General features: G+C 50.8%; 1 protein-coding gene across 2 annotated transcripts; it reads left to right on the forward strand.

Moving 5' to 3' along the window:
- Window positions 1-4184: 4184 nt before the first annotated feature.
- RGS9 (regulator of G protein signaling 9) lies at window positions 4185-73448 on the forward strand. 2 transcript variants are annotated; one of them, XM_047080941.1, is made up of 19 exons: window positions 4185-4241; window positions 15011-15107; window positions 20200-20250; window positions 21665-21771; window positions 21989-22040; window positions 22303-22361; window positions 23777-23853; window positions 30016-30097; window positions 37629-37700; window positions 46479-46508; window positions 47241-47302; window positions 49261-49374; window positions 51679-51794; window positions 55793-55880; window positions 58020-58158; window positions 60630-60715; window positions 63245-63362; window positions 71629-72086; window positions 73298-73448. In XM_047080941.1, the coding sequence occupies exons 1-19, from the start codon at window positions 4185-4187 to the stop codon at window positions 73446-73448; spliced, it is 2016 nt and encodes a 671-aa protein (XP_046936897.1). The 2 variants fall into 2 exon arrangements, with proteins under 2 accessions (XP_046936897.1, XP_046936898.1); XM_047080942.1 differs by lacking the exons at window positions 71629-72086; window positions 73298-73448 and having other exon boundaries at window positions 37629-37691; window positions 63245-63419.
- Window positions 73449-142494: the final 69046 nt, after the last annotated feature.

Here is a 142494-nt window from a genome sequence, read left to right on the forward strand (position 1 = left end):
CTCTAAGAAGTCCCTTCAGGAAGTCTCTCTGCCTGGAAGTGGCTTAAGGCATCCATCATGTGGGAATGAGCTGTTTAAGATGCTGTCTCCCTTCCAGTGTCTCCCGTCCGGCGTGTCCTTCTAAAGTTTTATCTCCTCGGCACTTAGCACAGTGGGCTCAACTAAACTGTGGAGTGGACCAGGGACATTTGACCCTAGACCTGGGTGTTAAAGGGCACTGCCGTATGGATGACCACATCATTGCGCCTGGGTGAGGTTTATCCTACAGGGGACAAGGGTCAGGCCCAGGTGGATAGTATCCAGGGCAACATGACCCCAATTTAGAGTCTGAAGGACACCCTTTTGTTAATGAAGAGGAGGACACTGAATGACAGCAGTGACAGTGATGACAATTGCTTACCTGCCTGAATCATGGAGGATGTCATTTTTGTCGCATGTCCCTCTGCCATGTTGCAGGATAATATTTTCTTCTGGGGGTCAGTCCTTTTATTTTGAGGTATAGTTTACAGACAACGTCAGGCTGCAATTTTAAGAGTGCAGTTGGATGAGTTTTGACAAGTTCATTTACCTGCGTAACCATCCTTCCTATCAAGATATAGACATTTCTATCACTCTAGCAAGTTCCCTCATACCCCTCTGCATTTAATCCCTGAGCCAAACTCTCTAGCTGCCCCCACTACCACCAAAGCCAATCACTGTCCCATTCCAGCCCACCATCCTCTTCCCAGTCTCCTGTGATCTTGCTTCCGGTAAATTCTTTGCCACTGCCCTCAGACTATGCTGAGCCTTGCCTCGGCACCTATCTTCCCCTGTTGTCTGATGTACCTGCGAGTGATCCCTTTTTCAACCCGGTTAACTCGGGGCGTCTGGGTGGCTCAGTCCGTTAAGCATCCGACTCTTGATTTCGGCTCAGGTCATGATCTCGCGGTTTGTGGGTTTGGGCCCCACGTTGGGCTCTGCACTGGCAATGCAGAGCCTGCTTGGGATTCTCTCTCTCCCTCTCTCTCTCTGCTCCTCCCCTGCGTTCTCTCTTTCTCTCTCAAAATAAAGAAATAAACTTTAAAAATTAAAAAAAAAAAAAAAAAAAACCTGGTTAACTCCCCATTTTCCTTTAAGACACCTCCTCCAGAAAGTCTCCCTGAATTTCTCTTCCACTCTGGCTGGATAGGGTGTTGTTCTACAAAGTCTGTGTTGCACTGACTGGATCTTCATTATATATACATTCTGTTTATAACACATTTTTGTTCAAGTATTCTTCTCCCCCATTAACCTTTGATCCCCTTGAGACAGGGACTGGGTCACATTCCGCTTTGAATTCCTGACTCTAACACAATGCCTGGCATGCAATAGTTTGTTGTTTAAATGAATCGGTGAATTAAATCAATTATATTTTTCAGGACACTGTCATTAAACTTTGGACACCACATTATGTGTTGAGCCCCTTTGTTTGCAAAAGAAACAGAGATTTGAGGTGCCCGGCTGGCTCAGTTAGTAGAGTATGTGACTCTCAATCTCGGGGTTGTGAGTTTGAGCCCCCCCTTGGGTGTAGAGATGACTTAAAATACAATCTTTTTTTTTTTAAACTTATTTTATTTATTTATTTATTTTTTGAGAGAGAGAGAGTGTGCACAGGGGGAAGGGGCAGAGGGAGAGAGAGAGAGAGAAAGAGAGAGAGAGACAGGATCTGCTTGATCCCATGACTCTGGGATCATGACCTGAGCTGAAATCAAGATTTGGACACTCCACTGACTGAGCCACTCAGGTGCCCCTAAAATAAAATCTTTAAAAGAAAAAAAAAGAAAGAAACAAAGACTTAACATATGTGAGAGGATTTGTGAAGATACACGTGCCCTTGGAAAGAAACCCAGGGGCTTCTCTGTCTGCCTCACGCCCCTCCTGTGCATTTGCTGCATTTAGTTTCTTTGCTTCTCTTTTCCCACGAGCTGCCTCTACGCACCTTTCATTTCTGTTTCCCTGTAACTTCACCTTGCCCTTGGCCTCAGATTCCTCTGGCCCTGACTTTACCTCTGTTTGCCTCGAGTTGACGTTCGCGAAGGTGATAATCTAATAAGCTCATCTGAGCTTTTCAGATCCGTATCACGGCCACGGCCTGAGCAGGGGCTGATTGGCAGGTCCCATCCTCAGCATCCCTGGGCTGATGAGCTGAGGGCGCGTCCCACAGAGCAAGGTTGCTCAGCGAGCAGTGTGTGATAGAAGGGGTGCAGAAGAGAGTGGCAGGCATTCCGTAGTCTCTCCTGCCCTATCACTGAGCAAAATCCCTTGTATTTTTCCTGTTTTTGCTCCTGAATAATTTATGTTTTCTCATCCTCGATTGTAGGAAAACCACTTTTCTCCTTTCTGCTTAGGGTTTATAGAATTAAGGAACGTTCAAGCTGGAAGGAACCTCACAGCTCATCTGCTCCAGTATATCCCAGTGTGTGTTCCATATAAGTCCAGGCCCAAAAGACGCACCATTAAAAAAAAAGTCATATTTGGGACGCCTGGGTGGTGTAGTCGGTGAAGCGTCTGACTTGGGACTCTTGGGATTCTCTCTCTCTCTCTCTCTGCCCCTCCCCTGCTCGTTCTCTCTCAAAATACACAAACTTTTAAAACAGGTCATATTTGGATATGAATATTCCAGCACTTTTCTTGGGTCCTTGTTCACACCAGGAACATACTTCCCAGTAGCCTAGTTTACTTAGTAGGATCTCTGGTCTTTTTGTGTAGATGGACCCCGGTTGGTTCCTAGATTCTCTAAAGCAAAAGGGAGCGGTGGACCAGCCATGAACCCCTTGAAATTGTTTGCAAAGTGGAGTCAGTGTTGTGTGAAGGTGTGTGCATGTGTGTGCACATGAACATGTTTCCTGAGAGAATGCCCATAGCTTGTATCTTATAGGTATGACCAAAGATATGGATAAGAACCAGAGCTTTAAAGGGATAGTCATTGATGTGCCTGCCTGAACCAAGCCCCTTATTGTTCTCTTCCAACTCAAACATTTTTTTTTAATGTGTATTTATTTTTGAGACACAGAGAGAGAAACAGACCAGGAGCAGGGGAGGAGTAGAGAGACAGGGAGACACAGAATCTGAAAGCAGGCTCCAGGCTCTGAGCTGTCAGCACAGAGCCGGACGCAGGGCTCGAACTCACGAACCATGAGATCATGACCTGAGCCGAAGTCAGATGCTTAACCGACTGAGCCACCACCCAGGTGCCCCTTACAACTCAAACATTTTATCTGCCCCAATCTGTCTCCATCCAGCTAATATGAAAATAATGATGCTTTATAGACTTGAAGACTCTTGCTGACTACATAGGAGGCTCATTTTTAATTTTCTAGATACGAAAACACTGAGGACCAGAGAAGGAAATTATAACTTGCTTGGATCAGGCAGCTGACCCAGCAGCAACCACAGCTTTCCTGTTTTTCTCTGTTCTCCTTTCTTCCTCTCTCCCTCCCTTCCTACCTTCCTTTTATTACTCCCCCCCCCCACCTTACCAATCCCCTTATGATTTGTTTTCCTAAACACTGCTAAACATACTGCTAAAACAGTGCTGAGGGCCAAGCACCGTGTTACACATTTCCCCATTAAAGGATCCAACAACCGTCTGTTGGATATGACTATCCCATCACTCATTTTTCCTTTTCAGGTAAGGAAATTGAGGCTTAGAGTTTAAGAAACTTGCCCAACGTTGCTCCGGCTAGCGGCAAAACGGGGAGGCGAAAGACCGTTTATGCCACCGCGCTCATTAGTGAGGCTGCTTGCTCTCACTTCTGCACATACCTCACTTCTGCCCCGGGTGGAAAGGCGCACTCTCTGCGACAGATCCTCCCGGTGGCGGGTCCCGGACGCGCGGGTCTCACCTGAGGCTCCTCGGGGTCCCGCGGGGGCCGGACGCCGCCCCCTGGCGGCAGGTGGGCGCCGGCGCGGCGCATGCTAATGAGCCCGCGGCGCGGCGCGCTGATTGGCCGGCGCGCATTCCAGCCGCTTTCCCGGGGCGGGAGCCGAGGCCGAGGAGAGGGGCGCCGCCGGCAGCAGCCGCCCCCGGCCCGCGCTCCGGGCCGCCCTCCTCCCCCCGGACGCCGCGGCGGGTGCGGGGCGCGCGGGCGCCTGCGCCGGGGGCTCCCCCACCCACCCCCTGCGGGCCGCCGGTGTTCCGGTTCCGAATCCCCCCGGGGGCCAGGATGACGATCCGACACCAAGGCCAACAGTACAGGCCGAGGATGGCATTTCTCCAGAAGGTGAGCGCGCTCCGGTGCCCTGGGCCCCGGGAGGTGCGCAGGCTCCCAACTCTGGGAAGTGAGCGCGGGGATGCTGGCGAGGCTCGGAGCGTGTGGCCGGGAGCGGAGGGCACACCTGCGGTCCGTTAGTGCCGCTTGATGATATTAAATGACTTATTTGCTCTGTGTGGGTGTGTGTGCACGCGTGTGTTTTAAGACTATAATGGTTAGGTTTACGTGTGACCTGTTTGTAGCGGAGAATCTGAAGCCAGGGGCGACGGTCGGTTGGAGGCTGGACAACAACCTGTTACTCTGGAGAGAAGGGTGCCAGAAGGCAGTCCGGCGGAGGCTGTGTCAGATTTGAGACAGAATCCCGATACTGTCCTAAGGTTCCTCACCCGAGTACGTGTATTTGTGGATCTTGGGTCTGTCTGTGCTGGCGGTAGAAGTCAGAACCTTTCCCCCTTCCTCTGCAAAGGCTTTCTCTGACCAAGTGGCCAGGCACAGGGGACCCGTCCTGAGGACACTTGGGATGTGGCATGTACCCCGTGGGGGGATGTGTTGGGGTGGAACTGGCTCCTTTTGCTCTGGGCTTTTGAGATAGCCAGTGTCAGAAGAGATCGGCAAAGGATTGGGTCCCAGGTCCCTTGCCCACCCTTCATCCCCACGTACAGCCATTTTTCGCAGTGCGTGTACACCCTCTTAGGCTTATCTTGTTGAGTAGAATTAGCTCAATGCTTTGTGACAATAAGAACTCTGCCTTGAGCCCTTGGAGCTCAGCAGACTGGTGTAGGCAGGGACCAACTGTCCTGATTGGACCAGGACTTTCAGCGCTAAAACCTGGATGGTCCCGGGCACACCGGGGACAGTTGGTCACACGTGGTCCACCTACTTCAAGAAGCGTATGTGCATATTCCAGGAATTAGAGGTGCGAGGACCATCCACGAAACAGACAGACGCCAGTTTCTCAAAGCGTAAATTCCTAAGTCTGATCTCTGAGAGCCAGAAATCATCTTCCAGGATTTTCCCTAGACTGTCTTCTTCTTCCAGAAAGTAATTGTCTGGAGACATTCTGTTTTCTGAATCTCGGACACTCTTTTCCATCATGACTGTTATCTGGTAGATTTCCCTCTCTCTACCTGGCCTTCCGTCTGGTATCTTGGTTTCCAGCTCCCCTGCTCCCCCTCAGTCTGTCTACCTCCACCCTGTGCTTCATAAGCACACTGATTTTCTTTCCTAAATCAACGCTGATCCCCTCAGCCCAAAACCCTCTGTTGGCTTCCCATGCACACAGGGTTAAGTACAATCTGCTCAGCCCAGCCCCTCGGGATCCTGCCCTGACCCACCTCTCTTTACCTCCCAGCTGCCTTCTGCACCTGCCCTCCAGGGAAACAAAACAGAGCGGCCATGGTACTCAGTGGGGCTCCGGCCTCAATGACCCCCCCCCCCCACCTTTCTAGGAACCCTGTGCCCTTTCAGACACGAGGCTCCTCTCCTGGGAAAGCCCTTTCTCCCCTTCTCACCTGCCAACTTCCCAGCCTTCCTCGGTGAAGGCCGGTTCTCCCCACCCCCCCTGGAGCGGAGGGACTTCCTTCTCTGTCCCCCAGACTCTGCCCACACCTCTTTTACCACTCTTTCCCTTTGCCTTGTGGAAGGGACCCTGTCTGTCTGTGTATCCTGAGGTCCTCAGTCAGGTCACAGAGCTCCTTAGAGCCAATTTCAAACCCTAACCAGCTGAACTAGATGCCCAGTCTTCTGGAGAAAGACCCAGACCAAAGGAATGTGGACGTGGGCGTGGTGTCATTCACCCCTCAGTGGATATTCAGTGAGATAGTCAATGAATATTTATGAAGGATGCTGTGTCCCATTATCCCATCTGGTCCACAAGACAGATGTTATCACCATTTGCAGAGAAGGAAACTGAAGGTCAGAGAGGTTTCTTGCCCCAGTCATACAGCCACTGGGTGGAAGAACCAGGAAAAATACGGGACTGACCATCATCTGTTCCCAAATGTGATATGACGCTATGAACTTTGGGTGGAGTGGAGGTTGTGGGAAGGCCTGACCTAAGTGCATGGGGGACGTGGAGCTGAGAGCCAGAGGATAAATGGGAGTTCTAGAAAGAGAGAAAGACAAGGAAGGGTGTTGCAGGCAGAGGGAATGGCATATGCTAAGTGTGTGTGTGTGTATGTGTGTGTGTGTGTGTGTGTGTGTGTGTGTGTGTGTGAGACACAGTGCACTGCTCCCCATGGTTGCAACACCCATGGGCTCCTGTTGTAATGTTGGCTCGTCCCCTCTGTGATCGCCGGATCGCCATCCCAAGCGAGTACGCGTGCTGCTGTCCTTGGGATAGACCATGGGATTGACTCTCCTGGTGCCACGTGGGAAGCCTCCTGTTAGACGCTATGCTTTGTGGTGTGGCTTCTGGCACTTGCTTTTGCTTGTGAAGGGAGTGAAGACACAGAAATATTAGGAGGTGTGGGTGGGGCATGGTATGTTTTGCTCGTATCACTCTTTCACTCCACACACGCACACATAATCCTGCACTTATGTGCTACACTGTGCCAGGTGCTGGGGACGCTTGGGGGATTAAGACTTGGCCCCTTCCTCCCGGAGCTTAGAGTCTCCCAGAGAAAGCCGGATGCGTAAATAAGAAGAGAAGTGCTCTCAAGGTCGTGGTAGACTTTGTTAGAGGAGATGTATCTCTATATCTGTCTACACAAAGAGAGGCGCACACACACACACACACACACACACACACACACACACATATCTCACACAATGTGAGGGATGGTCAGTTCTGCCCGGGGTGAGGGGAATCAGGCCAGGTTTCACAAAGGGGGTTGCAACCGAGCTGAGGTACAAGAAGTTAGTTTTCTTTGCCAGGAGGATGGGAAGATGAGTGAGTTTTTAGGCAGATACAAAACACGGATGTGTGAAGTGTCACATTGGTATAGGGGGGTCATCAGGGGTCGGGACAGCGGGAGGTCGACGGATGGTAAAGCTGGCAGGAAAGGAGGGCCCAGAACTGGGGGCTTTGTACTTGGCGTGAGGAGTTTGATGCTTTCTGCATTCAGCGAGAAGCTGTTTGCTGTTTTAAAACCACTCGGTTTATGTCTAGAAAGACGATTCTGATTTGAGGGTCTGAGTGCTTTTCTATCCCGGTTGCACTTAAAATATATTGATATTGGGGTGCTAAGGTGGCTCAGTTGGTTAAGTGTTGACTCTTTTTAAAAAAAAATTTTTTTTTAACGTTTATTTATTTTTGGGACAGAGAGAGACAGAGCATGAACGGGGGAGGGGCAGAGAGAGAGGGAGACACAGAATCCGAAACAGGCTCTAGGCTCTGAGGCATCAGCACAGAGCCCGACGCGGGGCTCGAACCCACGGACCGTGAGATCATGACCTGAGCCGAAGTCGGACACTTAACTGACTGAGCCCCCCAGGCGCCCGCTTCCTGGGCTGTTGACCAGCGTGGGCAGAGCAGGATTTGAGTACCGATGAGGGTGTGGCGCTCGCGAGGGTGTGCGGGACCCCGCGTGAGAAGGCGGGGGTCAGCAGGCCTCTGTGTGGCCAGGCGTGTTAGCAGGAGCCCCTTCTTGTCTGTTAGCACAACAACCCCGTGGTTCTGGCTCATTTTGCCCGTCTTTGTAGAGACAAGGACTGATTATTATCATCCCCCTGGGAGCCTTCTCCGGCTTCAAGGAAAATTCCAGCCCCGGAGATCTTGCACAGTGAGTGACAGCTCCTTAATGTGAGGAGTGGCGTGGGCGTGGAGGGTGGGATGTCGGGGCGTCAAAGCCGTCGTGTCTGCTCCTCTGTGATGTCGGGGTTCCCTGGCACGCTGGCAGTCACAGTGCACCACGACGGCTCCTGAGAGAAGAAACGTGGGGCCCACGCCCTCACCTCCCGCCCCCGACACTGTCCCCCGACACGGGGTCACCGGGCGGGGGGTGCCAGCGCGGCCTGGCTGTGCGGCCTTTGTCTGTGCCCGGGAACGGGATGTGGCGGAGTCTGGCTGGGCGTTGGCCTTGACATTTGCAGGTGGGGAGGGCTGGCCTGTGCCTCAGCCCCGGGGGACGCCCACGGGACACCAGGGGGAGGTGTGAGAGTTGGCAGCCGTTTGGAGCTGAAAGGCAAGGGCTTCTCGCCCGCTCTCTGGAGAACCTGGAAACGACCGGGATTCTCTCTCCTCCGCGATGCGCAAAGGGGTTTTTCTCTCGGGGTGGATGCTAGATCCCAGCGTCTGCTAGTTTGCTCGGGCTGCCGTGACAAAGTGCCGTGGGCTCTGTGGCAACGGAGATTTATTTCCTCACGGCTCTGGGGGCTAGAAATCCCAGACCAGGAGCGGACACGGTTGGTTTTCCTCTGAGGCCTCTCTCCTTGGCTTGCAGACGGCCGCCTTCTCCCCGTGTCCTCCCGTGGTCTTCCCTCCGGACGTGTCTATGTCCTAATCTCCTCCTCTTCTTGTTTTAAAAAAAATTTTTTTTTTTTTTTTTGACAGAGAGGAGGGGGAGGGGGGCAGAGAGAGGAAGACAGACCATCTGAAGCAGGCTCTGCCCAAACAGCAAGCCAGCCTGATACGGGGCTGGAACTCACGAACCGCGAGATCGTGACCTGAGCCGAAGTCAGACACTTTACTGACTGAGCCACCCAGGCGCCCCTAAAGTTTAAATTTTAAAACATATTTAAAAAAAATTTTTTTTTAATGTTTTATTTATTTTTGAGACAGAGACAGAGCATGAGCAGGGGAGGGTCAGAGAGAGAGGAGACACAGAATCCGAAACAGCTCCAGGCTCTGAGCTGTCAGCACAGAGCCCGACGCGGGGCTTGAACTCATGAACTGCGAGATCATGACCTGAGCCGAAGTCGGACGCTCAACCGACTGAGCCACCCAGGCACCCCTAATTTCCTCTTCTCATAAGGACACAGCCCTCTTGGATTAGGGCCTCCCTAACGACCTCATTTTACCTCACTTACCACTTCAAGACCCTGTCCCCCAAGTACACTCCCCTTCTGAGGTACTCGGAGTTAGGGCTTCAACATACAAATTTCGGGGTTCGCAAATCAGCCCACAGCAGAGTCTCTCAAGAGTTTCCTTGGAGGACTGGGGAGACCCCTCTGAGGAATTTATATGAGGAAAAGTCTGAGGCAAATCGAGTGGAGTTTCAGCAGCCTGAACTCCCTCAGAATGTTCTCGAGGTTCACGTGCTGTGCCCTCCTCCTACCAGCCCTTCTTTTCTGTGACGGGTGACATGCCTGCCTGAAAGAAATGTGACTCCCCTCATTGTGTTTTTAAAATAACTCTCATTATTCCTCCTCTGAAGATTATTTTCAAACTCTTTAAAACTAGCCTTTTTTTTTAATGCGAAGAGAAGGAATCCAATCTGCTGACTTTCTATCCGATTTCTAACTCATAAGGCAATTTCTATTTCTTCTCCAATATCTCGACTCCCTGTTCTTATGAAACATTGTTGTCTCATGCAAGAGTTTTTTTTTTTTTTTTTTTTAAGTTTACTTATTTTCAGGGGCACCTGGATGGCTCAGTTGGTTAAGAGTGAGGTCTTAAGGGGTCTTATGAGTTGGTTTCGGCTGAGGTCGTGAGCTCACGGTTCATGGGATCGGGCCCCGTGTTGATCTGCACGGAGCCTGCTGGGGATTCTCTCTCTTCCTCTCTCTCTGCCCTTACCCTCCCTCAGGGCAAATAAATAAACTTAAAAAAAAGTGTATTTATTTTGCAAGAGAGAGAGAGAGAGTGCGCACACGCAGGAGTGAGAGACGAGCAGAGAAAGAGAGAATCCTGACGAGACTCTGTGGTGATGGTGCAGACATGGGCTCCAGCCCAGGAACCGTGAGATCATGACCTGAGCTGAGATCAAGAGTTGGGACGCTTAACCAACTGTGCCACCCAGGTGCCCCGTCTAAGACTTTTTGTGAATAAATATGGGGTTTCATCTGGCAGCTAATGTGAGAGAGGGGAGGCCTGAGCCCTCACACCAGAAAATCAGGCATTTCTTGGAGTAGCACATAAATCTGAGGCTCACAGTGGGTTGAGAACTGCAGGAGTGACCCCCGCAGCGCACGGCTCCTGGGTCCCCCAAGTCCAGAAGAAGCGGCCTCCTCTCGGCCCCTCCAACACCCTGCTGGGTTCACCCCTTTGCTCCCTCACGACTGCAGGCTCTAGGCAGTGGCCAAGAGCCTGATGCTGCAGAAGGCCAAGGATGGCAGCTCTGACTGGAGCGGAAACGGATCGTTTCTGTTCTGGAACAATCCGTGAGCCGAGAAAGTGTCTGGGCAGATGGAGCTCGCACTCAGTCCCGCTCCCTTGTGTGACCCTTCACCTCCGATGCAGCTGGGTGCAATCTCTGTCTATCACTCTCCCTTTAAGATTTTTATTTTATTGTGGGAGCGCCTGGGGGGCTCAGTCGGCTAAGCGTCCGACCCTTGATCTCGGCTCAGGTCATGATCTCACGGGCGGTGAGTTCGAGCCCTGCGTTGGGCTCTGTGCTGACGGCGCGGAGCCTGCTTGGGATTCTCTCTCTCTCCGTCTTTTTCTACCCCTTCCCTCCCCCCACTAGATAAAGAAATAAGCTTAAAAAAAATAAAAGTTTTACTTTATTATGGTAAGAACACTTACCGGGAGTACTCCCCTCTTAAAATTTGAGTGCACAAACAGCATAGTTAACAACCGTCTATTGTTAATAGACACGATACGGCAGAGCAGATCTCCAGAGCTTATGCACCTTGCTTGACTGAAACTTGATAGTTGTCGGTTGGCAACCCAGCTCCCATCTCCCTTCCCCCAGCCCCTGGCACCACCATTCCACTCTTTGATTCTATGAACTTGCCTGTTGGGTACCCCATATAAGTGGGACCATGCCGTCTTTCCGTGACTGGCTCTTACTTCGCCTAGCGACGCGTTCTCCGGGCGCATCCTTATCGTGGGATACTGCGGGGTGTCCTTCTTTGTAAAGGCTGACTAATGTCCCATTGTATGTCTGTGGCACCCTTTGCCTTGTTCACTTGCTGATGGACGTTTAGGCCTTTGGCCCATCTTGGCCGTCGGGAACGATGCTGCAGCGATCCCGGCAGTGCTAGTCTCTCTTCGAGATCCTGGCTTCGAGTCTTTTCAATGTGTACCGGGAAGCGGGGTTGCTGGGAATTCTAGTTTTAATTTTTGGAGGAACCTTCCTACTGTTTTCCACTGCAGCGGCACCATTTTGCATTCCCGCCAACTGTGCAAGAGGGGGCCAAGTTCAATCTCTTCGCTTCCCTGTGTAGAGAACCCTGGGGCCTTCTCAGGCCATCCCTCCCTTCCTATACACCCTCTATGGTTTGTGTGTGTGTGTGTGTGGGGGGGGATCTTCTCAGTTATCCTTTTCTTTTCCTGGCTATTTCTTTTCCTATTCCAGTCAGCACCTTGCCTATTTTTTGGTGCCTAATTCAGCCTTCAACTGCTGTCTACTGAACACTCTGTGCATAGCATGATACCAAGTGCTTTAAGCGCTTAATCTCATGTAATCTTTGCAACCTCCCTCCGATGATATAGGTACTTTTGTCGTCTCTGTATTATTGTCATCTCTAGGTTACAGAAAAATGAGTCTTAGTGAAATTTAGCAGTTGACCTGGCTTGTATATTGAGCAGTGATTTGCACCCAGGTCTCTAGCATTTATCTTAGTTACCCTTTTATTTTTATACACGTGTCTTCCCAATCCTCCGCGGACTTGGAGTATGTTTTCTGCCTCGTTGTACCCCCCACAGTGCCGGGCGCTTAGTAATGCTCGATAAATACCAGCATTTGCACGGTAAGTAGAGCAGGGTTTTTATTCCCAGGCATCTGAACACAGCCCTGCGTGCCGAGTTTCAAAGATACATTAATTCTATGAAAGCTGCTGCTGTTACCGATTCAAACCATAACCACTAACACACACGTCTCCTGATAAAGTATATATCTTCATGCTTATTGTACATCTTTACGAGTCTATAACATTTGTCTGGCCTCGTAAAGCATTTTTTGCGTGATTACTTAATGAGATGCTAAGAGATTACAAAACTGTGTCAATTACTCGGGCACATACTATCAGTGTCCCCATTTATGGTCCAGGAGGGACGTTCAGAGAGGTTAAGTGAAATCCTGCAGTTGGTAGAGAAATGAAACCCCACGAAGCTGCCAGAATCACGGGTTCCCTTTGCCCTCACTGCAAGCACTGGGCAGAGTCTAAAAGGTAATTGTGAAGGGCTGCACAGAGTGGGGGAGTGTTATTTTATTAAAAAGCGGGAGGACGATGATATAACCAAGTTAGTGAAATGGAGGGGAAGCGGGTGGACCAGTGACCTGTTTCGGTTTGGGTGGCAGTTGGGATGCAGACAGGTTGGGTTTGAGATGCAGCCCTTCATGAGGATACAGCGGGCTGTGTGCGGGGGGGAAGGCTTCTGGCCACAGAAGGACAGGAAAGGTCTGTGTTCCTACCTTTGTTCCTCCCTTCGTATTTCATGCTCCTGTTCCTGCTGCTCCCAGAGCCTGGAATGCCGTGGCGCGCCATTTCCCCCACCCTCTCTGATCCCTGGTTCCTATCGTCTTTTGAAGACTCACTCCGAGAGTCCCCGCTGCTGATCCCTCCTGGCACTACTGTGTCCTCGTGATCCCAGGAACTCACCTTTGCCATCACACTTCCCGTGTTGTCCTATGACTATCCTTGTGCCAGACAGTGCACTCCGTGGGCTCAGGGGCCGCGTCGCCTTATCTTTGGTTTTCCTGAGTCCACCATGGCTGGTTGTTGAGCGACCGATGGATCCTTGCAAGCACCTGGCAGGCTTGGGATCCATGGTTTCTTCATGAGTAAGCGGTTTCCTGGGGGAACATGGCGCTGGAAACCTCTGCACGGGCTTTGTCAATTCCCATCGTAAACATTGACAAGAGAAACACCTGGGTTGTCTTTTTTTTTTTTTTTCCTATAGCTCCACTTTATTCTTTTTTAATTTAAAACTTTTTAAAAATTTTTATCCAAGTTAGTTATCACATAGTGCAATAATGATTTCAGGAGTAGAATTTAGTGATTCATCTCCTACCTGTAACACCCAGTGCTCATCCCAGCAGGTGTCCTCTTTAATGCCCCTTGCCCAGGTAGCCCATCCCTCCGGGTTGCCTTTTCTAAACTGTGCCAACCCATCCGGTTTGTTTTAAAGGATACCTTTCAGTTGACTTTACTTCCGTTTAATTTTTTCAAGTGGAAGACTATTTTTTTTTTTCAATAACAGTTTAAAAAGTACTCTAAAGACCACCAGGGGTGTCCTCGTGTCTGTCTTCCTGCGGTTCAGTCTTCCTCGGACAGTTCACTGTTTCTGTTTGTTTCAATCTCTCTTCGATAGTCACGACTGATTCTTATCTCTGACCTTTATCTCTTTCGAACTTGAGGCATTCATTTCCCATCCCCTGCCTGCACTCTGGCTAGCTCGGTCAGCGTTCCGAAGCAGAAGCGTTTGCTTCCAGAAGGTGCTCCTTCCTTTCCATTTTCTCCATTTTCTATTTAGGTAACTGGCAACTCTGATCACAGGAGTTACAGACTTTGCCCCCCTCACTGAACAAGTCAATCACATGCAAGTACGGTTCATTCGAGTTAACTAGGGCTCTAAAAGCCACGCCTTCCTATTATCTTTCCTGCCGCTGTCTTCATTTATTTATTAACTCATGCAGCAGTCGCTTATGGAGTATCACCTATATGTCAGGCTCTATGCCATGCAGTCATAATACAGCCTCAGACAGAAGACTGCCCTTGAAGAACTTACTCTCTAGGATCAAGGGAATCATGCAATAAACCATGTAATCGCTAGGTAGATAGTTTCCTCGGTTAGAAGCTGAGTGCTATAGAAAAAGCGAGTAGGAGGTCAGCAATGCCAGGGGTGGAGTTCAAAGTCGTAGCATTAAGTAGGATGTTCTCAGGCCTCCCGAGAACGTTAGCTGAAGAAGGTGGTGAGCGAGTGAGCTACGTAGGTTCTTGGGAAGAGTGGTTACTAGCCAGAGCAAAGGCCCCGGGGCAGGAGGCTGGTATATTCTTGGCATGGCCAGAAAGCAGCAAGGTGGCCATTGTGGCTGGATGGGAGGCAGCCAGGTGGGCAGTGGGAGGAGAAAAGTCAGGGGGGAAGGGGTCCCGGCCACTAGAGCAGTAGGGGAACTTTGCCATTGCCTCTGAGTGGAATAGCCTTTGCAGGGTTTTGAGCGGAGGAGGGACATCTTCCAGAATAACGGATAGACTCACCCTGGCTGCGCTCCTGAGAGGAGACCACGGGGCGGAAGTGGCAAGCATGGGAGCCCCACCATTTCTTGCCTGGACCGTTGCAGTAGCTTCAAATGGATGTCCCCACTTGCGTCCACCCTGGCAAACTTCTTCATGCTTCAGTGTTCTTCTGTCCACCGTGGACCACACTTCGCAAACGTGGGCTGGGTGACGCTCCTCTCCAGCAGTCGCTGCTGGAGCAAAATGCCCGCTCCGGGAATGGCATTCGAGGCCCATTGTGATCTGGCTCCCACCTGTCGTTCCGGCTTCGTCTGCCACCGTTTTCTGTCCCTCTCTCACCCCGGGCAAGGTCGTCCTCCTGTGCCTCGGCTCTTCTCGTCCCCTCACTTTCTGTCCGTCAAAATCCTCTTCTGCTAAGTGCCACCTTCTCTCTTAGGCCTGCGCAGCGTCTCCAGTCAGAACGCATTTCTCTGGGCTCCCCAACCCGGCGAGGGTGCTTGTGTCTGTGAGAAAAACGGTTCCGGTCAGCCAGCTTTTTGGGTTCTGTTTTGCAGATCGAAGCGCTGGTGAAGGACATGCAGAACCCAGAGACGGGGGTCAGGGTGCAGAACCAGAAGGTCCTAGTCACCAGTGTCCCTCACGCCATGACAGGTAATGTATCCTGTGACTTAGTCTTGGCCTCGAACCATCCGCACGCAGGGAATGGCGGCCTAGAGCTCAAGGTCCCAGTTCAGCCCGTGGCCTGTGTTTACGCATAAAGTTTTATTGGGACGCAACCACGTCCCTACTTGTGTTTCATCTTTGGCTGTTTTTACGCCACAGTGACAGTTGCATAGTTGTGCAGAGACTGAATTATGGCCCCCCGAAGTGAAGCTACGTACAGCCCTTTAGAGGAAGTTTGCTGATTCCTGGACCACAGGCTCCTTCTGAGGAAGGGGTCGGAAAGGAAAGGAGAAAAAGAACCAACGGGGCACTTTGTGAAGCCATCCCTCCCGGGAGGTCATTTAAAAAGCTTTTACTGTCGCTTTCTGTTTGCCTTGTTTTGATGAAATCAGGTAGCATGAGGAAGAAAAATACTATCTGGCAGAAATAAATTGGTCTTTGCTCCACCCTGGTCTGATTGACGCTGACACCTTTCTGTTTTTATTAATTAATTAATTTTTAAAAATTGGGCTCCAAATGAGTTAGCATACAGTGTAATAATGGTTTCAGGAGTGGAATGCAGTGACTCATATAACGCCCAGTGCTCAGCCCAAGAAGTGTCCTCCTTAATGCCCATCAGCCATTTAGCTGTCCCCCCAGCCCCTCCCCTCCCGCACCCCTCAGTTTGTTCTCTGTAGTTAAGAGTCTCTTATGGTTGGCCTCCCTCTCTCTTTGTATCTTATTTTTCCTTCCCTTTCCCTATGTTCGTCTGTTTTGTTTCTTAAATTCCACACATGAGTGAAATCATGTGATATTTATCTTTCTCTGACTGACTTATTTCGCTTAGCATAATACACTCTAGTTCCATTCACATTGTTGCAAATGGCAAGAATTCATTCTTCTTGATTGCCAAGTAATATTCCATTGTGTGTGTGTGTGTGTGTGTGTGTGTGTGTGTGTGTGTGTGTATACATACCACATCTTCTTTATCCATTCATCAGTCGATGGGCATTTGAGCTCCTTCCATAATCTGGCTATTGTTGATATCACTGCTATAAACATTGGGGGTGCACTTGCCTCTTCGAATCAACATCTTTGTACCCTTTAGATAAAGGATATAATAGTGCTATTGCTAGGTGGTAGGGTAGTTCTATTTTTAATATTTTGGGGAACTTCCATACTGTTTTCCAGAGTGGCCGCACCAGCTTGCACCCACCAGCAGTGTAAGAGGGTTCCCCTTTCTCTGCATCCTTGCCAACATCTGTTGTTTCCTGAGTTTTTTTTTCAAGTTTATTTATTTTTGACAGAGAGAGAGAGTGAGTGAGCATGAGCTAGGGAGGGGCAGAGAGAGAGGGAGACCCAGAATCCGAAGCAGGCTCCAGGCTCCGAGCTGTCAGCACAGAGCCCGACGCGGGGCTCGAACCCACGGACTGTGAGATCATGACCTGGGCTGAAGTCGGATGCTTAACCGACTGAGCCACCCAGGCGCCCCCTGAGTTGTTAATGTTCGCCACTCTGGTGTGAGGTGATACCTCATTGTGGTTTTGATTTGTATTTCCCTGATGATGAGTGATGATTCAGCATCTTTTCATGCATCCGTTAGCCATCTGAATATACTGGCGCCCTCCTTAACCACCCCACGGGATGCCGCCAGTGTCTCCTTTCTCTGGATGTGGGATAAAGGAGCATCATCTGAGGACATTGGCAGAAGGGACCGAACCGCAAAAGAAGAATGAATTTTGATTAATGGGTCGCATATGTCGTATGATTTTGGTTTTTCGGTCAAGAGCGTGTTTCCTACCGAGATATAGTGTCTGCAGAAACAGACAGTTTCTCAAAGCACAAGCCTGGGACTCACCCCTCTGTTCTGCTCCTTGTGAACCCTCACTCTCTCCCCCCCGCCACGACCTCACTGTTTTTCACTCAAGGTGCCCTGGTCTTGGCAGAGATAAGCTGGCTGACACTGTCCTGTTTCCCTTTCTATCTGCTTGGAAGAAAGAGTGCCCCCACCATCAGTGTATCGTGCAGGCTTCCGTGAGTGCAAGCCACAGAAGACCAACCTGGCTGGTTGGAGCAAAAGAGCAGTTGATCGGAACGAAACAGAGTAGCTCACAGAAGAAAAGGAAACTGATGAGCCACCCCTGGGAGAGGCTAGGAACCAGTGTAGCACAGGCGCCCAAAGAGCAGGAATAAGTGGGCAGACTCCTCAGGGTGGTCCTGCTTCCTCCCAGCCTTTAAGACATACGGGGGTGGGGGGTGGGTGGGGGGACCGGGACCATTCTTCCCAAAGGCATCCCTGCCCCGCCCCCCCTCCGCTCCTGGTTGTCATTAATCGTGGCCTGTTTTCTCCACTGGATTGGGAAGCCTTCACATTGCATCTTTCTCACCTGGGTAACCCCAGTGCTTAGCAGAGCTGTTGGTCAGGCAGGGGGGGAGGTTTAACAGAAATTTGCTGAATGCGTGAGCCGGTGCTGGCCTAGCACTGTGCAGAGAGCACTGGACGTCGAGGGGCACCTGGGATTGAATCTTTCAGGTGCCTTTTTCAAGCCGTGTAGCCCTTGCCTCAGTGTTTTTATTTTAAAAGCAGGAATAGTGGGGGGCGCCTGGGTGGCTCAGTCGGTTAAGCATCTGACTTCGGCTCGGGTCATGATCTCAAAGCTCGTGAGTTTGAGCCCTGCGTCGGGCTCTCCGTTGACGGTGCAGCGTCTGCTTTGGATCATCTCTCTCCCTCTCTCTCTGCCCCTCACCCGCTTGTGCACTCTCTTAAAAATCAATAAATGAACATTAAAAAAAAAAGGCAGGATTCGCAATCCCTGTCTGTGAGAATGATGGCGGGTGTTAAGTGAGATAGTACGGTGCACGTGGTCCGCAAGCATGGATGCTAGATGTGTGGTGACAGCAGGCGATTCCTCACACTGTGTCACTTAACACCCACAACAAAGTTAGGGATAGACACAACCATCCGCATTTTGCAGGTGGGGCCACGGAGAAGCAGAGAGGCTCAGCAACGTGTCCCCGTGTCACTACACTCACACGTGGCTGAGCTCGGATCTGATCCCAGCTGTGTGACTCCAGTGTCCATACCCTTACCCACTGTCGGTGCGCATAAGCTGCTCCTTTTCCTTGCACACGGGGCGCCCGTGGTTCCTGGATTTGGCCGAGGTGGCCGACCCTGCCATGTGTTCTCTTGTTCCTCCTGTGTGGGTGAATTTCAGCTGCCACTGGAACGGGTCTCAGGGAGAAGCCTTGGGTCCTGCATCAGCACTAATAAAAGCAAACCGGGTAATCAGTCTCTAACTCCTCAGATGGCAGGTGACCCAGGACTTCTGGGGATGACGGTGGCTGACGCGGAGCCTGCCACGCCATTAGCACAGACCACGTGGTGCCGAAGCCGGTGGCTCTGTAATCCCATTTGGTCTATTTCGGGAAGCAGTCAAGTGGATGAGAAAACCCTCGGCTCCTTGGTGGAGAGCGCTAATCAAACTGCTGTCTGCTTGGGTCTCTCTCTCTCTCTCTCTCTCTCTCTCTCTCGGTCTACATGCCTCCCGAGTAGCATTCAAGGAGATCTGGGGTGGAAAGTCTAAAACATCCAGTCCTAGGATTTTAAGGAGGATTTTAGATGAAGGCTTTTGCTTGAGAACAGCCAACCAGGGGTGAATAAAACTAAGAACAATAGACGAGAACCCACTGGAAGCGAGAACGGTGGGCATGTGGGCAAGGACAGAGATAATGTCTGAATGTTTGTGCCCCAGGGCATGGACAGGAAGGTAAGAATTACAGGTTGTCCATCCTAAGTCATGCTGCGGGCAGGTAATTAAGCCCAGAGAGTGTGTGAGTGGGTGATAAGGGCCTTCCCTGGAAGGCCCCAGAAGAAATGCCCCTTCACTAGCTCTGAAGAGGCAAGTATCTATCACGTGCAACAGTGCAGCCACAAGGACACGGGCAGTGGGGTCTCAGACCCGGATCCTCCTTCTTGGTGTGTGCTGTGGGCCAGTTCTCATGCAGGCAGGGGTCCAGGGTTGGCCTGTGAAGTTGCTGGAAAATGTGGTTATTGCTGTTTGCCAGATGGTATCTGATGAAGGGTGGTTCCTTCCAGGACATCTCATTTTTCTTTAGGGGAACTATTATTGCCTTCCTCGTACAAGGAGTCTGTTTCACTAAGGGGGTGCAGGGCCCAGGTTGAGGAGGAACCACACAGCTCCTTGGGGTCCTGCAACAGTTCTGGATTGCTTTTGGAACTTGGCTCGCTTTGGCCCTTAGATAAATCTGAATCCTTGGGAGATGGGCGGGAGGGGGCGCTTCTTCTCTCCTGATCTCGCCTGATCTCGTCCCTGTCTGCCTCACCTGCTTTTTTTTTTTTTCCCACGCCAGTCTTCACTCTGCATTATTGTTCCCAGGCTGGCCCCTAAGACCTGCCGAGCCCAGGGCGTGACTGCAAGTGGTGCTCCCATTCCATTGTCTGAAGTTGTAAATCAATCCACAGAGTGTTACTAGAATATGTCCCACCCTCCTGCTTCGACCAGAGTACTTCCACAATGACCTGAGAGGCCGGGTCTGAATTTCGAATTTTCGGACTCCTCAGAGTTCTGCCTGGGAACTTGGGAGCCGGGGAGAACCATCCCCTACCCTTAGCTCATTCCCACTTTTCCTCCCATCCCTGACTCTGATGTCCCTTCATGTGACCAGGGCTCCATCTGGAGCCCCATAGGCAGCATGCCTTGGGTCTGGTTTTTTTCAGGGCTCAGACTTAGGCTCTTTACTTCCTACTTGGTAAATACTAGTCCATGCACAAATTATTGTAAGGTAAGGAAATAAACACCGCAAGAGAGGTGAAGAATTGAGGGTGTGGGGGGATGTGAAGCTGGAAATCTGGCCGGAGTCAGATCGTGGACGACCCTGAATTATGGGTTGTGGGGTTTTGGGTTGAACATAGTGATGGGGGTGCGGTGGAGGGGAGGCCCTGAAAGTGTTGAGCCGATGAGGGATGAGATCATAGCTGAGCCTGGAGGAGCCCCCGTGGGGTGACAGCGTGGAGGAGGGTGTGGAGGTCGGGGGCTGGGCTGGGAAACTCTGATGATGGCCAAATACCTCTGGTTTGCAGGCAGTGATATTCTCCAGTGGATCGCCCAGCAGCTTTGGATCTCCAATCTGGGTGAGAGCTCCTCAGGCACTCCGTCGACAAGGACCAAAGAATCTCTGGAGGCCAGAGACTAAATGGAGGCTTAGCCTCTGTCTCTGAGAAATTGACATTGGAGAGACAAGGCATTCGTGTGAAAAACAACCAGAATCAAAAGCGAAGGCGTGACAGATAATTGGGGAAGAAAAATGGTTGTTTCATTCAAAATATCGGGAGCACGTAAATAACAGGCAACCGGGGAAGAGTCAGTCTCGGAGGGATGATGCACGCATACGGCTGGTCTCAAAAGAAGGGCCGCTAGCGGACTGTGGAGGGGAGTTCCGAGGGTCTGTCTTCCCAGAGGGGAAACTAGCAAGAACAGTGGTGTAGAAATGGACTGAATGAAACAGAGAGGGGGACGAGGGGGAAATTGGGAGAAATGACTTCAGCTGGGTATGGAGGGCAGGGGAGGGACAGGCGTGTAGCTGGCATATTTGCAGATTCCAAGTTTCGTCTGGGAGGCAGCCAATAGGAGGTCATGGGGGAGTTTTGAGCCATATGTGTGATAATCATATGTAAGCCAGGATGTTTGCAGCACTTTGAGGGATGGGTTGGAACAGAAGGAATCTGAGGCACAGACTTCCCACTAGGAAAAAAGGCTCTTGGTATCACACGGCATAGAAAATGAGACTTGTCTACGATGGGGGGGGGGGAGTGAGACATGAAGAAGGAGGGATGGGGAGAAAGTCTCTCAAAGCGTTGGAGGCTGAGATACAGGAGGGGTTGTGGGTTGGGTCCTTGGGCCCGAGGACGGCAGGGGTAGAAAATTCTCTCGATGATGGCAAGACACCTGCTCCCTTGGTGACTCTGAGAAAGAGCCAGGAAGGTTTTCCTTTAATTGATGCAAATCCAGAAACAAGGCTATGTTTCCAAGCACATTGGAGGTGGGCTAGGTAATAAAGTGAGGTGGGGAGGAGCCGGTTGATCCATACCTAGGATGTGGGTAGAATGGAGCTTGGGGATAGAAGTTGACAGTAAACATGGCCTCCTCTTTCCTTTCCTTTTTGAGGGAGGAACTCTCTGGTGGTCAGAGACATTCTCTCCCTGCTCCTGGGGACTTCTCCAGAGCCAAAGGGCCCAAAGAAGCTTCTCTAAACATCTTCAGTGGACCACCTGTGATACCCATGAACATTTGGGTTCTCTGGTTCCCCCCAGACTTATGAGTTGTCATTCTTGGGGGTCGAGCTGGGGAAGTCTTCCTCTTACCATGCTCCCCAGCTGAAATTTTCCCATAGCCAAGTTCAGGAACCACTGTCCTCTCTCCTTAGATGAAGTGCTGTTTGGATGGGGTGCCTCTCCTGGAGTTTGGGGTGCTGTGTGGGGGATGGGCAATGAGCTTCTGCCTTCAGTGTCTGCTGTTAACTTCCATGTCTTAACTGTTTCTTCCCAGAGGCACAGAACTTGGGCAACTTTATTGTCAAATATGGCTACATTTACCCTCTGCAGGATCCCAGGAATCTCGTACTCAAGCCTGACAACAGCCTCTACCGGTTTCAGGTGGGTCTTGGCCTTGACCTTGGTGTTAATATGGGATTAATCTTATCTGAGAAGGTAATTGCATGGCTTCATATCCTCACAGATCAGAACTTTAGAAATGGTGGGCGAGGGGGCTGAGGTCGTTTCATCTCAAGCCGCAGGGCTGGGGGCCCAGGGGGACAGTCAACAGTGTGGGTTGTAAGCCCACGCTTACGTGCTTTCCTGGTTTCTTTTATAGACGCCGTATTTCTGGCCCACCCAGCAGTGGCCGGCTGAAGATACAGACTATGGTAAAACTCCATCCCCCTATGCCTTTGGTAGTGCTCAACGTGCCGCTTATTTACTCGCTGCACCTTGGTGACGTTTGTCTTACTGTCATCACGACCTTTATGTCCGTTCACATCTGTATTGGGTGCGTTCCCAGGGAAGGGAGCAAGGATCTGCTGAAACTTCTCCCTACCAAGCCAAGCACAGCAGCCTCGTGCATATAATGGCGCAGATGCCGTTTTAAAATATGGTGATGATGGAAAATGTCATTGCTTTCTTTTGCAGCCATCTATCTAGCCAAGCGAAATATAAAGAAGAAAGGGATTTTAGAAGAATATGAAAAGGTACAGACATGCTTTCAAGTATAAGTTATTATAATTGGAATAAAGTCTTGAGCTGTTTTTCTTTGACTCTTCCCCTTTGGTTACATCATGTGTACCCTCATCCATCCATCCATCCATCCATCCATCATCCATCCATCCATCCACCCACCCATCATTTATTCATCTATCATCCATTCATCCATCCACAATCTAACCATCCGTCCATCCACCATCTATCCATTCATCCATTCACCGTCCATCCATGCACCATACATCTATCATCTATCACCTATCCATCCACCCACCCACCGTCTATCCGTCCATTACCCATCCATCCAACATCTATCACCCATCCATCCATCATCCATCCATCCACCCACCCACCCACCCACCCATCCACCCATCCACCATCCATCCATCCACCATCCATCCATCCATCCATCCATCTATCCATCATCCATCCACCATCCATCCATCCATCCATCCATCCATCATCCATCCATCATCCATCCATCCATCCATCCACCATCCATCCACCCACCCACCCATCCACCATCCACCCATCCACCCACCCATCCACCCATCCACCATCCATCCATCCATCCATCCATCCATCATCCATCCATCATCCATCCATCATCCATCCATCCACCATCCATCCATCCATCCATCCATCCATCACCCATCCATCCATCATCCACCATCCATCCATCCACCCACCATCCATCCATCTACTATTCATCCGTCCATCTATTTGGAAGCAGCTTGCTGAAATAAATTCTTCCCCATGTCAAGCTTCAGTTTCTCCTGCTGTAATTTAAGCCCTTGCCTCAGTGCCTACTGCACACACAGTAGCTACTCCCTTCTGTTCGCTGTCCTATTAATGAGACAATTAATATGCATGATAATGGACATTATGTGATAAACAGATGTGAACTTGAGTTTGTGATGGGAAAACAATAGTGTAGCTTTGGTTTTAGGCCGGATGAGTCAGATTTCTCAAAGAACACACGCATCCCTCAAAAGGCTAGATTCCTGTGCAGACAGCAACAATCTTGCCGTGTTTTTATTCTTTACAAATAGGTATTTCGAAGGGCCCACATCATACCAATGTTAGGATTTGTCTTTGTGCATTTGTGATGCTCTGTTGTTGAATACTGAGTTTCTACATTTCCCCTCACACGGTTCCCCTCTTCCTAATCAGATTTGGGATACATTTATTAAAAAAAAATCCAAGCCAGGGTGTGGCTTTTGTTGTGAAGGCTTTTTGAGAATTCAGTGCTACCTTTTGAGTGAATGCCTTCGCAAAGCTGGGATGGGAGATCATCTGGCTGCGTCTAGAGCCAGGGGCACACCCTCATTGACTTAGAGCTTGCTTCCGTCTGCACACAGCCTGTGTTGTGGGGCTTAGCGTTCTTTTTGTTCTCCATTTCTAGGAAAATTACAACTTCTTGAACAAAAAAATTAACTACAAGTGGGACTTTGTCATTATGCAGGCCAAAGAACAGTACAAGTGAGTGGAAGATCACGTTTGTCTGTTGGTCCTTCCTCCCTCCTTTCCTTCTTTGTTTCCTTTTATCGTAACAAACCTTTATTGGGCTTTTACTGTCAAACGCTGGGCTCGGCATGGGGAATATGAAGGCACAGTCTGGGGTCAGGCGGACGAGCAAACAGGCTGTGATGCTACACTGAGATGAGGTCTCACACAGGTGTCTGCAGGAGAGCTGGAGAAACAGCATTGAACCTGAGGCTGCCTAGGAGGTTGCCGGGGGGAAGGGTGGTGCTGGCGGATGGAGAAGAAGGGCGAGGTGAGAGGAAGGATCTTCAAAGCAGAGAGAACCAGAGTCTGGAATTGGGGGAATGCCCACTTGGTGCAGTTTTGTGTAGCTGGAGCAGAGAGCACAGAGCCTGGAACCAAGAGAAGTGAGACCCGACACGTTAGCAGGAGCAGATCGGGAGAGGGTTTAGCGCTAAGGGCCATGGGGAGCCATAAAAAGATCTAAAGCAGATTTGCACAGTAGAACCACCCACGACTGGTCTCATTTGCCTGCCGTCCACTTCAGAACTGGAGCCGGAAGTCCCCGTGAAGGCTCTGCCTTGTGTACGAGAGCCAGATGTCAATGTTGCAGAGAGTGAATCCGTCAGGACGATGTTAGGCTGTCGTAACAAACATCCCCCCAAGCCTCAGGAGCACGAAACCACGGGTTCATTTCTTGCCTGCGCTTCACGTCCACTGTGGCTTAGCTGGGGCCCTGACATGCTTTGTGCCCACTCCGGGACCCGTGCTGAAGAAGCGGCACCATCCAGGCTTCGCCTGTTGCTGGAGTAGAGGGAGGCAGAGCCTGTATGGGTCACGAGCGATGCGTGTCACTTGTGTTCACAATTCATTAGCCCAACAAAGCGGCTCCTATGGTGGTGCCCAACTTTAAACTCTTTTGGGTGGGGATGTACAATCCTACTGTGTGCCTGTGATGTGGGGGAGTCAAGAATACCTGGGGACCAATACCAGATATTACCAAAATGGGTGAGTCCAGTCAGCCTCACTTGCCCAGGCAGGTCCAGTTTCTGGAAGGTCTACCCTTGCTGGTGCGTGGCTGGGCTGAACAGCGGAATCTCATCCAAGATCCTTGGGATCCGAGTAGTGGTGGATTGGTTAGGGCTCTCTACAGAAACAGAAATACTAGGATATGTATGTATGTATGTATATCAGAGGTTTATGATAAGGAATTGGCCCATACAACTACAGAGGCTTCGAAGTGACATGACCTACGGCTGGCAGGCTGGGGATCTAGAAGCCCTGGTGTGATAGGTTCGTCTGGAGGCTAAGCGGCTGGAGGCCCGGACGCTGACGTTTCAGTTGAGCCTGAAGGCAAGGAAAGACTGATGTCCCAGCTCAAGGCCACCAGGCAGGAGGGATCCCCTCTCATTTGGGGGAGATCAGTCTTTTTGTTCCATTCAGGCCTTCAACTTTAACGTACCCTCAGCTGAAAACATCCTCAGGGATACATCCAGAATAACATTTGACCAACTCTCTGGGCACCCCGTGGCCCAATCAAGTTGACACATAAAATTAACCGTCACGAGAGGGTGAGCGCCATTATGCAGAAGGGCCTGTTAGGGGTGGGGCGGCGGGGGGGGGGGGACATAAAAGTTCTAATGGCAGATGGCTGTATTGCTTCGGAGAGGGACTGTCTGCTCTGAGGCTTTAAATTCAGGTAGAGGAGCATTACTGAGAGACCTGGAGCGGGTCTTTCGCCGCTGACATGTTTCTGCCTGGGTGTGCCTGAGGCAGAACAGCTGCGGGGAGTGCTCTAACCTCCCATCACTTGTGTTTGTTCATAAGGTTTCATTTGGTGAGTTTCCTGTACTGCCTCCGTTTATGATGGTGAGAGCAAGTGCTCACAGCAGGAACTCTTGTCACCCCTCACATCCACAAATGGGGAAATGGAGGCTTAGAGAGGTTAAAAAGTCCTTGGCAAAGTCGCTCTTGAGGTAATGGTCAAGGCTGGGCTAGTGTTACTTAGGTCTAGTCGATGCACCAGTTTTGAGTTTCTATTGGGTTCCACACTGGGCTGGAACCCCCTCATCCTCCTCCACCTCTCTGCTCTGAGCAGGATAGCCCAGTGACCCTGACATGCCTTCCAGGACGCCCTAGCTGTGTGTGCAACTCAGGGCTATTCTCAGTGGCTCCCCCAGGCCCTACCACTCAGACTTGGCCTTAGCCTGGACAGAGCTCTGCGTTGCCGTGTCTTAGGGCATCCCCTCCTCCGTCGTTTCTAGCTGCTTTGGGATGAGCGATTCCGGAAAGACTCTGTCCTTCTGAGATACTGGCTTTTCCCTACTAATTCCATTGCTTAACTCAAAGGCTGCCTCCGATTTCAGCTCTAGGATGTGCAGCGGCAAATTTTATGTGTTAACTTGGCTGGGCCGTGGCACCTAGACAGCAGGGCCACCACCAGTCTATGATGACACTGTGAAGGTATTTTTTAGATGAGGTTAACATTCACATCAGTAGACTTGGAGTAAAGCAGATTACCTCCATAGTGTGGGTGGGCCTGATCTCATCAATTGAAGGCTTTAACTAAAAAGGCTGAGGGTTTTTTTTTTTTAATTTTAATTTTTAATTTTTTTTTACAATATTTAAAAAAAATTTAACATTTATTTGTTATTGAGAGACAGAGAGACACAGAGTGTGAGTAGGGGAGGGGCAGAGAGAGGGGGACACACAGCATCTGAATTAGGCTCCAGGCTCTGAGCCGTCGGCACAGAACCCGACGCGGGGCTCGAACTCAGATGGCGGGATCATGACCTGAGCCGAAGTCGGACGCTCAACTGACTGAGCCACCCAGGCGCCCCTTTAATCTTTGTTTTTAATTTTTATTTTTGAGAGAGAGTGAGAGACAGAGTGTGGGTGGGGAGGGGCAGAGAGAGAGAGAGAGAGAGAGAGACATAGAATCTGAAGCGGGCTCCAGGCTCCCAGCGGTTAGCGTAGAGCCCGACACGGGGCTCGAACCCACAAACCGTGAGATCGTGAGATCGGGAGCCGAAGTCGAACGCTTAACCGACTGAGCCACCCATGTGCCCCAAAGACTGAGGTTTTCTGAGGCAGAAGTAGTTCTGCCTTCAGATTGCCTTTGGACTCAAGTTGCAACATCAGCCGTTTCCTGGGTCTCCAGCCTGCTGGCACGTCTTGTGGAATTTAGACTTGCCAGCTTCCTCAGTTGTGTGTTACTCAACAAATAAACTCTGCCTCTATCTATCTATCTATCTATCTATCTATCTAATCTCCTACCGGTTCTGTTTCTCTGCAGAACCCCGATTAATACAAACACAGGGTCTCACCACAAAGTTAGGTTGGCTGTGTATGTGTCGGTGGCTCATGAGGTAGCCATTTGGTTATATTGAGCCTCTCAACACAAACCTCTATTCCGAATCCCAGACTCATTGCATGTTGATGTCGCATCTCAAACATAACTTGTTTGTATTTGAATGTTTCGCTCTCTCGCACCCCAAACCTCTTCCTCTAGTGTTACCCCCATCAGTACAGGGAACCTCGTTTACCTCCTGCCCACAAGCCCTCACGCCCCCTGTGTAGTCATCCAGTCCTGTTGCCACTTCTGGCAAAATTCCTACCACCCCACCTCCTCCTCCTCTGTGTGCCCCCCCTTCCCCTGAGTTGGTTGAACCAACCTCGCTGTCACCCAGGCCATGGCAGTATCCCCCCAATTGGCCTCTTTGCTCCCATGTGCCCCTATTTTTAAAATATATTTATTTATTTTTGAGAGAGAGAGAGACGCACAGAGCATGAGTGGGGGAGGGGCAGAGAGAGGGGGAGACCCAGAATCCGAAGCAGGCTCCAGGCTCCGAGCTGTCAATACAGAGCCCGACGCGAGACTCGAACTCACGAGCCGCGAGATCATGACCTGAGCTGAAGTCGGACGCTTCGATGACTGAGCCCCCCAGGTGCCCCTGCCGCCATTTTTGAAACAAAAATAGAGCCCTGTCACCCTTCAGAGTGAGAGATCTCTCAGTTCAAATGTCACATGCTCAAAGAGGCTTTTCTGATTAGTCATTGTTATTGCACATAGATCATCCTAAAAGTGGTTCAAAACAGCAACAGTCACTTTATTATCTTTCAAGGTTTCTGTTGGTCTGGAATTTGGGAAGGGCTTGGCTGGGCAGTTCTGGATCTGAGTCTCTCACATGGTTGTGGTGAGAGGGCTGGAGCTGGAGGCCCTCAACACCTGGCTGGGTATTTCCTGCCCTCATCTTGTAGCCTCTGGACTGCTTGGGCTCCCTCACAACATGGTGGCATTGGGGCAGTCACATTGCTTGCAGGTGGTTGGAAGCTTCAAGGGCAGATATTCCAGTGAGGAGGATGGCAGCTGTCCCACCTTTTAGGGCCCAACCTCAAACATCGCAGTGTGCCATTTCTGACATATTATATTGGTTTGAAAGAGCCACAAGAAACCCACCTGGGTCCCAGGAGGGGAGGACATAGACCCTCCTCTCGATGGGAGGAATGCCAAGGAATTGTAGACAGATTAACAAGCTCCACAGGGGCCATCTGAGATTGTGCATTAGAGCACCTGAACTTTTCCTTAGAGCTCATAAAGCAGTATGTAATTGTATTTCTTTTTTTATTTTCTCTTTTTAATATCTTAAAATTTATTTATTTACTTCGAGATAGAGAGCACAAGAGGGGAAGGGGCCAACAGAGGGAAGAGAAATCCCAATCAGGCTCCGTGCTGTCAATGCAGAGCCTGATGCGGGCTTTGAACTCGTGAACCATGAGATCATGACCTGAGCTGAAATCAAGAGTCAGACGCTTAACTGACAGAGTCACTCATGTGCCCCTTTCTTCTTCTTCTTTTTTTTTTAATATTTATTTTTGAGAGAGAGAGCAAGAGAGCACAAGCAGGGAAGGGGCAGAGAGAAGGACAGAGGATCCGAAGCGGGCTCTCCGCTGACAGCAGCCAGTCTGATGCTGGTCACAGAAGAGCCAGAGAAGAAGCCAGAAAGGACCATTACGTAAATTAGCGATCGGCTGTATTCATAAGACTCTCCAGCATTGTGGAAACTCCACAGTGCCTCGGGCCGCCTGTGGCCCATCCTCCTGAGGACGCGGGGTAGTTAACCTGGTGGAAAATCCAGTTAGGCCGGCAAGGGGAAGGAGAAGGGATGGTGTTTATATTTAATTTCCAGAGGAAGTTGGCAAAACACCCTACTGGAATGGCGCTCTCCACCCACCTGGCCCTCTAGATGAGATGATGTTATTGACGATGCATTCGCTGGCGGATAAGTCTGCTGTCTCTGTCTTCTGGAGGGCATGTACGTCATCCCGCGTTGCCTGGAAAACCAGCATAGCCACGTGGGTGCAGGTCGCCGTGGAAATAGTGGCAAATGGGGCCCCTAGCACCGTAATTAATGTCGCCCGGCTTCCGTAGGAGGAGAGCACAGCATCATTTCCTACCCATAATGGGAGAAGGGGGAGAGAGAGATAAGAGGGAAGATAAATAGCCTTCCACCATAATCAGTTGGGTTTGGAAAAAACCCCGACTTGGCACGAACTCTGTGAAGTGACAGAGCGGGAATGACCGGGAGGGAGACACACACGACCCCCCCCCCTCGCCCCCACCCCCACCCGAGGCCCAGCATCGTCCCTGGTAGCAAGCTCTGGCATTGCCTGCTGCCACTTGTCCGGGTGTTGACCACGGTGTTTATCGAAGCAGGGAAATGTTAAGCCAGGTGGTCCGATGTCATCAACCCCGAATGTCGTCCACACTCGCTGTGGTGGTGAAGGTGGAGGGGATTCGATTCTGGGGCTGAGTCACGGTGGCGTGGCTGCGTCGCAGCACAGGGCTGTCGGGTAGAGCCGTGCTCTGCCCCTTGCTGCCACCGTGACCCTCCGCGGGGCGTTCAGTCTGTCTTTACTTCAGTCCGCCGAGCTGCGAGGTAAGACGAGGTCACTGGGGAGGATTACGTGAGTTCACACGCGTGAGAGGACCTAGCACGAGAGGGTGATATTAGTGTTTGCTGTCATTGTTACGATTATGGGCAAACACAGATGACTTGGAGAGGCGGGGGGAGTGGTCTGGGGCTTTGGGGACGGGCTGCATCACTGAGCAAACGGACAAAAGTCTCACTGGCCTTGATGCGGCTTTTGGTTTTTCAGGACTGGGAAGGAAAGGAATAAAGCAGACAGGTATGCGTTGGATTGCCAGGAGAAGGCGTACTGGCTGGTCCACCGATGCCCTGTGAGTATTATCCTTCCTGGTCCCACCCGTCTGTCACCCTGTCCTCACCATCCCTTTTGCTGGCTCATCTCCCTCTGGGGCTGGAACTGAATCAGCAAGAGCGGTGGCTTAGTGTTGGGTTAACATCCAGGTGCCTCTCGGTGGAAGAGGAAAGAGACGGCTTGGAAGGAATGAGCTTGTGGCTCATCTGTTGGTCTGTTGGTGTTGGGTCTAAGTGAAGTCAGCCGTGGGAGGAACCTGAATGAGCTTGCCTTTTATAATATAGACGTGGAATTGTGTGTGTGTGTGTGTGTGTGTGTGTGTGTGTGCGCCATGATACCTTGGAAAAGGAACACGGGAAGAAAAAACTAGAACCCAGGCTCCATGTAAAATGCTGCAGGGAACTGGAAGCCATGCCTTGTGTCTCTTGCTCCCTCTCCGTTTGCTTTTCTAGATCCTTCCCCAGCAGCTGAGGCGGGAGGGGGCTAGAGGGAAGGAGTGTGTGCTGTGCCTCCCTGCTCAGAGCTCGGGGACTTTAAGTGGCCCAGAGAGACAAGCTGCGTATAAGTGACGTCACTTGTTACCGCTGGTTACCGGGAAGTGGTAGTCCCGCCCCCCGGCAGAGAAGCGTGCTGTCACGGTCACCCACTGGGGTTAACTCTGCTGCCTCAGTTTACTCCAGTGTCAGACCCAGGTGCTGCCCACAGGTCGCTACAGGGATTCTGAAAAGCGAACGCAAATGTCATTCCTCTTCTTCCTCCACTTTTCCTGCCCGCCAGGTGGCCGAATTCTCAGAACCAGCACGTGAGCTGGGTCGGTCACGGTGCCAAAGCTTCCGGGGTTTTGAACTTGGAGCTCGTCAGATTTGGGCCATTTGGGCCATTTTCTTTCTACATTCAGAACCAGATATCGCATGCGGTGTGCCATCTGTGGGGGCATCGATTTGCACGCCTCGCTGCTGAGGTCAAGGTCCTGGGGTTGATCCCCAAGAAGCTTGTTGCGTGTTGCTTTGTTTCAGGCTTCCTTCCCCTAGACAAACCAGTTAGCTGACGCCCGACACAGGTCCCCTGGGTGAAGGAGTGCCGACTGGGATGACAGGGTCCTGGAGAGACAGCCAAGCACGCCTTCCCCGCCCCTCCCCTTTGTAGCTCAGGAGTGACATCTTTGTTCAGCCTGCCTCCTGTCATCTGTTCCTAACCGGGGAGCCTTGGTGAGGATAAGGGCAAATGGCGGGTAAGCCACTCATCTGGCAAGATGTCCTGGTGCCCGTGGCACTCGTGATGGAGGGGACCCTGCTCCTTGCACGGTGGAGAATGGCTTCCGTGGTACATGCAGAGACTCCGTGGTGGGGAAATAGCCGGGTGACTGCATCGCTTGCAACGTGACATCCACGGGCTGTGCACAGGATCCGCCCCGGGTCTCTCTCCTCCCCTCTGTCCCCGCAGCCACGAGGCCTGTAGGGAACAGAGTGAAAACCAGATGATCTGAGTTCTCCCCATGTCTTGGGGAAAGCTCTCAGCCCCCGCCCCAGGCAACTGGCCGAGTGGCTCCTCATGGTATGATGCACAAGTCCCTGAATTTGACAAGGCGACTCTGTGATTACTGCTTCTTCCACCATCACCTGTGCCGCCTCCAACCCACCACCCCTGCTCCCGCTTCCTCCGCCTCCACCGGCACCATTGTGGCTGTCGCCGCCGCCATCATCGTCATCAATCACAGCAGACCCAACTGAGCACATAAGTGTGTGCCGGGCACTGTGCTAGCATCCTTCTGCCTTCGTTCCCTCATCTCATCTTGCGGCCCCGTGTAGAAGGTGGTATTATTAGTCCCATTCTGCTGATAAGGATGCTGAGGCTCAGGGATGTTGCCAAAGTTGCACAGCTAGTGAGTGTCAGAGGAGCTCTCTCTCCGGTCCCTCTGCTCTTATGCCGCCCACGACAGTGTCCCGTGATGTCTTAGCGCATCCGAAGGCCTTTTTGTAACCCCCCCGGTCATTAGCGCATCGCATGAATTGCTGCTGCTCCAACGAACATGATGCCAGGGTTCCAAAGTACCCAGTCCCTCTTTGATATCGCCAGGGAGCCAAGTTCGCCGTGACGTTCTGGTGTACCCGGGGCAGTCGTAAAACCCCGTGGGCGCAAAACTGTTCTCGCATCCAGTCCCTGTCAGTGCTGCCCCCCAGGCCAAAGCTGGACCAGAAGTCAAAGATGAGGCTGGGGAGCATCTGGGTCCTGCTCTCCCCAACTTTTTTTTTTTTTTAACTTTTTAAAACGCTTATTTATTTTTGAGAGAGAGAGAGTGAGTGGGGCGAGGGGCAGAGAGAGAGAGAGAGCGGGAGAGGGAGAGGGAGAGGGAGACACAGAATCCGAAGCAGGCTCCAGGCTCTGAGCCATCAGCACAGAGCCCGATGCAGGGCTCGAACTCATAAGCTGTGAGACCTGAGTCGAAGTTGGACCTTTAGCCAACTGAGCCACACCCAGGCGCCCCCATCTCCCCGACTTTCTTAAAACACGGTCCGCCTCCTGGTGGAATGTTCCGTTTGAGGGGCGTCTTGCTTGAAGTCTGTCTCAGCCTAGGTAGAAATCGAGCAGTTGGACTGACAGACCCATGAAGCCCAGGGGCTTAGGGACTGTCAGACTGTCCCCAGGAGACCCAAACAAACTGTCACCTCAGTGGGAGAAAAGGCAGCCAGGCAAACAAAGCTTTTGGCTCCGTGGAGTCTAGAACCAACTGTGTGTGGACTGTCTGGAACCAACTGTCATAGCGTGGGACATGGTTTGCTGTTACCCAGCCGTCCCCTTGTCTGTTCAGTGATCCGTGAAACCTTCATGGGCCCTGACTCCGGGCCAGCTGAGGTGGGTTCTGGGCGTAAAACAGCTGCTAAAAGTCCTCAAGCCCCTGCCCATATTAAGCCCTTGGCGAGGATGATCCCACTTACCCGATGACAATGCCGCCCAATAGGGAGTCTCCCCATCGCTGTTATCCCGACGGGGCCGGCGATCAAGGCTCAGAGATGGTCAGTAGGTTGCACAGCACTGGGATGTGAATCCACATCTGTCTGACGAGCTCCCGCTCTGGGAGGTGCGCCCGCACGTGGTCCCCTCTCCCAGCTCGGGGGGTGCAAAATCCAAATCGTGGTAACGGGCTAGCAGCACTGCTCCAGAGGTAAGGCTTAAGTGCTGAGGGGGCACAGCGCGGGGTGATCGGTTAAGGGGGTGGTGGGAATGTGGTGCCAGATGCTGTAGAGGGATATCAGCACAGACGGAGGCCAAGACCACCCTCGAGATGTGGGATGGGAGGTGGTGGCTGAGGGATCCGGCCCAACCCCCATCCTGAGCCCAAACGCTGCCTGTAACTCAGCATGGATGTGCTGGGGACTGGGTCTAGAAGGGGAGAATGATGAAGGAAAGTGATGTTCCCCTCCCATTTTTTAACCTGCTGCATCCGGGCAGGATGCCAACAAGAGTTACTTGTGTAAGGCAGCAGAGGGAGAACGAGGGAGAACGGTTCCTTCAGAGAAGTCACCTGGGGGCTTTCCGTGCGTCTTTGCTGCACCGGCTGCGACTTCTGGGTCTCTCGAGGATCTGGTCGCTGACGTCTGGACCATGGATACATGAAGGATATGGTCCAGGGATGCGGGTGGTGTGTGCTTTAAATCACCCGGTCGCTTGTCTGAGTATCAAGCGAAATGGCCTTCGTGTCAACCGCGAACTCTGCCCGGCCACCAGAGAAGAGAGTGGCTGCCTTCCATTTCCTGTCAAGGTTGGGCTGAATGTCCAACAACAGCGAGATGGCAAAATAAATTTAAATAAATAAATGGCTTTAAATCTTTAAAAAAATTTTTTTAACGTTTTATTTACTTTTGAGAGACAGAGACAGAGAGAGAGACAGAGCGCAAGCGGGGGAGGGGCAGAGAGAGAGGGAGACAGAATCCCAAGCAGGCTCCAGGCTCCGAGCTGTCAGCACAGAGCCTGATGTGGGGCTCGAACTCAGGAACTACGAGAACATGACCTGAGCCCAAATCGGATGCTTGACCGACTGAGCCACCCAGGCGCCCCAATAGATTTAAATCTTTAAGGGGCGCCTGAGTGGCTCAGTTGGTTAAGCATCCGACTTCTGATTTTGGCTCAGGTCGTGAGCTCACAGTTGTGGGATCGAGCCCTGTGTTGGGCTCCCCACTGAGCCTGGAGCCTGCCTAGGATTCTCTCTCTCTCTCTCTCTCTCTCTCTCCTTCTCTTGCTCTCTCTCTCTCTCAAAAAAAAAAAAAACACCCAAAACGAAAAAACCTTTAAATATAAGATTATATCCATATGAAGGACCATTGCGATTAAATCATTAAATTGCTAAAATAGCATTTTCAAAGGCCATTTGTTGACCTGGGAAAATGGTCTGACATAGAGCGTTATGTCATAAAAACCGATGGAAAACTCCACCTACTGTGATCCAGATGATCAGAAATGCCCTCTCTGGGCCAAGTGCCCCCTAGGCAATGGGGGTATTTGAATTCTAAGCCAGGACAGCCCTCAAGGGGCTCGCGGTCTGGCGGAGGGACGAAGAAGGACAGCTTTGCACCATGGGTGTGTACCATACAGCACGCCAGCACAGCGCGAAAGAGGCCGGGGTCTCGAGGCAGATCAGGGCCCGGGAGCACCTCTCTGTAGAAGTGATGTTCCAGTCAGGACTCGTCCCCTGGTGCAGCCTCCTCTCCGTCTTCCCCCTTCTTTATTTTGTTTATGGAACCGTGTGGCATTTTGTTGTTTCCTGTTCCATGCGCCGGAAGCGTCTGAACTGATACGTTAGGGGAAAGAGAGATGATGAGGGAGAGGAGGACAAGGCATGGGAGGGACGTGTGGCGTGTCACCAAGAAGTGTCCATCAGCTCCCAGCCTGGCTCTGCTCTGGAACGCCGATTCTGGGGATGTCGCCTCCTCGCGGAGCAGTCTTTGGGGGGGGTGCAAGGGCCCTTTCCCCACCCGAATTGTGAGGCATTTAGCAAATCGCCTCTTTGGCCGACGCCCAAGAGATGTTCTTGGGGCGTCACCCGCTGGCACTCACCGCAGGGGGACTGTCTCTGCGGTCTTCCCGCGTGTGGCAGTGGCCCTGGGCACATCTGCGCGTCTCCTTATCTGCCGGCCGCCCACCCACTGTAGGGATGTCTTTGCCCTGTTTCCTGTGAGCTGGCAGTCAGCTCTGGGTTGTCTTCGTCGAGCACCCTCTTGTGCGCCAGAAACGGCATCAGCGGTGGTGACCGCCGTGGAGAACTAGCACTTGGTGCTACCCGACGAGTAAAGGAACGAATGAGCGGAGGCTGGGAGCCTTCCAAACCAGCAGAGGGAGAAAGGCAGTCCCCTGGGTGGGGGTGTGTGACTAATTGCCAAGGGGCTGCCTCGCCCACAAGACTGGAAGTGCCTTGAGATGCCATCTGGGGATGCCTCGAGGTGTCACGTTGGCCAGGGGCTCTCTGGGCTGAGCGCAATGTCAGCCATGGGAAGTGCCTGATAAATATTTGTTGATGGAAGCCCACATGTGACAATTAGAGTAACGATGGCCACTCCCTTCCCCTCTCTCTCTCCCCACCCACTTTCTACTTCTTTCTTTTTTCTCTTCCTTGCCTAGTCCGTGTACCCAGTATCTGCCCCCGTGGTAGCCCGCTGAGCTAAGCTGGCACATTTAGCAAGTGAAATAGAAGATGCCCAGTTCAATTGGAATTTCAGATAAACAGCAAATGATTTATGTCGCAAAATTTTTATGCTTATTGTATATTTACATTAAAAACACGTGGAATGGGGGCGCCTGGGTGGCGCAGTCGGTTAAGCGTCCGACTTCAGCCAGGTCACGATCTCGCAGTCCGGGAGTTCGAGCCCCGCGTCAGGCTCTGGGCTGATGGCTCAGAGCCTGGAGCCTGTTTCCGATTCTGTGTCTCCCTCTCTCTCTGCCCCTCCCCCGTTCATGCTCTGTCTCTCTCTGTCCCAAAAATGAATAAACGTTGAAAAAAAAAATTAAAAAAAAAAAATTAAAAAAAAAACAAACACGTGGAATGTATTTTTATGTAAATAACGAATCAGAATTCTTTGTTGTTTATCTGACATTCACACTTAACTGAGCACCATATATTTTATTGGGCAATCATGCCTCTGAGCTAAAAATGTGGCGAATCCCATTGGGGTTGAATCTGATGGGGACAAAGTTCGGCAGCCTCTGGCGTCTGCATCAGTGTGGAAGGCCTGGTTTAGCACACATATGGAGAATTTGATGGTTGCCTGCACCAAACTAACAGAGAAGGAAGTGAAAGACCCAACTTGTTGGCCAAGGAATTGGGAGAGACCAAGCAAGATTGGCTGGAGGGTTGGCTGCCTGATGGAGAAGGGAACTGGTAAAGACTGAGGCCCGTTTGGGGCCAGGCCTTTACATACATGATCCTAAAACGGGTCCAAGCCCTTGCTCAGTAATAGCTACTGTCTGGTGAGAGCTTCACATGTCATGTTGCTAAATCCTCAACAAGAACTTGACAGGTAGGAGAGATCATCTCCAGTTCTCGGGAGGGATAGCAAGTGTAGAGATGAGAAATAGTTTCCAAAATCTTCTTACAGCTAGGAAGTGGCAGATCCAGGGTTGGAACCCAAATGTGCCTGACGGGAGCCTGGACTCTTCAAAGTACTGCACTGTAGGGTGGGGAAGGAGCACTCCCAGAGGAGTCAGAGTCCTATGGACAAATCCCAATGAACTCTTACTGAGTTTGAGTTTTATCCCTCCCTCCCTCCCTCCCTCCCTCTCTCCATCCGCCTGTTCATCCATCCATCCATCCATCCATCCATCCATCCATCCATATTGTCTTTCATTCATCCATCCAGCCATCCATCCATCCATCCATCCATCCATCCATCCATCCATATTGCCTTTCATCCATCCATCCATCCATCCATCCATCCATCCATCCATCCATATTGCCTTTCATTCATCCATCCAGCCAACCATCCATTCATCCATCCATCCATCCATCCATCCATCCATCCATATTGCCTTTCATCCATTCATCCATCCATCCATCCATCCATCCATCCATCCATCCATATTGCCTTTCATCCATCCATTCATCCATCCATCCATCCATCCATCCATCCATCCATCCATATTGCCTTTCATTCATCCATCCAGCCAACCATCCATTCATCCATCCATCCATCCATCCATCCATCCATCCATATTGCCTTTCATCCATCCAACCATCCATCCATCCATCCATCCATCTATCCATCCATCTATCCATCCATAAATCTATCCATCCATTCACCCCCCCCCCCCAAACATACACCTATCCACCCATCCATCCTACTGTGTTGGGTTCTGGGGATGCTGTGGTAGTGGAACAAACCCATGAAGCTTAACAGCTCACCTAGAGCATCTTACAGTAGCTTGTAGCACCCTGTGGGGTAAGCCATAAGCCCTTCTTAGCTCAGTCTCATAACTGGCAGCTTGGTGAAGACCCAAAGTGAATCATAATAAAGTAGAGGCTTTTCCAGTGGTGGTTCTTATGTTGTTTTTATTCCATTCAGCCGGGAATGAACAATGTGCTGGACTATGGCCTGGACCGAGTGACGAATCCGAATGAAGTTCAGGTAAACCAGGTAGGTCTCTGCTGCATACTTTGGGCAGGGCCAAGGTCAGGTTCTTAGGCTGGGAAGGTGTCCGTATGTCTATTGCCTATTTTTGTCTGTTGGGGCAATGATATCTCCCCTTTAAGGCTACCAAGAGATATCTTGTGATACCAGTGTTGGGAAGGGGGGGAGGCCATGGGTCTCGCATGATGGGAGATGAGAAATGTAGAGTGCAGGTCAGTGCAAATAGGATCTAGGTGGTTGGTCTTCAGACTTTTACAAGGCAGTTCCTTTGAAAATCTGATGAAAGTGGGGTGCCTGGGTGGCTCAGTCGGTTAAGTGTCTGACTTCGGCTCAGGTCATGATCTCACAGTTTGTGGGTTCGAGCCCTGCGTCGGGCTCTGTGCTGACAGCTCAGAGCCTGGAGCCTGCTTCAGATTCTGTGCCTCCCTTTCTCTCTGCCCCTCCCTGGCTCGCTCTCTCTCTCTCTCAAAAATAAACATTAAAAAAAATTAAAGAAAATCTGATGAAAGTTATGAACCCATTCTGCCCAAAGATGCCCAGACAGACATTTTGCACACAACTTCAGCCAGGTCCCAGACCCCTTGGAGACTAGAGGCCCCAGGCTCAAAACCGTTGAATCAACTTTGAATTTAAACCTTAATCCATGTGACCTAGAATGTCACTCTTTCTTTTGCATCTCAGTAGGGTGGGGGCCTTTGCAAAGATTCTCTTATGCTGTTAGTTTTGCAAGGACCCTTTTCCCAGATAGGCCACCATTTATGATGGATGGCCATTTTTCTATGATAATTATCTATCTATCTATCTTTAAATTTCATTCATTCATTCATTCATTCATTCATTCATTTATGAGAGAGAGAGAGAGAGAAACAGTGAGCATGAGCAGGGGAGGGGCAGAGAGAGAGGGAAATGGAATTCGAAGCAGGCTCCAGGCTGAGCTGTCAGCACAGAGCCCAACACGGGGCTTGAACCCACAAACTGAGATCGTGACCTGAGCCGAAGTCGGACGCTCAACCGACTGAGCCACCCAGGCGCTCTGGCCATTTTTTATTTAAAGAAATGCAGGGCATAAGCTGTTGAAAGAGCGAGCATGAAGCATGGCACTATCTCTGGGGCCAGATAATTCCTTGAGGGATTGCCTACGTGTTGTAGGATGTTGAGTAGCATCCCTGGGTGCCAGTAACTCCATGCGTTTCCCTGCCAGACTCCCAGTCCTGATAGTCACACGTGTCTTCAGACATTGTCCAGGGTGCCCTGAGGGACAAGATGGCCCCGGTTGAGATCCATGCAGCCTGAAACCCACTTAAGCTCATCTTAGACAGTTTCATTGCTCTCCTTCTAATGTCCTTGGGCAGCAAGGGGTCATTTTAGCCTCGTGTGTCACCTGTAAACCTTGGTGGTGCCTAAAGTCTTGAGTTGGGAGGTGGGGGGAATGTGCCAGAAAGGAGGAAGAAGGGACCTGGAACTCAAGATGGCTGTGGGGACCACCAGTGCGTGAGACCGAGGTTTGAGTTTAGGGATGGGGTCCACATGGAGAGGGGGCATTGAGTTCCCAGAGGGCGGTGTCCCCTGGAGCATTGCTAGGTCCCTTGGTCAACAACTTAAAGTGACCCTTCCTTTGACACACATATGGCACTGTCAGCCTTCACGGCTTTTTCCACATTCCCCTCATCAGACGACAGATAATTGCTGAGGCCTAGTAGGCTGGGTTGCTATGGAAACAGAATTATCAAGGAAAATACTGAACTGAGGTGGAAGATGTGCTTTTTTTTTTCTTTTTTAAGTGGATAACTGGCAGTTCTAGAAACCTCTGTGGTGTGGAGGAGGGGAGGGCATGGGTGGAAAGTGCATCACTGTTCTCTGACCCTGGGCTGTTGGGAATTGGCTCACCTGTGTGTGTGTGTGTGTGTGTGTGTGTGTGTGTGTGTGTGTGTGATGTGGGAGGCCTTTAATTCCAGCTCTGGGAGGACAGCAGAGGAGCTGAGGTCCTCTGTCCTCTGTGCTCCTTGGGGGTAACTTCAAGGAGCCTGGTCAGACCCCTCCTCGCTGAGGAAGCATCTTTCGGCTCACGGGCGGTCGGGCCAGGAGGAGAGCCTGCCTTGTGGCATTCACCACCCACTTCTAGCCAGACGCTGGCAATACTCTCAGCTCAGAGTCAGAGAGCCAGACGGTGTGTGAGGCTGAGGGCTGTCTTCACCATGGGCATGTTTGACACGGGGGCTCTTTCACTTTGTTTTTCCTTCATCTTCTCTCTCTCTCTCTCTCTCTCTCCCACCAGCTCTCTTTGTCCTGTCTGCACTCTGGCTGCTCTGGAATATTCAGAAGAATAAAAAACCGTAATTCTCATGCGAGCGGGGCCTCTCCTGCTCAGCCAGCCTCAGCGTGTGTGAGGCCCGGCTGTGGCGGGGAATGGAGGCTGGCGCCATGTTGGATCTGTTGGCGACACTTCCCACCATCTAACTGAACGTCCCCTGTTTTTCTGGGCTGATCTGCCCTGAGGGGAGAGGGTCACAAGAACGTGAAGTGTCTCCATGAGGCCTCGGGCTTTCAGATTTGTGTCTCATTTCAGAGAAGAGCTCTCGTTGCTGGTTTGAAGAGAGAGAGGCCATTTCTGAGAGTTAGTGGATTCTAGAAAAGATACCTGTTTTCTTTAAGTGGAGGCAAATAACCCAAAAGAAATGAACAGCATCAGGCACAAGAAAGAAAACTGTTAGGTTGGCAGGTGTCTAGGGCTCTGGGTGCCCCACCTCCTTAGGCTGGTGGCCTCTGATTGGTGTGGCTGCCCAGCCCTGGGGGGAACTGGCTGTGGGCCAAGGGCTGCACCCAGAGAGCGTGTCTTCTCTCGGTTCCCATACCTTGTGGCACACTCGGCCCCCATCTTCCCTTTATTTCAGTGAGGAGACATCATGGCGGCCGGGCAGTAGCCAGGCCGTGAACAGTGGTGTGCCCGGGGCTGGCCCTTCCTCCCCTGACCCCGACAGGGTGACGATGGTCATGTCGTGATGAGGACCGGTGCGCCGTGCTGAAGAGAGCTTTGACATCAGGGTGAATCCCAGCCCTGCCTCTCCCTGGACATGTGATCTCAGATAAGCTTTTGAGCCACTCAGAGCCTCAGTTTCCTTACCTATAAAATGGGGGTAACAAGAGCCCCTTCCTCGGAGGATCACGTGAGATCACTTACGTGAAGTGTCTAGAATGGTATCTGCCACGTAGAGGTCACTGCACAGACAGTAGCTGTCATTATGGTAGCTGCTGCCATGCTGTGAGTGGACTAATCTATGGGTCCTCTAGACCCTAGACCCTGTTTTCGGGGGCTGTACTTAGCCACTTTCCTCTTCCACCCTTACACCGTCTTCTATTTCTACCGGTAGGAAGGGGAGGCCTCTCTTGTCTAGGCCACTGAACGGCACTGTTCACACTGGCGTGCACACCAGTCTTGGGGTGAAGGACAGAAATGTGGCTCCATAGGGTTAAATACTCTGCGCTTCAGAGCCCTCAGCCTGGAGCCCTCAGTGAGAGAAAGCCCCCATTTGCTCCCACCGACTGGGGACAAACGACTTTCTTCTCATGACCGGCGCCGGCTGGAAGGGACCGCTCCGGTGGCTGATGTTGGCGGACAGCCCCCGGTGGGCCAGGCGCCCTTAAAGTTCTTCATGCTTTCTTTGGACAAGGGGCCCCGTGTGTGCATTTTGCACCCGACCCTGCAAATTGTGTAATCTGCGCCTGGTCAGGAAGTCCGAGGCAGGGCAGGTGGCAACCTGGGATTCTCGTCTCCTTGGCCGGTAGCCGCCTCCCATCTCTAGTCTCGTCTGCTCTGCATTAACTGCGTCAGTCCCCAGACTTCCTGGTTGCTGACTTTTGACCCTCTCCCTGCTCTTAATGCCTGTGTTCCCCGGTTCCTCACGGTTGTCCCCATCTTGTGTTTCACCCTGTGGCTTGCCAGACCCTGGCCTCTGTTTCTTCGCGTGTTCCTGCCTGGCTGCCTAATCCCGGGGTCCCTGCCGGCCCCTCCTCCTCCCTTTCCACCTCCCCGTCTGCAGCGGCCCCAGGGTCTCTTCAGGGCATGGCCTGATAATTGTCTGCAGCCAAAACCCGGGTTTTGAGGCCAGCAAGCCGGCCACAGAGCTGTATAAACAGGCTATAGATGTGTCCCTATTTGGGTAGCTCCACAGGAGAAAAATAACAAGTTAGAATTCCAAGAATGCATAACATTTGAAGATTCCTTAGGCAGAGTATCTTCCTGTAGGCAAATGTGTCACTCGGATGAGGAATAAAGAAGTGACTTCCCACCAGGAGGGCCAACTGTTGAGAAAGCAGGGGGTTTGTGCATGAATTACAGGGAGAAAAAAATGTTTATGTCTTATGTTGCCAGGAAGTGGTTTTCTTTGAATGGCTTAGAAATGTGTGTGTGTGTGTGTGTGTGTGTGTGTGTGTGTGTGTATTTTTAATAATTTCATTTTAATGTTAAAAACATTTTTTAATGTTTTATTTATTTTTGAGAGAGAGAGAGAGAGAGAGAGAGACAGAGCGTGAGTGGGGGAGAGGCAGAGAGAGAGGGACACACAGAATCTGAAGCAGGCTCCAGGCTCCGAGCTGTCAGCACTGAGCCCAGAGCAGGGCTCGAACTGACAGACTGAGAGATCATGACCTGAGCTGAAGTCAGACGCTTAACCGACTGAGCCACCCCCGTGCCCCTTTAATGTTTTTTTTTTTTTTTTTAAATGGCCTTTGGCTAAGTAATAATGATATTGACCAGTTTATGAGATTTAGCAAATAAAAATACAGGGTGTTCAGCTGAATCTGAATTTCAGATAAACAACAGATAGCTTCTTTAGCATAAGTATGTCCCAGGTATTGATGGGCACCCGGTCCTTTACCTTGTGATTGGGGTAACCCCATACCATGCCTGCTGTCAGTAGTGTGTGAACCCCAGTCAGGAGCCCCTGGATGTTGAGCCTCTCCTCTATGCCAGTCACCTGTGTGTATTATCTCATTTAATCCCCTCCCCCCCCTTTTAATCCCCTTTTACAAGGGAGGAAAGAGGCTTTGAAGTGCTGAATAACTCATGCAAAGTCATATGGCCAATAAGTGACAGAACCTGTAATTGGACCTGGGCCTGATCTGAAAGTCCATACCATTTCCTAAGACTTACCCCTCTCCCCAAACTCTCCCTCTCTGTTAGAAAAGTTCAGAACCCTCTCCTGTACCATCCCAATGTAGACAGACCCTTAACAGGACAGAGGTACTCTTATATCCGTCAAGAGGAAGCTGTTACTTATTTTGAGAGAGAGAGAGAGTGTGGGACAGCGGCAGAGAGAGAAAGGGAGAGAGAATCCCAAGCACGCTCCGCACGGTCCGTGCAAAGCCCAACGGGGGGCTCGATCTCATGAACCACCAGATCGTGACCTGAGCTGAAGTCAGATGCTTAACCGACTGCCACCCAGGCGCCCCCGGAAAGCTATTTTTAAAGCTAGAAATAACCAGTAAAATCCATGTGGGAAACCCAAGGTAGAGGTGGAGAAGCCCCAGGTTTTGTGCTATTCGAAGAGGGTAGTCCTGGAAAGCAGAAAACAAACAGCAGACTGAACCACCGAGGCAGGAGCCCTAATGGGGTAATTAAAGCCAAATAAAGTGAATTCAAATATGAAATATTTTTAACACACCAAAGACTGAGAAAATGGGCTCAGATCGAGAGTGTGTGTGAAAAGGATTGACTTGCAGGGACGGCTCCTCGGGGAGCCGGGAGAATGGAGAACGTCAGGCGGACTGAGAATCTGGCTCATTGAGTTTTTGTTGCCGTGTGCTCAGGAGACCCGTGCTTGCAGGGAGTTTGACCTTGGGCCTGGGGCACTTTGCAGGAGGCCGTTTATGACGCTGGCTGTTGAACACAGGCCTCGTATGATCGCGATCCTTACCGTCATTAGTGGTTTTCTCCCCTTGAGCTTTCGTGGGCATATAACGTATATGAATTTAAGGTGTACGATGTGATGCTTAGAAATAGGTATGAATTGCAAAACTGTGACCCCCATGAGGTTACTTAATACCTCCGTGCCTTCACATAAGTATGGTTTTTTTGAGTGTGTGGTGATAACATTTAGGATCTACTCTCTTTGGCATCGTAGAAGTATAGACTACAGTATTGTTAATTATAGTCCCCGTGCTGTGTGTTAGCTCCCCAGAGTTTATTTATCTTGTAGCTGGGAGTTGGTTTTACTGTCATTAGTGTTGATTAAAGAGTGTTTCCTGTCTTTCTGTTTCATCTTGTGATGGGGGCTTTAGCTCTCTTTTTGTTTGGTTTTAACTTAAATGGCCGGCCAGAGTCATTCCGTTGTGTAGCACCTGTCGCTTGAAGGCAAAGAAGGAACTGGTGAAGAGAGTAGGCTATTTTCTGGTTCTCCAAGATCACTCCTCAGCTTTGCAAAGGGAAGATCTAGGTTTGAATCCCGGCTCAACCAATTACCGACCAGGAGATATTGAGAAAGTTGCCCTATAGCATCTCATAGCCTCGGTTTCCTCAGCTGAAACCCAGAATGATGGAACCTCCCTCCCTTAAACTTTGTAAGGGATCAGGAAGATGTAAATTGCCTTGCATGAATTGCTACTTGGTTGCTATTATGCAAACATCCAGCTTCCCCTTTGAACACAGGGCGTTGGTAGACCAGTAGCTGTTATTCTTAGTCTACTTTAGCACACTTCTAACAAGAGATTCTGATTATATCATGTTTGGATGCCAAGCCACTCTGACCCCAGGGTCCTTTTCTACCTGAAATGAGCGTCTTCTAAAACAATGCCTTCTGTTAGGAGACAATGGGAATAGATAATAGGTGTGGTTACCAAAATAGGGACCATTTGGGGAGTGTCTCAAACATGTTAGGTGGAAAAATACTGTATTCTAATTTAAGCTTAGAATACATCTCCATTTTTCTGGGCCGCCAAGAACATGGAAGCCATCATTTTTCTGATTGTTTTTTTTTTTAAGTTTATTTATTTGGAGAGAGAGAAAGACTCACTCAGGGGAGGGACAGAGAGAGAGAGGGAGAGAGAGAGAATCCCAAGCAGGCCCTGTGCCGTCAGCAGATTCCAACTCAGGGCTCATTCTCACAAACCCTGAGATCATGACCTGAGCCAAGATCAAGAGTTGGATGTTCAACAGACTGAACCACCCAGGCATCCGTGTCTGATGTTTTTGTGAACATCTACCGTGCACCAGAAATTATGTTAGAGGCAGACATGGTCCCCCTGCTCTTAATGGTGCCTGGCGGGTGATACATATGTGAAATAGAATCACACAAACAAATATTTAATTACAGTTGTGGTAAGTGCTATGAAGGAAGAAGTCAGGGTGCATGTGAGTCCAAAACGGAGAGACCTACCTTTAATTTTCTGAGATAACTATCCCTACTCCCCCACCCAGGAAAAAGGATGTCCTGGGAAATCTCATTACATGAAAGCAATCTAATGAAGCAGAATGGAACCTAGCATGGATTAGAAAGGAGAGACAAGGATGTGACATTCCAGATTAGACCTTCCTTCATTCCTTGTCAGTGGGCTCATGGGCCAGTACTTATTTTGCTAACTGGCTAGTGGAAATAGTGTCCTCCTTGGACTTCTGATTCTGTTTCCAGTGAAGATCTGGTTGTGTTAAGTTGCTTGGATGATAGCAGCAAGAAATTAAGATGATCAATTTAAAGTATGGGTGTCAGCACCAAGCAGCCCCTGGACACAACCAAATCTCAAAAAACTGAGACTGGAATCATCAACTGTGCCCAGCTCCCAGGGGTTGCACCGAGCAGAAAAGTGATACTGAGGAAGCATGTCAGATTGTAGAGCATTTCAGTAGGAGACAGATCTGAATGGTAACAGTTTCCAGGAGCTTCTAAGACTCTATACACGGAGTCCCTTTTGGGAGCCAGGCTTTCTCTGCTCCATCTCAAAAAATCCAGAGAGAGAGGATGCCCTGCTCACCCCAGGCATGAGCTTGCCTTGGCAGCTTCAATGAGAGGATGGGACCTGACATGATCTTCTACGTTACAGCTCAACTCTGGGACTCACCTTCCTTGGATGCTGGTCTCAGGTTTTTTTGTTACGTACTTTATGTTTGGCCGTGTGGCTTGTTTCTTTTCCAATTTGTATCGGTCAAGTTGTTATGAATACCTGAGGAATGGAGGTCACCATTCATTCAGAGCAGTCTCTTGTGAGAAAAGAAATAAACATTCAAGCCGCATACTTGCTTCACTGTCTTTGCATCGCATTCTATTTAAGATGGCCCTGTAGGCACTATGGTAGATTGGGTCGAATCCATGAACTTAGTCTTGAATTCATCTTGGCTTTTGGGAGAATGGTGTAAAGTTATAGTAGTATATCGGGCACCTGCATGGCTCAGTCGGTTGGGTGTCTGGCTCTTGACTTTAGCTCAGGTCATGATCTCAGAGTTTGTGGGTTCGAGCCCCATGTTGGGCTTTTGTGCCGATAGTGTGGAGCCTGCTTGGGACTCTCTCTCTCCCTCTCTCTCTCTGCCCCCACCCCACCTCAAAATAAATAGACTTAAAAAAGAAAGTTATGGTAGTAAATCATACCTGTTCCCTCACCAAAGCCTTAGTTGAATGAATTCTCCAGTGGTTGTATAGAATAGGGTGGAGGTGTCAGTGATGGTGAAATTCTATCTTTTAAGGAAGGAGAGGTGAAACAATTTTCTCATGGGCAAGGGTTTTTATTTTTCAAACGGGCGTTTGAACTATAATGACTTACTGGCAGCTGTTTAATGGTTTTTGCCTCTTTGTTTTACAGAAACAAACAATCACTGCTGTCAGAAAAGAGGTAATTAGTTTCCCAGTCCCGGGGAAGTTTGGTTTTTAAATCCTCTCACAAATTGTATGTACTTTGGCTTTATGTTCTGCCCTCAGTAATGAAATGAAAAACCACGTGTAATGTTCAAACAGTTGTCTCCAAATTAATGGGCAGCACGGAATGACAAAGATTCTTTTGTAAGATCTACATGGATTGGTGCTGACGCTTGGGATATGAGACACCCTCAGAAGGCACAGATCTGAGGGACGTGGGGGTGAATGCCACAGTGTCTGCCTCCCCACCCCGGCCCCTGCTCCTACAGTTAGGGGGACATTCAGAATCTGAACAGGCACACTACCCATTTTGGCAAATTTCATGACCAGGGCACAAGACAGAGCCCTGGGAAGCGTTGGCTGTTGGGGTTAGACCTGCTCTGTCAGCCAGGAGCACCTGAGGGAAAAGCCAAGCATCTGTCCCCATGTCTCGATTTAATGTTCCTTAGAACTTTTTGCTTTTTCAATTGGTGCCTTTTTCCGGACTGATACATGATGGGCTGCAGAGGCCTCTAGTTTGGAGCTTGGGGTCACCTGTCTACTGTGAGCCTGTGTCCTGTTAGTACCAAGGTGGGTGGCTTGAGGGGATGGAATCGGGGGCTGCGACAGATAAATGGCTCCTGGTTCTGGAGGCCACACGGAAGTGCCAGTGTTAGTGACACTCAAGGTGGGGAAGTTGGACGTCTTCTAACCACTGTGTCTTTTTCAGATCATGTATTACCAACAGGCCTTAATGAGGTCCACGGTGAAGTCTTCGGTGTCCCTTGGAGGGTATGTCCCTAATTAGTTGGTCTTGCTGAGGTTTGAACAAGAGGTGGGCAAGAGGAGAACTTTCCACTTTCAGGCAAACTTGAGCAGTCATGGGTTGACATAAGAGCCTAAGGAACTCTGAGGGACAAAACCAGTCCCTTGAGGATTAAGTTCCTGGTTCCTCAGTCTGTGTAAGTGTCCAGGTCTCATCTTGGGTTAGCCAAGATCAGGAATGGGCGTTTTTATACAAGTCTCGTCTTTCTTGGGATCCACTAAAGTGAGGATTGAGAAGGAGGGAAGAGTTGAAAGTTCATGAACTGTTCCTTGGGGCTCCTCAGTGGCCTGTGTTCCTGTCATTATTCACTCGAACTTATTACAGATATTTGAGTTATGTTTACTGATTCAACGCACTATCAAATGTCCATTGTTAATCTTTGATTTAAAATCCAGTGATGATAAATTGGAAATTTACATTTTATTTATTGAACATTCAGGGTACCTTGATCCAGTCCCTCATAGGATATTATTTGGGAGACACAAAAGGGTTTAGTGCCCCCCAAATATAAGCACTTGTCCTTTTAAGATGTGGAATTCATTATAGGCCCACCTTGCTAACTCTAAGATTTTCCTGCACACATGAAAATGGACTTGGCTTACTTCTGGGGGGCGGGGGCACAGTGTGACTAATCATTTATTTTGGCCGTGTAAGATTTCAGTAACGGTACTATTCAAGATGGAAGGCGTTGTGTTTTGTCCAGTGCCTTTCTTCCAGTACTGTTAGGGGTTAGTCTCTTCGAAAAATCTTCGAATATCTTTTTTACCCCTTCCCCAATCCCTAGTTTGCAAACATACCACCTGCCTGATAAAATGTGCCCTGACCTCACCCACATTTTCCAATGACTTCTGACTGCAGCTCCGCCACAGATGGGAGTGGACCCCTATACTCAGTGGACATTCACCTTGGGTTATAATGATCATCCCTGTTTCATGACAAAGTAAAAACCATCTCCTCCGATGTTCCGGAGACCCGATCTAATGAAACCAAGCAGAAAGAACATTGAAGGAGACTCGAAGGCTGTTGGATGCTTTTACCCCCACTTTCTAATTTTTATTTGTTTTAGTGCCTCGTTACCGTTATATGACGTCATTTGTGTTTGGACCTGTGACGTAGTTTTCTTTGTTCTTCCCTTGAGTGGCTCCACGGTAGGGCTCTTGCTGAGAAATAGGAGGGTCTGGGGAGAAATGAAAGCAAGGGGCTCGAGTTCTGCACAGAACTCTACACCTCATGCTCGGGTGTATCTCTAGGGCATGGATTCCGTTCTATCAAAATCTCATGGCTGGGGGCAGACTTCACGGCAGGTGTCTCATGTACACCGTGGATACGATTCCCCGCCTAAGGGGTAGAGGCACAGCAGGCTTTTCCAGACTGCCCGAACACCGGGAAATGTGCTGGCTAAGAAGGTCTAACTCACATAGAAGGAATTAGTTCTTGCTCACATTTGCAAAATTAAGCTTCACACCTCAGTGAGCCCACAGGTTTTGGAGGATGAATGCATTATCCTGATAAAGGGTAGAACCTGACGTGGCAGCAGAATCTCAGAGAGACCATGGCTGCCTCATGCTTCCAAGCAGGTGCCGAGACGCTGGTTCGAATACGGGCACACGGCATCGGCTTTGAATTTTGAAAACGCACGATAAAAGATAAAGAGCCTTTATTTTAATGAAATAGGTACAGGAGAGAGACTGCAAAGGGATTGGATGGGGAGACAGTGTTTCATCTCCCAAGTAGAGCCGGGACCAGATCCCGTCGAATACCTGCCGTTCCGAGGGCTATTAGAGCGTTTTTCTAAGAAGACGGTAATAAGTATGTAACTAAATCGATAAAGAGGAAGGAGGGCAGGCTGGTCAATCAACCTGAGTATTGATTTTGTCTCTTGGGTGTTGAACTTCTAGGAAATCCTTTTCCGTTTGCTTTTCAGGATCGTCAAATACAGCGAGCAATTTCTGTCCAATGATGCCATCATGTCAGGCTGCCTCCCTAGCAATCCTTGGATAACAGATGACACCCAGTTCTGGGACTTGAATGCCAAATTGTATGTATTTGATACATTGGTTTTTTTTTTTTTTTAAATAGGTTTTCGAGTTACAATTCACATGCCATACAATTCACCCAATTAAAGCGTGCAGTTCGGTGGTTTCTACTGTATTCCTAGAGTCGTGCAACCATCACCACAGTTAATTTTAAAACATTTTCATCACCCAAATAAGAACCCTTCCCCCCCCCCACCCCTCCCGCCCTAGGCAACCACAAAAGTATCTTCTGTCTCAGCGCAGTTGCCCACTTTGGACATTTCGTGTGAATGGAATCATATAACATGTGGTCTCTTTTCGCGTGATTAGCTTTTTTTTCTACTGAGCATAATGCTTTCAGGTTTTATCTGTATTGTATAGTGTATAATACATCCTTATTTATGGATGAATATCATGCATCCAGGGATGATAGAAAGACACACTTTTTTATCCATTCATCGGTTGATGGACATTGGGTTATTTTGGTCTTTCAGCTATTATGAGTAATGCTGTGAACACGCACGTACAGGGTTTTGTGTGGACGTATGTTTTCATTTCTCTTGGGTATGTACCTAGGAGTAGAATGGCCGGGTCAAATGGTAACTCTATATTAACAAGATACTGTTTTTGAAAAGAAAACGACCATCTCTATGGCTTTGCCTTTTCGACGTCTAATTAGAGAACAAGTTCCTGGAGGGCGGGGCCCTGCACCCGCCTTGGCAATCGTACCACTCACTCCGCGGCTCTGTTAGTGAGTTTTGAGCAGTTGTCGCTGCTGATTGTGCCTGTGTGAGCCTGTTGTTTGCCAGAGGGACAAAGGCAGAAATGCAGGAGAGCATCGGCCAATGAAGGAAGAAGAGAAGGTGTAACGGTCACGTCAGAGGGAGAGGTAGAGGAAGAGGGGAGGAAGGAAGGGGCTGAAGGAGTGGATGAGGCAGGTGGGGTGATGGGGAAGATAGACAGCATCAGGTGCGTACCACAGTTTAGGTCGCCACCGAGGCCATTGCCACGTAAGGCATGAGGAACATTCAGGTAGCACAGATCCAGCCAGGGAAGCAGACATAGCTGGGAAATCCTTCCACCTCCTCCTCCTGGCCCTGCTGTGGGGGCCTAATGGGTTAAGGGGGGCACTCATCTGGAGTTCGGGGTGACTTGTTTACCAATATCAACCGCAGACCCGAAGACTCTAGAACCACCTTCCAGAGAGGCTTCCCTCCTACTCTGGGGGCTTTAGTTTGTAGGGTGGTTTTCCGGAGGCTCCGCCCGTCAATGGTGCCCGTTGAAAACAGGAAGCCTTGTTCTGAATGGTCTAGATCAGAAAGCCGTATTAAAATCACCTTGGGAGGCTTGACAACCAAAAGGTAAACAAAGCCCAATGTTCAGCCCTTACCCCCCGCAGCCTCTTAATTGGCCGGGGCTACCCTCGTATCCTCACCGGTGGTTTTGAAAAGCTCCCACTCGTTTTCATGAACAGCCGGGATTCGTGATACTGGTCTAGAGCAGTGTGGCTCCCAGTGTGGTCCCGAGACCGGCAGCTGCAACACGAGCAGGGAGCTGGTTAGAAATGCGAACTCTTGGGCCGGGGTCGTGGACTTGGAAGCCTTTGTTTCCAAGGGGCTGTGCCGGGTTCTGGAGAATTTCATAAGGAATGGGAAGAAAAGCCAACTCTTTTCCTGATTTTCTGGAATGTTAGGCCTCAGCCAGCTGCGCTCAGATGTCCCACCTGGGAGCTGGGAGACCCTTCCAAACACGGAGGGGGCGTGGGACTTGCATGTTGGAGGATGCTTTGGGAGAGGGCCCATCGGTGACCACAGGGTCTACCTGGGGCTCGGGGCCTGAGGGCAGGTAAAGGAGGAACCACAGACTCCCTCCCACCAGATGCCGGTGGTGAAGGGGCGTGGGGAGGGGTGGCAGTGACCACAGCTCGCGTCACCAGTGCTGCTCTGGAAATCCTTCCTCTCTGGTCTGGTGTGGCAGCCTGACCGGCCCTCTGCTGGCCAGTCTCCACAAGCCTTGGAGGGCGCATCCGTGTTCCTTTGCCGGACTGTAAGGCTGTTGAATGTGGGCGTCCTTCTCGCCTCCGGGCCACCCGCTCTCCATAAGAGCCCCAGGGGACTTGTCCGAGGCTGCATTTTCCTAGCGAGGGATCACTTGTATTGTACGTTCGTGCAGGGATTGAGGGGGGAGGATCGGGTTGAGCCCTGGGCGGAGGGACTCGTGAACTTAGTGGGGGGGGCTAAAACCCCTCTCCCCCAGCCGGGCCACCCCCTGGCACGGCCCCTGTCTTGCATTGTGTCTGGTGCGTTTACAGATCATCATCTTTGCAGGGTGGAAATCCCAACCAAGATGCGGGTGGAGCGATGGGCTTTCAACTTCAGTGAACTGATCCGAGACCCCAAGGGCCGACAGAGCTTCCAGTACTTTCTCAAGAAAGAATTCAGTGGTGGGTCTTTTGATTTCGTTCACACATTTTTTGTTTTACAATTTTTTACTTTCAGCAACACACCTGTTAGAACTGTCTGGCAAGGCTTTCGAGGCTTTCTCGGTAGGTGTCTTCACAGCTCTGCGCCCGCGCGCTCTTCAACAGGCTCTTCTTGGACGTGTCCTTTCCATCCCTTCCAAGGGGCTCCATAGTGGGGGGTAGGGATGAGGGGTGTTGAATCTGCTAATGAAATCCGTCCGCCTTAGCATTACTCGCATGTGCAAGGGCCCGCTCTCTCACTTCCTCACCCTGATTCTACCGTCAGAGGCCAAGAGTCCCTCGCCAAGCCCTGGCCAGGAGGGAAGCGGAAAAACAAAGTTTCTCTTTTTGTCCCGCAGCCTGCTTTCCTTCAGCTCAGTGCTTCTCTGCCCGGGCTGTGCTTTCGATTCAACTGGGGAGATTTTAAAAACACATCTGCCCGGATGCCTTCTCCAGAGGCTCCTTTTGTTTTTGTTTTTGTTTTGTTTTGGGTTTGGGGTGGGTTCTCTGCAGGTCTGAAAACTCTCCAGGTGATTATTCTAATACATGGCTGAGCTCTAGAACCATCTCAGCTCCTGCCCTACTTCCTTCAGGGCCTTGGGAGTGTGCCGATTTTTTTTTTCTTTTTTTTTTTTTTAATTTTTTTTAACATTTATTTATTTTTGAGACAGAGAGACAGAGCATGAACAGGGGAGGGGCAGAGAGAAAGGAACATACAGAATCTGAAACAGGCTCCAGGCTCTGAGCGGTCAGCACAGAGCCCGATGCGGGGCTCGAACTCACAGACCGTGAGATCATGACCTGAGCCGAAGTCGGACGCTTAACCGACCAAGCCACCCAGGTGCCCCGGGAGTGTGCCGATTTTAGTGGGACGGGCGGGGCCCCGTTTTCTACTCCTGGTGTCTCAGAGACACACACTCTGGGAGTCCCCGCATGGTAGTAGGGAGGCACTGGTGACTTTTTCAAACACACTGCCCCGAGAAACACCTGGGAAAACGAAAGGCCAGATTAAAACCGGTTTCATCGGGCCAAACATTCAATTGGCTTCACCAGCGTTGGCTGAGATGTGTGCTTTTATGGGATTCGTCATCTGCTTACTGAATCCCCCCAGCCCTGCAAAGCATCCCATTTGAACCTCGCTTCTCAGCTGCTGGCTCCCAGGACCCATTTGTCCAGGGGGTTGCTCCTGAACTAATCCCAGGGGACAGGCCATTAGCCTCTTTGACCGCCTGATGCAGCGCATCACATTATAATGTGGATCCCTGACAATCCTCTCTAATCAAGCCTAATTGCCATGATAACGGTAAAACCCAGAACAGATGATGGGAAAGGCAAGTGCCTTTAGCTGGGGCCCCTGGAGCAACCGGAGAATAAGAGGATAGGCTGCCATCTAGTGGCAAAACGACAAACCACACCCCCGGGCCGATCCCGTCCATTACTTGGTGACAGTGAGATCACGTTGAAAAGACTTCCCTGTTAATTCTGATGGGGTACGTGGGTGGCTCAGTCAGTGAAGCATCCCTCCTGATTTCAGATCAGGTCATATATCACTCTCACAGCTCGTGGGTTCGACCCCCGTAGGGCTCTCTCTACCCCCCCACCCCGCAAACTAAAGAAATGTAAAAAAAAAAAAACAACACAAACTTCGGTGATTCCTCATGAGATTCCCAAGGCTTCAGATATAAAGAGGGAAGATGAATCATTGGTTTTCTTATTTAATTAAAATTAAAAAAAAATTGAGATAGACTTCACATACCATAAATACACAGACCGTGTAATTCACATGCCATAATCCTTTCAAAGTGTACAAAGCAGTGATTTTTAGTACATTCACAAAGTCGCACAACCATCAACACTATAGAATTACAGAACGTTTTCGCCACCTCCAAAACAAACCCCTTACTCATTAAAAGTCAAGCCCTATTCCTCTCTCCTCCTCTGCCCCCCACTACTTTCTCCTCCACCCCCGCCCCCCTCCCCCAGTCCTAGGCGACCACTCATTTATTTTCTATCTTCATGGGTCTGCCTGTTCTGGACATTTCCTATAAATGGAATTATACACTGTGTGGCTTTTTGTCTTTCACGCAGCAAAGCGTTTTCAGGGTTCATCTCTGCTATGGCGTTGGGCAGTGGTTCAGTTCTTTTCATGACCAAATAATACTCCACGGTGTGGATATACCGCATTTTGTCTATCCGCTCATCATTTGGTGGCCCTTGGGGTGGTTAAGACTTTTTGGCTATCGCGAATAATGCTGCTCTGCACATTCATGTACACATTTTCGTGTGCTCGTTTAGTGTTTTATGGCCGTAAAATATTCATGACATGAAATGTATCATTTTAACCATCTTTACAGGTACAGTTTGGTTCAGTATCTCCAACGCTGCCGTTCCACCGTCTCCACCATCCGACTCCAGAACTTTTTTTATCTTCCCCAACGGAAACTCTGTCCCCGTTAAACACTAACTCGCCAGTCTCCCTTCCCCCAGCTCCCAGCGACCGCCATTTTCCTTTCTGTCTCTGTGAATGTGACTGTTTTAGGTACCTCGTATAAGTAGAATCATATGTTTTTTTTTGTCCATTTGAATTGGCTTATTTCAAGGTGCATCCCTGTTGTAGCCCATGTTAGAATTTTATTCCTTGTGAAGGCTGAATCAGGCACCTGGGTGGCTCAGTCAGTTGAGCATCTGACTTCAGCTCAGGTCATGATCTCAGGTTGGTGGGTCTGAGCCCCACGTGGGGCTCGCTGCTTTCAGGGCAGAGCTCACTTCAGCTCCTCTGTTTCCCTCTCTCTCCGTCCATCTCCCATTCACACACTCTCTCTCAAAACTCAATAAACATTAAACAAAAGAGGCTGAAGGTGGAATCATATCCCATTGTAGGTATAGACCACGTTCTGGGTATCTATTCACCTGCTGGTGGACATTTTTGTTTCGCACCTTTGGCTGTTGTGAGTAACTGCTCATTTAACCTAAAGCAATCAGCTATCTTGTGCCCTGGGTGAGGTGGTCTGCGTTGCACCCGATGTGAAACTGACGGCTGTCCCTTAAAAGCATCGCTGGCCTGTTTATTCGTGCCTGTGATCTCAGTCCTCAGAACACCCTGAAGTTCATGCCGAAGAGGAGGGACCTGTATAGGGTTATGGGACAGATGTCAACTAGCTTAGGATTGTGCGGCTTTTTCCATTCCGAAGCACCTGGGAGCTTTCCAGAAAATGCTGTGAAAGGAGACGAGGGGGAGTTCTTGTCTATTTCCCCACACCACGGTGTGCTGTGATTTACAAGCACGTGCGCGCGCGTGCACACACACAGGCACTTGCTGTCCCCCTGGTGTGATCATCTTTATTTTCTCAGGCAAAAATGACCACCTGGGACGATGGCGCCAGAGTATTCACCTTCCTTGTGGGTGCCGTGGAGACGGATTAGAGAGTTTTACGTTGAAAGGAAGGGAAGGCTCGGGAGGAGACTGGCTTTTCCTTCTGGAGTCTGTCTGGCTCGGGCGACCCTCTGTTATGTCCCCCGCTGGCCAGGCCTTCCCTGAGAGTGAGTCTGTCGGCTTCGCTGCCTGTGTAGCCTCTCTGGAAGCACCTTTGGCTGGAGGGGCTATCAAAGGGGGGGGGGCGGAGCTATACACGCCAAGGAGGCAGAAGTCACGTGCAGTCACTGAACATGAGCAAAGCAAACGGGGACCTTTATGGAGAAAGCCTGTCGTGTAGCAGTAGATGTTCACAAGCCTAATCAGATGCCGACTTGCTCGAGCAATATTTGCTACAGCTAAATTCCAGACAGGCAAGCCTGGGACAGTCCTATCTTTGTCTAGCCTCACAGGGTGCCCTGGTTTGTTCTGCAGAGGGAAGGAAGGTGTTCACTGGGCTGGGGACCGAATCCACCCCAGCTGACCCGTCTCCTTTCTTTCTTCTTTTCTTCGCCCGCCTTCGTTCCTGCTTGGCTTTCATCTGCGTGGACCCCTCCTCCTCGTGCAGGGGAGAATCTGGGATTCTGGGAAGCCTGTGAAGATCTGAAGTACGGAGATCAGTCCAAGGTCAAGGAGAAAGCGGAGGAGATTTACAAGTGAGGACCAGCCAGATTGTTGGGAGAGCTGCCCGGGGGGCCTCTGCTGGCCACCCCCTTGCGTTTGAGGTTGAGATCGAATGGGAGGGACCGCATTCCTGGTGTGGGCCTTAGTCACTGCACCTGCCGTGCTATGGATAGCTATGTCCTCGCTAAGGCTTGGGGCTCCCTCGGAAGAAAGTCTGGGAAGGCGCATGATGTCACCGCCCTGCACCAAGGGGGATGTGCTCAGGAGTTAAAGCAGGCTGCCCCGAGTTATAGTGCAAAGTGCTTTGTCTTTGACCAAACCCCCGCTTAGATGTCCCGAGAGGGGTGTGCGCGCGTGCGTGTTTGAGAGGAGAGAGACAACAGGTGGTGTAGGAAAACTTCCTCTCCCCAGTCATCTTGCAGAAGTCAGGACCACGAAGAGAGGGAGATCCCCCAAGCCTCTGGGACCGTGCACCCCGCTTGGGCGTACAAATGTGCGTACATCTCTAATCTTGCACCTAATGGCTGTAGGTCCCACTTGCTCGTTCTAGCAGTGAGTCTGTTCTGCTCCAGCCCTGCCTTTCCCCTAAGCCACCCTCTGTGTTACCCAGGAAGCAGGGGTTCCAGTTCAGAGGGCCTCAGAGGGCCAGGCCTCCCTCTCATGGCCCGGTAGAGAGAGAGAGAGAGAGAGACAGCCGGTGCTGCTGGGTGCCGAGCGGTTGAGATCTGCACCCTCCCTCCCCCGAGCACTGGACGTAGGGGACACCAGTCTTGGGCTCTGAGTGCCCAGCACGTTCGGGTCGTACTCACATGTGTAGCCATGGTTGTCAAAGCCCTGCTGCCGTGCTGGGCTGGGACCAGTCCCCGGCAGCCAGCGGACTGTGGCGCTGAGCTTGGGGCAGCAGGCCAGGTGGCCCCTCCCCTCTGTGCACTCGTCCATCTCAACCTCTGGTGTCCCTCCAGCGGACTCAGAGTGGACCACTGCAACTTTGGGAAAGGCACCAATAACACTGAAGGCAAGAGCTGGAGGTCTTGGGCCTCACGCTTGGAGGCTTCTGCACTTTCTCAACAACGTGTCCACCTCCTCCCACGCAAGGACTGTGCACCGAGAGAGACAGGGGTGACGGAGGGATTGTGGTTCCAGGAAGGTCCTGTGACATCCTTCCCGGGAACAGTGGCACCTGACTGCCCCCCCCCCACACACACACCCTAACTCCAAAAATCCACTGTAAGAAAACTAGCTGTCTTCACCTTTATAGCAGCTTCCTTTCTCCCCAGGGTCCCCGGGTATGTAATGTTAGTCTGAATCCCCAAATTAAATTTTGTTTAATGTTTATTTATTTTGGAGAGAGAGAGAGAGAGACAGAGAGACAGAGCGTGAGTAGGGGAGGGTCAGAGAGAGGGAGACACAGAATCTGAAGCAGGCTCCAGGCTTCAAGCCGTCAGCACAGAGCCCGAGGTGGGGCTCGAACTCATGAACCGCGAGATCATGACCTGAGCTGAAGTTGGACACTTAACCGACTGAGCCACCCAGGCGCCCCTAAATCTCCAAATTTTAACGTACAGCTGCATAGTGTGGCAAAACATTCACGCATCTCTAACCCTGAAACAACTCAGAAGGGGGAGCAGTGGGGAGCCATGTGGCTGGGTTTGGGTTCTCTCTGGGACCGTTAGCAAGGATGCCCTCGTCATCCACCCTCTGGGCGCTGGGACTGTAGGTTGCTTCCCGACCCAGCATTTGAGATTCATTTCTAAATACATCTAGGCTGGGCCAAAGGAGAGCAGGGGCCCTGGGACACCTGTTTGGGGGTGTCTCAGCCTGGTTCCAGGTGGGCCCCCAATCCTGGTGAATAAGGCAGAAGGCATTACGTTGGAAATTGGATTCTTTATTCTAACGCCTGGTGTTGCCCACCAACATTTTGTTTTCTCTCTTAGGGGTGGGGGACGCTAAAGTTAAATATTCCCCTTCTGAAGACTGGCGTGACTGTTTTCTTGCGTCTGAGAAATGTCACGTGACAACCTGTTCAGGGCTCTTTCCTGTCTCCTAAAAAAAAAGGACCGCTTTCATTCCCGGTGACCTGACTCATGTCAGTCCCTCCCTCCCAAGCGGCTGTGAACTTTCATTCACGGACTTGGGTTAGCTACTCGCTAACATTTCCCTCCCTGCTCCAGGCTATTCTTGGCCCCCGGGGCGAGGCGGTGGATAAACATAGATGGCAAAACCATGGACATCACGGTCAAGGGGCTGAGGCACCCTCACCGCTACGTGCTGGATGCCGCGCAAACCCACATCTACATGCTCATGAAGAAGGTAGGTGGGGCCGGTGCTGATGGCACGTCGGGGCCAGGGAGCCCTTCCCTTCCCAGGCACCAGGGAAATACGGGAACAAAGGGAGATGCCGGGTGGCTTCCTTTGCTGGTGTTGAGATGCAGGATGGTCAACTTGCACCTGTCCGCTGGTCTGGAACCTTGCCGAGCCCCCAGTCTTGGTGGCTGGGAAGGACCACTTACAGGTGCTGTGTGTGTCCTTAGGGGCTGTCGCTCTGTGGTGGCCGTAGAGGCAGTCATGACGCTGGTGATGATAGCGTTGCTGTAACAGCTATTCTTTACCGAGCGGCTTGGGAGGTGCGGTCATGATGCAGAGCATGGAACTTTGTACCAAGGACAACCCATGGGACAGGACTTGCTTCTCCAGGGTCCAGTGGTTTGTCCAGGGTCTCCCGGAGGTAGAGTCGAGAGTCCAACTGTGTCTGCCTGCATCCAGAGGCTGAGCTCTTAGTCTCTTCTCGAGAATGGTGGCAGTTAAGGTGGCCCTGGCCCTAAGCAAATATCTCATTTGCTGGAGGAGGGGAAGGTTAGTACCCGAAAGAGACAAATGTGGTGTGATTCTGGTAAAACCCTGTGCGAATTCAGGTAGCTTTCTGGGTTATTTATTTATTTTTTTTTAACGTTTTATTTATTTTTGAGACAGGGAGAGACAGAGCATGAACAGGGGAGGGGCAGAGAGAGAGAGAGGGAGACGCAGAATCGGAAACAGGCTCCAGGCTCCGAGCGGTCAGCACAGAGCCCGACGCGGGGACGCGGGGCTCGAATTCACGGACCGCGAGATCGTGACCTGGGCCGAAGTTGGCCGCTCAACCAACTGAGCCACCCAGGCGCCCCTGGGTTATGTTTTTTAAAATGTTTATTTATTTATTTTGAGAGAGGGAGAAGGGCAGAGAGAGAGAGAGAATCCCAAGCAAGCTCTGCACTGTCAGCTCAGACCCCAAGTCGGGTTTCGATCCCACAACCCTGGGATCATGACCTGAGCCAAAATCAAGAGTCAGACGCTTAACCGACTGAGCCACCCAGGCACCCCACATTTTGATTCTTAAAAATGTGCTTTTTTTTAATGAAAAAAAGGGGGGTGCCTGGGTGGCTCCGTCGGTTGAGTGTCCGACTTTGGCTCAGGTCATGATCTCGCGGTTCATGACTTTGAGCCCTGGGTTGGGCTCTGTGCTGACAGCTCAGAGCCTGGAGCCTGCTTCAGGTTCCGTGTCTCCCTCTCTCTGTGACCCTCCCCCGCTCACACTTGGTCTCTGTCTCTCAAAAATAAATAAATATTAAAAAATTTTTTTTTAATGTGATTTTTTTATACAACCTTTTACAGAGATACCCAGGAAAGCCAGATAGTAGCCAGAAAAAAACAGAGCCGTGGGTAACTTAAGGACAGTGTATACGCTTAGTAGATTGTGTGTCACGAGAGGCTGTGTCCTATGACAATAAAGTCAACATGACCCACCAATCCATAGTCCCCACTCCCAACCTCTGTCCTGGTTCTTGTAACTTTCACTGCTACTGCTTGGTTTTTAGAATGGAACTGTTTTGATAAATTTAAAAAACCCTTGGTCCCTACATCGTTGCTGTGGGCTTTGTCCCATATTTGTTAGAACGAGAGTTTTGAGTTGAACCTGCACGTAACGAGCATTTGTGAAGCGAGTTCTCTGAACCTGGAAATACCCGCATAAGAGGAATCTGAGTCTTGGTTTTTCTTTTTCTTTTTCTTCACTTATTTTGAGAGAGAGCATGTGTGAGAGGGGCAGAGAAAGAAAGAGAGAGAGAGAGGGAGAGGAGAGAGAATCCCAAGCAGGCTCCGCATTGTCATTGCGGAGCCCGATGTGGGTCTCAAACTCATGAATTGTGAGCTCATGACCTGAGCTGAAATCGAGTCGGATGCTTAACTGACGGAGCCACCCAGGTGCCCCCTTGTTTTGTTTTGTTTTCTCTCGCTTTTATATCTAAGTTCAGGGCAGAAAGGGATGTTCATGGGCATCAAGGTGGACTCCATGCTCATGGCTGTTCCTTTTCCTTGGAGGCAGATACTGGGCGGGAGAGGTGGGATACAAGTGTCCTCTCATGCTTACTTGGCTGAAGCCCCCCCAGGTGGATTTTAGTGGGGGGGTTATAGACAGTTCTCTAAACCAAAGTGTAGCAGAATCAACGGGACGCTTCTTAAGACTCCAAATGTCCCATCCTGGGCATTTCTGACTTAGTGGGACTGGGGAGGGGGCCTGAAGATGTGCATTCGTAGCAAGTTGCCAAGTGAAATTGACTCTGCGGGTCCAGGGGCCGTACTTGACCACAGTTGCTTTAGCCGCACACCTGAATGCCTTTCCCGCAAGGGTACAGGTTCTCTTAACTTTGCCATCTGACTGCCCAGGGAGGGCTTGAAAACGGCAAGTGTATGTGTTTGATTTGACACCTCCCCTCTCGTAATTACCGTTTTTCTCTTGTTCCCCCTAGGATTCTTATGCTCGCTATTTAAAATCTCCAATCTATAAGGAAATGCTGGCCAAAGCCATTGAACCTCAGGAAACCACCAAGAGAAGGCAAGTGGGATGGACTGTAATTGCTGGTTGCCTGCTGTTTTGTTTACAGAGAAGTGAGGGTCTTTTTCAGCCAAGTGGTCATGATTGAGATACTTGCTTGATGAAAATATTGGGAACTGGGAAGGATTTCGTAGGGGTATGATTGCCTCATTGGCTTCATAATGCCCTGAATTAACCCCGGCAAGATTTCCTTAGTAATTACTGCCACTAAGTTTTGTTTCCCTTACTCTGGTTTGGAAAAGTTCTGATTATCAGACCGATAATTACCCTATGGCAAATAGAAGCATCTCATTGGTTTTTTAATTTGCTAGCCTTCTTGGGGCGCCTGGGTGGCTCAGTCGGCTAAGCGTCCGATTTCGGCTCGGGTCATGATCTCACGGTTCGTGGGTTCGAGCCCCGAGTCAGGCTCTGTGCTGACGGCTCAGAGCCTGGAGCCTGCTTCAGATTCTGTGTCTCCCTTGCTCTCTGCCCCTCCCCTGCTCGTGTTCTGTCTCCCTCTCAAAAAGAAATAAACATTAAAAAATTTTAAATTTAAAATTTTTTTAAAAAGTTGCTATACTTCTTCACCTTGAAACTGGAATTAAATTAGCTACATCCTTGTATCCTTGGAATGTCCTAGGACCTTAGAGAGCACAGCAGACTATGCCTCAAGAAAAATGGTGGACTGATGTGGAAAAACGACAGTGACATTCTAAGTGTTCTTGTTGTTCTAAGTGTTCTAAGTGTTCTTGTTGACTCCAGGGACTGCCTGTCAGCAAGTCCCCCATTAACTGGTTCCTGCCCACTTCCTCCTTGGAGATGTGGATCATCTCAACTGGCAGAACCCTTGGGCAAAGGATGCAGTGTTCTGAAGGGCAGTAACTGGGCAGTTCTGGAGGGGTAAACGAACACTCTATAGGGAAGGACTGGAGATTCAAAAGAGTAACCAAATGACAGCATGAACAAAGCTGTGGGACTTTGGTGGGGGTTTTCTCAGTGACGGCACGTGGTCTGTTCATCCCTCTCCCCCCGCCCCCGCACCCCCCATGGTTAGTAAACGTTCCCCTGTTTGCAGGCTCAGCCCATGCTGGGCTCTTTTCCAGCGTCTCCAGTCAATTCAAAAGAGGGGTGGTTGGACGGGAGCCTTTATCAAAGGAGCTTAAAAAAAAAAAAAACCCAACTTAGTTTCATTCTTGAGGATAATGGCCCCGTTATAAAAAGGAGAGAAAAGAGGGCTTTGTGGTGCTATTCTTCTAGGTTTGCCCGGTAAGGAAGGGAGTTCAGTGTCCCTGGGGGCTTGAAAGCTTCTCCTTTAAGTCACAAGAAAGGAGCGTAATGGCTCCGGAAGTTCTGCCAGAGAGTAGTGGGGAAGGAAAGGAAGTCTTGTATACCTCTCTCCAGATGTTTTATAAGTAGGCAGCAGACCTGAGAAATCAACTGGCATCTTTTCTGGAGCTTCCAGGGGTCCCTGGGTGCCGGGTGCCCTGAGGCCCCCGGTGCAGTGCTTATCTTGCCGTGGGAATGGTGGTCTGGTAATGGCCCTGTGAGTGAGGACACGCGGGTGATGCTTTTGTAATGAGGGAAGCCCGGCCTGTCAGTGTGTGCGGGTTGCAGGGCGTGTGGGTTCGTCCCAGGGCTCGTGAGTGTCAGCCAATGTGTGAAACTTAATTTCTCTAGAATCCGTTAAATCGAGCTCCAAACTCCCCCTGGGCGGGGCTGGTGGGTGACCCAAGTTCAACCATGACTCACTGGTAAGGGAGCCGTCTTCTTCCCTCGCGTAGATGCCAGAGTTCTCCAGGCTTTTGTAGTCCAGAGGTTTGGGGAGGTCCTAGGTTTGCAGTCTACCATTGCTGCTGAAGTGCTTGTTTTCCAGGCATGGGGGTGGTTCAGCTGCTCGCCACTGCCTGCATCTGTCAGACGCCTGGAGCTTTGTCCTGGTCCCCAAGGCCATGGGAGACAGACTTGGGTCCCAAGAACCCATGTTTGACTTCTGGAGAGGTTCTGACTCACGTGGCGCATGCACAAAGTACCACCGGCCCACCAACCCTCTCCAGGCCTCCCCCCCGCGTTCTCTGCTGGTCTAGCCTGGCCCCCTTGGACAGCCCGGCTCTTTCCCTCCTTCCCAGAGCCTTGGCTTTTTGAAAACAAATGCTCCCTCCACACCCCCCCCCCCCAAGGCAAGAACCATTGGTCTTCCAGTATCAAACTCTCCTTGCCCCCTTCTTTCAGAGAGAGCCCATGGGACGTTAAGTTGACACATTGATTTCTAAACATTGTAGGAGGTATTTCGTCACCACGACAGGCAGTGTTCCACGCGCCTAGCCTAGAATCCGATGGCGGCTGGTCCTCACTCTGGTCCATCCTCCAAAGGGGGAGAAAGAGCTCAGGTCGAACACGCCTCTGAGGGCGCCCCCTTGGCGCTCACGAGGAGAATGAGGGAACGAGCCCAGATTCGGGTCCTGCAGCCCCGTCTCCCACCAGGTGCCACAGTGGCACAGCTGGGCGAGCTGCGTGGCTTTCCACCAACCACAGCCTTGTCCTTCCTTCCAGCTCCGGTCTCCCATTTATGCGACGCCACCTGCGTTCCAGCCCGAGCCCCGTCATCCTGAGGCAGCTGGAAGAAGAAGCCAAGGCTCGAGAAGCAGCCAACACGGTGGACATCACCCAGGTCATGAGCAAGCTGGACCGTAGGAGCCAACTCAAAAGAGAGCTGCCTCCTAAATAGATCTAGAATCCTTGGGGGCGGGGGCGTACGTGCAGGAGAGGCATGCAAAGAAAGGCAGAGTCAGAGTCTAGAGAATTCTATGCCCCGTTGGGGGGGGGGGGCAGCGGGGTCACCAGGTGCATGCCATAGCCCCCTGACCTCCTTCGGGGTGGACTTCACAGTGTCACCGCAACTAGAGCTCCAGTTCGTGGGGGGACAGGGGCAGCAGTGGGGGGCGGGGAGGTCCCTTGACTCAGGTGCTGTGTGACTTACTTAGCGCTTACTTAGTAAGTACGAACTTAGCACTTACCCTCTTACAAGAACCAAGGGGGTTCTTGGAGTGGGAAGCACAAAGAAAACAGGCTGTTTTGTGTAGCACCGTTTGCTTTGGAAAATGAACAGGAAGACCGCCTCATCCCCCAAGACATGGTTCTTCTTAATGGAGCTCCTCACCCTACCTCTCCGATTCAGACTCCGCTTCTAAAGCAGTCTGAGATGCCTCTGAGGCACTAGATGCAGGGTTGCCCCTAGATGCACTTCCCCTGGGCTTCTCTGTTACACCTTCTGGAAGGGTCCTGCTGAGACATTCCTGTTGAGCTTGTTCTTAGTCACGGTTGGTGAGGGCTGGTGAGCTCCCTCCTTCCCTGTTGTCTCCCCACCGCCTGACACCTGCTGGGGGAATTAGTATGAAGGACTAATTAGACTAATTAGACGAAGGGCTCAGTCGGAAGCCCCCCGGGCAGTCAAGGTGAAATGGCCTTATGATGAAGGCCATATCGTTTCAGATAAAGGAAAGGTGATGGTGACTTCATTCGTGGGAAGAGGGATGATAGACGGCTGGACATTTCCAAGACGAGTTAGGGTCAAAGATAATACTCTTTGGGATATTTTCTTTTATTTTTTTGTGGCGGGACAGGGGAGAGGGAGAGGGAGAGAGAGAATCTTAAGTAGGCTCCATACCTGGCTCAGAGTCTGATGTAGGGCTTGGTCTCAAGACTGTGAGATCATGACCTGAGCCGAAATCAAGAACTGGGTGCTTAACCGAATGAGCCACCCAGGCGCCCCTCCTTTGGATATTTTCTCGATGTTCGTGCTTCTCTCCTCTGTAGCTGTAGGCTAGGCCAGCCCTGTGGTCAGGGAGCAGGGAGAGGACAGTTCACACCCTGACCTTGGGAGGCCTACAAGGTAATTCTGGAAGCTAGCCTCACCTCATGCACCTGTGTGAGAACGCAAAGGCGACAGAGCAAGTCCGCGAGCAAGGGACCGACGTTACGCAGCAAAGGGACTCACTCCTTCAACACGTTTACTGAGTACCTACTACGTGCCAGGCAGTGGTGAATACAACGGCCTGGCCTCTGTCTCAGGAAGTTTATAGTCTAGGACTGACCAAAAATAACGAAGCCAATGGTATCGGCAGCCGTTGCCATGTGACAAACAAGATTAGAGCGTCACACGATAATCAGTGTTTATTGCTCCCGGGTATAGGGTCGTCTGTGTGGCTCTGTTGATCTTGGTGGAGCTCACTCCCATGCCTGGGGCCTTGATCCGTGGTGGCCTAAGCTGGGACGAGCGGAACGATTCTTCTCTATTTCTCGTGCCTCTTGTCCTCCAACAGCCTGGCCGCGGCATGATCTGTGGTGATGGCGGATCGCAAGGGAGTAAGTGGAAACACGTCAGGGTCTTGAGGTGTAGGCTTAGACCTGGTTTTCCACCTCATTTCCTTGGCCAAATCAAGTTACAAAGCCAGCCTAGAATCAAGGGATGAGGAAATAAACTCTAGCTCTTTAGCGAGAGAAATGTTAAAGTCTTATCGCCACAGACGTGGAGACAGGGAGGGACGAATTGGAGCCGTCACTGCGACCAACAGCCCACATAGATGATAAAACCTGTAGAGAGTGTTACAAAGGATGTGGATATGGTGCCCTGAGAGGGGAGAAGGGAGATGTGTGCACTAAGGAGGCCTCTTCAAGGCGGTCACGGAGAAGCAGAGGTGGAGTGCAAGCGGCCACACAAAGAATGTGGGCAGGCAGGGAGAACTTTCCAGGCAGATGGGACTGCATGCCTGAAGGCCCATTGGGGAAAGTGCCTTGGGGTGAACTGTAAGGCCAGGTGGATGGAGCCTGGTGGGCGTGGGGCATATGGTGCAACACAAGGTTAGAGAGGTGGGCGAGGCCAGGTCACTGGGGACCTTTTAGGCCATTGTAAGGAGTCTACAGCTCTTGGTTTCATGTCAGTGAAATGATTCCATTACTCTCTCCATTTTCCCTAGTCGTAGACTAGTTTAAACTCCAAAAGAACAACCTGAGGTGTGCTTTGGTTGTCTCTCTTTTGGAGAATGTTGGAAGTTTTCCGATGCAGGGAGGGCACCCCCAGAAGGAATTTCAGGTGATGGCCGTTGTAAATGGAATGACACAGGACAGGGGCTGTGTTTGCCCAGGATCACTCTGAAACCTGATGGGTTCTGCAGAAACGTGTCTTACCTGAGTGGACGAATGGAAGGAGGAAGGAAGGAAGGGACAGAGCCCTGGATTTGGAGAAGGCCTCTTGGTCTCTGGTTCTGCCACCAGCCATGTGGTCTTGAACAAGTCACTTATGATCTCTGCTTCCTGATTTGTGAAGTGAGGGGTTAGGGCCAGATCCACGCTCCTTGAAACAGACTCTGTGAGTTCCCGGAGGGTACCCCGCCTGGGGCCTCGATTTTGCTTGAAGATTTGGAATGGGAGGACACTTAGGTAATTTTAGATATTTTTTTGCATTAAAATCATCATGAATATAGTGTGAATTAGAATGCAAAACGTACATGAATTTTTTAAGATAAAAATTGAGACATCAAAGACATTTCATGCTTGGCTGTGGCAGGTTTAGGCTTTACCCTCAGACTCCTGGGAGAGGATGTTTACCCGGCTCTCCTGCTGTTTGTCCTACTTTCCTGGGAAAGTTTGAGAAGCACAAAACCAGAGAGATGCGCTGTCCCTTCTGGTTACCCCCTGTGAGCTGGGACCGCATACCCGGCACAATGGCGGTGACGATGGCGGGGCGTCCAACACATCAGGAGTTCCGCAGGCTACAAAGTGTATCATGTTTGTCTGTGACTCAGCCATCCACCTCCCACAAGTGAGATGTCTCCCACCCTCCAGCAGACTCCCAGGGGCTCCGTATCAGGCACAGAGTAGATACGCCACACGTATTAATGGAAACCTTCTCAACGTCAGACACACGGGGACCCCGCAATCTAATGAGAGGCACAGGGATGTAAACAGGGTCAGTTATCACTCTTTAACGGATAAATGCATAAATAAGGAACCCGGAGAAATGCATCTGAAGGAGGGTAGGAGATAAATGGCTTCGCTCCTGGATAGCAGCAGCCACGTTCCACACGTTTCTAAACACCTTTTCTACGTAAGAACCGGTGATGGCTGCTGGGACAGGTACAGAAATGGGCAAGAGGTTCTCTGCCCTCCAGGGGCTGGCATCGATGCCTAGATGCAAATGGCTGCAACGTGAGACGGAACGGGATCGAGGCTGAGTGTGGCACACCAGGAGAGCACAGAGATGGGAGAGGATTGTCTGGCCTGGAGGACTGGGGGGGAATCCACCAGGAGATTCTCGTGTTTGGTAGTAAAGGAGCCCAGGTCCCTATCCAGTTTTGAGGTTTTGTAAGAGTGTCGGCCGCTGGGCCCCAGCAGGTGACAGCTGTTCCTGGGGGCTTTGTTTCTGTGTGTCAAACATAACAGTGGCCCCCGCAGGGTCTGTCTCGATCTCAGCATCAAAAATAGTATTTATTTGGACAGTATTATCGATATATTTAAATGATTGTGATAGTTTCTGTGTTCTGTGTACTTAGGCACCCTCTTGATTCCTCAATGCCATGCTTTAAACAGCTTGAGTTTCTCCACCTCCTATTTATGCTAGAATATAAATCATGCTGGAAAGTGCCAGGCTTTCCTTTGTAGAATTTCGTTTTCAAGCTTGGCTTTTAGAGAAAGGGCTGCTCTTCTTGTGAGGGTTGTGGTAATACGAGGGCTAGGGACAAGAAAATACAAGAAGAGTACGTAAGATAATGCCTGGCATATAATAAACGCTCAATAGATGCTAGCTGCTGTTACCTTGGTCACAACCATCGTCACTGTCGCCATCACCACCATTTATCACCAACACCGTCACTGTCGTCATCTGCATCATCGCCACCATCATCACCACCATCCTTAGTCACGTACGGTCTTAGAGTAACCTTGGGCTTCCTTGCACCTGTCGGTGTTCGTCCAGTACGGTGATCCATTATTCTTTACTATTCCGGGCATTCCCTCGGGTGCACTTTTAGCTTTGTTGACTTAAACCGTCTCACTTCTCTGCTCTCTCAGTCTTGCAGTGTGGGCCGCCCAGCTCTCCAGGGACCATCAGGATATATTTGAAGGGAGGAGGGTGGGCCATTGATGTCACGTGCTCTATGAGTCTGTCCAAGTTCTGTGGCTAAAGCAAGGGTCCGTTCAAGATGGTAAGGCTGTGCCACACACGAGATGGTGGGTAGGAGAAATGATGTGTCCACCCTTGTGGATTTGTTTCCACGGAGCCAACTTTGCTTATTTGCTTTTGGAGGCAGTGGGCGAGGGGAAAGCAAGGAGGGACCGGAGAGGGTGCTGTGCACACTGCATGCTGAACCTGAATGTGGCTTAGGAAGCAGGAGTTCAGGGGGCCACAAGGACTCCTTCAGATTCTCAGCCAGTTTCTAGACAGAAGACGAATCGCACCTCTTTGCACTTATCTGCCTTGCCTGCCATTAAAAAGCCTACGATCGTGACGTCATGTCAATGTACCCACTCCATTCCACGCTCTTTCCCCCTGTGTCACTCCCTTGCCTAATAAAACAGAGCTCTCAGAGCTTCACCGTGTCTCCGTGTGTCACATTTCTTTGCCACATGCCTTGCATGCCGCTGCTTTGCTGTGTCACGCCAGGGGTGGGCGTGGCGTGAGCTGGAGGGGCCAGGTCTCTGTGGGAGGGGCCAGAGTCCTGGTGGGAAGGGGGTAAAAAAGGCCTTCCTGCTTTGGGTGGCCGGGGCCGATGGGGTCAATGGCTATTTTCCCAGAAGAAAGGACCTTCTCAGGCCAGGTGAGTAAAGCAGGATGGTGGCCACTCCTCACCAGTCTTGTCATTCATCCTGGAAAAGAAAGTGATGGGGGAGAAGAGTGGGGTGGGGAGGAGGGCACAGAATTAAGGAGGGCAGTCCTGTCCTGTCATAAGCTGTACGATCTTGGTCAGGTTGTCATCTCCACGAGGCTCAGTTTCCTAATCTGTAAAGTGGGGATTATAATGACTTTATCACAGATTCTGAGTAAGTGGGATTCAAGAGAATGAACCGGAGGTAGGGTGTCCTCAGTCAGTTTATTCTCTCACCAAAGCCTATTGCCTAGTTTTGGTGTCTCAGCCCACTCTCCAGGACCCCAGGTCCCATCTGAACCCCACAGGCAATGGGATGGCCCTATGGATCAGTAGACAAAGCAGGGGGCTTTGGGGTTTCACGCTCCTCGGATGGGATTCTCATTCTGTGTTAGTTATCTACTGCTGTGCAATGAAACAGCGCACACACAGCTGTTTGTTCGCGCACCGATGGCCAGGTGAGGCTGGGCCGGGCCCCCTGCTCACGGTCTCACACCCAAGGTCACACCAGCCTGTCGTGTTCCTATCTGGAGGCTCTTACGAAGAACCTGCTTCCAATCTCTTTGAGGTTGTTGTGGAGACTCAGTTTGTCACTGTAGGACTCAAGGCCCCAGCGTTTTTGTTGGCCGTTAAGCTGATGGCTGCACCCAGCTCCTAGAAGCTGCACTATCCCTCGTCTTGTGTCCCCTCTGTCCCACCTTCAAAGCCAATCCTGGAGAATTTCTCCTTTGTTGAGTCCCTGTCGTGCTTCAAACCCTGTCTGACGTCTGTCCCTGGTCTGTGACTCAGATCTGAAGGGTTCGTGTGATGAGGTCAGGCTCACCCAGGTAATCCTTTGTTGATGTCACCTATGCCATATCACGTCACCTGAGCACGGAGTGGCTGTCGTGTGCCATTTCTAGTTCACACCCACACTGGAAGACGGGGGCAGGAATGTTAGCGGCCACCTTCGTGTTGTACATATCACTGTCCCTGTTGTCTGTGAGAGCCTTGGGATGGCAATGAGCCCGTCTAGACCTCAATTTTCTGGATACTAGATAATATGCTAGATTACCTACCATATAGCAGACGCTTAAGAAGTTACAGGGCCAGACCCTTTCACCTAACCGTTGTCTCCCAAACCCTTAATGAGGGCCCAGCTTTCTCCTTTATCGCTCTTCCGGTCAGCAGACTGTGTCCTAAGTGGAGACCCCTTGCCCTATAGAAGGACGGTGTTAGAAGCATGGCGTGGGGCTCCTCAAACTGGACATAACAAAACCGTGACCTCGGGTGTTTGTTAGAAGATGCTTTCCCTGGGTTGCGTCCCCCCGAGATTCTCCTTCAGTGGGTCTGGTGGGGTTGGGATCTGCACTTGCAGCAGCACCCTGGGTGATCCCGGGGTGCGCTGATGGGCAGGCCATCCTGAGACGGCCAGCCAGCTGTTACACGTGCAGACTCGGCCGTCCACGGGCCCGGCTTCAAAGCCCGCCCTGTCCCCGGTGGCCTGTCCTTGGGGCTCGGTTTTCGAAGCATTCGTTTCCTCGTCTGTACAATGGGCATAGTAAGAGCTGGTGGCCTTACCGAGCGGCTTTGGGAAGTAAGTGCGATGATCCACAAAACGTGCTCAGCCTCGACCCTCACGTTTCCTGAGTTCTCGCTGCGTGTTAAGGCCAGGAGTTTTGATTTGGTATGTTAACCCTGGGGCCCCAGGTCCAGGCCTTGGCTCTGGTTTGTGGGCCTGTGGAGACCTGAGCAGAGGCACAGTACCAGTGGCTCTCAGCTGCTGTTTCAGAATGGAATCGAACTTGAACTTCAGGGAGCTGGTGGGGGAGAATGGAGGCCGTCCCCCCTCTGTCCCCCACGGCAAAGACTTCTGTGGCCTCCTGGCCTTTCTTTTCCTCTAAAAGCTGTCCTTGGATGTGCCTGCCCCTTTCTCTTCCGGCTGGGACCAGCACACTCAGGGGACCTGGAAACCAGGCCATACCCCACAGAAGCCAGCAGCCTCCAGCTCAGCGCCCGGAGCTGCCCTCCCTCGGCCCCGGGGCAGTGCCCAGGCCCCCGGGGCAGGCAGGTTTCTCTAAGCTGGGCGTCGTGTGGCTGTGCCAGTTTCAAAGAGGGTTTGTTCTTCACTGAAGTCCTTTCCAGTTCTCTCTCGGAGGCAGTGATGGCCCAGCTGTCCCAGAGGGTCCCCCTTCCCTGCCAGGACTGGGCTTTGACACGGTGAGAGGCCACAGCAGGCCTTTAGGACGGGGCATGACGAACCGGGCCGATGGGCCCTCGGAGGCCCATCTGTGGAGGGAAGAGCGGTGACAACAGAGGGGTGACAGCAGAGAGCCTCCCTGAAAATTCCAACTTTAACTTTGTCAGCTCAGACCAAGCTCTCCTGGGCTTCTTTGCTGAAAACCTGCTGGTCCAGTACTCCTGCCCCTCCCCCCTCCCGCTCCTTGACTCTGGGGCCACGGGAGCCCCGGGGAGGTCGAGATGCTCCCCTTCTCCAGCGATGAGCCCACGACGCCCGCTCTGCCTCCCCTCCCGGCCACCCTGTTCTGCCGCGGGAGGCACGGCCAGTGCGGGGGCTTGGCGACCCCCAAGGCGTGGCCAGTTGGACACGGGGTCGGGGCTCAGGACGAGGTGGGGTGGTCTCAAGCGTGGAGGAGTGAGCAGGGTCCGGGCTGGGGCTTCTCGTATCACCACTGCTCTGTTAAAAGTGTCCTCGGGCTGGGAACTAAGGGCGGAGAAAGGATGCAAGGCATCTGGCGGGTCCTAAGCATTGTTTGCTGGGGGACGGGGGTTCAGGGCAGTTGGAAAGCCAGCCTGGCCTCACCCCAGCACCCCAGGCCCGGCAAAGGTCAGCCTGGATGCAAATGTCCAGCTCCAGGCACCGTGGCCAGGGCTCGGGGACCGGCGGGCCCCTTGACGGGAGGCCCGTGTGTGGCTGGGCCGTCATCACAGGGGGCTCCGGGCCCCTTTCCCAGCTCCCCAATGGGCCCGCCACACCAGGCCGTGCTCCGGGCGCTGGAAGGGGCTAAGTCAGCAGAGGGCTGTGTCCCTGAGCCCCCACGACTCACCCTGAACTCTCTCTTTCCTTGTCTGCAGCCGGGCCAGCACACCGCTCCCAGCCCCCACCTGGCCGTGTACACAGGGACCTGCGTGCCCCCGTCTCCTTCGGGTCCCTTCTCCCCCTCCTGCCGCTCCCCCAGGATGCCTTTCCCCTCGCCGGGCCGCTTCATCCGGAGGCCCAGCAGCACCATCTGCCCCACGCCTATGAGGGTGGCCTCGGAGAGCTCCGAGCAGACGGGGGCCGCTGGTGCCTCCGGGGCCTGCCCGGGGCCCTCCGACACCGCCGGGGGTGAGGCCTCGGCCGAACACCCCTGGGTCCGGCCCAAGGCCCGCGTGGCTCTGTCCTTCAGCAGGTTTCTGAGACGGGGCTGTTCGGCTTCCCCGGTCTTTGCCAGGCTCTCGCCCAAGTGCCCGCCCGTGTCCCACGGGAAGGTGCAGCCCCTGGGGGACGTGGGCCAGCAGGTGTCACGGCTGAAATCCAGGAGAGTAGCAAAGTAAGAACCGGAAGGGATTGTGCTGTGTGTGAGGGACATTTGTCCCCGTGCGAGCATACGTATTTGCACATTTGCCTGCACGTGAGCATGCGCGTGTGCATGTGTCTGCATGAGTGCGCGTGCACGCATGTCTGTGTGTGTGTGTATGTCTGTGCTGGGTACCGAGGCCATGGGCTTGAGCACGGTCTAGAACTGGGGGTGGGGGGGTGAGTAATGAGGATTCTGGGTTAGCGGACACGACAAGAGGGCTGTTTGGCCACTGGATAGTTTCCAGAAACTCAGCGTTGCCCTCGCCTGCTTCCTGAGAAAGAAAAGGAATGGGAGTCTTTCTTTTCCGCCTTTTCCCCCTTCTGTGCTCCACCCAGCCTGCCCCATCCCAGAAAGTCAGTCTAATGAATCCATTGCACTTTTTTTTTTAAAGTTATTTATATACTTTGAGAGAAACAGAGAGAGAGGAGAGGGAGTAAGCGGGGGAGGGGCAGAGAGAGTCCCAGGCAGGCTCCACACTGCCAGCTGGGAGCCCACGCGGGGGCTCGAACCCACGAACCGTGAGATGGTGACTTGAGCCGAAACCGAGTCGGATGCTTAACCGACCGAGCAGGCTCTCAGAGGGGCCTGCGGGGATTCCTGCTTCTACGGGTGTTTCTGTGAAAATGACCGTGCCCAGTCTCCCCCGAGAGGTGGCCCCTCTCAGCTCCATTTTGGGTGTAAGCCTGAGTTCTGAGAACCCCAAGCGCCCGGAGGCAGGGCACCGGGGGCAGCACAAAGGCTCTGAGGGGGTGCACGCCAACTGCTGGACCAATGGCAGAAAGAAAAGTTGTAGACGGTGCAAAACTGGGAATCAGCCCCCCGCCTCTATTTGGTTTTGGGGAGACAGTCAGGGGTATCCTTGAGACTTGTCTCCTAGAGACACGCTCCTGTTGGTTGGTTTTGGGGAGACAGTCAGGGGTATCCCTGCACCAACCAACACGCTCCTGTTGGTTGCTCCAACCCTAACAATTTGAGCCCCCCCAACATGAAAATAAAGCATCTTTTGAATGAGCCTGAGTCCAGCAGAGAAACAGGAGTCCCCTTCTACCCCCAGTGAAAGAGATCCGCGGAGCCCGGCCGCGGCACACCTGGGTGTCACTCTCCTCCAGGGACGTCAGGGTGAGCTGAGGATTTGGTGTCCCTTCTGTCCCTATGCACTTGCCTGTCTTTTGTGCCTGAAGCTTTTTCCAGATCAAAATGGACGTGCCTACGCAGAGTGGGACCTGCCTGATGGACTCGGAGGACACCGGGACAGGAGACTCGGGTGACCGGGCCGAGGAGAAGGAGGTCATCTGTCCCTGGGAGAGCGTGGCCGAGGGGAAAGCTAGCTGAGCCGGGGGCGCTGGACCAAGAAGACGCTCCCAGCAGACCCTGCCAGATGGGGCCACGGGCTCTCGAACCCAAGTGCATTTCGATCACATTTGGGGCCTGGAGAGAGAAGACGGGATGGATTGTGGGGAAGCGTGCACTGGCTGGGGTCCCGATGGCCGATTCCCACCCTCCCTCCTGACCTTCCTTTCCTTGGGCAGAAGAAAGGCATGTGGACCAGAGGACTTTACTTGCTGCCTTAAAACCAATAAGAGGTTAACTTGTGAGAGTCTCTTGGCCTGGGATGTTAGTGTGCGTCTGGTTTTATTAGTTAGCTATGAGCTACTATTTATCAGTTTATGAGTTCAATTCATCTCTCCTTTGGTTTTAGAGACAAAGGGACACTGAGTCGTTTTTAAGAACTCTCTCCCTGGCTACATTGGTTTGTGCATGTTACTTCTATCAACGGAGCTCCCCAGAGCGCGGCATCGTGCACGAAGGGGGTGTCGGGGAAAGGCATCTTTCTAGAATGAGCAGGTGTGTTGTTCGCATCCACCAAGAAGTAGAAACAAGATGGGATTAGCTGGGCAAGGGGTTTATCCGGGGGAAACACCTGTGAAGGATAAAGAGTGCGATCTGGAGAAGGAGGTAGGGGCCTTCAGACCAAGTGCCTGGCTGGCCTCTGGGGAAGGAAGGGCAGGCTTGGAGAGTCTCATATGGCAGTGCAGTTCCAAGTGAGTTTTGGCCTTGCCATTGGGGTGTCCTTGACGCAGAGTGACTAGGTCTGGCAAGAACGGTTCTGCCTTCTCACCTCCATCATGCAAGGTCATTGGCTGGGAGCGCCTGGGGGGGAAGTCCGGCCCCGGCACAGACACGCTGCTGGCCGTCGGTCCATCCGCTCCCTGCAGCAGGGGCTCGGAGCACGCACGTTCATGTCTGCTGCATGCAACCCGGTAGGCGCTTCTGGAGGCTTAGGCCTCGGTGCACCCCCACCTCTTCTCATAGTCATTTACTCAACTGGTATGTGTTGAGCCCTTGCTACGTGCCAGGCACTGTGCTAGGCCCTGGGGATGCAGTGGTGAGTGAGCCTCCTTGCCTCCTTGAATTCATCTAGAGCCGTGGCTCTCAGCCCGGGACAACTTTGCCCCTGGGGGACACTGAGCAGCGTCTCAAAACATTTTTGGGGTGTCAGGACGAGTGCGGGGAACGCTGCTGGCCTCTAGCGGGTGGAGGGCAGGCAGTGACACCAAACATTCTACAAACGGGATAGTCCTCTACTCCTCCACAACGAAAGATTCTCTTGTCCAAATCAGCAAGTGCTGCTGTTGGGAAATCCCCGAAGAGAGGGTGCAGGTGATTCCCTGGGCTGCTGGACACGGGCCCCTTGTCATTGGTTTCTGCCCCCAAGCCCTGAACTGTTGCCTGAGAGTGTTCTGCGGGGATTATAATTGGATTCAGGGGTGGGTTGATATTAAGGACTACATCGTCAAAAACGTTTCTTCAAAGTTGCATGGCAAGCTCTCACGGGAAAAAGATTTTTCGAGTGGGTTGCCAAACCGTTCATTATCCCCCCCCCCGAATTCTCAGCTTCATCAGATTCTGATTAGTAGATAAGAGCCCCTCACTTGCTTTTAACGTGCGACAATTTACCTTATCCAGTCCATAAATAAGCCCCCCGGGGGCTACTGAGTCATCTGTCTTGACGCTTCTAGAAATGAACGGTGGCTAGGGGCATGGCCAAAACCTGGACTTGCTGACCACGCAAGGAAGCGCAGGTGATTTAATTCTGAAAGAGCGTCTCATTTGACATTCTGTGGGATCCACTCCTTTGGGCTCACAAGAGTTACTCATGTGGGGATGAGGAAACTTGTCTCCTAGAGAGCACACAACGCGGGCTGGCTCTCTCTTGGAAGGCGAGTGGGTCAATGAACTTGATGTCTCTATTTGCAAAGCTGGTCTAAAACGAGATTACAGGCACAACCCATACCTTTAATGTACCAGCAACCGTTGTGCCCAGACTGTAAACTGGGGTTATGGGGCTCCACTCCGAAGCCCCCAGGGTCCTCGACCAAGACCGTTTGGACCTTCAGCATCAACTATCCAAGGCTGCGGGATTCCCTGATGGCATTAGGTGAGGTCCCGGCTAAAGTGCTGTAACAAAGAGACCCCAGGAGGAAGGAAGTGGTTCAAACATGAAGGAGTGTGACTCTGCCATGTAATTGCCCAAAGGCAGGAGGCATTTCATGGTGACTGGATTCCAGGGAAGAGAGGAAATCCAGGGGCCAAGGTAAATATTTTTAACCTTGTTGCCTCACCTGTCCCCTAGTGATTGGCATGATTATTCTCTACCTTGTCTGGACCGAAACTATTACCCAGTCTTGGTGGAGGGAGTGGAAAGTATAGTAGAAAAGGGGAGAATGTGGGAGGTGGGGCAAGAGGAGCTGGGAGTGGCTGATCAGTTTGTATTTGGCCAAATGTTTGGTCAATATCTGTAAAATGCATCTCTGCTCTATTCTATGGTTGGGCGGCTTTTCCTTCATTGAGAATGCAAACCTCCTAGGCGCCCAACACCAGGTGAAGTAGAGTAAAACCACGGTGTGCGAGATAATTCGTTCTGGAAACATGCTTGTCATCCAAAGTACTTGGATATCAAAGCGAATTTCCCCGTGAGAAATAATGGACACTCAGATGATTCGTTCCACAGCCCCAAAATATTCATATGCGAATGACTACAGCACTGTCATATAATGCAAAATAATAAAGAAAATCCAAAATATAAAGAAAAATAAACAAATTAACTTGCACTTGCCTTCGAAAACCTTCGTAGCTGGTGTGAGGGAGACAAGAGGGAGGAGGGTTATTGTGCAGGATGACTTCCACTATCACTAGTGGAATCACTGCTATCTATTGGCTCCATGGAATCTTCTTCTGAATGGGGACCATTGCATACACTGGCACGGATGTTGACCAGATTACAGTATTAAGAAACTCTTGTCCTATACTGTATTTAAGGTAACTGGCAATCAGGAAGCAGAGGAAAGGGTCTCTATCTGCAGGCAGCCTGACCTAGGAGGAACCAAAGTATTCCTCAGCTTACTCTTGTCCGGAAAAGCAGAGGACCGTCCGTAGGTGCTGTGAAGTGACAAAAAATACACGAGTGCCAGTCGTGGGCACCTTCCAACGTCCTGAAAAACCACCGATTTCTGCCAAACACCACGGCCTGAGACCGAGCATCCAAGCATGGGAGACGATCACCCACAATCCCTCAGTGAGTGAGAGAGAGAGAGAGAGAGAGAGAGAACCACTGGCTCAGTTGTGATCGCGTGACGTTCGGCTACTTGTATGGCAAGACCTCACTCGTCGATCAAGTTAAAATTTATTAGAAATGTTTGCAGAACACTCACAGAACAAGTTACTTGCAATCCAAGGTTTTATTGAATTGAGAGTGAAGCTGATTCTCTCAGGGACCTCTGTTATTGTTCAGAAGCAAGTGGGGGAAGTCAGATCTCTGGGTCACTGGTGGACACGGGACTACGGGATACGTGAGTCCTGCCCCAGCCCTGTCCAGCATGGGACGGCTCCTTGATTCCTTCACCTGTGAGCTGGCAGCTGATAATTGGACCTCTGTCATAGAGTTATTTGAAGATATGTAAAATGCACATACAAATGTCTGCCTGTGCAGAACTTTGTAGGGTGCAAGAAGGAAACATCTTTATCCATCACCCCCTCCCCATCCACTTCTCCCTGTAAACCCCCACTGTGAGTTATTTTTGTTTTCCAACCCTGGATGAAAGCTCTGGCGAGCCCCGTAACTTCTCTGGTCCCTTTCAGATAATAAATTCTCCGAGCACGATCAGAGACAAGGGCCATCTCAATTTAGCTCTGTCCGCACGCCATTCAGACTCTTGTGTGCTGAGCAAAACTCAGAAGTTCATCCAAAGGCAAAACTTCTCTCCTCCAGTTTGAGCTGAGCCGGGTTGGGGAAAGGGGTCAACTCCTTCTCTCTTGCCTTCCTTGCTTTGCTTTTCTTCTTCTCCACCCAACGTGTAGCCTGTGGCTCCCGGAGGCGTGGGTTGGAGAGCCAGGAAGTTCTTAGTTGACTCACACAAAAAGCACCGGTCATGGTGCATGCTGGGATTCCCCCACTGGCTCTCACTCAGGTGGGGTTTTCCTAGATTCTTGGGCCCTTCTGGCCTCAGCCTCCTTGGTCAGAAGGAACCCTGAGTGTCCTCCAGCCGGCTGCACGGGGAACTCATCCCACGGCCCACATCTCAGCTGTGGTCACGTCCTCAGTTGCCTGGGGCGAGATTCAAATGACTGCGCACCCATCTCGCTTCCGTGTAGACTCTTCAGATCCTGGCATCCTTGCCCCAACGGGGCAGCCCTGTCCTTTTTCTCTCCTCTCTGTTGCATGGCTTTACCTGATCTCAGCTTTCCTCTGGTTCTTCCCCTCTCACTGGCTGCACAAATCAAGCCCTCCGAGTGACTCATCAAACCCCTTTCTCAGCTTAAGAGAGAGCAAAGCACCCCCTTCCCCAGCGAGTGGGTTTGCAAGAATGACTTCTGGACCATCGCCTTTGCTAGTCGTGCCCACGTGTCCAGCTCTTCATTTGGACTGGCTGGCCAGCGGTTGGCACCTACTGTTTTATTTTTGGCCTTTGGAGCTACCGCAGAAAGGGAGACAGAGAGAACATTCCATCATACTTCAACATTTCATCATATTTGTCAAACGTCAGGAGTGTGCTTATTTTCTTTCTCTTGAAAATCTACGAGCAGAGCCTTGTCTTTGGGACTCCTAGGGTGGCTGTCCCTTTGCCTTCTGGGGAGGGGACGCTTGGTGGCCCACTCGGGGCTGAAATTCATTGAACCTGAGAGGATGAGGTTCAACGTGCTGCCCCTTGCTTTCTTGCTAGGAAAGAGAAGAAGAAATATCTTTAAGGAGTCTGTACCGGCCGACTACTGCAGGGTTGCTGGGTGCAGAGGTGAGCAGGGGAGGGTGAGGGGGCATGGGATCTCCACTCACCTCAGCCCCGGGAGGCCCAGCCCTCTGCTCAGGCCACCGTGTTCTCAGACTTCGCCAGAAGAGGGAGTCCACGGCTCACAGATCCCCAAAGAGAGGCGGCTGCGCTTTCCCCTTAGGAATTCAGAGACCAGCACCGGAGAAGTCAGAGGGACTTGGAGAGACGTCCAGATCGGGGTGGGGCTGGGGGCGGCGGGAGGGGCTGCGCGTCCTTTGTCTTCCTGTGCCCAGTCCCAGAGCCCCTGGAACCGGCGGGGGTGGGGACCGTGTGAGAGAAGCCTCTTGCTCCCTGCTCTTGGCCGTGGGCCCCCCTCCCCCACAGGGTTCTCCTGGCTGCTGTGCCCGGGTGGGGGTGGGGAGGGGCTGGTGCTCTGTTCCTGCTGGCTTTGGGTGAGGCTGAGACTCTGCAGGAAAAGCCCCAGAGGAAGAAACTGCCTCGCCCGCCTGCCTGCAGACCGGTGGTAGAATTCCCCTTTCGAGGGCCTTCTCTGTGTGGAGCCCTGCCCCCTAGGACTGGCTGCCTCATTCAGTGTCCGCTTCCTAGCCCCAGGGCTCTGTCAGCTGCTCTGTTAAGCAGGTGAGACTGGAGGCCTGGGGCAGCCAGAGGGGCCGGAGCACAGTGATGTTTAGGGCAAATATATGGCATCAGAAAACGGGCTTTTCTACTCCGCGGATGGGAGGGACCTGTGTGTGGCCATATGACAGGAGACTGAAGGCGGGCAAGGTCATTTGTTTCCCAGGCAGTAGAACAAGGGTATTCAAAGGCCCCTGTGAATAGGAGGGGGTTTTTGGGGCAGCCGGCTTTGGGTACAGGTGCGGGTCCCTCGGCACCAAACACGTCCGAGGAATCGAGGAATCCTGCCATGCACAGAGAGGTGTGTGTGTTCACACCTGTGCCAACACAAGCACCGGGGGCCGCCTGTGACACCCTGGGCTGTGTGTGCACGGGAGGCTGTGGACGTGGGGCTGGCACAGCCCGCAGTCACCGCCCTCCGCCCACCCCAACGCAACAGTCTCCGCGGTGAGCTTGGAGACCGTGGTACGTGCAGGAGGCACTCCAGGAATGTCCTTGAGAAGCTGGATGTTTATAAGGAAGGCCTCCACATCCCTGAGCCACACATTCAGGGAGAGGTGGGCACAGTGTGTTAGAGGAGGGTGCTGGGGCGCAGCGAGTTTGGGTCGACGAAACCCAGGCCATGCTCCGGACGGGTCCCGGCACGTTTACGGCGGGTCCCTTCTCAGAGCCTTTGGGAGGAAATCCTTTTTCATCGTCCATCTCCGAGTCAGCCTTGGCATCCCGTGTTCCTCGTCCTCAGCCCGCAGGAAGCCCCAGGCTGTCCTGTCCTGGAGTTCTCCATCTAAGGGACCTGGGGATCTGGATAGCCCCCCTCCCCCGTTGACACACTCTGTTTCTCCCTCTCTCAAAAATAAATAAACACTAAAACAATATTTTAGATCTTGCAGGTTACACTTGATTTCTGGCACATAGACTTCTTTAAAAAAAAAACACATAAAAATGTAAAATCTTCATATACCCGATGAGGGGTTAGTATCCATAATATATAAAGAACTCCTACAGCTCAAACACAAAAATACCAACAACCCAATTAAAAAAACAGATGAAAGATTTAAATAGACATTTCTCTGAAGAAGATATATACACAGATAATAGATATACGAGAAGATGCTCAGTGTCACTCATATTTAGGGAAACGCATATTCAGACTTCACATCAGTTAGGTTGGCTCCTGTCAAAGAACTCAAAACACAGCAGGTGTTGGCGAGGCTGTGGAGAAACGGTATCGCTGGTGGGAACGTAAAATGGTGCAGCCACTATGGAAAACAGTATGGGGGTTCCTCAAAAAGTTACAACCAGAATTCCCTTCCCCTATGATCCGGAATCCCACTTCTGGGTACACACCCCAAAGAACTGAAAGCAGGGACTCCAACAGATATTTGCCCACTCACGTTCATAGCGGCGTTATTCACAGTCACCAAAAGGTGGAAGCAAGTGTCCCTCAATAGACAAATGGATAAACAAACTGTGCCATGGCCACACAATGAAATATTATTCCATCTCACAAAAGAAGGAATTCCAACTCCTGCTACAACTCGAATGGATCTTGAAGACATTGTGCTGAGTGAAATAAGCCAGACACAGAAGAAAAAAATATCATGTGATTCCATTTCTATGAGGTCCGTAGAGTAGTCAGGCTGGAGGAAGAGATGATGGGAAGTTATTGTTTAATCACCCCCTTGCCCCCATCATTAAACAATCATTGTTTAATAGAGTTTCAGTTCGGGACACTGAGAAAGTTGTGGAGATGGATGGTGGTAACAGGTACCTAACAATGTGCATGTATTTCCTGCCACTGAACCGCACATTTGAGAATAAAGGGGTAATGTTTACATCACATGTATTTTACCGCAATAAAAAAAAATGTCAACAGTGTTCTTACCACGAGGGTAAGAACTGATGTAAAAACAGGCTGCTGATTGGATTTAGCTCAAGGGTCAAAGTTAGCCGGGGAGCCTGGGTGGCTCAGTCGGTTGGGCATCCGACTCCAGCTCAGGTCATGATCTCACGGTGCGTGAGTTCGAGCCCCGCGTCGGGCTCTGTGCTGACAGCTCGGAGCCTGGAGCCCGCTTCGGATTCTGTGTCTCCCTCTCTCTCTGCCCCTCCCCTGCTCATGCTCTGTCTCTGTCTCAAAAATGAATAAAAACATTAAAAAAAATAAAGGGTCAAAATTTGCCAACCTTTGTTCTTCGTTATGAGTTTCATCATTATTGTCAGTATTGTGTGTTATAGTCAACGCTTATTTAACTTTAGCTCCATGTTTTACCCGGTTCTCTGCTCACCTCTCTCCCTAGTATCCTATTTCTTTCCAGGTCCAGTTTTCTTTGTACTGAAGCGCATCCCTTAGTAATTCTTTGACTGATGGCTTTGAGAAGTAAATAGTTTTTTTGCTTGACAATGTCTTTATTTTACCCCCATTACTGTTGTGCCCCATTGCTATCTTCCTCATTACTGTTAAATGATTGTTTACCTGAATAAAGAAGGATAGGTTGGGGTGCCTGGGTGGCTCAGTTGGTAAAGCACGCAACTTCTTGTCTCCAGGTTGTGGGTTTGAGCCCCACGCTGGGTGGAGAGCTTGCTTTAACAACAACAACAAAAAGAATGACAGATTGAAAGTAACTTCCCTCTGCCCTTCAGATATCATTTCATCATCTGCGGTCCTTTCTTGCTGCCGATGAGATGTCATTTAATAGATGTGCTTGTCTACTTGGCTTCCAAGATTGGTCTTTGTCTTGAGTGTTTTGCAGCTTTCTGGCAGCAAGTCTGGGCACGGATGTGCTTGTGCATATCTTGGTCTGGTGGTGCCTCCTCAGTCCTGAGGACTCAGGTCTTGAATTCACTCTCGAAACTCTCAACCACTGTCTGTTCGAGTGTTTCTCCCTCCTCCCCATTCTCTCTGTTTCGTTTTTGGCAGCTCCTATTATAAGCTTGTTATACCCTGGAGAGAGGTCCCTCCTTTTTTTTTTTTTTTTTTTATGAGTCCCCTTTTTCTGTCCTGAGCAGCCCTTCTGCTTTTCCAGCTTCATGGAGGGGTCTCAGGTCAGGCCCTCCAAGTCTCTGTTGCTCTTTCCGGGTCTTGGTAACTTCCACCTTCGTTCAGTATGATCTCCGCATCTTGTAACAGAGGGGAGTCCGTGTTAGCTCCGCTGTCATGTTGCTGGAACTAGACGTCCATCCAGGACCTGATTTTTATCACAACACAGATGTCTGTCTCTCTTTCTCTTTCTCCTTCTCCTATTATTATACATATATATTTCATATATGAAATTTTCTGTATATATGTGTATATATATATAAGTACTATATATATAAATATATATATATATATATATATATATATATATATATATATATAAATACTCCTCCAGTTGTCCAATTATTCTATTTCTCTCTTCATTGTAGCTCCATTTTAATAGGGATGTCTGGTTCAAGGAAATGCATCTCCAAACTTAGAATGGTCGGCACCAAACAAGCTGTGGATATAATTTGGGGGCAGCGAGATTTGTACTCAGGGAATGCCTTATGAGGCTGATTCTGGCTGTGGCCCTGCCATGAAATGTTCCTTCCCTTTCCATCACAAACACTCAAATGAGTCTATACCATCTGCCTTCACCATTCCATCCATCCATCCATCCCTCCATCTGGTGGGATCCCCTCAGGCTGCTGATGTGATATAAAGCTTAATTTAAGCTGAAAGCATCTAAACAAACAGCGGCCACCGGGGTGGGGGGGATGCCTTATCTAAGCTTTTTTTCCCCCCTGACTTAAATAAAGCCTCTCAAAAATACACCCTCCATAAATCCCCTCTTGGAGGTTTACGGTTAGAGAGATTGGTCCTCTTGCACCTGGATGAGAAGTCACATAAACAAAACCTCCTGAAAACTTTCCTTTTGCTTGTTTTCCCTACTTATTTCTCATTACTTCCCACCATTTGCTTTCCCTTGAATTCCTAACCCCTCCTCCTAAGATGATATATGAACCCTCAACTCTTGCTGTTCGAGGAGCCACTTCTTTGCGTGCTCTCATGAATGCGAATAAACCTTGTCTTTTCTCTGTTAATCTGAGGATTAATCTCTGCTAATTAATCTGTTAGTTTGTCTTTTGTCAGTTAATTCGCACCCCCCATCACCGACCATAAGTTGGTAGAGAGAAAATTTTTTTCTTCTCCTAACATTTTCATCCATCCATCGACTCATCCATCCATCCATCCATCCATCTCTCCATTCATCCAAGTTTCACAGAGTGCCTGCTAGATCCTTGCTATGCTGTCACGAATAAAAAGAGGTCCTGCTCTCAAGAGTTCATAGTTTCGTTGGAGAGCATACTTTTCTTTATAAAATTTTTTAAAAAGTTTATTTATTTGAGAGAGACAGAGACAGGGCGAGTGGGGGAGGGGCAGCGAGAGAAAGAGAATCCCAGGCAGGCTCCGTGCTGCCAGTGCAGAGCCCCATGCGGGGCTTGAACTCACGAAACCACGAGCTCATGACCTGAGCCAAGACCGAGAGTTGGACGCTTAACCGAGTGAGCCACCCAGGCGCCCCGGAAGGAGTACTTTTAAAATTTTTTTTTTCAACGTTTATTTTTTATTTTTGGGACAGAGAGAGACAGAGCATGAACGGGGGAGGGGCAGAGAGAGAGGGAGACACAGAATCGGAAGCAGGCTCCAGGCTCTGAGCCATCAGCCCAGAGCCCGACGCGGGGCTCGAACTCCCGGACCGCGAGATCGTGACCTGGCTGAAGTCGGACGCTTAACCGACTGCGCCACCCAGGCGCCCCCCTTAAGCATTTTATTAAAGCTCTCCAAACCTCAGTTCTCTCCTCCATAAAACTGAAATCGGGAGAATCCTTGCCTCGTACAAGGGTGCGAAGATTATGAGCTAATGTGTGTAAAACGCTCCGATCCGCGCTCGATGACCGTTTGCTATTTTTACACACAAGGTGGTACTGAAGCAAAAAAGAGCCTCTAGAAAGTCTTCTTGGCCTCAGAATGTGGCTCTGTTGTATGTGTTGGGCTAGTGTATGGAAAGTTTTAGTTCCCATGAGGGACATGTGGTAGGGAAGGCCAGGAACATGCAAAAATAATCTCCGTGCACTCACCTTCAATAACTTGCAACAGAAGGTGGTGAGATATTACCCATATGAAGCGAGAAGGCCCAGAATGAAAGAAGCATTGAAGCTGACGTCAAATGTCTTTTGGGGGCCAGTTCCTGGAGTCCCGAGGGCTGAGGAAAGAGCAGAGCACAGGTCAGTCAGCAGGGAGACATAGCTTCCCATCCCGAGAGAACCACCAGCTACGTAGCCAGTGGGGCCTGAGGGCTCGACCCACATCGGTAGCTTCTGTTGTGTGTGTGGATTAGACACTGGAACGGCCTAGATTAGGGAGTCCTCTGCTTTCCTGGAGAGCCCTGGCTCGGGTCCTTCCCTGTGCCATCATCCTCAACGTTCTCTCTCTCCTTTGGCTCCAAGGCAAGGAGAATCTGAAGCATTGTAGTAACATGGCACTCCCGGGAGTTTCGGCCAAGCCTCGGGGCTCCTGGAGGCAATAAATGCCAACAATGGGAACGTTAAAAGGCAGGAGTCATGACCAGAGGCTCATCTTTGTCCAGAGCCCAAGGCAACGCCACACTCAGTTCGAGGTTTGGGGTATTGGAGATGTTGGATCATCTGTTAGGATAAAGATCTCCCGATTAATCAGCAAATGCCCACAAAGATCACTTTGTAAATTAAGGCTAATATTGTGAATCAGTGGCCCTTTTAGTACTTTTTTTTTTTTTTTTTTACGTCTGTAGTATTTTTGTTGAAACAGGATGAAAAGCCAGTGACTTCATAGGAGTTGCTGGCCTGAGGTTTTTAGTGTCTCCCCCCCCCCAAAAAAAAATCCCTACTGGTAATTTTATTGAAATATTAGTCATACTGGATTAGGGTGGGCCCTGAGTCCAATGACTGGAATCTTTCTAATAAGAGGAGGTGACGCATAGGGACACAGTATACCATGTGAACACGGAGGCAGAGATTGGAACGACGTGATTACAAGTCCAGGATTGCAGAGGGTTCCTGGGGCTCCCAGAAGCTGGGAGGGGCCGGGAAGGAGCCTCCCGTAGATCCCCCAGAGGGGGCTCGGCCCTGCCGACGCCTTGGACTTCTGGCCCCCCAGAACTCTGAGAGCACAAATTTCTGTTCTTTTAAGCCACCCCGTTTGTGGCACTTTGTTATACGAGCTCTAGGAGATGAATACATTATGCTTGGAACCTGGCTTGATTGTTCTGTAAACGAGTATCAAGTTGTTTCCCAGTTTTCATGACAACAGCGTTGAACGCCTGGTGGATTCCTGTCTGTGCGTGTCTATAGGTACCTCCCCGGGAGAGAAAAGAAAAGGAGGAGCTCGTTGGGCTGAAAGGTGTGCCTATTTCTTTCTTTTTTTTTTTTTTAATTTTTTTTTCAACGTTTATTTATTTTTGGGACAGAGAGAGACAGAGCATGAACGGGGGAGGGGCAGAGAAAGAGGGAGACACAGAATCGGAAACAGGCTCCAGGCTCTGAGCCATCAGCCCAGAGCCTGACGCGGGGCTCGAACTCACGGACCGCGAGATCGTGACCTGGCTGAAGTCGGACGCTTAACCGACTGAGCCACCCCGGCGCCCCAACCAGATTGCCATTTTAGCAGACTATACTAATTTAGATTTCTACCAACATGAATGTACAAGGGCAATCATTTCCTTACGTCCCCGCCAGACCTGATATTGACATTGTTACACTGTCTGTGCTGGTGTTTGCTCAGCAGTGAGGCCACCGGGAGTCGAGCACATTCTTCTAGAGGCAGGGCTGGAGGCTGAGTACATGGGGCCACAGTCCCCTTGCACCCTCCTAACCCTGGAAGGACGGGACAGTGGGGACAACCACAGAGACCTGGGGCGTGTGCCTCCCTGCCTGTCCTCTGGGGCTCCCCAGCCTTGCTGGGGCTTTGGGTGTTTGTTTGGTGTCCCCGTCATCGGCATCTGGTGTGCAGCTTAACGGAAGTGAGAGAATCTTTATCATGACCTCAGTTGCAATACACTTTGTGTTGTTTCAATACGTGATTTATCTCCCCGAGAGATGGTGACGTCCTCAGGATTGCCTTCTACTTCGGTCATCTTTGTGTGTGGAAGCAAGAGACAGAGGAGAGCCTGGGTTCCTGGAGGGGACAGAAGTAAGGAGCTGTCTCCAGCTTCCCTGTTGGGGTTGGGTCCTAGAGGATGCTGGTCCCCCTATGTCTTCACCAGCAACGCACTCCATCTCTGGAGACGTACGTGTGGCCTCTCCCTCCCCTCCCTGTATCAGGTCTCAGGATGTCAGCCACGGGGCGGAGCTGTCCTGATCCCCCCCAAATGACTCAGGTCCCTCAGGCGCACCCTGGACCCTCATTGTGGGGAGTCCCATCCTGGAGAGCCTGGCTCCAGGGTTGTTGAAATAGAAGAGGCAGGTTCTGCAGATGACTGCTTAAAATTCACGTTGCCATAGCAGCGTGGCATTAGGCCACGGGTGATCCGGCACAGAGCTTTGATCTCAGGGAAGGCAGAGGGGTTTTTTTTGTTTTTTTTTTGTTTTTTTTGCTCTTATGCTGGTTCTGAGGGGACACTGCCTTGAGGTCAAGCTTTGGCTTCGCTCCTGGGCCTGGGGGTTGTCCCAGAAGCAGAAAGCTGGGGACAGGAAGACAGAGACCGAGGCTCTCAGAAGTCAACTCAGCTCTGAGTCTCTGAGACTGAGATCCCAGTCTGGGGGGGGCGGGGGAGGGGGTTTGGCTCGAAACCCTCAGGGCAAGAGATCCCTGGTCTGAAGACAGGGCGGTTGGACGCGTCTGTACTGAGGAGAGGCGCACGCCTGCCTCACTTGAGAGGAAAGCACAAATGTGATGGTTTGCGTGTGGTTTTCGTAGCAGAGCTGAGGAAGAGAATGACGTATCAACAGATGTGGCCTGGCTCAGGGAGTCTCGGTGACGTGAGTATTTTAAGGATTCACTCAACGCTGGTTATGAGGACTTACTGTGTGGTTGTTGCTTGGCGATACAAGGACAGCTCACGTGGCCTCCACCCTCAACTCTCCAAGTCGTCAGGGCACTAAATAGTACATCAAAATAGTACACAGTAGACAGTGATCAATTGCTTAGAGAACACAGGGTTTCGGAGTGGGGCGAATTACCCCACTGGCACCATCGGGGTTTTCATAGATGAGTTTAGGTTGAACCTTACACGACACGGAGAGGAAGAGAAAAGCATTCCAGCTGGAGGGGACCAATGAGGGCAGCGGTGGCAAGAGGGGAGTGAGGGGATGTGTTCGAGAACAGGGAGGAGTCCAGTTTATTAAAGGGGTATAGGAGAGAGTGTTGTAAACATAGGTTGGTCCCAGGGCTGAGCTCAGGAGGAGAGACTTCAGTTGATCGGTAATAGGGAGCCATGGGAAGCTTTTGAGCCTGGCCGTGGCTGACTGGAGTTGCGCTTTGGAACAGTCAATCTGTGGGCAGGGATCGCATGGGCTGGGAAGTGAGGCCGCAGGGAGTTTTTGAGGTCTCCCCGGGATCGCAGCAGGAAAGGCACTGCGCTTGGGGGACAGCGATGGGGTCGGAAAGGAAAGGACAGTCCCAGGAGGTGAACAGAACTGGAGCACGACGTCGGGGAAAGGGCAGGGTGAGGTCAGAGAGGCTGAGATGTGGAACCCAGGGCGCTGGAGAGTGGAGCAGGGAAGGGACCAGGAAATCAGGAGGGGAGATAAACTCATGATGTTTGCAAATGCTGAATGGGTTCCCGGGGAGAGGAGTTGGGAAGGGAGTGGTGGCTTTTGCGGACTCCGTGGACGTAACGAACATACCGAAGGCCTGGTGTTGAGGGACGGAGTCGAGAAGAGAAAAGACGGAAAAGCAGAACCTGGAGAGCGGAGGTGAGGATGGCAAGAGGAACGGGCAGGGTTGCCCCGCAGCGCTGAGGACCCAGTGTGATTGGAGAACCGGAGTGTTGGCTGAGGGCGCCCAGGACTGTTGTGAGGGGCGTGTCTACTCCATGTCCCAAGATTTCCCCTAAGCAGGTGCCTCAACCCCACCACTAGCTTGTGCGTCCAAACACGTGTCCTTCAGTCCGTTCTCCCTGTCGCCTGACTTCACCTATTCGACCTCGTAAATCACATTTTTGGTGACCTTCAACCCCTTCTCCTTTTTTTCCAAGACATAGTGGAAATTCCCTTGTAATATCACTCCTGTGTCGAACGTAGGAAAACATGCTTTATCCTTGAACAACTTTTTCTTGCTCATTATTCCCCACCTCCTCCATGAATCCCAGGTAATGAGGGGCATACAAGTAATAATATTATTTTTTCCTTCCCTTGGACGTATCTGTGATCATTTATGTCCCATCCGTATCTCAGCGGTTCCAAAATCGTTGCACCACTGAAGACGTTTTTATTATTCCATTCTACACACATGGACCAGATTTGAAAGGAATTAAGAAAGGGAGTTTCTGTAATGTTCATCTGTTTTCCCACCAAATTAGGTAGCTCCCAATCAGGCCTTCTGATCCTTAGTTCTTCTGGTATTTTCAGGATGCCGCAAGGATTCTCACACCGCAGGGAATGGGTGTGAGAGGTGGAAGGACCGGGAAAAAAGCTAGAGGGGTAAGCCAGGCGATGAGCACCATTCTAAATATGAGACTCCTCTGTGAACACAGTGGAGAGCTGTCAAAAGATTTCAAATCAGGAAGGATAGGGTACCATTCGCAAGTTTGAAATTTCTCTCCAGCAGCAGTGTGGAGGGGAACACGATGAGGTGAACTAGGGACGTGGCAAAGAGGATGGAGAGACACAGAAAGATCTGAGACATGCGTCGGTGGTGGAGGTCAACAGGACTTGGGGGGAGGGGCGCACTGGGATACAAGAGAGTGAGGGTCAAGGGTAAGAAAACAGTGTTTGGTGGGATTGGATTCAGGTCAGGAGTGTGGCAAAGCAAGGCCCTAGGGGATCCCAAAGAAGCAGTCTACACAGAGGCAGGACACAGTTTGACAGAAGGAATGTACATCTTCAGGGAAATTTATTAGCCAGGGTATAAATTCATTCATTCCAATATCAAGGCCAGAAACATTGATTGAACATTAGATACACAGGAAACTGTCTCTTCCCTTGAGAAACGGAATGTCTCCTTAGGAAGATAGACATTAAGTAAGTAAATAAGGAAGGAAGGAAATAAATAAATAAATAAATAAATAAGTAAATAAATGCCATTACAATCTACCATAATAACAAGAGATACAAAGTTCATTTTGGTATATTTCCCTCAAGTTATGTGTGTTGCTTATATGACATTTCCTCAAAAAGTTTTACTAGATCTTCCCGCAGTCCCTACGTCTATATCGTGCTATTTTCCTCATGATAGTAATTTTATACCATCTTGATCATTTTATGCTCTTTCTTACTAATGCAGTGATAAGTAATAATAATATTAGAAATAATGAGAGTTGAGGCCGGAGTTGGAAGAGGAGGAGAGGAATGCTATTTGTAGGTAATATGATTGTGAATACGGAAAACTCAAAAGAATCGCCGAAAACGATTTAAGTCAGTTACGAAGTCAGTAAGAGGATTAGATACGAGACAAGAATTCCAAATTCAGTGACTTTCTGGTCTACTGGCGTGGCGGATTTATTATTTGTGTAGACTTTTTCTTTCCTTCCCGTTCTGGCAGTGACTTCCCTGAAGTCAGGACATACTTCCCACCCTGTGAGCCATGTGACTTGCTTTGACCCAGGGGAGTGTGGGAAAAAAGTGACAACGAGCCAGCTCCTAGATGAGGTCGTAAGAGGCACAGCAAGTTCTCTCAGACCTTCTGTCCTCCAGTCTGAGAAGAGAGTGTCCCAGGTGACCCGGGCTCTTTTGGATTGTGTTCAGGAAAGAAGACCAGAACTCAAACGACGTCTGGAGTCCAGTCTAGCTTACCTAATTCTGGACAAGATCAGACACACGGCAGCTGACCTACAGAGTGTGAAATAGATGTTTGCAGGGGCAAGTATCTAAAATACAGTATTTACTGAAGCACTCCCCCGAACCCCGTGCATGCTAAGTTATCAAACAGGGAGAAGGGTTAAGTGAGTCATGACACTTTAGTGATGTAGCCATTACAATTATTTTTATGAGTGGTATTTAATGATGTAAGAAAATGCTCATACTATGGTAGGGGAAATAGCAGAATATAAAACCGACTGTATAATACACTTGTAGCAATAGAAAAATGCAGTTAAAAGCTAAATTGTGTCAGGGACTATTTTTGGTGGCTTATTTGAAGAGCATGCATTATTTTCCCATTTAGACAGTGGTTGCAAGTTGTTAGTCATGGGTTGAATTTGGTCCACAGTCATATCTGGCACAGTGTTTTAAAAATAAAAATTCATCTTCAAGATTTTTATTTTTGAGAGAGAGAGAGAGAGAGAGAGCAAGGCAGAGGCAGAGAGAAAGGGAAACACAGAATCCGAAGCAGGCTCCAGGCTCCGAGCTGTCAGCACAGAGCCTGATGCGGGGCTTGAACTTACGGACCATGAGATCATGATCTGGGCCGAAGTCAGACGCATAACCGACTGAGCCACCCAGGCGCCCCCTTCGATATTTTTAAATTGGAATATTTTACATAGAAATTCTGATTTCCATGCCCTCTTGAAAATTCGAGGTCCTCTTGATCTGGAAGCAATGTTCTCCCATGGTCACTCCTAATTCAAGCTGACTAGCGGCTCCCTCAGATAGGAGATGTGCCCCCCTGTGATTTTTTTTTTTTCTCACATGGTGCCTTATTTATATCACCCACTTTGCCCCTGTAGGCCTTTGCTTGTGCAATCCCTCATTACACACTGAATTTAATCCTTGGATTTTGTCAGAGCATCAAAAGCTCTCTCCCTCAACCACACCACTTGGGCTCTTTGCCATCAGCTTATGGAACTTGTTACTATCGTCATTGCAGGAAGCCGTTGAGGATGTGGTTCCCTACAATCCCCAGGAAAAAATGTTCTCCTATACTTTAATGCCAGAAAATTCTTCTTCTCCCTGGTCATGATTTTTTTTTTTTTTTTTTAAATCTCATAGATGCCATGAATCATATGATCAATCATGGCTCTCTCAGCACTGGCTTCTGGGAAGATCAGGGCCAAATCTTTCATAAAGTACAGTGTATCCTTTTGCGCTACTGGTGGGGATGCAAACTGGTGTGGCCATTTGAAAAAACAAACAGTAGGGAGTTTTCTCAAAAAATGAAAAATAGAGCTACCCTATGACCCAGAAATCCTACTAGTAGGTATTTATCTAAAGGCTAGAAAATGCTGATTCGAAGGGGCACATGCACCCCAATGGTTAGAGCAGCCCTAGCAACAACAGCCAAATTAATGAAAGAGCCCAAATGTCCATCGACGGATGAATGGATAAAGAAGATGTGGTATATGTATACAATGGAGTAGTACTTGGCGATCAAAAAGAATGAAATCTTGCCATTTGCAATAATATGGATGGAACTAGAATGTATTATGCGAAGTGAAATAAGTCAATCGGAGAAAGATAAATATGATTTCACTCGTATGTGGAACTTGAGAAACAAAGCAGATGAACACAGGGCAAGGGAAGGGAAAATAAGATAAGAAGAGAGAGGGAGGCAAACCATAAGAGGCTCTTAAATACAGAGAACAAACTGAGGGTTGCTGGCGGGGTGTTGGGTGGGGGGACGGGTGAAATGGGTGATGGGCGCTAAGGATACACGTGTTGGGATGAACACTGGGTGTTATATGTAAGTGACAAATCACTAAATTCTACTCCTGAAACCATTATTACACTATACATTAACTAACTTGGATTTAAATTAAAAAATAAATAAAATAAACTAAAATAGTCTCCAAGACAAAAAAAAAAAATAAAATTCTCAAAGGGTTAAAAAACAAAAGCACAGTGTATCAGAGCCATATGACACGCACTGTATGTATAGAAAAGGAATGGAAGGAAATGCGTTAAAGCACCAAGAGCAACGTTGCAGGTGGGTTTCCTAAAAAGCAGACCCTGAGATACGGACGGATTCACGTTCAAGTGATTTTATTATGGACCTGCTTCTAGAAGAAACCCGTCAGGCAGCGGGAAGAGCAGGACAGGCAAGGGGAAGAAGCCAAGTAAGGATGTGATTTCAGAACAAGGGAGAGTGACTTCAGCATCTCCTCCCAGGGGACTTCTGAAATGTAACCACGCCTCATAGGGTTTCACGCCCCTCTCCATATCATCCGCCCAGTCATCTCCACCTGTCTGTACGTTCGGTCAAGGTCCACCAGTTTAAGTGTTATTTCATCTAAAAAACATCTGCACAGAAACATCGGGGCGAACTGCCCGTGGCCGACTCGGGTTGACCCGCAAAGCTAAACATCACACAAGGACGAGGACAAGTCCTAGTTTCTGACTCGGTGGCTGGCTGCATGTTGCTCTCTGGCTAGGGATTCTGCTTTGGTTTGTCTTCCAGTTGGGGCAGCAGCACCGGAAGGGCTGGATTCCCCACCGCACCAAGCACGGCGACTGCCATCCGTGATAAGAAACACGTTTCGCATGACAGAGCAGACGCCGTTGAAGCTCCATCTAGATTCCCGCGGTCTATTCCGAGGTCGTCACAGAAAGTTCCTCTGCATTCTGACACACACCCCGTTGCTCTGCCAGAAGATGTCCCCTGGCACAAGGGCATACCTGGTCTTCGGGTGGGGCATTCCGGAAGTGCTAGGGAGCTCATGCCCAGGCGAGACCCTAACTGATGCAGGGTGGGTGTCTGTGGACCCTCTAGCTTCCACGCTTCCAGGGGGATAACTCCGAGGCCTTTCCATAGGGTCTCTTAAAGGGAACCGGGAGGTTTCCAGTGGTCTCGTCAATTCAGGCTTCATTGGCTTTCCTCCTTTCTTGTCTCATTTACCTCACTACTCGCAGTACTTTCTGGAATCACCCTCCCCCACCCCACATAAGCTACTTGTCCCAAACCCTTGTCTCAGGTTCTCTCTGGAGGCAAAAACGTGGTGATGATATATGGTGACCCAGTACACTCACATCTGAAACACAAGTTTCAAGAAACAATACTGACGCTGTACATTGAATGACTCTGACATTTTCTTTTCCATTCTATTCTGCAGGATGTGATCCACTGAAGGGATTTGACGACCCTCTCGCGGGTCTCAGGCTGCAGCTTGAAAATCACCAGCCCCGGAGGGCGAGCGGACGGAGGAGAACCGGGTCTTGACGACAAGGGCAATTTTGCTAGTCGAACTCTGCCTTGGGGGACACGGTAAGCAGCCGACGTCAGCCTGGGGGGACTTCTCACCGCCTGTGGGCGTCCCCTTTTCAGCAGATTTCAAACCAGAGCTTCTGTCAAGGGGTTGCTTCATTGGCCTCTGCTGACCATCCTGGCACGAATCCAGACCCAAACAATGTCCCCCTTTTCTTGGAGTCGTCCTATGGGTCACCTCAGAGAAGACCAGGGCTGGGAGTGAGGGTGGGGACAGCAATCAGGAAGGAGGAGGAGGAGGAGAAGGAGGAGTGGATGTAGCTTTTCAAAGGTCAGCTCGACTATGGTTAGTGGACGCTTGGAGATTTATTCCAAGTGCCTTTCCTGGCTGGAAAAACAATAAGAGAAAAAAAAAAAAAACCCAAACCCACAAGTGGGGTGGAAGTTGAAGAACACTTTAATTCATAAGAAAAAGGGCTTGAATAATTGATGTTGCCGCCATGCCAAAGATAATTTCAGCCCTCTCTCTATCTCACAAAGACATTTAGCATTGATTGAGATCAAAGTATCTGGAACCCCTGCTGTTGGGCTGAAAGGCAAAACTCACAGCGGCCTTTCTCCGCTCTGATAATGTCGTCTTTATGTGGTTAATAAACTGCACACTTCAGTCAAACTATATCATTACAGAAGACTTAGGGAGCTAATAATTTAAAAGCAAAGAATTGCTTCTGTTCTTTGCTTTGAACTAAACAACATTCTGTTGAATGAGGAGGACATCAAAGTCTTGTCACTATTACCAGTGTGGATTGAGCAGAAGGCCTCACAGAGTGGGTACTTCAGTCATCAAGAAAAGAGCGGGAGCGAGAGAGAGAGAGAGAGAGAGAGAGATGAAAGATCTTGGCTTATCAACCCAAAGGCAGGCTTTATTATTATTTCTTCTACTAGGCGAGCATCAGGTGGTCGGCTTATCAATGAGCGTCCCTGTTAAATAGATGCACGTGAACTGGGGCCGATGTTCAGTTTCCACCTTGGCTCCATTCTGAACTTTGTCTCGGCTACCTTTGTGTTCACCTGCAGCCCGCCTACTCCTCCCGCTACTTCTCAGTCCTCCCCCGTGGCTTTCCAGCTTCCTCAAGTCTCTTCGCATGAAGGGCAGCCAACCACCCACCCCCCGCCCCGTCTCCTTCTCTTGGCACTGGCCCGTAGGTCATCGTATGGCTTGCCGGCCCTCCTTTGCCTCCGAGGCTCCACTGGCTGGCTGGGTGAGGGCATCCCGTGCACGGGTATTGGGGGGAGATGCAACCATTTGGAGTTGGGGTTTTCTGGGACTGAGAACCCCATTCCACCCACATACCAGCCCCCCCATCCTTCCTAGCTCTGTGGTAGGTGTTTTTTTTTTATTATTATTATTTTTTAAAGTTTTTATGTTGAGAGAGAGAGAATGCGAGTGTGAGTGGGGGCAGGGGCAGAGAGAGAGAGACGGAGAGAGAGAATCCCAAGCAGGTTCTGCACCCTTGGAGCACAGAGCCCGATGCGGAGCTCAAACCCATGCACTGTGAGATCATGACCTGAGCTGAGATCAAGAGTTGGACGCTTAACTGACTGAGCCACCCAGGCGCGGCTGTTGTAGGTGGTTTTAAAGAGCGACATTTGTGTATAGCACCTAACACCTCCCACCTGGCCGCCTCTGCCACACCACCATCGGAAGAGTGCCGTAGGAGGGAGTCACAGAAGGGACACTCATGTAGGTGACTTTTTCATTGAAGGAGGTTCTTAGGAGAAATACCTTTGAGGAAGTAAAGGAGGCAGGATAGAGGAAGGAGCCCAGCAAAGAGAAACTGGTCTTAGCCCATCCCAAGGGGGACTCTGGGGCTTGAATGACGCCACAGGTTGTCCCGCCTTGAGGCGAGGGGGTTAGCCATTGTACCCTGTATCAATCAGCCATTGGCCGCAGGCTGCCCTGGGACTGCCCAGGCCAAGGTTCCCCAGATAACAGTGCAGCTGTGAGCTCTTTGCAGTCGAGATGGCCAACAGCTGGGAGGCAGGTGCACCAGCCTGGCAACGGGGGCCTGGGCAGGGTCCTCTGGAGGGTAAGTGAGATGAACGGTCAGAAGACTTTCGAAAATGTACGTATTATTGAATTCAAAAGGTTCGTGTTTTGGTTTTAATCCTGAGGAAAATAGGGACTTGTTAGAAGCTGTGCCGTTATCACCGCCATCATCATTTTATCTTTCCTTGAACTTGAGTTTGCTGAGCACCTCACATGTCTCATTCGACTCTTTCTTTTTTTTTAATGTTTAATTATTCATTTTTCACACACACACACACACACACACGCAAGCGTGAGTGGGGGAGGAGCAGAGAGGGAAGGAGACAGAGAATCTGAAGCAGGCTCCGCACCGTCAGCAGAGCCGGCCGAGGGGCTCGATCCCATGAACCGTGAGACCATGACCTGAACCGAAGTCGGACGCTTGGCTGACTGAGCCACCCAGGAGCCCCTCATTTGATTCTTTCAGGGACTCTGTGAAGTATTGCCAGTGATTTCACATCAGGAGACTGGGGCTTGGGGAGGCTTTGACCCCTGCCTTGAGAGAGAGGTGTGCCCTGGGGATGTTCATTGCAGTGTTAATTACGGTAGTAAGGGTTTGGGAATGACGCATTTCTCCTGGGAACAGGAAGGTAAGTAACTCCCCCTCCATACGGCGGCACAGATGCAGTCATTCAAGATGCCCTAATGACACAGGGATGGGTCCCTAATGCAGTGTTGAGAGGAAAAACCAGGTCACAAAACAGCATCACACTTGTGTGTGTGTGCATGTGCGTGCGTGTGTGTGTGTGTATTTTTAAAACATTAAGGGAGGGGTACCTGGGTGGCTCAGTCGGTTGAGCGTCCGACTTCAGCTCAGGTCATGATCTCACGGTTCGTGGGCTCGAACCTCGCATCGGGCTCGCTGCTGGCAGTGCAGAGCCCGCTTGGGATCCTCTGTCCCCCTCTCTCTGCCCCTCCCCTGCTCGTGCTCTCTCAGAAATAAACATTTAAAAACGTAAATAAATAAAACATGAAGGGAAACCTTTGTATCTGCATTTCCTTTTACCCTTTGCTGAACCCTCTCCTTAGCCAGGATTATTAAAGTTCCTTCTTTGGTGCCTGTTGCCTCAGGGAAGGGCACGTGAATGGAAGCAGCAGAAACGGAAAGTTGGAAAGTCGACAGGGGCTTAAACAACAGAAGGGGGATAAACTCCCCCCCCCACCCCCCGCCCCTGCCCCTTCCCAGAAAGAGATCCTCTGGGGTTGATGGGGGTGGGGGTGGGGGGGTGGCTGGTGGGGGAGGGGGAGAGGGATGGAGGTATGTTGGAAGGGAGACACTGTCTCAGAGAGACACTGTCCCACTGTCCCACTGTTGGAGGGGAGACTGTCTCAGAGACACTGAGAGCTTAGACGCTAGAGTGTTCCTGAGAAAAAAAAGCCCTGAGCCTCGCCTGCAGGAAGGTGGAGGATAACTTCACAGGCTTCAAGAACCAAGGGGGCCTGAGGCCAATTCCCAAAGGGCCTTTGACCCCAGAGAGGGAATACTGGGGGAGGGTCCCTGCGATGAGACCTCAGGCAACCTCTATGGCACACCCTGGCTTGTCGCCACTCTCCAGGGACCCACGAGGCAGAGGCAGGGGACCAGCTGGGTCTGCACTTGGGAGTGAGGGGCGACGGGCAGCGAACCGTCTGGATGGACGCCCAGATCCACGGACCAGACCCCCCTGCCGCTGACTGCTTCTGCTCAGTCTTCCTCACCTCCTCCACCTGCCGTGGGAATTTGGATACGGCCCAGGGAAAGGAGAGGGGCTGAACTGAGGAGACTGAGCTCCTGCCTGCAGGGCCTCATGGGCTCATAACACAAGTCGAGTTGAGCTGGAGGAAATAAAGATTTCTTTCTTGCCCACCTGAAGCTGTGGGCTGGGATTTATACGCAGGAAAAGGTATAAGGGTATACCCTTATGGCACAGGAAAAGGGTCACACCACAAAATTATGAGTCACTGGTTAATGCTGAGCGATTTCTTCTTTCTTCTTGGTGCTTTCCTGTGTTTTTTATAGTCTTTTTTTGGGGGGGGGCGATAGAACATTCATTCATTTTGAAAATGGGAAGAAAAAGGGACTTCAGATGACAATAACAACAGCTCACATTTACTAAGGAAGGAAACTCAATATGCCGGGCATTGGGCTGGCCAGTGTTTTTCTTTCTTAAGGAAGCCACCGGTATTTTATTTTATTTTATTTTATTTTATTTTATTTTATTTTAAGGTAGAACTGACACACAACCTTCCATTGGTTTCAGAGGGATAACGCAACGATTCCACATCCGACATCCGGATCTAGAGAGAAATAGACAACCAACAAGTGGGCTGGCCACGCTGTGTTATGCCGTTCACCCCTCACGACTGTCCCATGGGGCGAGTACGACCGTGGTCACGTTTTACAGATAACACGGTTGAAGCTGAACTCACGCGGCAGAGATGTGTTAACGGCACGTGTCTATCCGGCTCCAAGTCTCGTGCTCTTTCCATCACACCCCATTGTCTATCAGGGGACCTTTTCCTGCTCAACCCGAAATTAGCCGAAGCATCTGGGATGGGTTTAGGGATTCCAAGCGAGCACAGGTGCCGAGCAGAACTGGCCTTGCCAATAAACAGAAGAGTCCGTACAAAGGGCTGGCCAGCATGGGGCCTGAGGACACAGCTGTCTGTACAGCGTGAAAGGAAAACTTGCCATGATGAATTATATTGATGTAACAATGAAAGAATCGTTTTGGAAAGAATTGAACTGTTATTAAAACACAAAGGCACATGAATCGCTTCAACATTGATCTGCTCAGTGTAATTTCTGAACTAGGCAGTATTTTTTTAACGTACGTTCTCATTGAAGTTTGACATAAGTAGAGAAGCTCACGCGGAGACCCAGCATACGGCTTGATGAATTTTCTCAAAGTGAGCAAGCCCATGTGGCCGGCTCCTGGATCAAGAAACACGCATTTCGAGGACCCCAGAAGTTCCCCCTGGGCCCTCTGCCAGCTACCTCTCCCCTCCGTGAACCATCGCCCGGGCTTCTGACACCTGAGATTGGTCTTCTTTGTAGACGGAAATTTTCTGAACATTATAGAAACGGATCGTACCGAGATTTATGGATCGTACCGTACTATGAGATTTATCCATGATGTATGTGTATGTAAAGTTTTGTTCATGCTTGTTGACATATCGTATTCCACGGTTTATATTAATTTTGAGTGACTGTATTGAATGTATGTGAATATACATAGTAGAATTCACCCATATTTCTGCTGATGGCAGGTGCCTCTGAGGAGGCCCCCTGAGGAGCCAGGAGTAACGAAGAAGTTACTCGTGAGGGAGTCGTAAAGGGTTTCGTAAAGAAAACCGAGCACGTGGGGACTCCAAAATGAATTTGGCCTTCATTTGGGCAATATTGAGTGAGTTTCTTCAAAGTGCCAGGCTCTGGAGGTGGTGCTGTGAACCCAGCGATAAGTAACTATTGTTCTTTTCTTGGCAAAACTCAGTTCAGCTGGAAGACAGTCATGTATATAACTAGCAGTTACATGACGTGATAACAGACAAAAAAATTAAAAAACCAAAAAACCAAAAAACCAAAAAAAACCCCACCCCTGTTGTTTGCCTACCCAACAACCAAATTCCATTACTCCTTTGTTTATGGAGCTCGGAGGTTGTATCGTGTGAGCACATTCTTAGGACAGGTGGGTCCCTCCCAATCCCAAGGGATAAGCCACTACTAGACCAAGCCGAGGGTAATCCCCACTTCTAGGAATTGTTTAGGGGTGGGGCATGTGACTAGAGGTGGCCAATGAGGTCTGGCCTCCTCCTTCCTGCCTGCAGAATGGTGGTGCATAGACGTGGCATTTGGAGAGGAGGCAGCTGTCGAGACCAAACCTGAAAGGCCAAGTGCGGAGTTCTGCAATATGGGAAGAATATATGAGCCAGATTCCCAGAGAGCCTTGTGGAACTTCTGTGCCAACCCCAGAACGGCCCTGGCCCCGGGCTTCCTGTTAGGGGAGATCGTTAGATCACTTCAGCCCCTGTCAGGACTCCGTAGCTGGGAGCAGGGCTCATCCTCGGGGACACTCGTGTGTGGATGGCTGCGGGAGTGTGGGGGAGGGAGGTGGGTGTTGACCGTGGAGACCCACATGGAAGGCATTGGGGAGCAAATTTCTGAGGTGAATCATGGAGGATAAATAGGCGTGTTAGAGAAGGAGGGGGGATGGGAGAGTTGCAATCCCAGGCAGAAGAAAGGGTCTGAACAGGATCATGAGTGCCTTTGAGTAACAGGTCGGAAATCCAGCGAAACCCGAGCCCAGAAGGCACGGCGGACAGATTGGAGCCTAGAAATCCTTGCTGGGGTGAGGTCGTGCAAGGTTATGTCCAATTTTGCCTCGAGATGAACTCATTGCCCTAACCTACTTTCATTTTGGCAGACGCTCTGGGGTTCTTCAAGCTCTGATTTTAATCATGACTAGACCCAAGATTGATTAGGAGCCTTCAAGCAGGATGTTTGTTATTAATGGCAAGTTCATGTCCTGAGTTAAGATACCTCCAGAGGGGCAGGTTACAGGCACCAGAACGGTTTAACCACTTGGGTAGCGCCTGAGTCAGAACCCATGTCTTGCTGGTAGAGAATCTTCTCTACAGAAAGCTCTACATTTGTGCGATTTACATTTGCAATATGGCATGATCTGTGACGTAATATTTGCATATTTGGAGGCACACGGGAGGTCTAACAATGTGAGACGCCTTTTGTGGAGTCACACAGCTAATTGGAGGAACGGACCAGAGAACTCCCACATCTTCTGGTACCTCTGCACCAAGTGATGTCTCATTTGTCACCCTCCCAAGGAGGTGGAAGAGGGACCAGGAGTGGTCTATGCATCATTAACTCCAGGCTGCCAGCCTCTGTCCCTGTTAGATCCTTCTACTGGTTACCTATTGCTGTGAAACAGACTATGCCACAACTTAGTACCTTAAAAAAACAGACCGATCTATTTCGCTCATGAATCTGCACTTTGGGCAGGACCTGGAGGCAACGGTTCATCTCTGCTCGGCGTGGCTTCAGCTGGGGTAACTCAACAGGAGGCTGAAGGAGTCTCTCCAGAGATGGCTCACCCACATGGCTGGCACGTTGATACTGGCTATTCTTTGGAGACTCAGCCTCAGCCAGACCTGTGGGCCTCAGTGCCCGTCCCTGTGGGTTTTCCCATAGCATGGTGGTCACGCTCTAAGAGTGGGCATCCCAAAAGGACGAGGCAGAAATGCATGACATTTTCATGACTTAACCTTGGATGTTACATAGCGTCACTTCTGACGTACTCCGTTGGACGGGCAGCCACCAGGCCCACCCGGGCTCAAGGAGAGGGGGAGTAGCAAGGTTCTAAAAGAGCACGTGGGGAAGAAGATATCAATGCAGCCGTTTTTAGAAAGTGCCATGTGCCGCAAGCCTGTACCATGGGCCCTGGAATTACTTCACAAGTTCGTAAACTTTACCTTTTATGAGGATACATGTGTCCTAGGGAAAAGTGGAGAAAAACATAGCTGCAGCCTGGGGCAGAATAGGTACGTCAGCGTCATGGTCAAGCGCCGTTGTGTTCTCCGGATCCCTCCCTCTGAATGAAGAACCCTCCCTGTGCGTTTTGCCCTCTCTCAGTCAGCTACCACTGCGATCCTGGCCTGACCAATCAGAATATTTATTCCATTTTTCTGGCCACGGTGATTGGTTCAGGAATAGCCACCTGACCCAAGCCAGGCCTATCGGAGACAGCCACGGAGCCTTAGCCAGACAACTGTGGAGTCGCTGGCTCTAAGGACCAGGTGAGCTTAGAGCTACTTTCTGTGCGGCGTCTCTTCTAAGGTTCCGTGTATAAGAGCCTGCCCAGGAATGAAGCCAAAACCGAGGAATGCAAAGCCGAGAAAGATTTCTGATCACATTGTTTACGGGCCTGTTTTCAACTCTACACAACAGCAAATCTACCTCTGGAGCTTTTGTTTATACAACGGCCCCTTGAACAACACAGATTTGAACTGCGTGGCTCCATTTACACGTAGGTTTTTTTCTAATAAATATAGTACAACACCGTAAATGCGTCTTCTCTTCCTTATGATTTTCTTTAAAGAATTTTTTTCATGTTGGGGTGCTTGGGTGGCTCCGTCGGTTAAGCCTCCGATCGGCTCAGGTCATGCTCTCACAGTGAGTTTCAGCCCCACGTCGGGTTCGGTGCCGACAGCCTGCTTCGGGTTCTGTGTCTCCCTCTCTCTCTGCCCCTTCCCCGCTCGCACTCTGTCTCTCTTTCTCTCTCTCAAAAATAAATAAACATTAAAACTTAAAAAAATTTTTTTTAATCTCACATGAGATTGTGACCCGAGCCAAAGTCAGACGCTTAACTGACTGAGCCGCTCAGGTGCCCCTTCCTTATGATTTTCTTAAGAACATTTTCTTTTTCTAGCTTACTATATTGTAAGAATATAGTATATAATACAACAGATGAAATATGCATTACGCGACTGTTTATGTTGTCGGTAAGACTTCCGGTCAACAGACGGCTATTAGTAGTTATGTCTTTGGGGAGTCAAAAGTCATACTCGGATTTTCAACTGTGCAAGGGACTGATGCACTTTCCACAGTCCCCTGAACAATGGGTCAGGGGTCAACTGTGTACAGCAATGAATTCTCCTTGGGGTGTAAGCCAGGTGGACTTGAGTTTCTGGCAGGTGCAGACAAAAGTGTTCTGATTAATGTAGTGTAGTTCTGACTAATTCCAAGTTCCGGGACATAGAGTCACCATGTAAAATAGCTCCTCCTTCAGAATGGACAAAACAGAGGCAAGCCTGGCCTCAAAAAAAAAAAAAACACAGAAAAACAACAACAACAAAAAAAAACCCCCAAAAACCGCAAACCTATGGTTAAGCAAGACTTGCGTGGCTAAGCAAAGATGGGACACGTTGGGTCGGTTCCGTTGTGTGTCTGAAACCTACTCCCGGTCATTTTATTGCGTGGGCAGGCTAGTAAATATTCATTAATCTGATAGAGTTTCTATCCATCCATTCACCTGTTCATCCATCCGTCTCTATATTTTCCCTTCAGTGAAACCCATATTGATCGAGTTAAATAGCTGGCCCAAGCTTTCTGAGAGGGAGGGCTTGAAGCACGCGGTCAAGGTCAAACTAGCAAGCTACTTCACTTGGGTGCCTGGTGGCTAGGGCTCAGCTAGCTGCCCTCTTTTTTCATCAGATAAAAATAAGAAAACCTGACTTAGATACTTGCTCATATCCCTTTCAGTGCTTGATGATTCAAACAACTCTCACACGCATGATAATTCAGAATGCGATGTGGTCCAATTTTCCCAGGCCTGAGATGGGAAAACCCAAGCATAGGGAGCTTGAGGGATTTGTGCCAAGACTTGACATCGACGTTGTCCCTGGTGACGGCGCCACTCCACGGCGGCTGGCGGGCCAGAAGACGAGAAGAGATTGAGGGCTGAGCACAGAGGTTCCAGGTCCCCGGGGGGCAGGGCCCGCAGAGAACCAGAAGCAGGTGGTGTGGTGACAGGTGTGGTGACAGGCGCCGTGGGTGGGATCCACACACGCACGGGGAGGGGGAAGAGAGCTGGGAGCCACAGAAAAGCTGCCCCTGTGGCTTCCCCCACCAAAGGATTGATACACGGAGCGTATCTGCATAGACTGCCCTGCAGGGCACCGTTTCTGAGCCGTGGCCCCAGGAGCGTGTGAAATGCCTGTTCCGGGGGTGCTCACCGGGGGTGCCCGGCTGCTCTGCCCCGACTTCTCTCCTCCAAAACCGAAATCGCGGGCTCGTCATTGCTTTGCTCTGGACCGGGGATTATGGAGCTTAAACTCTCTCCTTCAAGCCATGTTCAAGTTTTTGACTTAAAAGGGAAATGTTTCATTTTAGGCCAAATGCATCCCCCCCCCCTCCCTTTCCCCCTTCCTGGAAAGAGAACAAAGCAATTCAAATCAGAAAACAGAGCGAACTCCATGCTCTCTGTCCACGGGGACCCGGCTCCCAACTGGATCCTACGGAATTTGATTGAAGTACAACTGAACCCCTCCGCGTTTGTTCAAATGTCATTTAAATAGAAACGTTTCAAATCCCTGCCAAGGAAGTGCCCAGGGGGTGGCGTGGAACGGAGTCGGGCCCTCACTGCTCTGTGGGCTGCTGGGCCGGAGACCACGGGGGCGGGACCCAGGCGAGGCTGACTCAACCCTGCTCACAGTGGGGGTAGGGAAGCAGTGGGGAAAGGGGTGGGGCGGGGGGGGGGCGGATAGAGGAAGCAAAGAAGGGGGTGGGGGTGGACCTTCTGGGCGGTTTTCACTGTACAGGTACAGGACACGAAGGCGACACAATATGCCTGCATTTTGGTTTGCATTTACTTTTCGAAAGATGGAGACAAATCCAAGCCCTGGAAGGATTCATGATCAGGAGAACGGGGAGCCCTCAAGGTTTGGCTGGTCACCCCTTTAGTGTCATGACGACTTAAGTGTCCCCGCACAGTGGGGGCTGTTTTTAGCTTGTCAGTTGGGAAAGAGGAGGACACGTGTGGCTTGCCTGGGCTTTGTCAAGGCGATTGGATAGGACCTGCTTTTGGGGTGGGGTGCGGGCACAGGGCTGAGGGTGTGGGGCCTTGGTTTCCTTACCCAATGTGGTAAAGGCAGCCAGTGAGGTCAGGGGTTTGATGCTGTTGGCCCAGCGGACCCTGATGACGCCCAACAGGGAGGAGTCTGGGAATCTTATCCTTCCCTCACCCGTAATGGCTACCTTTTTAGGCTTCGTTATTTTCTACTTCTGGGTAAAATTTTGTGGCAGAAGAAATCTGCCACTAACAGCACTGTTTGCGAACCACGGAAACAGGTATCTAGAGGGCCCCCTGGTGCAGACATTCTAGAAGATCTAAACTGGGAAAAGATTAGAGTGGGGTCACTCCCTCTTTCCTGGAGACCCATTAGCATGGGAAGGAGTTCACTTACTCAACAGGACCTCTTTTTCCAAGACAGTAGGCTTACCTGGCTGTTGGAAAAAACCATGTTCATACCGTGATGCCATATAAGCATGTTTGACTCATGTCAAATCATCGTGACATGGCTATGTCTGGTGACGTTGTCCTTCAGCCTTTGCTCACGGAAAGACTACAGAGCAGTGGTTTCCACATTTCTCAGGATGAGGACACCTTTAAACATCAAAAGGTTGTTGCGGACCCCTAACTAGGAGTGGTTGGATTTTCCTTATGAGTAGACAGAAAACACGTTAGCCACTCTAAATTTAATGCATTTAATCATTCTTTGAAATAAGCTTGCGTTTTATGACTACCTACTTAGGTTTGGAAAATCATTGCACATGTATGTGTTAGGCATCGTTTATTCATTCTAGATATAATGCTCAGTATCGAGACGACTTGAGAGTCTCTACTGTCTCTTTAGTGTTCACAGATTAGTGAGTGTACATATATACGAAATTGCTGTTGTCTATAGATGAGGCATGACAACTATGTGGAGTCTGTCTCCAGGCTCCCATCCGGTGCACGCTCCATCATTTCATTTTTTTCCCCTGCTGAACCTGAAATTCAGCCTCAGAATCCTTCTTAACCCAGGACTCCAAGAAATCACTACCGATCTATGGGAGCTGACACACAAAGTCACGCAGAGGCTCATTTCCTTCCTCTGATACGGGGTGCAAGTTTTTAGAGGGTGGGGACCAGGGGATGCTTGCTGGGCATGGTTCTGAGCCTAAAGACAATAACAAAAGACTTCCAGAACTGGGAAAGAGTTCACATGGGCCTGGTTTAATCAGGGTTGGTCAGTCACTTATGCAGATGGACTTAGGAGACTCTGAGAAAGTGCAGTATTGGTGATCCTACAAGATGAGCCTCCCCTGGAATTGAAATTGTTAACCTAAAGATGTATGAGAAGAGCAGTCTAAGAGTCACTAAAGGGAGATCCCCCCCTGTCTTATAGACCTTTGTTCTCTTATCTTAGAGAACCTCTTAAAGCAGCAGGATGTACTCAAAAGGATACATTTCCTTTCATCACTGGGTTCAGCCAAGAAGTAGCTCTGAGGTGTCCCTTTCAATGAGGATCACCAAGGCCGGCACTGGCAAAGGACCCGGGGTATGAAGGAGCTGCTCATTGTAACTCAGCCAAGTACACAAACCACAGACCTCCAAGGGCTGAAAGACCCAAGACTGATCTCTACAGATGAGATGCCCCCATCGAGTGTCCACATATAATTAATGGTAGCATTCATTAATAGCAATCTAATTTGGTGCCATGGGGCTTCCATAACCTTGGTCCAATTTCTGTGACTTTGGTTCAGAATCACAGAAGATATACCATTTAATTTCAAGATGGCACGCCAAACCCCAAATCAAATTCATTGTGCATCTCAACACTCTTGGTGATAGATTAGACTTGATGGAAATTAGTTCATTCTTTTCAAGTGGCCGTGGAATAACGCACAGGCAAATGTGAAATGCTCCCACATTGGGGTGGCTTGGATGGACACCCTGTGTTATTCAGCTGTTATGACAGAGCCATGGTCACATCAACGTTTAGTAGCCTGTTTAGTCTGTTGGACAGATATTGTCTTGTTCCCATTATCCATGTGCTAAAAAAGTTCCCTTATCTGCCCATAGCTTTTCTTCCCCTCCCTGTTCAGAGATTAAAAGACATGGGCTCAAAATCCCCGCTGGCCTTTTTGGAGGAATTGGCAAGCCCATCCTAAAATTCATATAGAAATGCAAGGGGCCCAGAACAGCCAAAACAATCCTGAAAGAAAGCAAAGTTGGGGGGACTCATTCTTGATTTCAAAATGTACTACAAAACTACAGTTTTCTATATGGCATAAAGACAGACCCATGGATTAATAGAATAGAATTTAGAGTCCAGAAATGAACCCATGCATTTATGATCAATTGATTTTGAACAAATGTGCCGAGACAATGTAATGGGGGAAAGAATCGTCTTGTCAACAAATGGTTCTGGAACGATTGTGTACTCACATGCAAAAGAATGAAGTTGGACCCCCACCTTACGCGATACACAAAAATTATTTTTTAATATAATTTATTGTAAAATTGGCTAACATACAGTAGGTCAAGTGTGCTCTTGGTTTTGGGGGTTCAAGATTCCTGTGGTTCACTGCTTACATACAACACCCAGCGCTCATCCCAACAAGTGCTAGTCAAAGACCTAAATGTAAGAGCTAAAATTTTTAGAAGAAACCATTGGTGAAAATCTTCATGACCTTGGTTTAGCCTTTCTTAGATATGACACCGCAGGTACAAGCAACCAAAAAAACTGATAAATTGGACTTTATCAAAATTAAATGCTTCAGAGGACACTACCAAAAAAGTGGAAAGACAATCCACAGAATGGGAGAAAATATTTGCAGATCATATATCTGATAAGGTCTAGTGTCCAGAGCTCTTACAGCTCCAAAATAAAACCACAAAGAACTCAATTGAAAAATGGACAAAGGAGGGGTGCCTGGGTGGTTCAGTCGGTAAGCGTCAGACTTCGGCTCAGGTCATGATCTCGTGGTTCGTGGGTTCAAGCCCCCCCGTTGGGCTCTGTGCTGACAGCTCAGAGCCTGGAGCCTGCTTGGGATTCTGTGTCTCCTTCTTTCTCTGCCCCTCCCCCGCCTGCGCTCTGTGTCTCTCGCTCTCAAACATAAACATTAACAAAAATGAAAATGGACAAAGGATGTGAATCAACATTTCACCAGAGAAGACCTACAAATGGCCAACAAGCAGATGATGTTCGACATCATTAATCATCAGAGAGACGCAAGTGGAAGTCACAATGTGATACACAACCACTGGGATGGCCATGATCAAAAAGAAAGACCGTAACAAATGTTGGTGACGATGTGGAAAAATATGGCTGGTGGGAATGTAAGAAGGTGCAGTCACCTTGGAAAACAGTTTGGTAGTTTCCCCGAAAGTCCGAGATAGAGTTACCCAAGAGAACTGAAAACAAATGTCTGCACATAAACTTGGTACATGAATGTCCACAGCAGGATTATTCATAATGGCCCAAAGGTACACACGTCCCACGTGCCCATCAACTGGCGAATGGATAAAAATATTCCTGGAAGGGAATGTTTGTCCACCATTAAACGAAATGAGGTACTGATATATGCTACAACATTGAGGAATTTTGAAAACATGATGCTGAGTGAAACAAGCCAGACACACGGGCCACGTATGATAGGATTCCATTTATATAGATGTCCAAAGTGGGCAAATTCACGGAGACAGAAAATAGAGTAGTGTTTTTCAAAGGCGAAGAGTTGGGGATGGGGAAGGAATGATTGCTAATGGGTACGGGATTTCTTCTAGAGGTGGTGAAAATATTCTGGAATTACACAGTGGTGACGGTTGGAGAACTTTGGGAAAACACCAAAGCCCACAGAATTGTATGCTGTTAATGGGTGAGTTTTATGAGATGTAAGTTATGTTTCAATTTTTTTTTTTTAACGTTTTATTTATTTTTGAGACAGAGAGAGACAGAGCATGAACGGGGGAGGGGCAGAGAGAGAGGGAGACACAGAATCGGAAACAGGCTCCAGGCTCTGAGCCATCAGCCCAGAGCCCGACGCGGGGCTCGAACTCACGGACCGCGAGATCGTGACCTGGCTGAAGTCGGACGCTTAACCGACTGCGCCACCCAGGCGCCCCTATGTTTCAATTTTTTAAAAAGACTGTGGGGATGAATTTGGGAAATGGGTTAGGAGAGTGAAGGGGGCAAATGAGAGCATAGGCGACATCAAGACTCATCTCTCTTGTCCACATTAGCATTTTTCGTAATCATCAAACACGACTGAGGTGTGCAAGAGGTCACTCGTTCAAAGTGACAGTGGCCCAGACGAGGCGACTGGAACATGCATATTTTGGTCTTGTTTCTTCCATTGCTTAGTGATTTTAATCCGGTCGCTGGACATCTCCTGATTTTCTCTTACGCATGTGGGTAGTTTGGCATAGAAGAAAGAACACGAGCCTTAGAGCCAGAATCTTGGTTCTGCCCTTTGCTCATTGCCAGATCTTGGGCCCCCATCGATCTGAATTTCCTTCTCTGCGACCTGGTCTATATCCAGTCAATGTTCATGCCTTGCTTTCCCTTCTCCTTGTCTTCCCAGAGCACTGAAAGTACCGAAAGTTTGGTGTTTACACACGAGAGAGAACTGCCCCATGTGCCCTCACTCAGGCTCTACTGGGAATAGAATCTGTTCCCAGCCAAACCCTTCAGGTCTAGACTTTGTCTGAGGGCAACTTCCGGTGAGCCCTACAAGAGTTCAGCTGGACCAGAAGGCTCAGGGCTGGCAAATCACCATAAGCCAAGTTGACTACGATGAGTTTCTGGGAACCTGAGCCTCTGTTGCTCCCTTCTCCCCCCACGGAAAAGTTCAGATTGCTTGCCAGGTTCCTAGGTACCTGCCCCCACTGCGCTGGCTGCCATGACGTCACTGGATTTCCCCTATGACGTCCCTGCCACCCTCTCATCAGAGAGAGCCCTCAACAGAGGCGGAAATTGAGTCAGACGGTCCCTTCCAGAAGCCAGCCCCCTTCTCTTCGCCCGCCCTCTGCACACTCTGACCTGCAAGCTGGTTTGCGTTCTCCTTCTCTCTCAAGCTGTGAAGGGGATCTCTTCCCGACACTTGTCAAAAATTAAAGCGAGACCTGCTTTCAAATGTTCTGTCTGTACTCACCGGCCAGGGAGGCGAATTTGTCTCTACAGAATGTGCATTCACAATTCCAAGTATGCGCTTGTGCTAAGACGGAAGGAAGACCGTCCCCTCGCTTCCAAGCTGGGTTGGGCGTGACCTCTAGGTTTTAACAGTTTCCGCGGGGTGTCCTTTGACGATCCAGCCGCATTCAGAGAGGAGAAGAGTGAATGAAGGAGAAGAGTGTCCTTTCATGCACACGCAGACCGGACTGAGGGGCGGATGGTCTCCTTTGCTTCCACCCCTTATTTAGTTTGAAAAATCTCCACAGAAACATTATTGTTTTCGCTTCTCCACTTTAATTTCTGCTTTGGTTCGGGGGTCCACACAAGCTTTCTTGAGAAGACCGTGGTGTCTGTGTCTCCTGACAGAGAAGCATGTAGCCAGGTGGGGTGTCCGTCTCCATCCATCTCTCACGTCCAACCCAGCACCTTGCGCAGCGCCCACCCTCCCCCAGCTCCAACAGTGGGGGGGGGGGGACCTGGTCACAACCAAGTCCCCCAGGTCCTGATTGCATCTGAGGGCAGTGTCCCATGAGTCCTGCGGGAACGCGGCCGACTGAGCAGCCCCGCACTTAAAAGCCAGCTCAGAGTGGTGACTCTTCTGTGACAGGTGCGGTCCCGCGGGAGGCCGGCAAGAGGGCCTCTCGAGTTTCAGAGGCCCTGGTCTCCGGGTCCCGTGGCTCTGTTACTCCTTCCCCTCTCCACGCCCAGAAGGCCCCATCTTGACAAGTCAGTGGTGGTCACTCCACGACTCGGCCTGGATCGGCTTGTCACAATAATCAATGCCGCCCCCGGGGGTCCCAGCCATCCCGCCCCGTTGGCTTAGAAGTCGGCGGAACAGGGGGATCTCTCGCGACAGCTTCACTCAACACTCCGACAGGCCTGTGGGTGCAGGATGGGGCGGTTTACACAGATGCTGGCCTCCCCGGCGCCAAGCAGGTGTCTGATAACCTCTCTCAGACCACCCTCGCCGTGAAGAGCCCCCTCCCCCGCCTCGGGTTTGGGGGACCGGAGGCCGGGCTTAGGAGAAGCTTTGGAAGGACCGGCTGGCTGCCCGGCTGGGGCGCGGGGACCTGAGCCCACGCTGAGACAGCACTTGGGTCCTTTGCGCAAGGCCTCACCTATCAGTGTGGTGCACCGCACACATCAGGGAGCAGGCTCACGCCAGCGGTCGCAAAGCCAGGAGGTCGCAGAGCCGAGGCCTCCGAGCTCTGGGTCCTGGCGCGCACCCCCGCACCACCTGCAACAACAGACGTGACCCCTTGGAGACCCAGGAGACGTCCAGCCGTCAGCGCGTGCTTTCAACTCATGAAAGCCTTTGCGTGTCCCCTTCCGCTACCTTGTTTGCTTCTCCCAGGAGATCTCAGATGGGGGGGTGGGGGTGGGGAGACCCCGGACCTGGCTCTGGTCCCTGCCCCAGGGGACAGCCAGCTGTGTCACAGCCAGCGCCCGCCAAGTGTGTGGGTAGCCACCCTCTCCTGAGACGGGCCCTAAAAAGGCCTTCGTTTTGCAGTATAGACATGGGGGGGGGGGGCTCACGGTGCCGAAGAGGGATTTGATGGAATGAGTCCCTCGGAACACCTGCCAAGGCTGCCTGGCCCTGGGTGTGCAGTCAGGGCTTCTGACTGCCACCACCCGTGTGTCCCCCCACAGCAGAGGCCACCGAAGATGTCCGAACATTCTTTGACGTGTTCCATTTTATCTAAAAAAAAAAAAAACAAAAAAAAAAACGTGGAAAATTACATTCTATTTCATGACATCTGTTTCTTTTCTTTCTTTAAAAAAAAAATTATAGGGGAGCCTGGGTGGCTCAGTCGGTTAAGCGGCCGACTTTGGCTCAGGTCATGATCTCGCGGTCCGTGAGTTCGAGCCCCACATCGGGCTCTGTGCTGACAGCTCGGAGCCTGGAGCCTGCTTCCGATTCTGTGTCTCCCTCTCTCTCTGACCCTCCGCCGTTCATGCTCTGTCTCTCTCTGTCTCAAAAATAAATAAAGGTTAAAAAAAATTATAGTAAAATGCATATAACACAGAATGTACCATTTTAACCATTTTTAAAAATGTTTATTTACTTTTTGACAGAGAGAGAGAGAGGGAGAGAGCAGGGCAGGGGCAGAGAGAGGGGGACACAGAATCCGAATCAGGCTCCAGACTCTGAGTTGTCAGTACAGAGCCTGACGCGGTGGTGGGGGTGGGGGGGTCGACCTCGCAAACCGAGAGATCATGACCTGAACCCAAGTTGGAGGCTCAACCCACTGAGCCACCCAGGCGCCCGCATTTTAACCGTTTTTAAGCATACAGTTCAGTGGTAGTGAGTCCGTTCACACTGTTGTGTACCCATCACCACCGACCATCTCTGTAACTTTTTCATCTTCCCAAAGTGAAACTTCGTACCCAGTAAACAGTAACTCCCCATCCTCCCTCCCGTAGCCCCTGCCAACCACCATTTCACCTTCTGTCTTTATGAATGTAAGTACCTCCCGTGAGCGGAATCATCACGTTCCTCTCTTTGCGTCTGGCTTCTTAGCGTGATGCCCTCCAGGTTCATTCACGTTGTAGCGCGTGTCGAAATTTCCCTCTTTAGAAGGCTGAGCAACATTCCATTTGATAAATAAATAAATATAAATATAGAATAAAGCATATACAGGAAAGCCTTGGAATGCACGTAACTTAGGGTGCTGCGAGCAAACATTGCTGATAAATTTGAACTTGCTAAACGAACCGCGTCCTGTAAGACAAGTAGTATGTGTCGCCGAGTGTCACATGATCACAACTGAGCCAATGGTTCTTGAAATTTGCTTTGATATACGAGGGCTTTGGATTATTAGCATGTTTCTGCAATGAATTATGCTCGCAAACCAAGGTTTTACTCTATATGTTTACATATACATACATAAAAAACATATATATATATACACGTGTGTGTGTGTGTGCATGTGTGTGTGCATACATACGTATATATATATATATACATATATATATATATGTATATATATATAACAGATTATTCACAACATAAGGCCTGTGAGGGCCGGATAGTAAATATTTTAGGCTTTATGAGCCATATGGCCAGACATAAATGAATGGAGGGGTCTGGGTTTTGATAAAGTTTTATTTACACAAATAGGCAGAGGGTTGGGTTGGCCTATGGCTAGTGGTCTGCAGACCCCAGATCTGGGGCTCGATATGGTATATAAGTTAAGAGCATAGGCTTTGGTGTCAGTGGGATGGTTTAGTTCACACAAGAAACCATTTTCCTCCTCAAGGTTCAGCTGGGCCAAGACAGAGCTGCGAGCTTGGCCTAGAACTACCCTCGGCCCCGATCTTCGGGTCCGGTGGCGGAGTCGGCATCCTCTGGCCAAACTCCTTCTCCCAAAATGACCGATTCTCTCTCAGATGACTTGGGTCCCTCCCAGTACTGCCACCCAAAGTTTACCAAGTATGTCTGTGAATGGCTGAACAATGGCTGTCTACCAGAAGGTTTTTCCCCAGCAGGACTGAGGTCCCTCCACAGACCCAGGTGGAAATAGACATGGGGGTGCGGTGGGGAGGGAGGTTGGGTGCGGCAACTCCAGGTGCCAAGAAGATCAGGAGGCCGGGAGGACCAGCCCTGGACAAGAGCTCTGTGTCTGCCTGCCCTGGTAAGATCTCTGTAGTTGCTTACAAAGTAGCTGTGTTCATTTTCCCTTCTTGGAAGGGATTCTACCTGAGAGAGACCATTGGCACTTTCCCTTGGGATCCTAGAGATGGTGTGTCCCAGCTGAGAACGCCGAGCTGGGTCTGATGCCTTCTGCTGATGTCTCAGGAGTGGGACACATGAGCCTGGACACCAGGCAAATTGTGCAACCTTGAAAAAAAGATCTCCAAGAGGGGACTTTCTTTTCTGCCTTCTGGGGAGGCTGAAGACATTTTTATTTATTTGTTTATTTAATTTATTTTTTAAAGTTTATTTATTTTGAAAGAGAGAGAGAGAGAGAGCGAGTGAGCACTAGCAGGGGAGGGGGTGAGAGAGACGGGGAGAGACAGAATCCCAAGCAAGCTCTGCGATGACAGCACGGAGCCCAGAGCCTGACTCGGGGCTCAAACCCACAAACCATGAGATCATGACCTGAACCAAAATCAAGAATTGAACGCCTAAGTCACTGAGCCACTCAGATGCCCCTGAAGACATTTTAAAAGACAACTTTATCGAGGTATATTTTATATATGATATGCTGTACCTGAGATGTAAAAATTTGACAGATGTCTATACCCGTGAATCCATCCCTGCAACCAAGAGAGTGAACGTATCTCTCTCCTTCTAGGGTTTTCTGTGTTCCTTGTTAATCAATCCCTCCCCCTCGTGCTCCCACCTTTCTCCCAAGTTACCACTGATCTGCTTTCTGTCATAGATAAGTTGGCATTTTCTAGAGTTTTCTATAAATGGATTCATATAGCATGTACTCCTTTCCTGGTTTACTGCTTTTACTAAGCATAATTATTTCAAGATTCATCTATGTCATTGAGTGATTAATAGTTTGTTCTTTTTTATTGCAGATAGTATTCTACTGTATGCGTATACTACAGCTTGCTTATTCATTCCCTGCTGATGGGCATTTGGGTTACTTCCAGTTAGTTAGGTCAAGTTGGTTGATAGAGTTGTCCAAGTCTACTGTATCTCTGCTGATTTTCTGTGTACATGATTTATCAATTATTGAGAGGGGAGTATTGCAATCTCCAATTACAAATGTAATTTGTCTCTTCGTCGATTGTAATTTTCTCCTTGCAGTTCTATCCAGTTTTGCTTTATGTATTTTGAGGCTCTGTTATTAAGAACATAAATGTTTGGGATTGTTATGTCCTCTTGGTTAACTGATCCCTTCGTTGTTATGAAAGGAGCTTGTTTATTGTTAGTCTATAGCCTACGAGTCCCCATTTTGGTTGCTGAAAACTTGGTTTCACCACCTAAGACTGTGGGGATTGGGGTGAGTCCAATCCAGTGTGGGAAGCCAATTCACACTCATGCCTAGCCTGTTCTGATGGGCTGTGCAACATACCGTCTCCGGTTTTTTCCCCATGTTTCTCCATTGGAATGGCAGCCCCATTCAGGATGGGGCAGTGTTGGGGCTGGGGGTCCAGGACTTGGAATATCTTGGCCTATCACTGGGCACACTCCCCAACCTGGTGACATATGAAGACCCAGGGGTGGCAAGGAGGGCATGGTAACTTTGTCTAGACTCTAAATTTATTTTTAAGAGACAGTTTTGTTGGAACATCTCAGACTATTCAGTGTGTTCTGAGATGATGCTAAAAGGATCTACTGTACAGGGGTAATGGCCTAGGTTTACAGTTTCCTGACTAATTCCACTATAAACTTAATTGCCTTTTTTTTGGCTTTGAAGTCTTAAGACTCCCCTTGGCATAGGGCTTTCTTGTCCACACACACACCCAGAATCCTGGCAGGACGTCTTGACTGAGTATCCAACTGCCAGGGCTCCTTGACTCATTCTCCAAATGGTCACCTCTGCCTGGCCCAGGAGCTAGACTCTCTCTCTTCAGGAGGTGATGTCAGGAAGAAGTCGCTTTGCCAGCAACACGCTGGAGCGCTTGGAAGCAAATGCCCAGGAGGTGCTGCTTCCAAGCCCTGTCCTGAGCACTAGCGATCCCAGCTCATCGTCTCATCTCTGCCAGATGCTTTATCGACATTGTCCTCAATCTCACTTCATTCCCACTATAGCCCCCGGAAGCCAGGTCATGGTGTACCCACTCTACAGAAGAAGACACCGAGGCTTGGGTACAAGTCAAAGAGCTGTTTGAGGACACTGGCGGGTTGCTGTAGTGCTAGAGCTCATAGTCAGGTCACCTGACTCTAAATACAGCTTTCCATTCTGCCACACAAATCTGTTTTCATTTCTTGGGCCGCCATAATAAATGACCACAAACTTGGTCACTTAACACAACAGGTATTTATTCTTTCTACAGTTCTGGAGGCCAGAAGTCCCACATGAAGGTGTTGGCAGCGTGGGTTCCTTCTGGAGGCTCCGAGGCACAATCTGTCCCACGCCTCCCTCCAAGCTCTTGGCGACTGCTGGCGATCCTTGGTGTTGGTTAACTTGAGGGTGCCTTCTTCAATCTACGCTTGTCTTTACATGGGCCTTCACATGACTTCCTTCTTCTGATACCAAGGATATAAGTTGGAGAGTTGGAGGCCCTGCAGGAAGGCTAATCTAAGGTCACCTAGGGATGGTTTCGAGTCAGGTGCTTCCAGGCTGGGTGGTGGGCAGTCAGTCAACTCCAGACTTTCCACACCTGAGCTTCCTCGTCTGGAAGGTGGCGAGAGGGATGGTCCACACTTAGGGGCTTCTTGGAAGAGTGAAATGTATGTAAAGTGCTTAGCCCCTGTGCCTGGCACCTGGCGGGAGCCCTGTTAGCATCAGTTGTGAACAGATACAACTGATAACATAGCTCCCATCTCACTGTGACTAAAACCCAAAAACCTTGCTGTGGTCGACAAGACCTTCCGTGACATGGGCCCAGTTCCTTCTGGTCTCACTGCTGACCCCTGGTCCCTCTGTTCTCTGCATTTCAGCTGTTCTGACCCTGTGTTTGTTCCCTGTGTCTGCCCAGGACCCTTTAGCTTCTAGGTCTTTCTTCCTGGCTTGATTCTGCTCTCTCTTTAAAGACCATCCGCTTTGGGGTGCCTGCGTGGCTCAGTGGGTTCAGTGTCCGACTCTTGGTTTTGGCTCAGGTCATGATCTCGCGGTTCATGATTTCAGCCCCGGGTTGGGCTCTGTGCTGACAGCGTGGAGCCTGCTTGGGATTCTCTCTCTGCCCCTCCCCTGCTGGCTCTCCCCCTCTCTCAAAATACACAAATAAACTTAAAAAAAAATTTTTTTTTTGATATTTATTTTTGAGAAACGGAGACAGAACATGAGTGGAGTAGGGGCAGAGAGAGAGGGAGACACAGAATCTGAAACAGGATCCAGGCTCCGAGCTGTCAGCCCAGAGCACAACTAGGGACTCGAACCCACGAGCCGTGAGATCATGACCTGAGCTGAAGTTGGACGCTTAACCAACTGAGCCACCCAGATGCCCCGAAACTTGAAAAAAATTATAAAGGCCAACTGCTTTGAGACCGGTCTTGGCATCCCCTTTTAAAATGCTACCCCATGGGGGTGCTTGGGTGGCTCACTCACTCAAGCGTCCAACTTCGGCTCAGGTCATGATCTCACGGCTCATGAGTTCGAGCCCCTTCTCGGGCTCTGTGCTGACAGCTCAGAGCCTGGAGCCTGCTTTGGATTCTGTCTCTCCCTCTCTGCCCCTCCCCTGCTCGCACTTTGTCTCTCTCTCGCTCTCAAAAATAAATAAACATTAAAAAAAAATAACATGACATGACATAACATAAATAAAATAAAATAAAATTCCAGTGTTCTCAGGGGTCTCCCTTCCCAGAACTTCTGGCTTTGTTTTTTCTTAACACTTAGCATTAATTAAGATGTTCTATATCTATTTCTCTGATAATATTTGTTTCTGTCTCCCTCCATCAAGAGTACAAGCTTCTCAGGACTGGTTTGTTCCTCGCCAAATCCCTAGCGTCCATGATAACGACTGGGGGGTAGCGGTTCCCAATAATTTTTCGTTACGTGCGTGCACCAATGAATGGCTGAAATCTGACTGGTTAGCCCCAGTTGGCAGTGAGCTACGTGTATTCAGTCCTGCCCCATTAGCCACCTTTTTAGGAGGGAAATGAGAGTGAGCACTCCCCATATATGTGGGCGCCTCCATTCATTTCACAGCTGCTGTTACAGTGAAGAAACAGGTTCCGAGAGGTTGAGTCCGTAGTCTAAGATCACGCGGTTCATAAGGGTGGAGACAGAAATCAAATCTGCGTCTGTCTGTCCCAGCGCCTGCCTGTTCTCCACCACCGCAAGCAGAGGCATCCCTCGGCTCTGGCTTCTGGAAGAGGAAAGTGTGGGCAAAGACGGAATTCTCCCCCCTCAGGGGGGCTCCATGGGAAACTCTCCAACCTCGGCTCCCAGAAGAGGGTTCTGGCCTCTGGAATTCTCGGCAGGAGGCACCAGACGTGCCTGGATCCTCCTGTCACTGACCTTGAAGAAGTGTCTTCAGAAACTCTTTGCGTCTGGAGTCCCCTGCAGCTTCCAGCCACCCACGTCTTAAAATCCACAGACCCCTCTCACAGTTGACATTCTTTCCCGGAGTTCCGGACCCCAGCATTCGCTGCGCGGCGCCCCCTTGTATTCCCACCTCTGTGCTTAGCGGAGCACTGGGGAAGGAGCGCGGGGCGGGAGCGACGGGAAGGCTTCAGCCACCCCACCAGGGACAGGGAGGCAGTAGCTCCTCTGTAGCTATGTCTCCGAAAACCCACCTCTAGGAAAGCATCCAGAAGCTGCCATGAGAGGCTGAGGTCCTTCAAAGGACCTCTGGGGTGGAATCAGGGGCCACAGCACATGAGCCACTCCGCTCATGCCAGGCCAGCCTCGGAGGAATGGCCCACCGCTCAGGCCAGCGGAGTCATCTCCCCACCGTGGATGGTCTGCACCCACACAACGGGACCCCTGCACCCCGGACCTCCGTGTCCCATCATCATTGCTTCCCAGTCCGCCACGGCATCTCCATTGGAACCAAGCTGCAAGTTGCTCGTGGAACCCACGTACAGCTTGTTCCTGGCTCTAGGCAGGCCCTTGGTCCGTCCCACCCTCCTGCCAACCTGGACAAAACCTGGCTCGAATCTCAAATCCACCCTGAAGCCTTCCCCGGTTAACCTGCCTCAGATTCTGACACCGGTTCCAGGGTGTGTGTGTGTGTGTGTGTGTGTGCGCGTGTTGGGGAGGGGGAGCGTCCCTCCCATCACCACGCAATTGTCTGTGACACCAGCTGGGTGTCCTATGATTTCGCTGTTCTGACACCACCCGGAGAAGGCATCAGAGCCCACGGTCGTGCGAGACTGTCCGCCTTCTCTCAGATGCCAATAGCAGTCTCGGATGATCACCTGTGCTTGTGGCCGGAAGTTTCAATGACCGCCCCTCACCCCACCCCCCGCCTTCCTTGGGTTCGGTTACTTTGCTGGAGTGCCTTGCAGAACTCAGAGAAACATTTCGCCCACCAGATCACTGGTTTGTTGGAAAGGATATAACTCGAGAGCACCCAGATGGAAGAGGTGTGTGGGGTCTGGTGCGGGGGAAAGAACGTGGAGCTTCTGTGTCCTCTCCAGATGTGCTGCTCTCCCTAACCTCCAAGTGCCCACCAACCTGGAAACTCTTCGAATCCAGACTTTTTTCTTTCTTTGTTTTAATGGAGGCATCGTTACCTAGGCGTGATGGACCAAATTGTGGGCCATTGGCAATAGATTCAACCTTCAGCCCCTCTCTCCCCCTCCCCAGAGGTGGGAGAGGTCAAGTGGTGGTGGTTGGGACTGATCTTTCCAACCCTCTACTCACTGGTTGGGTCTCCTGGTAGCCGGTCCCCATCCTGGGGCTCAGTCCAGAGTCATCTCATGAACGTAACAAAACTCATTTTAATGGCTCTCATCGCTTAGGAAATTTCAAGGGTTTCAGTAGCCCTGTGCCAGAAACAGGACCAAGACCAAATGGATTTTTCTCCATATAAATCACAATATCACATGGCCGGACTCAGATCTCTCCAAACTGTAGTCCATGTGGGGGGCCAAGGGTCTCTCTAGAGCACAGATGTGAAGACAGCCCTCACTCCTCGGCTCGGGATAAGCCCCTTGGGCTTTTGGCGTTCTTGGGGTCCCACCTCACTTTTCCTCCAGCCTCACATTTGCCACTCCTGGCCTCAAGGAGCACTCTGGCCACCTTCTTTGGCCCGGCTTTCTCTTTTCCTCCTCTAGGACTTTGCCCATGCTGTTCTCCCTGAGTACAGCGCTAGACGGCATTCCGCCCAAAACTCGTGTCCCCCCCAGATTCTCAGAATGTGACCTTATCTGGAATTAGGGTTGTTGCAGGGGTAATTTAAGATGAGGTCATACCGGAGTAGGGTGGGCTCTTGGTCCAATATGACTGGTGTTCTTACAAGAAGAGGCATAGAAACCCACAAGGGAGGGCGCCATGTGAGGACGGAGGCAGAGATGGGAGTGATGCAGATAGAAGCCAAGGCACGCCCGGGATTGCCTGCGACCATGCGAAGTTAGGACAAGGCAGGGAAGCTTCCCCCCCTAGAGCAGAGTCCTGCTGACTCCTTGATGTTGGACTTCTGGACTCAGGGAATAAATTTCTCTTGTTTCAAGCCGCTGGTCTATGGCACTTTGTTGTGGCAGACCCAGGAAATGAATACCTCCCTGTCATGGACGCTTGCCTCTGTGCTGTCCGATCGTATGTTCCCTCCATCTGTTGACCTTGACCACCCACCTCCTACGGATCCTTTAGTCTCACTACACCAGACCTCGCTGTCTGACCTCTCCAGACCAGGTGGGATCCTCCCCAAACATGTTATAGTTTTTCCAGCACGTAGCGATTTCCTTGTGGCTCCTTGAAGACAAGGATTCGGGGTATGGCTCTCCCAGCCACTCCAGGCACATCGAATCAGGTTCCCCGGAGCATCTCCCAAGACATTTCCTCTGAATGGGTTCTGTGGTTGTGCTCGCCATGACCCCATGTGCTTTCTCAGACCCCCTCGACTACCCTCGTTCTTCCCGGCTCTGGGTTGGTTCCCACCCTTGGCGGGAGACTCCTCCTCTTCCAGACTCCGATGGAAACTCACACCTCCAGGTGTGGAGTCTGGAGTACCCGCCAAGGGGCCAGATGGCACAGCCAGTGGAATCACCTCCTCACGGAGGGAAATTTGACCAACAGGACACGGGAGGGAGCCGGGCAGAGAAACCCTCCTTCTTTCTCTCTTTGGGGGACTCCAGTGGAGTGCGTTTCTTCCCTGTAGCCCTTCTGGAGAAGTCCTGCGTGCCCAGCGGGGTAACGTCACGGTAAAGTAGTAGCCAGTGAGGTGAGACACGGATGGACGTAGCTTCTTGTCTCTCGCCACCTCCTCTCCCGCCCCCCCCCCCCCTTTCACCCTCCCTGGGCTCACACCTGACGAAGAGAACATTGGCACTTTTGCCTTTCTGTAGGCTTTGTGTTTTAGGGGGCCCGGTCGAAAACCGAGGCCAAATAAAATCAGGAAATATTACCTACTTTATCCCGATCCCCACTTTGAGAGTCTCAGGGCGCGTCGCCATATCAAAGACTCTGAGAAGTTCTGCAGTAAAAACAAACGAGCGAGCGGAAAAACTGTTTGCCTTACAAACTACCATTGTTTAACCACTTACGCTATGGCAAACAGGATCCCAAGCATTTTACATATATTCACTCGCTAAAATTCCCGAGGTAACCCTTATTCCATTTTACAAACAGGGACACTGAGACCCCGAGCATTGAAATAAGCTGCCTAAAAGAGCAGGGTCAGCAAATAGAGAAGCTGGGTTCAGAGTGTGCCCGTAATCATAATGCCGTATATATACACTCTTGCTTTAATTCAGTATTGCCCTTATTTTTTGATGACGATTTAAAAAAAAAAAACAAACAAACCCTATCACCTGTTAACATCGACCCAGCTGGTTCTACTGGAAACAGTTTGCTCTAAGTTTATCTTGATTTCCTGTAGGGATGTCAGTGCAGCGAGCAGTGATCCTTCCGCCCTTATCTGCTCAGAGACCTAGCCCAACCTCCTTATGAACTCACAGCTTTGCACTACAATAAATATTTGTAGGAAGGGAGGGAAGGAAGGAAAAAAGGAGGGATAGGTTGTCCTTATGAAAAAGACCAAGTTCTCTGTCTTAAGAGCAGGAACGCCGGACGGAAATTCAGTGGCACTTTGATGGGGGCACGTTATGGCCCCCACGTTGAAAGAGAAAGTCTTTTACTACATTCATCATCATCAATTGCCCTGCTGCTTTGCGGCTTCTAAACACAGGGATGGCCAAGCAGAGAACCAGAAGAGGCCCCTGCGATGATGAGACATGGTATCCTGGTTTCTGGGAGTAGAGCTGCCACGTACGGTCGTCCAGGTTGCGCACTGCATAACTGTAGGGATTTCTGTTCACATGATTGCCCATGGCACAGTTGCCTTGAGCAGGAACCACGCTATACAGCAACCCCAAAGCTGAGGTTTGGGTGGGGTAGAGGGAGGGTAATTGCAGGACTATAATCATTACAAACACAATCTGGCTTATCTGAGTGGCTCAGGGTGTAGCCCGTGCCATATCACAAAGCACCAGGAAGTTCTGACACTGGCGCCTGGAAGCCTGCCCTGTCTGAGGCGAGGCTCGAGTTCTAGCGGGAGGGTGCCGTGGCATCACCCTGACAACCTGGCATGGAGTGCCCACTTCCTCCCAGTGTTATGTAGAGCCCTGACTTGCCTCTGTCCACGTTTTGGGCGGGATCGCTCTCTGTCGTGGGGGCTGCCTCGTGCACCAGCGGCATCCCTGGTCTCCATCTCTCGTTGTAGCAACCCAGACGTTGCCCAATGTCCCCCGGGGAACAAAACGGCCAGGGTGGGGAAGCATTTCTCTAGGGGTCTAGTTTGGGAGCTGTGGCTTCCGAGCCCCTGGAATGTCATCTGGTCCCAGCTGAGATGTGCTCAGGGCATGAAATATACGCCAGGCTTCAAAGAGGACAGGACAAACAAACGGGGTATGCAGGGCATCTACACTAAGGGTGAAGGGCTGACCGCGTGTTAAAATGGAAATAGCCTGGGTCTGTGGGACGAACGAAAACGCAGCATTTCTCCTGCTTTCTTTCCACTTTTTAAACATGTGACCCCTAGAAAATGTAAAGTCACATAGGATCTGTAACTCTGTTTCTCCCAGACGGTGCCCGGCGAGGGTGTCCCCTCCCCTGCATTCAGTTCTTTAGGGAGCATCACAAGGTCACTTTGCTGGGCCTGCCCCTCCCTGCATTTCCCGAGAAATTTCTGCTGCATCTGAACACCTACAGACCATGCTGGGGCCCACCCTCCTCCCCCTTAAAAAAGCCCCAGGCTTGAAACTTCACCCTCGTAAACCCCCCTGGGAAGAAAGACCTGGTAAACCTGTTCCTCTCTACTAGCTGATCACGCACGCACGACGCTCCCCCCACCCCCCTGCCCCCTGCATTTTTGAGTCCACCAGCCACATGGCCCTTCTAGAACCACCACATTGGTCCTTGACCCTTGTTCCTGACCCTCACCCCCTCCTGCTGCACTTGTCCAAATGCGTTGCTCTGAGTCTATTCGTCCCCATCTGAGAAGCTTCAGTGGTGGCCCCGTGACAGCCGGTTTTCAAAGCCTATTGCAAACTGGCCACAGTCCACTGCTGAGGCCTTTTTGTCAAGGGGATTTCCTTCCTGTTCCAAACACTTGGGTATATTTTCCAGCATGTTCTCTTTGCTTGGTACTTCCCCCTCCTCGGTTCTGCCTGTTGAAATCTACTCGTCCTTTAAGACCTCTTGAAATCCCTCCTCCTCCCAGAAGCCTTCAGAGTTAACACTATGCATGGTCAGCTTTCTAATCTGAACATGTCTGCACCGAGTGCTTGGCAACAATTATCTGAATGGTCTTGAGGAAACTCTGGTGTGGAGCTATACTTTTTTTTTTATTTTAATTTTTTAGGATGTTTATTTATTTTTGAGAAAGAGAGACAGAGCTCGGCAGGGGAGGGGCAGAGAGAGAGGGAGACACAGATCCGATGCAAGTTCCAGGCTCTGTGCTGTCAGCACAGGGCCTGACGCGGGGCTCGAACTCCTGAACTGGGAGATGGTGTCCTGAGCTGAAGTCGGATGCTCAACCGACTGAGCCACCCAGGCGCCCCTGGTGTGGGGCTGTTCTTAACTGACCGTATCACTGCTTAGCTTTTCATGTGTCCAGATCTTTACTCACAGAGTTTGTAAATTCCTTGAACTTGACATACATGAATTGACTCACTAGAATAACCAGAGAGGGTGTTTAAAAAAATTTTTTTTAACGTCTATTGATTTTTGAGACAGAGAGAGACAGAGCATGAACAGGGGAGGGGCAGAGAGAGAGGGAGACACAGAATCGGAAACGGGCTCCAGGCTCTGAGCTGTCAGCACAGAGCCCGACGCGGGGCTCGAACTCACGGACCGCGAGATCATGACCTGAGCCGAAGTCGGCCGCTTAACCGACTGAGCCACCCAGGCGCCCCCCCAGAGAGGGTGTTTTAAAATTGGGGATCTCCCTCTCACATTGGAGATGCACGGTGATCATATTTAAGCGTCTCGCTGTTTCCTAAAACCCCAACACGGCGCGTGGGTATTCATAAATGTTTGCTGATAGATCTAATGGAGAATGAGGCTCCCATTCAGAACAAATCAAACGGGGTGGAGAGCGGTTAAGGCAGGATAGAACCTTGGAAGTATTTTGAGTGCACCCTGGAGACGACTATCCCCCATACCTATGTGTCATCTGTCCCAGCTCTGACGTCCTTCTGCGGGTGATGGGGGAGGGGGCGTTGCTGGCAGTGCTGATCCCGCTCTTTGGCCGAACATCTGAGCAACAATCTGTCCGGCTATCTTCTGGATCAATGGTTTCCTGGGAAAGGGCCTCCTCTCTTCTCCAGCCACCTTTTAGCTCAATATTTGAACTGGCAGATTGTGGCAATTCACCAGAATGGTGGGCCTCATTTCTCCGCATCACAAGGTGCCGGGCCCTGGATACGGGGTTGTAAACTCTGATTCAGAGAGAGACAGCCTGCCCAGGAGGATGGTCCTTCCTGAACAACACGCTCCATATCCAACCAACCTGCCTGAGCTATTACACGCCCTCCGTTTGCATTACAGAAAAGCCACCCGTTGTTCATTTGGCTCTGGATTGCTCTGTCCCCTCCTTCCTGGCAACCTGGCCAAGCCGGGAGCAGCCTCGCCAAGAAGCTGACGCTTTGCAGTAAAACTTGCCCCCGTCCTTTGGCTTTGTCCCCGGAGCAGGATGAGAGAAAGAGACCAGGGTCCTCTCAGGCCTTCTCAGGGACCTGTCCAGCCTGGCCCCACGGGAAACCCTGCTAAATAGCTATGTCCACCTGGCCCACTGCGGGGTGGGCCGGGCTCCCCGGTTTTCCGGGGTCCTGTGCTCGGAGCGGCCAGTAGGTGTCACTGTTACACAGTGTTCACGTGCCCCCGTCTTGCAGGACCGGCTCCCGAAACCAGGTGCAGAAAGGCCTCCCTCCCTCTCCGCCCAAGCTGCATGGCCCGCCTTGTCCAGGGATGTTCTGGGGGCTTCCTGGGGCCCTGGCTTCTTGGGAGGAAGCAGGAGGGGCTTGGGAAGGCAAGGCAAAGCGCGAAGGGGTGGAGGAAAGGGAGGAAGCTCACGTTTGTGCGGGGTGGAAGGGGTCCCGTGGAGGCGGGGCACCCTGTCCCTCAGCAGCGGGTGGGTGGGAAGGGGGCAGTGGGGAGGGACCCCCGGGAAGGTGGGGGACAGCGTCACAGAGAAGCCCCGGAGGAAGGGCTGCGTTTGCATCCTGGCTCTCTTTCCCTTCCGTTGTACAGAGAGCTGATACCGCGAGGTGATTGGGTGACCTCTCCGTCGTGAGGGGAGGTCCACCTGGAGGAGAGAGGCCGTTGGAGGCCAGGTCTGTTCTAAGTGGCAGGCCCTGTAGAGAGGCACCTGAGGGTCCCCGAGGGACTGGTGCACCCCGACTGTTACTGTAGTGGCATCGGGGGACCAGGAGAGTCCCAAGGATGTTAGGTGGCAAACGACTGCTCACCTCCGAAGAAGGAAAAGTTAAGCAAATGAGCCCAGTTAGCCAATGGCTGTGGCCGAACCTTTCCTGAGAAGATGCTAGAACTGGTGACCGACCGGGGGAGAAGCATGGAGGGGGGTGCAGCTCCGTGACCCTCGTGTTCCAATTGGAATTCTGTGCCTGGATATGTGGCCCTAGGGTGACTCAATCCCCTCCAGTTACCACCCACCATGAGGATGCTTTAAGGACCGGTGGGATCCTCTGTGTGAAATGTTAAATGATGACCATTCCTGTGAGACAAGAGGAGATCCCCGGATGGTGTTGTAAAGAATACATTATCCCGGGCCAATTTGACTTTAATTTATCTCCACTTTGCGGGGAAAATGTGACAGGTCGGGGTTACTAGAAGAGTCCCACCATTATGTGAAACCAAGGCCCAGACAAAAGTAACTGAGCCAACTAAGCTCATTAAAGGCAGAGGAAGGATCCGGTCTCCTGCCTCCAAGGCAGGTGTTTTTAAAAAAATTATAATTCCTCTTCCTCCTGATGTCAAGATTTAATCCATAAGAGCACTTCTACAAATGTTCTCTTCTCAAAGCAACAGAAAATTATCTGAAGGATACTTAAATTAGGGGAGGGTTGCGTTAAAAAAAATTCTGTAGATTTTGTTTGTTTTCATTACAGGACTCGTCAGGTCCTTTGTTGCATCTCGGCACACGGGGAATCTCGTGGATGTAGAAGCGTATTTCAGTAGATGACAATGCCGCCATTGTTTTCTTGGATCATCTCATGGTGCTGGTATTCATGAAATATATTCGTGTGTGTGTGTGTGTGTGTGTGCGCGTGTGTGCGTGTGCGTGTGTGTGCATGTACACATTACACATAAAATCTTCTGATTTGGGATGTCTGTGTAGTGGTTGAGTATGAATAGCTAGCTCTCGGGTCATGCTATATGATCAAGTCTACAAGGAAGCACATCCTAATTCCATGCCTATCGCTTAACCCGTGCCGATGAATGTGTATACATTTAACGAGAAGGCTCCACACCGAATGACAGCGTTTACATCTGCCTGGTGGGATTACAAGTTATTTTTATTTCCTTCTCGTGCTTATCTGCACTTTGTAAACGTTCTCCGATGAACACATGTGTCTATGGCCAGAAGGAAAAGCCATTCTTTATTGGGTAATCAGTGCTGTGGCATCTATTTGAAAGAATGCCGCTCCGCTGGGGATTGACTGCCGGGCCCATCGTTACTAATGACTTGAACAAAAGAAGGGAGGTTGTGCTCATCAGATCCTCACATGATACTAAATTTGGTGGGGTGGCTCACACTCAGAAAGCCAAGAATAAAACTCAAAACAACCGTAACAAATTGAAAACACGGCTCTAAAAAAACCAGATGAAATTCAATAGCGCAATTATAAGGTGATATATTTAGGGCTAAAAGCAGCCACCGTGTGTTTAGGATGAAGACAGGATCAGCTTCCAATGGGTCCCAACTACCGGGTGAGCCCTTACCAGGTATTTGACCCTGAGCTACGACGTGGGGCCAGACGCAGGCAGGTTTGGGAGAAAAAGACCTCGTGGTGATCGCAGTCCACAGGCTGAGGAAAAACGAGCAGGACGGTCCCTGCAATCACCTTTTCTGCCTACACAATCCTAACAAGCAGGTCTGGCACGAAGTCTCACTCTTTCGTTCACAAAAGGGAAGGGTCTTTGAAATCAGGACAACCCTTCCACTCTAGAACTGTGCCCTCCCTACATTAGGATGTCATCTGTTCCCTGCCAGGCTAGGGGATTCATCTTAATGTCACGTCCAAGTGTAAGACCACATCCAGTGTTTTTACCACGATCATCGTCGCTGCGGTGCAGCTAATTGGAGGAAGGGCCATTTTGCCGTAAAAGGTAAAATCACGACATTCAGTGAAGGAGGGAACGTTCGTTAAAAAGGACCTAACGAAACACACCCACACGAATGAATGGAACTAAGAAGACTTGATTGCAAAATGCAAAATATGTGAACACATCTCGAGCGTGTGTAGGTTCATGGCAGAGCCGTGCAAGGAACTGGTGTGTATTTTGTGGGTTGTACCCGAGCGCTTGTTTTCAGGGTCTTTTATTCCTAGTATCATACAGTTTGTTGTTGTCGTTTATTGATGGGTCTCCTCGTTTGTTGGTTCGTTTGTTTGCTAACGTTCCTTCCTTCATTAAGAGAGGTATCAGCTTCCAAATAGTGGGATGCGTATGTGCAAGGGAGCTTTGTACCACATTGTGAAACCCTATTGCTTCCTCTGCTGTTGTTTGTTCTTGGCGTATTTTTGTGCGTCTGTTGAAAAATGTTCCAAAGTTCTATGGGTTCAAAATCCTGTGTCGCTGTATAGACCATCACGAAGGTTAAGAATTATATAATATAGATAACAGGAGTACCACAGCCAGGAGAAATGAAACCAAACTGTCAGCCCGTTGATTAAACCAACAAACTGTCAAACTGATTACTTTTTTTTTTTTTTTTAATCATTTCCGGCAAAATCGCCTTTGGGCCAATTAGTTGTGAGGCCAAAATGCTTGTGGCAAGGATGCTTTCGGACAAACTACCTAGAACCGTGTAAGAGGCGTTCTGGGGCTTGCCCCGGGGAAGCGGAAAAGTTAGAACTTCTGGGACATGTTACTGGTTTCTGGGGACAATCAAATCGAATATTTGCAATCTGAACCATCTCCAAAGAAGCCCGTCCTGGAAAATCCGGGGCATCTGGTCGTAGTCAACAGAGCGCCTTGCCTTCTTCAAGCCGCTGGATTCCACACACATGAAAAGCCCGTGACGTGCCCCGGCCCCCAAGTCACCCCCCATCACCGGTCCGCGTTAGTCAGCTCCTCATTAGGCTGCTGGATCGGGTCTGTGTCACCCTCCTGGAAGGGCTGGGAGAGGCTGGAGGGTGTCCCGGCAGGAGCCACAGAAATGATCAAAGCAGTGGAAACGAGGCTCTGTGAAGCAAGGTTAACGGAATTGGAAGTATTTTGCCTGGAAAAAGCCAGGGAGAGTCTGCAAAACCCAAGTCCAGAAATGAACTACAGGAACCCCACGTCAGCCCCGACTTCGCTCCCATCGGAAGGGACAGCGGGGAGCAGTGCTGAGAGCTCCCAGAGACGGGGCACGCACTGTGCTCGGGGCTTTTCGTTAAAGAGCTTTGCGTGGCTACGTCGTTTCGGGGGGCACCAGGGTCCTGGGATGGCCCCTCCTTCACACGAGGCCCAGCAGAAAAGTTACACCGGGTGTGTGGGTTCATGGCGTCGGTGAATGGTGGACGTGGGGTTCGAGCTCAGGCAGGCAGTCTAGTACCCCTTCGGCCTCCTTTCCAGAGGCAAATGTTTCTCATGGTGCCCTTCACGAGGGCGCCCTCACCTCCCGCTGGACAGCAGGAAACTTGTGAGGTCATTGCTAACAAGGAAAACTTGTCAAATGACGAAGGCACTAAGCTGTCTGTACAATGAAACACAACCACCTCCCCCTTATTTCTTCAGGGCTGAATTGTGTCTCCTCCAAATTCATACGTTAAAGTCCTAATCCCTGGGGACTCAGATCGTGGCTGTATTTGGAAACAGGCCCTTTAAAGAGGGAATTAAGGCAAGATGAGGTCCTTAGGGTGGGCCCTAATCCCACGTGACTTGTGTCCTCTGCGAAGAAGAGATCAGGGCACTGATTTCACACACAGAGCGAGCACCGTGCGAGGGCACAGGGAGAAGACGGCCGTCTGCACATCAAGGAGGGGGGCCTCCGGGGAACCCAACCCCACCCACACCTCCATCTTGGATTTCCAGCCTCCGGGACCGTGAGCAAATACATGTCTGTCCTTTAAACTGCCGAACGAGAAACACATCAGGAAATCCTTAAACACTTTTCAGAAGAGAGGGCTAGATCCGAGCCCCTTCCTCATGACCTGGAGTCCCGTGTTCCTTGCAAAACCCACCGGGAACGTGGGTGGAGTTCATCCGCACACCGATATTGCATGACACTCACCTGGGAGGTCAAACCTCGGCCGATACAGGCCATATTCTGATTCCAAATCTCGGCCTGCAGAGGTCTTGCCATGCCTGATAGGGATTTGCAAAGAGTTAATAGTGAGGTTAAATGGTGGGGGGCAGGGACGACTGCAAAACAGGGCCGAGGGCCTGGCAAGGTGCTCTTAAAACACAAGTCTGAGAAAGCTTGGCCGGCCCCTCAGGGGGATAATAAAATGGATCAGAGTGTGGAAACACGAATCCAGGCCATCTTGAACTCTAGTGAAGTTCTTGCAGATCAAAGAACACGCTGGCTATCGTCCTGCCAGGGAAGACGTGGAATTAGGCCTTCGTAATTAGACCTCTGCTTAAGTGCAGGGGAGTGATTACCACCGAATAAATAAAAATAGGGGATTAAGTGTCACAGGCCTTCGCTTGGGGTTCCTGGGCCGAGTGGGAGATGGGGCTTGCAGGAGAGAGACGCCTCCAGAGCCGGGGGCGCCGAGGGGAAACCCAGAGACAACTGGGATCTGGCTTTCCCGAAAGGACGGGGAAGTGGCATTGGAGCGGGCTGGGGGATTTGCTCACGCAACCTGCCCCCGAGGGCACCGCCGACACAAGACTTAATGATGGCTGCTGTCTAGGGCACCTGCTGCGCGTACCAAGTGCTTTATATCCGTTCTGGCTTGAGGCATCGCCAACACTCCAAAATAGCCTTATTTCATAGAACACACAGAAGCACAGAGAGTTCAGGGAACCGACCAGAGGTAACACAGCTCATAAATAGCAAGTGTAAGTCTTGAACCCTGGTCCAACCTGTTCCCAGGCCCCTGCTCTCTCCCATCCACTGGGTTTCTCCCACCTCTCTGCTGTCTCTCTGCTTTTCAGTGTTCGCAGCGTTCAGCGTGATACTCTGAACTGGCAGCCGTGGTGGAACATAAACCAGGAGGCCGGGGCGCCTGGGTGGCTCAGTCGGTTAAGCGTCAGACTTCGGCTCAGGTCGTGATCTCACAGCTTGTGAGTTCGAGCCCCGCATCGGGCTCTGTGCCGACAGCCCGGAGCTTGGAGCCTGCTTCGGATTCTGTGTCTCCCTCTCTCTCTGCCCCTCCCCTGCTCACACTGCATCCCTCCCTCAAGAATAAATAAACATTAAAAAAAATTAAAAAAAAAACCCAGAAATTAATTCTCTCATCGTTCTGGAGACTGGAGGTCCAAGGTCAAGGTGACAGCATGTTGGGTGAGATGTCTCCTCTTGGACTGAAGACAGCTGCCTTCTCTCTGTGGCCTTACCTGGCCTTTCCTCAGTGCGCGTGTGGGGAGAGAGAGAGAGAGAGAGAGAGAGAGAGAGAGAGCGCCTCTGTGGTATCTTTTCTTAAAAGAATACTGATCAGATCAGGGCCCTAAATTTACGTCATTTAATCTTAATTACTTACTTAGAGGGTCCATCTCCAAATATAGCCACACTGGGGTCAAGGACCTCAATATATGAATATGGGGGTGGGGATGGGGGGGCATAAGTATTCAGTCCATAACACCCAGTATCTCAATCTTATTTATCTAGCAAATTCCTTAATGGTGCGTAACACCACAGTATGGCGTTAGAGGACGTATGTATTTCCAGAAAGGCTGGTAGAGGTTAACGCTGTCTGACAGGAGACCCCGGTGACGATGCACTGCAGGTGAGCCCCCCCACCCCCACCCCATGCCAGGTCCTGACACGTGTAGGCGGGGCAAGTGGACACGGGGCCAGTGTGGGGTTTAGGGAGGACATTCGCTCGCGTTGCAGGAGCCGTCGGGCCTGTTGGGGGTCAGAGGCAAACAGCAGCTTTGAGACGGGCTTGGCTAGGAGGCCACAGGCCAAGCTCAGGGGCATTCTTGGGTCAAACTCGAGGTAAGATTTTGGCAAGAGCAGTTTCTGCCCGAAGCTGAGGTGGCAAGAGGCCCAGCGAGGGTTGGCGCTCTCACAAAAGTACAACACATGGGGGCTGAAACGACACACGTTGATTTCTCACAGCTCTGGAGGCCGGGACGTCCAAGATCAAGGCCCTGGCAGATTCAGAGCCTGGTGAGGGCCCGCTTCCTGGTTCCGAGCTGGCCGTCTTCTCTGTGTGTCCTCACAAGGGGACAGGGGGGAGGCAAGGGCAGGGGGCAGAACTCTCTCTCTCGTCTTTTCTTATCAGGGCACTAATCCCATCCCGAGGGCCCCACCTTTGTGACCTAGTCACCTCCCAGAGAGGTACCTCCAAATGCCATCACTTTGGGTCTTAGGGCTTCAACATACGAATTTGGGGGGAGACACAAACGTGTAGTCTATAACACTTAGGTCGAAAAGGATCCTGTTTGGTTTTATTTTGGTCTTCCCCTATGAGATTGGGAGGGGAGGGAGAGAATGAGACAGACAAATTGCAGACTGAATAGCGCAGGCTGGCCTAGAGGCAGGTGTAAAATGACCCGATAAGACGTGTACCCCCAAAGCTCAGGGCAGGAGGCAGAAAATGGGGAGGAGGGGGTGTCAGTGAGTGACCGTAGGAACTGGGACTCAGCTGTCACCGGGGCCAAGCCCTGGAGTGACAGTTGGTCCTGGTGACTACAGATGGGGCTGCACGAGGCTGGCAGGACCAGGGCTCAGCTCGACATCAGCCAGGTGCCCACAGGTGCCCCCGAGTGACGAGGGCTAGTGTCCCTGGGGACTTGGGTGTCTGGGCTGCTGCTTCCTGGGGACGGGAAGCCCCAAGGCACCTCCCCTCTGAAAGCGCACTCGGGTTCCCACTTACCACGGCCTGTCCTGTCCTCGGAACTTTCTCTGCCAAGGGAACCTCTCTCTCTCTCCCTCTCTCTGTATGTTCCCTTCAACAGGCGTGTGGGAGGAATCTTGATTCTGGAGGAATCTAAGGAGGCTTGGGGCCCATCGGCCGGGAGGCCAAGAGGCCTGGCTCCGTCCTGAGGAAGAAACCACACAGCCTTGCCTTCTTTCCTCCAAAGCGGGAGTCGAGTCCTGTTGGGCCCCTGGCCTCACGGCAGCCAGTTTGGAATATTTTTGTTCCATTCATGGGCCTCTAATGGAATCAAGACCGGGCTATTTATATTTACAGATGGTGCAGACTTTAGGGGAACATCAAATGCACCAGATGTTGTTAGGACAGAGGAAAATTAGTGAACTTGGCTGATAGGACTCAAAGAGCCCCCCCCCCCCCCCCCCGCCGGAGAAGGCTTTCTGGGCCCAAGATGCACGAGGCTCTGAGCAGGTAGATGATACGAGACGCGGGGATGGGAGACCCACCGGATTTAGTGCAGCTTCTGCAACCCAGGGAGGAGAGTTTATTCGAGCTTGTTTTGCTGGGGGGGAGAAAAAAATGCAGTCATTGTGTGTTCCCATTGTTCCTTCGGAGACGACGCGGGGGACTGGAGCAGCGGGCCGTTCGTCTCCAATTATTTTCAGCCAAGGGAAAAAACAGATGGTAAATAGCACTGAAAACAATTTTTTTAGAATTAATATTAATAAAAGATGTGTTGGGAGGCTCTGAGTGAATCCTGGGGAACCAGAGCCTGCCTCGTGTGCGGGGTCGGGGGGTGGGGGTGGCGGGGAGGGAGAGGAGGTGGCGGTAACGCGGAGCCCGGGATGCAGGGGGGGATGTGGATGTGGAGGAAGGACAGGCCACGGCTCCCCGAGGGGCCGCTGAGGTGCCAGGGGGTGGGGTGGGTGGCGGGGCACCCTTGGGAGCCCGCATGCCAGGGGGCGCCTGTCAAGGCTCTGAGCTCCGTGGGGGAGGAGGGCGGTGGGGGCCCAGGCAGAGGGCTGCCCAGGGCTCCCGAGAAACCCTGGCGCCACTGGGCCCCCCTTCCCGCCGGGTGCGGCCCAGATGGCTCTTTTGTGCGGCTGCAGCGCACAGAGGGGGCGGGCGGGTGTCCTCACCTCCCTGGCCGGCGCGGGCCTCCGTCCCCGGCCCGCGCGGCCAGCTCCAGTGTCCCATCTGTCAGCAAGTGTCCACCAGCTGCCCAGCCGGCCTGTGAGAGTTCGGATTCCACGTTCAAGCAAAGAGGGAGGGGGGTCAAGCCACATTCCTGCCTCCTTCAGGACTTACAGACCTCACAGGGGAGGAGAGAGGGGCGTGACACGCACATATGTGCGCGCAAAGGGGGGAAAGCGGGTTCCCAGGGACGTGCATGTATTCCACAGAAGCTTCTGAGCACGCATCAGGAGCTTGGGATTGTTCTAGGCCCTCGAGAAACACTGAGGGTCAGAACAGATGGGATCCCTGCCCTTCGGGCGCTTACACTCCAGCGGGAAAGAAGCAACAGTCAACTGCGGACCCACGTGTACGTGCGAAACACTGTTAGTTTAGATCAACGCATATAAAATGCCAAACGGTGACGGTGCTATGGAAGAAAGAACTAGAACATCATGAGAGCTGCACAGGCGGGCCTGGGGAGTACTTATTTACCGGGGTCTTGGGGTCGCCTCCTCGCTTCCGTCTGCCTCCACCGAGGAGCTCAGGGAGGCGTGAGCTTGGGGAAGAATCTGGAAACGGGGCATGTACCACAATGACACACAAAAGGCGTTCGGGTGAAAAAGACAACCCACCTTACAAGACAGAAACCCTCACCTGGGACCATCCCCTTACCATGTCTATCCGATCTTGTTTCCTTCATTGCCTTGGCCACTGGAAAGCTCTAGGAGAAAGCATGGTTGACTTCCAACAACAAATGTCTCTTATGAAGGACTCTTGCCCCCAGCTTTAGTTTTTCTTTCCTTCTCTCCTGTTCTGTTTCATTTCCTTCATCTGATATTTTATTTTATTTTGCTTTGTTTTATTTTACTTTATTTTATTTTATTTTATTTTAATTTGATTTAATTTTATTTTTTCATCCGACATTTAAAATTTGTATTTCATTTTATTATATATGTGAGGCTTTTTTGTATGCTGCGTGAAATCCTTTCTGAGACCCAGTGGAGAATATATCAACAAAATGGGATGAACACAGATGCGGTTCCGTTAAGACCTAAAATCATCCTTGCTTTCTGTGATCTTAAATGGAGCAGAAGCAGAAGGAAAAAACGTTGCTGTAATAGACATTATTGGGATACTTGATGATATTGGAATGGAGACTATAGGTTAGATAAAAGCATTATCTTAATGGAAATTTAGATGGAAATTTCCTTAGTGTGGTAATTTACTGTGGTTATGTAAGAGAATGTCCTTGCTCTTAGGAAATGCACACTAAAAGGGATACAAGGAGGGTATCACCTGGGTGTCTTGGCTGGTTAAGTGTCTGACTCTTGATTTCCGCTTAGGTCATGATCTCGAAGTCTGTGAGTTCAAGCCCCACATGGGGTCCACACCGTTAGGATGGTTCACTCACCGTTAGTGACATTCTCTCTCTCTCTCTCTCTCTCAAAAATAAATAAATATTAATAAGAAAAAAATAAATAAATAATAAGAATAAATAAATAAATAAATAAAAGAATAAATAACTAAATAAAATAGTAATAAGAAAAAAAGGGAATCTCGAAAAACAACTTTGTGTTGCCTTCAACGCTCCCTCTTCTTACTGCCAGTCTCCTACCCTCCCCAGGCCACACAAAAAAACCTCCCACTCCTACGTGAATGCTAAGAGAGGACCGAATTTCAGAGCTGTTCTGGAAAGAACGGTTTCTAGATAATCAGACATGGTCTTCGTTTCCTCTGGCTCCGAGATAGATCTAAAACTCCCATCTGGGTCATCAAGTGCTTAAGCCTTTAAGCATTTTCTTTTGGAGGCTTTTCTTTTTTTAATTTTTTTTTTTCAACGTTTATTTATTTTTGGGACAGAGAGAGACAGAGCATGAACGGGGGAGGGGCAGAGAGAGAGGGAGACACAGAACCGGAAACAGGCTCCAGGCTCTGAGCCGTCAGCCCAGAGCCCGACGCGGGGCTCGAACTCCCGGACCGCGAGATCGTGACCTGGCTGAAGTCGGACGCTTAACCGACTGCGCCACCCAGGCGCCCCTGGAGGCTTTTCTTAATCCACTGGAGGAACACCTCAATATTTCTCATCCAACCCTGACTTCTTGTCATTTGCAATCCAAACACTTTGGGCTTCAGAAGAGAGAGTGTTGCCAGCAAAGGGTAATCACAGACTTTCTAGAATTGGAAATAAGTACTTTCCACTGGCTCAGCTGCAGCCTCCGCTTGGCTGGAAGTCACCTCCAGCCCAGCCCCACCTCCCTCTGTCTCTCTCTCACACCCCTGTCAAGGTGGCCTTGGTGGAAGGCTCTGGAAGACTGGCGAGAGCCAACCTGCAACCGTTGTTCAAGATAACGCAGGCGGGGTGCTCCAGACCTTTGCTCTGTGCTCCCGTTCCTGAGGCGTCGAGACCACAAGACGAGGAAACAACCCCTTTAAAAAGAGTCTTCGGTTCTGGTGATGTCGTCTCTTCCTCCTCCAAGGAACCACCGTCTTCAGGCCACAAAGCAAGTTCCCCCCATCCTGTCCCGGTGTCTTCGGGGCTGGTTCCCGGTTGAAGGACTTAGGTCTGCACCTGGCAGTGAGATTGATTGACCGCACCTGTCTTCTTAGCAAAGGCTCGGGGGCACCTGCCACGTGAGCCTCAGGTGTGATCTCCCTGAGTCCCACCCTCTGACTGTCCTTCTCTCCACGTCTCCGAGTCACTGAAAACCCTACTGAGCCTGACTTGTTTACTCCAAAGCAACTCCCGAGTGATGGGGGGGGGGTCAATGAGGAGTCACATGGCTCAATCTGTATGTCCCCAGGAGGGAGGAGGAGAGAAAATGTGGTGGTTGCAGAAAGACCACTGTTGGATTAAAGGGTGCTGTGAGCCCGGAGAAGTGATATGACTTTCCTCGAAGCACCGAGTGGCACTTTCCCCCCTCCGCCCATTATTTTGCTTTTTTCCAGCTCTCTTCTTCCAACCCTCTCATTCACCCAGATCAAAGGGGTTTTCAGACTCCAGCTCTTTCATCCTGGCAATCACCGCGTGAGGCAACAGATGATGACAGTGATTAGCTTGGGAGTGGGGAAGACAAGGCCCGGCCATCCCTGGGACACGTCGTCTTGGCTTTGACCAACCTGCAGGTGCTCCTGGGAAGCTGGGCTGGAGTAGGGCTTCTGGGACAGGTGGAGGCATTGGGAGGGGACAGCGTGGGCCAACTGGGGCTCTGGGGTGTCTCCCGCAAGGCGCCATGATGGCCGTGGACCAACGTCAAGACTGAGAAGTGGATGCCCTCCATCCTGGGCTCTGTGGCACCTCCTGTCCCACCTCTGGCTCTGCCTCCTCCCCCCCCACCCATCTCTGACCCCCTCAGGCTCCTCCAGCAGGAGGGACCAGAGGCTCGGGCTCAAGTCCTGTCTTAACCACCTGGGTTAACCAACTGGGCTTACTTTGATGTCTCTGGGCAGTCAAGGTGTCGGACCTCCATAAGGTGGCCCATCCTAGACTGGACGATCTCGTTCCTCTCTTCCTCTTAAACAAGCTTGTGTTTCCTTTCCCTGAAGCTCTTCGGCTCCCAGCCTACCAACTAACTTATACTGAGGTCGACTTAAGCAAACAGGGGACTGTCGTCCCCCTACCAGACAGAACGCTTGTGGTTAATTTAGATCTTGTGACCATCTGTAAAGGCTGAGGGAAGGATAATTGGCATGAGGTGGGGGGTGGGGTGGGGTCAAGAGATGTGCTGGAAACATCTGCCTCCCTAGCCCGTAATAACATGGACCAGGACCACAAGAGCAATGGTGGGTCACTGAGTGCTTACTCCAGGCCGGGCACCATGATGATCCTGCCCCGAAGCATTTAAAATAGGCCGGTGTCGTCTCGTCTTGTAAATCGAGGCTGAGCCCTGTCGTGTGAACGTAGCATACACGAGGCCCTGTTGCTGGTTGAGTAGCCTAGCGGCATTCACAGTCTCCACCCCAGACCTTTCATCCTGAGTCACGGCCACTTCAAAGAGCACCCCCACCCCAAATAGTCCAGGGACAGCATTTCATCCATCAAGTAAAAAACGTGTATGTGCACATGACGTAGGAGAAAAGGGTGTGTCAGGCGGGTGAGCTCCTGGGGAGTTCAAGGTTGAGTCACAGCTCACGGGGGCCCCACATCTGAGGTCACTGCACGGGTCAGTGCATGCACGGAATGAAGAGAGAATCTGGCAGGGGAGGGGCCCCTCTGGCTCAGGTGATCTCGGAGGACCCCTCTGAGGAGGTGACTTCTGGGCTGAGAACCGAAGGTTGAAGAGGCTGGGAGAAGCAGCATCTGGGTGGAGAGGCCCTCAAGGGCAAAGCCCTGCAGGCAAGACGGAGCCTGGCAAGTGGCGGAGGGGGTGGGGGTCGGAAAGTGGCCTATTGTGGCTGGAGAGGAAGGAGCTCAGGCTGGGGCAGGGAGGGGGTGCTCATTGAGGGGCCTTGGGGGAGTCGTGAACGGTGTTGAGGTCGTATTTTGTTGGAGGGATTCTAGCAGGGAGTAGAACATTCTGACTCCTGCTGTAAATGGTGAGCCCTGGACTGCAGCCGGTAGGGCGGAAGCTGGGAGGAACAGCCCGGCAGAGGCCAGCACCCCTTTCCCCGGGGAGGAGAGAGTCTGGAGCCCCAGGCTTATGGAAAAATAAGGAGTACGACCCCCCTGCAGGTGCTGACGCTCTGCTGAGGCCAGAAGCAGCTGGACGAGCCACAGAAAGCCTGCTAGGATGGGGCCCGTCCTACTTGGGCGTGACGTGATCATAAGGTCATTGTAGGTGCCACGCAGATGGCCCAACCTGGGCTCTGGGGCCCACCCTAGAGTCACCTCCAGAAGCGGCCCCTCGAAGACCTTGAAGCCCCTCCTGGCCGGACATATCTTCCCGGGTGACCCTTCGTGCGGCAGCGGCCGAGGGAACCGTCCCTGCTTCTGCCCCGACGTGGGCTGCTGGGCTGAAGGTCCCTGTGAGTTCCTGCCCCGCGTCCCACCGTGAGCCAGTTTGGAAGACGATTAATCCCCTTACACAGGGTAATCGGGGGCGCCACCGCTGACAGAATTCACGGAGAATTCCCCAAGCACCGGGCACGTGCATTAGCGCTTGTCTCTGCCGCAAACAACCCTGGGAGGGCGGCGCTGTGATGACCTTCACGGCACTGAAGGGGAACCGAGGTGCAGAGTGGCTGAGAACTTCCCCCAGGTCACACGCACACAGAGCAAGCGAGCCAGGGGGGCTGGCCAGCGCCCAGACCCGCCCCGTCTGACCCTATCCTGCCCCCCACCCCGAGAAAGCTTCCTCCAGGTGCCAAGAGCCCACGGCCCCGCCAAGGTCAAAGCTCTGGGCAGCGATTGACGGCAACCCAAGGCTTCTCTTGACCAGGAGGCCACGGGGCGTGCGTCCTCGGAAACTAGGCCAGCCAGGAAAGGAAGACACGTAAAAGAGAGGAGAAAAGGCCGTGGATTCTGAGAGACCAGGGTGTGCCATCGGGCTATGCAAACAGTTCCCGTGGTGGTCAGGACAGAGAGGACAGGCCTGCCGTGACTGGGCCGCAGCCTGGCTTCTCCGGGAGGGAGGGAGGCTGGTCCGGGGGGAACCCCCTGGTGCTTTAGTGGCTGACACAGGAAAAGCCAAGCCCTTCTGTGGGAGAAGCAAGGACGGTACTGACTGTTGCCCCCACCACAACAAACCTATACTTTAACGTGATTAAATACGCTCTCTGGAAAGGGAATACCCCACAGTGTAGCCAAACATGGGGGCGCCCTCTCTCTCCCCAGCCCTGTTACGGTGGTTTATGTGGCCTACTATGTTCTGAACTGGGACCAAGTCTGTTAGGCCACGTTCCAAACGTTTTTTGGTTTTTTTTCTTTTTTTTCCCTAGTAGCCTGGGCCTCACTTAAGCCAAGGAGAAGGCCAGATGCGGAGGCCCCCGTCTCCCAGCCATGCTCACTTTGAGCATGTGGGCAAACGCCGGCCGTGCCCGGGGTTCTTCTGTGTATTTCTAACCTCCCTGCCAGGCTTTCTGAGTCTCGGAGACATTCGGGCTCCCTTCTCCAGGGAGAAATCCCGGGAGGAACAGAATCTTCCTCGGTGAGCAAAGAAGAGAATGTATGTGTGTCCCTTCCTTCCTCCTGTCAGGCAATTAGAAGAATTAGTGGATTACTTGGAAAAACCGATCTCCTGCCCCTCGCCCCCAATTCAACTCAGAAATAGAGATCACGGTTTCCAAAGCGACCCCTTTCCCTCTCCCCGGGCAGTCGGAGGAAAGGCATTTCTTCCTCTTAATTACACGGACACCCGCTCACATGCATCGATACCCGCACGCGAGATGGTACGCATGCGTGTGTCTTTGCACACCCTCGCCCATCTGCTCCCAGAATCCCGTAACCGGCACCCCAGTAAAGGACGATTCTGTGTGTCAGGAAACACCAGCCTAGATCTCGGGTGACCGACGAGCCAGAAAACTTAAACTTAATTTCCCTCTTTGTAAGAGAGATCTTTTAAGCTACCGTTTGATCGCCTCCACAGATTAGGCTAGCTCTGAAGTGCTTTGGAGACGTTTGTTCCTTTACCCCCCCCCCCACACCCTCCCCTGCCGCCTCTCCCTCCCCCACCCCTTAAGCGATAAGGCATCTGTAAACACTGTGAAACTCTTTTCTCCAGCCTTCTTGGGTTTGCTACTTTGAAGTACAACGGCAGGAAGACCTCTGTACGAGATGAAAATGTCTTTGCCGACTGATAAAGAAGTGTGGACCCAGCTAAAATCCACTCCGTAATAGGGATTAGTGAACCCGCGGTGTGCTTGGATGGAAGACGGATATGAAAAATGTGAGGTTTGGATTCAATGAAAATGAACCCAGACACTGGTCTCCCACCCCCCACCCCCACCCCACAGATGGGGGTGCCCGGCCCGACACTGGGAGGGCACCCACCTTCTGACTCGGAAAGTCCTTCGGTCTCTTTAGGGCTCTTCCTCTACGATGTGGTTCTCAGATTTAATCAGGCGCACAGATCACTCCAGGAGCTTGTGAAATGCAGATTCTGGGATTCTGTCGCCCGCAGACTCTTATTTATGTAGCCTAAGGTGAACCTCCATGAACCGGGTTTTTAGTAAGACCCCAAAGGCTTCTTTTCTTTTATTTTTTTTAATGTTTATTTATTTTTGAGAGAGAGGAAGCGAGGGAGGGACAGAGAGAGAGACAGAGACAGAGATTGAGAGAGAGAATCCCAGGCAGGCTCCACGCTGTCTGCAAAGAGCCCCATGCAGGGCTCGAACCCACAAACTGTGAGATCATGACCAGAGCCAAAACCAAGAGTTGGATGCTTAACCCACTGAGCCACCCGGGCACCCCAAGACCCCAAGGGCTTCTCATGCAGGTGATCAAGACCTGACTCTGAAAAATAGTTCTAGACCAAAAAAAAATTAGCTCTCGACCCAGCTGACAACAGCAGGGCCGTGGTGGGCTGGTGGTGAAAATACTGAACTACTAGGGATCATGGGCTCATAAACGGCCACGGCCCCTACGTCCTCTGAGTGCCACCTGCTGCCTCAGTTGCCCTTCTGTCCCCCAGAACCTCCCGGACTCCTCCACAATTCAGACACCAAAGAGCTTAACGCTTCACCCAACAGAGGGCCTCGGGGACCCTACACCTGCTGCTGAGGCCCACTGTCTGCTCTGATTGGCCAGAGTCTCACCAGGGCCGAGTATCTTCACCACCTCCCTACACATAGGGGTTGTCTGGCACCATCGTCCCCAGCTCGCGGTGCCCGGTGCACATACTCGATGGGCCGCATCAGGGACATGGCTAGCCACTCTCTCCCGCTTGCGGCATCTTCTTCCCTTTCTTGCTTTTCCTTTCGTCTGCTGCTTCCTCCGGGTCTCCTGTTTATGTTGTCTCCTTCTCCCGTCCGGCCCGGAGTGGTGACCCACGTACCCAAGTGCCAATGGTTGCCGGTGTGTGGTTTCCTGTCTCTGGAACTTCAGGCATATTTCGTGGTCGACTGACACCTCCACGGGGATGTCTGAGGAGCCCCTCAAACTTTACAAAGACCAAATGGAGCCCCTGGGTCCCTACTGTCCCCAGCCTACCCCATCTCTGTGGGTGGCTCTCCTGAAACTAATTTGCTCAAGCCGAAAGTCGAGGACCTTATTCCTGATTCTGGTTTCCCTCATCACCTGTGTCCATTCCATTGGCGACTTATGCCCACCCGTCCGGGATCCTCCTGCTTCTCTCCGCCTCCTCCACCCACCCCCAGAGTCCACTGCCAATGCCTAACTACCATGCTGACCTCCCTTCTCTCACTCTCGTTCCTTGCAATCTATTCTCTACCTGCCGCCGAGGTGCTCTTGTTAAAACAATCGGATCATGTCCCTACCTTGCCTAAAGCTTTCCAGTGGCCTCCTCTTGTGTTCAGAATGAGACCCAAATTCCCTGTCGGGGCATTCAAAGACACCTTGACCTCACTTCAGGCTCCTCTCCCTCTGGGCCCCCACAGACCAGCCTCGGGCCTTCTTTCTCTTCCCTGGAACGTCCCAAGCTCATTCCTACCTCAGGGTCTTTGCACTAGATCAGCTGTCGGCCTGGAAAGTTATTTCCCGGTGGCGGGTCTCTTCTCGTTCCGATCTCCGCGTCAGTGGAACTTTCCTGACCTTGCAGACTAACGTAGCTACCCAGCATTCGCTCCATCATGCTATGTGAATTCTCTGCGTAGCACTGCCTACTAACAGATGGTGTGATTGCTTGCTGGTTCGCTCGGTTGTTTATTGTCTGTCTGTCCAGCTCAGCTCCCTAATGAGGATGCTGTGCTCTGGGTATTTGTATCTGCCTGCCTTTCTTTCTCTCTTTCTTTGTGCAGAGTGGCCTCTGAGAATTTCTGCTTGTCAAGAAGCAGTTTGCAAGTTTGGTAACCGCTAGCTAACTGCAGGGGCGTGGGGATACCCAATACAGACCTGCAGAGAGAGACCTTCACTGCCTGTCTCAATCTCATCGCTGCTGACACTGGCGGGCGGATAAGTCTTTGCTGTGAGAGGCTGGCCTGTGCATCCGGAGAGGCCAGCGGCTCTGGCCTCCACCTTCTAGATGCCACAGACCTCTCTTCCAGCTCTGACAACCAAAAATGTTTCCAGACATGGTTCCGTTCTTCCTAGGGAGCAAAGTGGCCCCCGGTAGAGAACACTTGCTCCCGGGTTTCTGCTGCATTCCGGATAGCTGACAGGAGACCTCTGCATCCAATGATCTAGAAGATTCCATCACCCAGAATATACAACAACATACGTGGTCACTCACAAGGCCATCTTCTGTTATTGATAAATGATCGTCAAAACCGGGAAGTGCGTGTGGGCCGGCTAATTGTGTACGTGGAAATCAAGATCAGCTTTTAACTAATCAAAAAGAGATATCCTGCTCAAAGCGCATTTGAAGACCGCCATGTTTTAAAACTCAACATGACTTAAAACAGAATCCTGTAAGTTCCTTTGCTAAAATACTTTCAGGATATATTAGGTATAACAATAGTTTGCTACATGAAAACGGCTTTGAAAATCTTAAAAGTGTTTTAAAAGAAAAGGGACTTTTTTTTTTTTTGCAAGGCATTAAATTGGATGTGAATGTGACAGATTTCAAAGACTGTCAAAATAACGAATTTACATCATAAATGCATCGGCTTTCTTTTTAAAGGCTTTTCCCCCACTCGGGAAGGCATTTAATGGTGAGCAGGTTCAAAATGTCGCCAACTCCCACTGGTACAAAAGGGAGGCGGTCCCCACCAGAGTCTCCGAGCTTCAGATAATGTCTCTGCCTGTTTTCAAGTTAATAAACTGCACTCCT

This window comes from Lynx rufus, unplaced genomic scaffold (genome assembly GCF_022079265.1).
Source record: "Lynx rufus isolate CCGP_SWC_20201006 ecotype Redwood Valley unplaced genomic scaffold, mLynRuf1.p SCAF_18, whole genome shotgun sequence".
In the NCBI taxonomy this organism is placed as follows: domain Eukaryota; kingdom Metazoa; phylum Chordata; class Mammalia; order Carnivora; family Felidae; genus Lynx; species Lynx rufus.

What these genes read in the sequence shown, in the direction of transcription:
- RGS9 (XM_047080941.1), top strand. Translation starts at nt 4,185, where the DNA reads ATGACGATCCGACACCAAGGCCAACAGTACAGGCCGAGGATGGCATTT. An exon ending in ACAGCCTCTACCGGTTTCAG is followed by an intron (nt 21,772 to 21,988) that starts GTGGGTCTTGGC and finishes TTTCTTTTATAG; the next exon opens with ACGCCGTATTTCTGGCCCAC. An exon ending in GGCTGAAGATACAGACTATG is followed by an intron (nt 22,041 to 22,302) that starts GTAAAACTCCAT and finishes TTTCTTTTGCAG; the next exon opens with CCATCTATCTAGCCAAGCGA.